We start from the raw sequence: 107,233 nt of genomic DNA on the forward strand, positions 1-107,233 counted from the left end.
ATATTGTTTGCTATGATATCATCGAGGGACAAAAAAACCAAAGACAATGATATCAAAATTCTGAATGCTTGTAGGGAGTTTACTCTGATGATTCCAGCGATGATGAACGATATAATTCCTCACAAATATCGTACACCTACATTCAGTCAGTTCAGTTTCAGGAGGAGGAGTGCCTCCAAGATCCCTCAAAACGTACCGGTTGGTGACTGTGGCGTGTACTCTCTAAAGTTTGTAGAATGTCTAGCGCTTGGTTTGTCTTTCGATGGCATATGTGATCAAAATATCCAAGCTATACGCCTTAAAATGGCAACAGAAATCTTCGATGAGGCACCTGATTTTATGGGTCAGTTTAAATAATGCATTATGTCCTTCGTTTTGTTTCTTTTGGTAGGAATTGTACTATGATATGTAAAACATTTGGATTTCTTTTTGTATGAATTGTACTTGGATATGTAAAACATTGATTTGTCTATTTTCAAAGTTATGGCTGATTTTACGGTTAAGTTACAGCTGAGTTATTTACTTCACACGGCTGAGTTATGAATTACGGTTGAATTATGTACTTCGTACGGCTGAGTTATGAGATATTCAAATGTATTCTTCTTTCTGGTTTGGGTCTTTAGTTCTCTCAGATTCCTAATAAATTATCAGAAAAAGTGTTGTTGGGGAATCGCGAACAATCCCTAATTCTGTGCATGCTCAGATCCATACATAATAAATACATAAAGTCAGCTTTTCTCATAATAAATTATTCCCAACAATTGAGTAAGTTATGGCTGAGTTATCGACATAAACGTCTGACTTATGAAATTTTTGTAAATTAAAATTATTATAACTCAAAATTAAAATTTAGAATGGAAAAATGAATATTACAATCATTATAAGCAATAAAAGGTAATAACTATAGACAAAGAGTGATTTTTACACATTCTAATCAAAATGTGTAGAACATTCGAAACATGACATTTAGCGGTTAGGGTTAGGGTTTGAGGTGTAGGGTTCAGATGAGCAACAGTATGGGTTTTAATTTAACAGTTTGATTTTGGTTATATTGTGTTTGGTTTAAGGTGGTAATTTGGATATACTAATATGATAACCCTTTGAATTTAAAATTTTTTTAAAATTACTTTTCTGTTATTTACGTTTATGGATCGGTTAGATTAATATATAACCATAAATAACCCAAAATATATTGTAATTAGGTAGATTAACCTAATATAACCGATAGCAAGCAAAATATAACCGATAGCAAGCAAAATATAACCGAAATTAACCGAAAATAATGGAAAAAATAGTTTCCGGTTTGGTTCGGTTTGGTTGGTTATTTAATCATTCTAATTTGAGGGTTCGCTGAGTTATCAACTGCTACGAAACCAAATCAAGGGTCATATTAATGGTGTTACGGCTGAGTTATGCAACGGCCATATTAAATAATTATATACCTTCTCGAGAATACAAAAAGTAATGTTGGGGAGACGCAAACAATAATTATGTTTCTTGTTAAGAACCACACGCGTAATAAATGAGGGAGATTTTAGCGATTTATTATTTAAAAGGAATTCAAAATTTGAATTTGAATTTTCAAAACTTATATTTTTTAACAAAAGTATTTCTTCAACAATTGAGTAAGTTATGGCTGAGTTATCGACATAAACGGCTGACTTATGAAATATTTATAAATTGAAATTATTATAACTCAAAATTAAAATTTAGAATAGAAAAATAAATATTACAATCATTATAACCAATAAAAAGTAATAATTATAGAAAAGGAGTGATTTTTACACATTCTAATCAAAATGTGTAAAACATTCAAAACATGACATTTAGGGGTTAGGGTTAGGGTTAGGGTTAGGTTTTGAGGTGTAGGGTTCATATTTCCAACATTATAGGTTTTAATTTATCAGTTTGGTTATGGTTATATTGTGTTTGGTTTAAGGAGGTAATTTGGATATACTAATATTATAACCATTTAGAATTTTTGAAATTACTTTTCGGTTATGGATCGGTTAGATAAATATATAACCATAAATAACCCGAATGTTATCCAAATTAAGTAGATTAACCTAACATAACCGATAGCAAGCCGAATATAACCGAAATTAACCAAAAATACCAATACAAAAATACCAAAAGGGGAAAAATTAGTTTTTCGGTTCGGTCCGGTTTGGTCGGTTATTTAGACTTATAAGTGGAGTTATGGCTGAGTTATCGTTTATGACGGCTGAGTTATCGTTTAAGGTCTTCTCAATAATATGAAAACGTATTCTTCTTTCTTTCCTGGGTCTTTCATTCTGTCAGATTCCTAATAAATATTAAAACGTCTTGCAATGTCACAAAAAGTGTTGTTAGGGAAATGCGAAAAATCACTAATTATGTGCCTGCTCAATCCACACGTATAATAAATTCATAAAGTGAGCTTTTTCAGAATATATTATTCAAAATAATTAAATAATTATTTTTCGAATTTTGAATTTATTTTTTTAATAAAAGTATTTCTTCAACAATTGAGTAAGTTATGGTTGAGTTATCGACATAAACGGCTGACTTATGAAATATTTGTAAATTGAAATTATTATAACTCAAAATTAAAATTTAGAATGGAAAAATAAATATACAATCATTATAACCAATAAAAAGTAATAATTATAGACAAAGAGTGATTTTTACACATTCTGATTAAAATGTGTAAAACATTCAAAACATGACATTTAGGGGTTAGGATTAGGGTTAGGGTTTGAGGTGTAGGGTTCAGATGAGCAACAGTATGAGTTTTAATTTAACAGTTTGGTTTTGGTTATATTGTGTTTGGTTTAAGGTGGTAATTTGGATTTACTAATATGATAACCATTTGAAATTTATAAAAATTTTGAAATTACTTTCTGGTTATTTCCGATTATGGATCGGTTAGATTAATATATAACCATAAATAACCCAAAATATTTTGTAATTTGGTAGATTAACCTAATATAACCGATAGCAAGCCGAATATAACCGAAATTAATGGTAAAAATTAGTTTCTAGTCGGTTCGGTTTGGTCGGTTATTTAGTCATTATAATTCGAGGGTTGGCTGAGTTATCATAAATTACGGCTGAGTTATAATAAAGTTATAGCTGAGTTATAATAAATTTATGGCTGAGTTATTAAAAGAGACTGATAAAACACCAAAACATAGAAAGTTCATAACAATTCTAGGAAAAAAAAAAAAAAAAAAAAAAAAAACGGAGTTTGACTAAGTTCACAGATACTTGTTCAAGCTCTCAAACTTCTTCTCTAGCGCGTTATATTTCTTTTCCATACTGAAGATCATTTCTTCTTGAGTCTCAATGCGCTTCTTGGCTGCATCCAAGTCCTGCTTCATCTCATTCTTCTCCTCCTAAATATTGGCAAACTCTTCGCGCAATGCATCGGTCCACCACCTCCTGAAACCGCAGCCTTGACCGGGACCCTTACAAATAGTACATAACTCATATTATATCCCAATTTCTATAAAAAAATCAAGAAGCAGAGCATAAAAATAAGAGTACAAAAATCTTTACATCTGTGATTTCATACGGACAACTGAAATAAGGTTCTCCTCTCCTGCTAGGATCATTAGAAGTGGCTGATGTTCATATATTTTACCTTGTTTTCCCTTAGTTTATTCACATCTTTTGCATCTTTTGCTATCCATTTAGGCCATTATTGTGTAGCTTTAGCACTAATTATGCATTAGGGTTTAGTTGCATTGCATTTGCATCTTTTCATGCATAAACAGGTTATTTTGGAGCTTAAGGAGCATGGAAGCAATGGAGAAGAGATGTGAAGCAATCTTGAGGAGGAAACAAGGGAGTTAAGGCTGAAACAACAAGGTCCGGAGTCCAACTCGACCGCACACTCGACCAGACACTCGACCGTGTGCTGAGGAGGACTCGACCGAGTGGAGATTGCACGTGAGAAGCCAGCTCGACCCCTAGCTCGACCGAGCACAGGTCGAGTTGACCGAGCCGTTGACTGCTTTGACTTTTTCTATTTTTAGGGCTTCCACCTTCCCACCTATATAAGACCTTGTACCTGCAGCCACCAAAGTGTCCAGCTTTTTAGATATTCTCTAAACCTGTTTTTACCTTTTTTAGTTTTATTCCTTTTGCATTTTATATTTTTAGATCTTGTACTTTCTTAAGAAAGAAGACTAGATTATATATTTTGTTGGTTCAATAACTTTCAAGATATTGAGAATCTGAGTTTGATCCTTTCATCAATATTATAGATCTCAGTTTTATCTTTCTAATAATGCAAGTTTCAATATTTTCTGGGTTTTTGACTTTGTTCATCATGTATTGTTGTGAGTAGTTTGCTTAGGATCTTGAGGATGGTTAGGATGGATTGATCTTGTGGTTTATTTGATTTGGTTAAGCTTGATTGTTGTAGATCTCTTCTAGGCTAGATGTTCTTAATGCTGATCCTATATCTAAGAGGGTAGGATCTGATCTCAAGCTTCTTAGCATCACACCAATGTTTAAGAAGCATAGATAAGGCTAGATCTAGAGCTTACCATTAGGCTTGCTAAGAGATTAGAAGTCTTGTTTGGTTTGAGATGTATTGCTTAATGCCTGCTTGTGTAGATTCTTTACTGTGTGAGAACAAGTCTAGAATTGCATAGGTTTGATTGTTTCTTGACCATGAGAGTGGGAGAAACATGTCTTAGATTTATATGTCTAGAGGTTAGCTCAAAGTTTGCTTGAGATTTGTTGACCAAGTTAGTTAGCCACAATGATCAGTTCATCCCATGAATCCATCCTCAGGAACCTTCTTTGTTTATTGATTTTGAAGTCTTAATCTTGTAGCTTGCTTGTTGTTTGATTGGTTTTAGCATTGCTCTGTTTTTATTGTGTTGCTCTGTTTTCCGGATTTAGCCAACTCGACCTCCCACTCGACCTACACTCGGTCGAGTGCTTGCTCGAGTTCATCCCCAGAACTCTTGTTCATGATTTGTGATTGTCTTGTTTCATTCCTGTTTCATTCCAGTTGCATACATTTAGCTTTCATCTATTAATTGTCTTGCATTAGTTCATTAGTGGTAGTTTCTATTTCTGTTCTTGCTTCATTACAGTTTCAATCATTCAGTTTCATTTGCATTTAGTTCTTGGTTCTTGTAGTTTACTTTCTGCATCTTTACATTTTCATCTTAGGATTGTTAGTGACAAACAATCATTACATTTGTCTTAACTTAGATTCATATGCATATCTTAATTGTTCACAAACACTCATTTAGGATTGATACCTCTTATACTGCAACAGCATAAGGGGAATTGAAACACCCATCCATCATTCCATTCATATCTCACCATTGCATACATTCACCATATTTCACCACCAATAAATACTTGTTTCAGTGGCAACGAAAACCACCGCACCACAATTACACCCGATTGGAACACTCTTGTCGCGCCTCTGTATTTCGCCATACCGCATTTTCATCTTTCTTTATTTACGATTCAGCTCCTACATTACCACAAGCACAATATTAAGATAATGCTTTGAGATTTCAGATGGTCTAGAGATCTACCTCAGTTAATGCTTCAGAAGCAGTTTTCTCATCAGCCCTGGAGTTTCCGTCGCAGAGATCTCTATGTGCCATCATCTTCACTTGATTACTAAAGCACTAAATCACTACAATCCCATCATTTATACTAAAACAACAAATCGTACGACGTCGTTTAACAATAATATACGTGACGACTGAGTTATGTACTTAACACGGCTGAGTTATGGTGTTACGGCTGAGTTATACAACGGTCATATTAATGGTGTAACGGCTGAGTTATGCAACGGCCATATTAATTTATTATATACCTTCTCGAGAATATAAAAAGTGTTGTTGGGGAGACACAAACAATAATTATGTTTCTTGTTAAGAACCACACGCATAATAAATGAGGGAGGTTTTAGCGGTTTATTTTTTAAAAGGAACTCAAAATTTGAATTTGAATTTTTGAAATTTTTTTTTTTAATAAAAATATTTTCCCAACACAATTGAGTAAGTTATGGCTGACTTATGAAATATTTGTAAATTAAAATTATTATAACTCAAAATTTAAATTTAGAATGGAAAAATGAATATTACAATCATTATACTAATATTGTGGTTGTATTGTGTTTGGTTTAAGGTGGTAATTTGGATATACTAATATGATAACCATTTGAAAATTTTAAAATTTTTGAAATTACTTTTCGGTTATTTCTGGTTATGGGTCGGTTAGATGAATATATAACCATAAATAACTCAAATGTTATCCAAATTAGGTAGATTAACTTAATATAACCGATAGCAAGCCGAATACAACCGAAATTAACCGAAAATACCAATACAAAAATACCAAAAGGGGAAAAATTAGTTTTTCGGTTTGGTTCGGTTCGGTTTGGCCGGTTATTTAGTCTTATAATTGGAGTTATGGCTGAGTTATAGTTTATGACGGCTGAGTTATAGTTTATGACGGCTGAGTTATTGTTTAGAGTCTTCTCAATAATATGAAAACGTATTCTTCTTTTTTCGTTCTGTCAGATTCCTAATAAATATTAAAACGTCTCTGAATGTCAGAAAAAGTGTTGTTAGGGAAACGCGAAAAATCACTAATTTTGTGCCTGCTCAAATCCACACGCATCATAATTCATAAAGTGAGTTTTTCACAATATATTATTCAAAATAATTATATAATTATTATTCGAATTTCGAATTTTATTTTTGTAAAAGTATTTCAAATTTTATTTTTTTATTTCAAATTTTGTAAATTAAAATTATAACTCAAAATTTAAATTTAGAATGGAAATATGAATATTACTATCATTAAAACCAATAAAAAGTAATAATTATAGACTTAGAGTGATTTTTACACATTCTAATTTGAGGGTTGGCTGAGTTATCGTTATTCACGACTGAGTTATGTAAATAATCAAGTTAAAGTGATGGCTGAGTTATCAAATATTGTGGTTGACTTATCAAACTTTATGGTTGAGTTATCAGTATGTAATGGCTGAGATATCGAAATAACGACTGATTTATATTAATATGAAGGTACAACATAAACGAAATCAAAAAAAAAACAAAATCATAGTTCATAGTTCATAGTTCACTTTTTAAAAGCGATTAAGTGGAGGAGGAACCACGAACTTTTAGTTTACACCAATCAAGAGGAGGAGGAACCACACACTGTTCGACATCAGCCGCCGCAATCTCTCTCATATCCTCTAACCTCTTGTGCTCTATCTCTAAGTCGACAAGTTCTCCACCCAAGATTTGATTCAGTTGGGATAGTTGAGCATCGATTAGTTCCACTTGATGCACGAGAGCGGTATTGTCTTCCTTCTTCATCATATGATCATCCATCATATGCAGAATTGTTGTGTAGCGATCAGTTATCTCCGCCTCGGCCACGACTCTCGTCTGAGTAAAAGCTTCGGACACGGCCAATAGTGCTTCCTCTTCCCACTCAAAATCTGCATTTCTTTTTGGACGTTTACTGGAACTTGCTTCGACCATGTTCATGGGCGCTATTGCTTTGTCTGCCTTGCGTTTTTAACGTTTACTGGAACCCTCTTTGTCCATAGCTCGGCTATCAAAATAAAAACAACCGTCAACAACTGATAGGTGCAATGATCGGAAAATATGCAATAGATAGAGAAGGGATGGAGAGGAGACTTACATGTGCAATGATCGAAGGAAATTCAATATATTGATATTGGATGTAGAGGAGATTTGAAGGTGAACTTATCGACGAAGATGCAATATATGTGAGGGGATTCAGAGGATATTAATAGGTGCAATGAGCGGAAAAGAAGGAAATGATACAATGAACATAGACATGAAGATGAAGAAACCGAAACGATACAATGAATTAAGAGAATATAAAGGAAAAACAATAGGAAAACGAAAGGTCGCATCTAATATTAGTTTAACTTATGGTTTCCCGTCAAATTATTGCTTGGCAGCTGAGTTATAGTTTTACGGGAAAACGAAAGGTCTCGTCGATTCATGTTACGGCTGAGTTATAATGAGTTATGGCTGAGTTATCATAAGAAACAATCTGAAAGCAAATGACTGATTTATACGACTTGATGGCTGAGTTATAGTTTTATGGGAAAACGAAAGGTCTCGTCGATTCATGTTATGGCTGAGTTATAAAGAGTTATGGCTGAGTTATCACAAGAAACAATCTGAAAGCAAACGACTGATTTATACGACTTGATGGCTGAGTTATAGTTTTACGGAAAAACGAAAGGTCTCGTCTTCATGTTATGGCTTAGTTATCGTACATTGTGGTTGACTTATCGAGCATTATGGTTGAGTTATCACTCCGTAATAGCTGAGATATCGTAATAACGGCGAATTTATACTGATATGAAGGTACAACATAAACGAAATTAAAAATAAATAAAAAAATAAAAAAAAATAAAAAAAATAAAAAAAAATCATAGTTCATAGTTCATAATTCATATAGAAGACGACACGAAAGTACAATGGAAATCACTTTTTGAAACCGACGTCATCTGGGCCAAATTCTTCAAACATATCGACCACATCATTCCAAACTTTGCTAGTCAGCATCTCGGGTTTATTGCCACCACTCGCCCATATCCTCTTGAGTGCACGCATCTGGGATCTGAATAACGTTCTAGCCACCAAATTAAACTGCGTCTAGACCGTTAAAGTATGCTTTGGATCCCACGTGTATTTACGCTAAAATTAAAGGAAAGAAATAATAAGAGTATAAAATAATATTAATATGGTTGTTTGTTTTAGTGATCTATCTGCACAAGCTTGTCGTGTGTTGTGCCTCCTTCTATCTGCACAACTATACACCCTCTATCGTCGGTGTTAAATACATATCTCTGTGCCTTTACCCAATTACTGGAAACAACTAGTACCGGAACTGGATCCATGAAAGAAAATGAAGAACAAGATGAAGAAGAAGTAGAAGAACAAGGTGAAGAACAAGGTGAAGAAGAAGTGGAAGAACAAGGTGAAGAAGAAGTAGAAGAACAAGGTGAAGAAGAAAGTGAAGAAGAAGTAGAAGAACAAGTAGAATAAGAAGGTAAAAACCATGCAAATAGTTCACTTATTAACCAGTTGAAGAACAAAAGTCAAAGGAACGATGTTTCGTATTTCCGGAGAAAAAGATGATGACATGGAATGCTGACATGGAATGCTGACATGGAATGCTGACATGGAATGCTGACATGGATGATGCGTCCGACGTGGCAAGTCAGCCATCAAACAAATTATAAATCAGCCTAAATAAAACTCAGCCATCAAACAAATTATAACTCAGTCACAACATGAATAACATTACAGTAATTAAAAAGCAAAAAAATTGCTGCCAAATTCAGCCGCTTCATCAACTGAAAATACAGCCGTATCGTTTAATAAGTCAGCCGTAACTGAATAACATTCTAGTAATTAATCTTTTGCTACTAAGTCAGCCGTAAAATGGCCGAGTTGTACGATAAGTCAGCCTATGACGGCTGAGTTATAGTTTTTAACCATAACTCAGCCATAACAACATCTCATAAGTCAGCCGTTTTTCATAATTCAGCCAGCCGGAAAAAGGTAATTCAGCTGTATCGTAGTGATAACTCAGCCAAAATTTTGACAACTCAACCATCGGGTGAAAACTCAGCCGTAAAGACGGCTGAGTTAGAGCATAACTCAGCCAGATTTTAATAAGTCAGTCGTAACGCTTGGCTGAGTTATTATGCTCTAAGTCAGCCGTCCGCTCTTACTCAAATGTTTTTTTCATAAATCAGCCAAAACATACCTATAACTCAGCCGTCATTACAACTGTAATTACGGCTGAGTGATGGTTGAGTGATGGTTTACACGTCAGCGATTTCTGACGTGGCGTCTGACGTGGCGTCTGACGTGGCAATGACATTTTTGTAATTACGTTTTTTCCGGTAATAAAATTTTTTTTGTAGATTCTGGTAATATTACCTAAAATGTATAACATCTGAGTAAATCTCCCTTGTTTTGGCCATGATTAAGTGAACAAATTGGAAGGGAATGAAGAAAGATTGCGAGATTTGAAGCAGAGAGAAAGTTGTGTTGTGTTTATGATGAATGATTTGTGAAGAAAGAACGTAGCCTAGCATTGTTGTAATCCTTTTTCTAGAGTAATAGAAGATGTAATCCTTTTTGACTTTTGATTCACCTCTTCTAGTTCTATTGAAAAAAAAAAAAAAAGAACGGTCTAAAGTTGATTTAATTTCTTTATTAATTTTACTAATTTATTGGAAATCTTATCTATTTACTTAACCCTATGGTTTTAGTTTTAGATAAGCCCAAAGAATAAATCATATACTATGCAGGTCCAACAATAAAGCTCGGATGTTTGTTTCGTGATAAGTGTTTGATCCATAGATAGATCATAGCTAGAAGTGACGACAATTTCATGCTATTGGCTTGGATTTGTTTGATATATTGACAAAATGACATGTCCAGTCTTAGCCTTAAGACAATAAAAAAGTATGCAAGCTAAAAGATGTGTCCTTCTTCAGGTTGCTGTGGAAGGGAAATTGGTTCATTCAAGAAAAAAACTGCAAGATCCTTGCCTGGATAATAAGGTATACAATACTACTTATCTTTCATACTTCTGCATGTATGTAACATACAGCTTCATTTGCATATATTGCTAGGCCAAAAACTGGTAATGGTGTTATTACTAATGGAGAAGCTTCGGCTTCAAAGAAACAAATTACTACAATTGATGATGTTGTCAAGGGATAGGTGGAATGGCTTTGTGGGACCTCCAAGATTAGTAGTAGGCCGCATTCTTTGATCTCCCAATTGGTATTACAAGCTCGTTGGAAGTCACCTCCTCTGCTTTAACTTCAAATGTTAGATATGCTCTCCTAAAAGTCGATATAATTTATGTTATTTCGTGTTTTTTTTTGGTCAACAATCTCAAGTAGTGTGTTGTTAAGTTTCTCAACTATATATTAAGAATCCATAAAGAAACCGGGACTTATTAGATACAGTTTGTAGCAGTGACATGACCTGGTTTCTTAGTACTCAGCATATATATAGTGTAGTGGTTCCAGCACAGGATTTCAGTAGTCTGTTCAGGTAACTATATATCGTGTTATGAACCAGCAATACTCGCCAGATTGGTCCTTCTCTAGTCTTGAATACATGCCAGATTGGTCCCTAAAATACATGTAAACTTTTTTCCCCAACAGAAAAAAGTGGTAATGCCAACATTTTGTAGTTTTCTTGTAAGAGATTCCTCGGTATAGTCTCTCATGCCGTTTGTCATATATATATATATGCGTTTGCATGTTCCAAAGAGTCCCGTGTACACACACCCTCGTCCACCAGCTTCTTCCAACGGTAGGACTGTGAAATCTGGACAGAAAACCACAAACAAAACTACGATTAGGGAAAGAACAAAAATCTGAGTCTGTCTTTTGCAACGCACAACAACTTTTGGATTCTGATCTAAAAAAATATGCTTGTTAAAGTAAAACATTTTACAATGTCTCTCATTGAAAGCTATGTTGTCTGAACATCAAAATTTTACTCAGCAGCCAAGTAAGGCTAGTTGAATCTGCAGAGTAAAGGATAAAATAAAACAGGGCAAGCAAACAAAAAAAAACAAAACTTTTTGCAGATACGTCTATTTTAAGAATCCATAAAGAAAGAGATACAAAAGAGCATAAAGCTTGGATCAATGAGAACAAATTGCAAATCTTAACACCTAAAAACTGCAACTACTACTATACACCACTGGAAAACAAAATAAAATAATGATTAATATGCAGTTTTTTACAATTAAGTTTTAAACTTTATGGTATCTCAAGTCCTTCTCAATCTTTCATATGCCATGTAATTCCAATAATCACAATCATTCAATCGTGCATATTAGATAATTAATGATAAAACAAGGTTTTTCAAGGGTAAACACCAACGAAGATTCAAGCTTAATATCATATAATCTCTCACTATTGACATCACTAATGATGTCTAAAATGTGATAATAGAATTTTCAGTTTTATGTGCAACGCCAACAAAGTGAGACTTGTAACTTACATATATACTATCCAGAAAAGACTCACATGCATCTTTAAGCAAGTCCAAGTAAGAGATCAATAATCAAGTTTCCATTTCCATGTGAGCTTTGTCCTAACAAAACAGATCAACCAGGAATATAAGCATTTACAAAACTAAAAAATTAATGTGATACATGAAGCTGCTTTTCAATAGAACTACTGACCGAACAGTCTGACTAGTGACTACAAGAGCTAATTAAGCTGATGCGCCTTTCCCATAGACAGCTTGAATGGACAGACTCATTAAGAGAAGTGCGACCTAAGCAACGCATCTACCGACCGAGCTAACTGCCCCAGATGATTCCCGTTTCCTGATATACTTTGTTTTGCCTAAACGACCTTCTTCTATATATGGAGGGTTCAGCTACCTATGGTGACTTATTGACTTACAATTATCTAAATGAGCTCTAAAATGATGCTTATTGAGTTAACCAGAGGAGCAACTGTCTAGAACCATTCAATAAGAGGTATAATAATTCTTTAATAGTAATTACCTTGTCAAAAATCATGAACTCCACCCTAATCGTGTTTGGGTGTATATTAGTTTAACCTGAAGAAACTGCAATGAAAGCATTTGTAAAATCTCTAGAAAGAAACTCCAAAGTTTAGCAAACAACAACAACAACAAGAAACATTAACGGTACCTTGGTGTAACGGATATTAACTTAACTCTTCAAAGACTAAGCACATCTGAATTTGGAAAATCCTTGTCCGAGATACTAATCTAATTAACCACATAATTTTTGCTCATCCAATGCAAGAATAATGACTCTTTTTTTTTTGTTGCTCATCCAATGCAAGAATAAGATCAAATTCTCAGAAAATCAGATGCCTGACTCGGTCTGGATAATGATGTTATCTCAATCCCGCAAGGTTTCGCAGCACATTTCATTCGGTCTGGATCCGCCATATTTCACAAATAAAAAGTGAATAAGAAACACAAATTTCAAAGTCTCAATAGCTCTTGACGATTCTTGCTTCTCCTCCATCGATGCCCATCTCTGAACCCTCCTCCAAGATTTGATATATCCCGCATTCTCCGATCTTCCACTTGCTATTATTGGCTATTGTAAACTCAAAGAGAAGCTCGGTGGAACTCACCTCCTCTGCATTAACTTCAAATGTGTAGATATGATCTGTTAGAATTCTTCGACCTATTGCATGGAAGCTTGATGATGTACACCGAACCTTGAGATTATTTTGTTTGTCCACGAAGCTAATCCGTACCAACGCCGAGGTCTCAAAAGTTTCTTCCGTACCTTCAACCAGCATGATACAAACCTTGAATCTCAAGGACATAGGAAGAGGCGACTCAATCAACTTGATTTTCAAGGTACCCTCAGCAGTAGCTCGGTGATTGAAGCAGGCAGGGACTTGTGTACCGGGTAACATCGCATAAGAACGAGTCGATGTGTGCATGACGAGATCTCTGGCTTCTTGGTTCAGTTTGAAGCAGTTGCTGAACTTCAGACGAATATACGGATTGTTAAAGGAACAATCCAGCCTCTCAAGGGATTCACAGTTGTCTGCATCTGTGTAAGATAGGGAATCTGAAAGTTGGGGGAGTGATACCAGATTCTTACAGTTGTGGAGTCTAAGTTCACGTAAACGAGACATTCCCTGGACCCATGGAGGAACTTGTTGTATATCTTCTTCGTTAAGAAAAAGCAGCTCTGTGATGATGTCAAGAGCATGCGGGAATTCCTTGAGGCTTTCGGAGTATGACATACGAAACTCAGAAAGACGAGACCACGACATGATCGACATAGGAACTTCTTTTATTGCAGTTCCTGTGAGGTTGAGATACCTAATGTTTGTGGAGATCTCAGGAAAACTTTTCAACTGCGAGCAATCTCTCAGATCAAGTGAAGAGAGAGATTCCAAGTTAATGTTGGTTGGAAGAGCCTCTAGCTTTGAGCATCCACGCATCATCAACGTAGACAAATTTTGAAGGTTTCCCATGGAGTAGGGAAGCCCCACCAAACTTGAGCAGTTGGATAGACTAAAGTTTTTGAGATTAGTGATATCTCCAATAGAGGAGGGGAGTTTCACGAGACTTGAACATCCACTGATATCCAATGTTTGAAGATTTGTGGCAGATCCAATAGAAGGAGGGAGCTCTAGTAGACTCGAGCAATTATCGAGCTTCATTATCCGGAGATTAGTCGCATTCTCAACAGCCGGGAGCTCCACAACACGTGAACAGTTTTGTAGAAGCAATTGCTTGAGATTAGTGGCATTGATAGAAGACGGGAGCTTCACAAGACTTGAGCAATCTGTAAGATTCAGTTCCTCAATTTTAGTTGCATTTCCAATAGAGGGAAGCTCCACAAGATTTGGGCAATGAAAGAGATCCAAACTCTGGAGATTGGTCAAATTCTCAATAGAAGAAGGGATTTTCACCAAGGTTGAGCAACGAGAGAGATCTAATCTCAGGAGATTGGTTGCATTCCCAATAGAAGAAGGAAGCTCCACTAAACTTTTGCAACGATAAAGATCTAACGCTTCGAGATTGGTTGCATTCCCAATAGAAGAAGGAAGCTCCACTAAACTTTTGCAACGACTAAGATTTAGTTTAGCTGCATTTCCAATAGAGGGTAGCTCCACAAGATTTGAGCAATAAGAGAGATCTAAACTCTGGAGATGGGTCAAATTCTCAATAGAAGAAGGAACTTTTACCAGCTTTGAGCAACGAGAGAGATCTAATCTCAGGAGATTGGTTGCATTCCCGATAGAAGAAGGAAGCTCCACTAAACTTGAGCATCCTTTAAGATGTAATTCTTCGAGATTAGTGGCAGTTGAAAGATCGGGAAGCTCTTCCAAATCTTTAGAATAACTCATATCGATCCACCTGAGATTTTTTAGTTGCTGCATGCGTTGACAAATAACATAATTTATTGACACGACTTCATTAGAGTTTGTTAACTAGGCTTATGGAAACAAATTACTTACCTTAGTTCCTTCCCATAGCTTCTGAAGCTTGCTGGAACTCATACATAGTTCGACGAGAAACTCCGGATTAAAAGTAGATGGCAGACATATGTTCTGGAAATCACTCCAATCCAATAATCTAATCTTTTGAGAATGATACAGAAGTGAGTGCAGTCTCTCAGTCTGAGCAAGATCCTTCCTACCATTGATTCTTACGATTTCGAGATCAGACATTCTTTCAAGTGCTTTCTCACTTATATTCAATTCTTCCTCAGTCTTAGATAACTTAAACTTAATCCCTATAAAACGTCTATTATCCTGAAAAAATAACCATACAAAATTATAAGTAGATAACAGAGTAAGGTGTCAAATAAACTCAATTTGTAAGGCCAAAAAAACTTACTGTTGTATCATTACCAAGTACGTCACAAATATCTCTTCCATCAACCAAAAGCTGACATTTAAGAAGCCGATTATGAACGAATTGCTTACGAGAAGTTTCTTTTCCAAATTGCTTAATCAGAGTATGCATAGATATAAATCCCAATTGGTCAATAGATATGAGAGATTTTTCGACTAAGACATGAATACCAGCTTGCGTCACATGCGATAACTTCTTCGAAAGAAACTCTTCCACTCTATGAGTATATCTGCGATTGAAAAAGCAGGCTATATAAAGAAATAAATCTTTATATTCATCACACAAGGCATCATAGCTGAACTTTATAATGCTCTCTATTTCTCCATTAAGGCTGATCTGTAACATTGGTAGTATCCTTTTCCACTCCTGCTTGGACATTCCTTTCAAAGCGGAGCCTAGCACCTTCAATCCCAAAGGGAGGTTACCGGCAAGGTATGCAACTTCCTTAGCAAGCTCAAAGAAACCTTTATATGGGTGTTTCTGTCCAAAGGCATGCATACAAAATATTTCAAAAGCCTCATCACTTGATGGAAATTTCACTTTGTAAATATGATTGATCCTATGGGCTTTCAAAATTCTTAGATCTTCTGTTGTGATAATAATCCGACTTCCAAGACCAAACCATAGAATTTCTTTCGCCAAGGCATATAGTTGCTCTAAGTGATCCACATCATCAAGAACGAGTAACACTTTCTTGTCTTTCAATCGTTCTTGTGCCACTCCTAAATGAGAAATCATAATATCTTTCTGATTGATAATCTGAGACAACATTTGGCTTTGTAGTTGCAGTTGTGCACTATACTCATCCAAACAAGGTCGTGGGTAGCATCCTTTGATATTAACCATGATTGCGGCAAGTTGGAATCTGTTGGAGACTTGGTTAAACACAACTCTGGAGATGGTTGTCTTACCAATACCAGGCGGCCCCCAAATCCCTATCATCCTTACTTCATCCAAATCTAGGCTTAACAATTGTTCCAACTCTTCCATATGAGCTCTCATCCCTACTAAACCATCGAAATCTCTTGATGGTGTGGAGCTATTCAACATGTTTGAAACATCACTGGCTATTTTTTCGATCATGTCTGCTTCATTGCTCCTAACATTGGAGGATAGTAACGGAAATCCATCAATTAGTCTAGTCATGAAAAATTATCATACATACAGATCCTGAATATATGTAGTCTTGATGATACTTTTAAAACTACAAATAAACATAGCTTGAACTCGAAAGTAATTAGCAATTGAAGAGAGTAAAAATAAAGAGGACATACCATATGTGAGAATGATATCCGGCAATGGTAGCCACATCCTCCAACGCTTTTCTCCATCTCTCAGTGCGCTCTTTTGTTTTACCTTTACAACTTTTTCTGAAGGCTTTCCCAAAATCACCGGTTTGTTTCTTTATGTCAGTTGGATCTACTTCGTAGAAAATGGTCATGACTATCTGACCCAACACTTCCCTGCAGCTCATGATCTCTGCCAACTCATCAAGACACCACGATGAAGAAGCATAGTTCTTAGAGAGCAAGACGATCGCGATCTTCGATCCTTTAATAGCTTCTTTGAGTTTTGGACCGATCGACTTGCTCCTCGGTATATTATTATCAATGAATGGGTCGATTCCCTTTCCCTTGAACACTACAAGGATATGACTAAGAAGGGTTTTTCGTACATCTGGCCCGTGGAAGCTCGGGAAGACATGGTGTTTCCAGTTTTGAGACAAAGTAGTTGGAGGAGATAGAAGAGTTAAAGAAGTTGGAGGAGATGGAAGAGACAAAGAAGTTGGAGGAGATAAAGAAGAAGAAGATTTAGTATCTTTGTTATCTTGTTGGAATCTGCATTTTCTATAAAACGTAAAGAAGCCTACAGCAGCTGCCACAGAGCCAAGGAAAAAAGAAGAATTCATTAGTATGGTAGAAAGAGGATCACGGATTCCTACATGTATTGACGGAGGAAGGATTTTAAAAAAGAGGAAGAGGCTCTGTGTGACTGTTGACGACTCTATTAGTACAGAAACTCCATGGATGTTTTCCTGCAAAACATAGTGAGATTTCGAGGAAAATGTTGCTAAAGACAAAATCGATGTCCCTATCTATGCTCCACCACCACCATTCACATAATTTCTCTGAAGCCAAATAATGATAAATGGAAAATCAAACTATTATCATCTCAAACAACAACACTTCATGTCCACACATTCTTTCTCTCCTAATAATAATGGTAGAAGGAAATTGTTCAATTGTGTAAAGACTAAAGAGTGCCACCCTCTATGATACTTTAATATCAACAATAACATCTTCTTAAGAATTTGTTACAGTTAAATAACAAGGTTTAGAAGAAGAAAAAATATCAAAGATTCAAGCTACACATCATTTCTCATGCTTTTACATTATTAAGATGTCTATAAATGTAGTAATAGAATAATAGAATTCTCAGTTTTATGTGTAAAGCTACCAATCTCAATAATAGTAACAACATAAGTGGGAATCTGAACTTGCAGTATCATCAACTTTCCACGGTGATACTGTCCAGCAAAGACTCACAAGCATCTTCAAGTAAGTCCAGTACCTGTCAAAGAAACAGTAGACCAAGTAACAGATCAAGTGAGTTTTGTCCCAATCTGGAATGGAAGGCAACTTGGAAGTGACAATGGCATGCCATTTTAAAGTCTTATAAACCAAATAAACCATTTTGATAGACGACCTCTAGTGGTTGAATTTTTGTAAGTAGCATCTGTCTAAACAAAAATGTAATCTCTAATGATAATTACCTTCTCAAAACCTTGAGCTCCGCCGTAGTATGGATCAGGAACAAACTTGTCATTGTGTTTCTTGCAATACGAACACATTAGCTTAACCTGAAAAATAAATGACATATGTTCTGACTATCGCCTAGGAAGTGTTCCAAAGTCCAGCAAACAACAGAAAACACTACAGGTACCTTTTTATCAGCATCGGGCGGGAAATTGCCTCTGGCTTTCCATCCATTATAAGCCTGCAATATGTCCTCTGCAAACATCAAACATTCAAACTCATATTTTATTTCATTTCTCCATAACTAATCAGTTCTTAACTTGCAAATTCCTAGTCCTAGGCTGAATCCCATTTGCATAGACATTGATCCTAACCATACAATTCTCGTAGAATGTTGAATAGAGTTACTCTTTTCTTCTACCTTTGTTCTGTTCATCCATAGCAAGAATGAGATCAAATTCCCTGAAATCAGATGCCTTAATCGGTCTGGATAAGGATGTTATCTCAATCCCTCGACGTTTCGCAGCACTTCTCATTCTCGGATCCGCCATATTACCCTTTTAAACAGACAGTTTTACACATCAAAAAAATGAATCAGAAACATCAATTTCAAAGTCCTTACTCCCACCAAAAAAAAAAAACCTTAATCCAAAATCAAACCTTTCTACGTCTGTGAAAAGCATCACTCACTAATTGTTCAAATCAAGCATCAATCTTTATATACAATCCGAAAGTTAGATTACTGTTTTTGTTCATCTCTTATAAAAAGAGCAGTTTGACAAATTGATTCAGAAACCTGAATTTCAAAAGTCTCCACTGCTCCTTCCTCCAACCAAATTACATCCACCAAAAAAAAAACCCTTAAATCCAAAACCAAACCTTTCTACGTCTGTGAAAAGCATCATTCACCAATCAAGCATCAATCTTATTACAAAACCCTAAAGTTAAGTAACATGTTCTGTGTTATTCTCTTCGAATTCAAAAAAAAAAAAAAAAAAAAAAAAAAAAAAAAAAAATCGGAACAGAAAGGATTAGTATACCTCGTGATAATCAATGGTTCCAGCAGAATCAATGTTGAATTTGGAATCGAGACCTCTCTTCTTCACGATATCTCTAAAGACACCTTCAGCTGCTGGGCTCCGACAAATGTTTCCAAGACAGACGAAAAGAACAGAGAAAGGTTTGGTTTCGCTGCTCTGCGAAGTCGGAGTCGTCTCCATTGAAGATGATGCAAAGCACGCAAGGGAATGAGATATTCTGGGTTTTGCTCGAAAGATGGAAACAAGATTCGGGTTTTTGTCAGATGGTCGGAAATGAGAAGGAATAGAGCGAGTAGAGTGGCAAAATGGTAAATAGGAAGGGGTTGTTGGAGAAGTGGTGAGGAGGTTGGGACAGTACATCATCATTTCCCCTGAATAGTTGGAGATGATATTACGAGTTTCTTTCTTCTTCTGCTCTTTTTTTAAGTCTTATTTTTTTCGTAATAAACAGAGGAAGTGAGGGGTTTAATTTTCAATTCATATTTATGTTATAAACCGCATTTAAAAATCGTTTTGGTCGTTGCTTACTTGCTTTGGTACTTACTTCATCAGGTCACAAGTATTTCCAATAATCAACAAACTACACTATTGAATTCTATATCAAATAAAATAAAGCACTCACAGAAACTTTATTTTATCTTTAGGAAGAATGAAATTTTATAGAAGATTGTTATAAATGTATTGTTGATGTGTCAGTTATAAATTTTATGGGAAAATTGTCATAGGAGATTGTGCTAGTTTTGTCGATATGTCATCATCAGTTATAAATTTTATGGGAAAATTGTCATAGGAGATTGTGCTAGTTTTGTCGATGTGTCATCATCAGTTATAAATTTTATGAGAAAATTGACATAGGAGATTGTGCTAGTTTTGTCGGTGTGTCACTACACGCACGATTGAATTTTATGAGAGGTTGGTTCATTGGTTGTTCATCGGAAAACAACAAGTTACTGTTGGTAGATAGTTCGATCACTGGATGGATATAGCACACAACTTCCTATCTTTTCAAAAGACGAAAGGATCGCATCAAGACAATCACAACAGATTTCATACATAAGTTTCTCTAACAATCAAATATGAACCGACATCGACGAGAAATTCTCATTGTACTAATCATTCTACACTAGTTAGAGAAGACATACTTTTCTCTTTCAACAATGTGAACACCAAACATAATTTAATCAAAATAGAAATGTCAAGCATAACCAGCTATACGATCTTTACACTTAAATAAAACAAACAAAAATAAAACACACTAGTAACACTCAATGTAAATTAATGATTTTCTAATCAAGATTAATTGTCACAAATAAATATGGGTAGTTGTGATCTTTGTCTACAGGAAACAAGACCCTACCATGGAAATTTGACTGACTAAACGAAAAGGCATTAGTATAGCAAGTAAAAAAAAAGCTTTAAATTAGCAATAAACTCTAACTTTAGCACACAATATCATAAAAATAAACATAACTAGGATAAGAAAAATGAACAAGACACCCAAATTGTAGACATCATCACTTCGAAATTGCAAACAAACAAGGGCATACACAACAATAACAAGAAGACAACCAATACAGCTAACAATGCAAAAGAGATTTCAAACATAAGCTTCTTTAAGAATCAACTAAGACAATTAAGATGTTTGATTCAGTGGTTCAAACGTGTGTTTGATTCACTAGTTCAAACGGGTATACCACTTTTTAGATTTTATTTTGTCTGAACATCTATATATTGAATAGTTCACATTTTGCAAGGTTGCAAAATCTTTCAAACATAAGAGATGTGTGAGAATTTTATCTATTCAACAAACAATAACGAACTAAGAAAAACAAAAATAATTATTAACTATATAACCAATAAATACAAAAATCGGAAGCAAAAAGCACGACAACATTAATATGATAACATTTTATAATTTCTTCTCCTATTATATAGGTTGTAATTTTCTAAAGTTTATAAATGATCCTTCATCAAACTCGATATGTCTATAAGATCTAAAGGATAACACAATATCAACAAAACAAACATAACTAGGATAAGAAAAATGAACAAAAACAGCCAAACTGTAGACATTTTCATCACTGAAAGATCCCAAACAAAGAAGAGCATACAACAATAACAAGATGACAACCAATGCAGCTGATAATGCAAAAGAGAAGGACCACACAATACACTTCCATAGAGATAAAAACCGAGAAAATAACTAACAGCAAGATGGTTTCATCAATAACATGATGCAAAGTGTAACCCTAAAATGTTTGTCAGCTATTTGAAGTATACTCCAACACATAGCCACACATATAAACAATATAAATGTCTTGTTAACTACGTCAACTATTGTCATCACATAAGGACATCCATAAACAAACACAAGTTATGTGTACAACACCATAAACATTCAACTCCGGTGGTTGGTTGGCCGGAATCCGGCGTTGACCAGTGTTGACCAACATTGACCACTGTTAACTGGCATTGTCCAGTGTTGACCCGCGTTGACCAAAAAAAATATTAAAAATATATATATATATATATATATTTTCCTGAAAATAATAATTGTTTTTCATGTATTTTTGATAAATAAATAAAAAAGATAAATGATTTGTATAATTTACAAAAACAAAATATAACAACAAAAAGTTATACAACAAAATTTTATGTGTAGTAGATTTTTTCATAGGACTATAACAAATATTGTATATACCTTTTTCTTTTAACAATCATTTTTGTTTTGTATTTTCAAAGATGGGGATTTTAAATATATTTTTTCTTCTTTTTACTTATTTATAAGATTATGTCATTTGAAATATATCCAAGGCATTGCCAACTATTTCTTTGATTTTACAAGACCAACCTTTGATTTTACAAAATCAAATTTTGTTTTTCAATAATCTTCTAGATATATGTCTTTCATGTAAATAAATAGAATTTTCATTATTTTCTTCCTTTATTTTTCTTATTACAAATAAAGAAATAGTTGGCAATTTCTTGGGTATATTTTAAATGACATAATCTTATAAATAAGTAAAAATATATATATATATTTAAAATCCCCACCTTTGAAAATACAAAATAAAAACTAATTTTTGAAAGGAAAAGGTATATATTTATTATAGTTTTATGAAAAAATCTACTACACATAAAATTTTGGTGGTATAGTTTTATTACATTATTTTTTGTATATTATCTGTATTAACAAAATTAGTTACTAGATATACCACAAATTTTGTTTGTCATATAATTTTTTTTTTTTTGGTATATATTTGTCTTGTATTTTTTTGTTGTATAATTTTTTGCTCTTATATTTTGTTTTTGTAAATTATACAAATCATTTATATTTTTATTTATTTATCAAAAATACATGAAAACAAAAAAAAAATATTATTTTGAGGAAAAAAAAATCTTAATATTTTTTTCTAGTCAACGCCGGTTAACACTGGTCAATGTCGGATTCCGGCCAACCAACCACCGGAGTTGGATGTTTATGGTGTTGTACACATAACCTATGTTTGTTTATGGATGTCCTTATGTGATGACAATAGTTGACGTAGTTAACAAGATATTTATATTGTTTGTATGTGTGGTTATATGTTGGCGTATATTTCAAGTAGCTGACAAACATTTTTCCTATTTTAAACTGGAATAAGGGAATCACACTGAGACAATGCATGCACTCCAAATCCATCTGACAAACGCATGCATAGCTTTTACCGCTGCACACAACTTCCTATCTTTCCATAAGACAAATGGATTACATCAAGACAAGCCTGACAGATTTCAGACATAAGCTTCTCTAAGAATGAAATATGAACGAACACAGACAACACTTATTGTACTAATCATTCTACACTAGTCAAAGAAGACATAGTTTGGTTTTTCAACAATGTGAACACCATATATAGTTTAATCAAAATAAAAAATGTCAAGCACAACCAGCTATATGATCTTCCAGAGTAAAACTGAACTATCACAGTCACCTACACGGTAACACGGCTACACTTAAAGAAAACACACAAAAATGGAAACTATAGTAACACTCACATGGCACGTAAATAAATGATTTTCTAATCAAGCTTGGTTGTCACAATTAAATATGTAAGTTGTATACAGGAAACAAGATCCTACCAAACCAGCCAAATTGTAGACATGTCATCACTGGGAAATCCTAAACAAACAAGGGTATACAACAATAACAAGAAGACAATCAACCAACACAGCTGAAAATGCAAAAGAGATTTTAGATATAAGTTTTCCTAAGAATCAAATATGAACCAACACAGGCAAAACACTCATTGTAATAATCATTCTACACTAGTTAGAGAAAACATAGTTTGCTCTTTCAACAATGTAAACATCATGTATAAATTAATAAAAATAAAAATGACAAGCCCAACCTGCTATACGATCTTCAAAAATAAAATTCAACTGTCACATAGTCATCTACATGGTAACACGGCTACACTTAAAGAAAACACACAAAAAACCCGAGAATTGCATGCAAAGGGAGCTAAAAAATAACCTGAAACACTTATGACGATCTTCAGAAACCAACTGCATGCAAAGAAAGATAAAAAGGCGATGTTAGAAGACCTATGTAAGTTTGTTTGCTACTTGTCGAGACTGTATACACACAGTAATTAATTTGATAAACAACAAAAAATATTAACCTTAGAGATAACAAAACTGAATCAAGTAATAAGCATATATTAAAGAAATAGAAATTCACATACCTGATTTCAGACGTAAAATATCAAGAAATTCACATACCTCAATTTAAATGTAAGTGTGATCATGCATACTCCAAGGATGTCAAACTTCTGGACTGAGGCATTTGTTTTTAATTCAACCAAAGCAGCTTATAGATTTGGGACTGCTTCATTTGCTAATCAGAGATCACGGTCAGGGACAATCAGAGAGGTAAATTACCTCAACAATCGAGGCATTTGCTTTTAACATCAGGTGACTAGGAACCCGAATGATTTATGCATTTAAGGACACGAACAATCAGCGAGGTAATTTAGATTACCTTAACCTTACCGAGGCATTTGTTTCTTTGCTCAGGTGACTAGGAACCTGAATGCATTATAAAGACAAGGACAATCAAACTGATAGGGACAAGGAGAGCCAAACCGAGGCATTTGTTTCTTTGCTCGGATGACTAGGAACCCGTTTGCATTCAAGGGAAAGGGACAATCAAACCGATAGGGACAGGGAAAAGCTGAGAGGTAATTTAAATTACCTCAGCCAAACCGAGGCATTTGTTTCTTTGCTCAGGTAACTAGGACCTGAATACATTCAAGGGACAGGGACAAGCAGAGAGGTAATTTAAATTACCTCAGCCAAACCGAGGCATTTGTTTCTTTGCTCAGGTGACTAGGAACCTGAATGCATTATAAAGACAGGGACAATCAAACCAATAGGGACAGGGACAAGGAGAGCCAAACCGAGGCATTTGTTTATTTGCTCAGTTGACTAGGAACCCATATGCATTCAAGGGACAGAGACAATTAAACCGATAGGGACAGGGACAAGCTGAGAGGTAATTTAAATTACCTCAGCCAAACCGAGACATTTGTTTTTTTTTGCTTAGGTGACTAGGAACCTGTTTGCATTCAAAGGACAGGGACAATCAAACCGATAGGGACAAGGATAAGCTGAGAGGTAATTTAAATTACCTCAGCCAAACCGAGGCATTTGTTTCTTTACTCAGGTTATTGTATGCATTCAAGGGACACGGACAATTAAACCGATAGGGACAGGGACAAGCTGAGTGGTAATTTAAATTACCTCAGCCAAACCGAAGCATTTGTTTCTTTGCTTAGGTGACTAGGAACCCGTTTGCATTCAACGGACAGGGACAAGCTGAGAGGCAATTTAAACTACCTGAGCCAAACGAGGCATTTGTTTCTTTGCTCAGGTGACTAGGAACCCATATGCATTCAAGGGGCAGAGACAATTAAACAGATAAGGACAGGACAAGCTGAGAAGTAATTTAAATTACCTCAACCAAACCGAGGCATTTGTTTCTTTGCTTAACCGAGGCATTTGTTTCTTTGCTTAGGTGACTAGGAACCCGTATGAATTCAAGGGATAGGGACAAGCAGAAAGGTAATTTAAATTACCTCAGTCAAACCCAAGGCATTTGTATTTTTTTCTCAGGTGACTAGGAACTTCTATGCATTCTAGGAACAGGGACAACCAGAGAGGTAATTTAGATTACCTCGATAGAAACAAGACAAAGAGTATTGCATAGCAATACATAACAATTGTAGTTATTACTAGTACATAAGACTAGTGAACGTGAGACTAGTTAATTGGCAAGCAATCAAAAACGTATAATACATAAGGAAAACCAAACCGTGGGAAACCAAAGACACAAAACTGAAAGAGAATTATCCTAACGGTACAAAAACAATCGTCTTACTAAGTTACAAAACCCTATAAAGAACACACACACACACAAAACTATAGGCAAAGTAAACGATTTTGAAACCCAATAGACAGAAAATTGAAATCAAATAACCAAAAATACAAAAATCAAAGAAAGTAAGATTTTTGTGTTAAAACCATAAATTTAACCTAACGCTAACTGTAACGCCCGCGAACCAATTTGTGTATTTTTGGTGTGGGTGTCGATCGACACCCTTGGTGGCATCGATCGACACCATGTTTTTCCGGTTTGGTCGGGTTTGATTTAATTGCCGAATTGGTTCGGTTTGGTTTGATTTAAAACCCTAATCGTGTGTTAAGTGTCTGGGACGAAAGAAGGGTTTCAGAAAGTCTCATTTGTCGCTGTTGAGTGAAAAGAAAGAGAGAAAAGAGAGGAAAACGTTTCTGGGATTTTCTGGGCTTGTTCTTGGAGTTTTTGGAGAGATCTGAAGCTGTAGGAGGGTTATCTGTTGCTGGAAACGAAGGGGGAGCTTCTGGAGGTGTTGTTTTCCACGTTTCTCAATCCAATCTTCCTGTTCTTGAGGTGAGTGCTTGACCATGGTTGATCTAAGCATGAGATCTCTCTTGTTTTGTGTGTTTCTTTGCTGTTTGTGTTGTTTTGTTGCTTGGGTTCGTTGCTTTTGTGATTCCCAGTGATTTCCGAGTCGTTTGGTTGAGTTTGAGATGGATTCGAGATGATTGGGAGGAGAGTTCGACTTTCGGATTCGCGCAGATCGTGATTGCAGAGGAGGCATCGATCGACACTCAAGAGCATCGGTCGACACCATTTTGAAGGGCATCGGTCGACACTGTTTGGCATCGGTCGACACCTTTGTTGTAGCATCGATCGACATCGTTTGGCATCGGTCGACACTAGTCTTATCCGAGACTTGTTTTCCTGGTTCGATGTATTGTTGTGTGTTGTTTGTTTTGCTTAAACTTGAGGGTCTCATTTGCTTGTGTGTATAACCTAGTAGATGGGAGGATGGCCTCACTAAGTATTTATGATAATACTTACGCATCTCAATTGTTGTTTGTGGTGTGCAGGTAAAGGAAAAGTGTGATCGTGGAATCAAAGGCGATGAGGGGGAGGATGTTCTAGAGGCTTGATTGATTGTGTTCTAGCTGTTGTTAGGTTGCTAGATTAAGTCAGTGGAACATTGTAGGATGTTAGCTTTTGATTATTTCTTTATTTGGATTATGTTGCTATTGAGTATTGGGTTATTAAAGTTGGAATTCTATTGGATTGAATGGAAACTGTTTTATTTGGTTATCCGTGGTTATTGGTTGATGTTAGGATGTTAGTGGGTATGGGACCACTAGTAAATTAAGGTATTAAAAAAAAAAAAACGGAAAGGGTTGTTTCACTAACACAAAATATGTAGGAGTATTGAGTAGCATCAAAGTCATCCCATACCTTCATAACCTTTCGATAACCATTAGGCTTCCCAATAGCTTTTGTCCTGATTTCCAGTATTGAGATATCTGATTCCCAATAGCTTTGAAGTAGCTGTTCTCAATCGAAGACTAAGAAGTGGTCTTTATCAGTGCATCAAACATAAAATATCGCCACAACTTACTGTATCTTTTTCCCAACAAAACCAAAGCATCTCTGGAAACGCCTGATCCTGAAAACCAAAACCAGTAAAATATTTCCAAATTAGGACTCAATCATGAGGTAAAAGTAATCATCATAGTGGAGCTATACTCACCATCATCAACAACCTTTATAGAGCACGAAACAACACCCATGAAGAAAGAAACCTGAAAATAGAGAGATCAATCAGAAGAAATCGAAGCAGAAGTGGGAGAATTTAATTTTTGCAGACCTTAGGTCGCACCAGCATCTAACTGTTGAACACGAGTTCCTCCAATGACCCTCTTCATCTCTAACATGATAATTCCAGAACGCTTGGAGTGATAAACACCCTCAGGCAAAGGCTCGATCGACTTCATCCCTCGATTTATCCCGACTGAAACACAGAGAAACAAAAACCCTAAAACCCATAATTTTTAAGATGCAATTCCGGCGGATATCAATTATTGAAGATTGCGAAGCTACTTATCGCCATTAGACCCCAAAAAAAAACAAAAACCCTAACGACAATCAAATCAATATACAGAGAAAATTTACCTAGAGATGGCGATTTCTTGGGAACTGGGGAAGTGATTGATCGTCACTGAAGGATGAAAAAAAAACAAAAACAGAGTCAATACAATCGAAATTGAAAACCCTAAAACGGGAAAATCAAAAAGGCAAAGAAAGATCTAGATGACCGGTATGAGATTATTCTCAAGAGGTATCGGGCCTAGAGAGGCGGATAGGTGGACATATGCAGTTTGAGCAGATATTTCTCTGCTTGGTGGTTAATCCAGTTGGATATAAGTTGAGTGGGTAGGTGTAACATTGCAATGTTATACTCGGACCACAGGAGGTAGTTGTGTCGAGAGATGTTTATAGTCGTTAAGGATTGTTGCTCCTGAGGGGATGGTGATTCCCCTGAATACCGATAGCTCGAGGGGCTGAGGGCTCCGAGAGTGGCAGAGGGGATGTTGTTCTCCTGAGGGGATGAGTAGTTCCCCTGATACCGAGATCTTGAGGATTGTGGGCCAAGAGTGAGACGGTATAACTCGAAGACGCTGGTCTGAGAGTGAGATCGGTATGACTCGAAGGTTGCGACCTAAGAGTGGAAGAGTTGGGAGCAAGCAATTCCTAGGACGTGAGTATAAACATAACGATTGAATGTAGACCTTGAGAGATTGACGGTGGTTTAATCTCGGGTTTTGAATGTGTTGACTTTTGGGACAAGGTTTTATGACCATAGCGTTTATGAATGTTTGGCTGTGTGCCAGGATTGTGAGGCCAGTGGTGCCGGAGTCCCGGGAAGGGGAGTTACAGCAGGATTGAGCTGGGAGAGGCATATTTGCCAGATACATAAGTTCACGAAAAGCCTTCATGGCAGGATAAACTAATCGTTGTAACGATGCTGGATGAAGTTCATTGGAGTTGGACAGGGTTGCTAGATCCAAGGTTTTGGTAAACTTGTTGGAGGGAATAAGTCAAGTGGTTTGAGTTAGCTGCCTGCAAAGCATTTGACGCGGTGAATCAGAATATGTGAACGTATGGTACTTGTTTGTTTTATTAAGCTCGTATTGATGATTTACTGTGGAGAATTGCCAAGTGGAAAAGCTATTTCTGGAATAATTTATCTTGGGAAAGTTTCCCTAAGTGGCAAGTTACTAGAGGTTCTTGGACGAACGAGAGGGTTGATATTTAAGTGGCGGCGAGTTGATGTCGGCATACTTGAGTATTTGTTTAGTTGAGCTGAGGAAGCAACTAGAGGATTTATGGAGCAAGGGATTTATACGTTCTAGTGTATCACCGTGGAGAGCCCTGGTGTTATTTATTAAGAAGAAGGATGGGAGTTTCCGCTTGTGCATTGACTAATGGGGTTTGAACCGGGTCACTGTCAAGAACAAGTACCCTCTTCCCAGGATTGATGAGTTGTTGAATCAGCTGGGAGGTGCTACTCGGTTCTCTAAGGTAGATCTGGCGTTGGGTTATCATCAGATACCGATAGATGAGGCAGATGTGACGAAGACTGCTTTCAGGACGAGCTATGGGCACTATGAGTTTGTGGTGATGCCTTTCGGATTGACTAACGCGCCAGCAGCGTTTATGAGATTGATGAACAGTGTGTTTCAGGAGTTTTTGGATGTATCTACCATCATTTTCATCGACAATATCCTGGTTTATTCTAAGAGTCCTGAGGAGCATGCAGTGCATTTGAGGGCAGTTATGGAGAAGCTGCGGGAGCAGAAGTTGTTTGCTAAGTGGAGCAAGTACAGTTTTTAGCAGCGTGAGATGGGCTTTCTGGGTCACATTGTTTCTGCATAGTGAGTTCCTGTAGATCCGGAGAAGATTCAGGCTATCAGGGATTGGCCTAGACAACAAAATGTCACTAAGATCAAGAGTTTCCTTGGTTTGACAGGTTACTACAGGACCATGAGATGTAGTCTCTGGTAGAAGAGGATAGTGCGTTGAGCTTGTGCGTGGTTTCTTGAGAACCATTGGGTTAGGAGGCGGCTTATGGAGCGGATCTTCTGAGCAGGGTGTGGTTGGCTCAGGAGAAGGATTTGGGGCTGGTGAATGTCTCTAAGGATGTTGATTCAGAGTATCAGGTCTCAACTAATGGTACTATCTTGGTGCACGGTCGGATTTGTGTGCCCAAGGATGAGGATTTGAGATAGGAGATCTTGAGGGAGGCTCATGCGAGCATGTTTTTCTATTCATCCAGGAGCGACTAAGATGTACCGTGACCTCAAGAGGTATTATCATTAGGTCGGAATGAAGAAGGTTGTAGCTAGTTGGGTCGCGAGGTGCGACGTGTGTCAGCTGGTGAAGGCTGAGCATCAGGTTCCAAGCAGATTACTAAAGAGTCTACCCATTTCAGAGTGGAAGTGGGATATGATCACGATGGATTTTGTGGTAGGATTGCCAGTGTCACGAACTTTTGATGTTATTTGGGTCATTGTGGACCGGTTGACTAAGTCATCATATTTTCTATCCATTAAGAAGATTGATGGAGCAGCGGTCTTGGCTAAGAAGTATGTGAGAGAGATAGTCAGATTGCATGGGATGCCAGCGAGCATTGTGTTTGACAGGGATTCTAAGTTCACTTCGGTGTTCTGGAAGGTATTTCAGGCAGAGATGGGCACTAAGGTGCATATGAGTACAACTTATCATCCCCAGACAGATGGACAGTCTGAGAGGACGATCCAGACGCTGGAGGATTTGTGTGTTGGATTGGGGTGGCCATTGGGCAGATCACCTGAACCTGGTAGAGTTTGCTTACAACAACAGTTATCAGGCAAGTATTAAGATGGCTCCTTATAAGGCTTTGTATGGGAGACCATGTCGTACACCGTTATGTTGGACTCAGGTGGGGGAGAGGAGCATATATGGTGCGGATTTTGTTCAGGAGACCTCAGAGAAGATTCGGGTTCTGAGGCTGAACATGAGGGAGGCTCAGGATCGGCAGAAGAGCTATGCTGATAAGAGGAGAAAGGATCTTGAGTTTCAGGTTGACGATAGAGTGTACCTCAAGATGGCTATGTTGCGGGGTCCGAACAGGTCACTGTCAGAGACTAAGTTGAGTCCGAGGTACATGGGTCCGTGCAGAGAGGTTGAGCGGGTGGGACCAGTGGCATATCGGCTGGAGTTGCCTGAGGTTATGCGTGCGTTCCACAAGGTATTTCATGTGTCGATTCTGAGGAAGTGTCTTCACGAGGGTGACCGGTTGTTGCCTAAGATTCTTGAGGATCTTCAGCCCAACATGACGTTGGAGGCGAGACCGTTGAGGGTACTCGGGAGGAGAGTCAAGGAACTTCGGAAGAAGAAGATTCTTTTGATGAGAGTCCTGTAGGACTGTGATGGAGTAGAGGAGCAGACTTGGGAGCCTGAGGCGAGGATGAAGGCAAGGTTTAAGAAGTGGTTTGAGAAGCAGGCCGCAACTTGAGCTTGTCTAGCCGGGTCTGAGTTGTAGTCCGTGGCTGGAGCGGGTACGGAGTATTCCAGTCCATCTCTCTTGATACTTGGTCGCTTAGGGGTGGTTGGTTGTGCGACTCAGTACTAAGATGAGGTGGTGCTCGGAATGCGGGTTGATGGATTGGATCGTTGTATCTTATTGTTTCTGTTGTATTTTCGTTGAGGTTGTAACGATTATGACATTTTAAGATTAATAAGATGAGTATTTTTCTTTATGTTTGACTGTTGTAGTCATGGGAAAAAGAGAAATAGCTCGGGTTTCTATTTTTGGAAGTTTCTATAAATAGAAAGTTTCCACAAAAGGAAAGTTTCCAGAATTAGAAGTTTCTAAAAGGGGAATTTTTGTGGGAAGTGTTGAGGTAGATCTAGCCGGGAGATACTCGATGGCATCAGGTTTGTTTTTGCTCAAGGCCGTGCGGGCCCAACTCACGTGATACCGATAGCTCGATGGACTTTGTGGCCAGAGAGTGGGAGTGGTATATGTTGCTTCGGATGACGATCCGAGAGCGCGCTTGAGGGTGACGACCCAAGAGCGGGATATGTGAGGCTCCCTGGATACCGTAGCTGTGAGCCGTGGCTCGGCAGTGAGCCGGTATGTCTCGAGGGTTGCGACCCGAGAGCGGGGGGAGTGGGCGCGTGAGACTCCCTGGATACCGTAGCTGTAGGCTGTGGCCTGGCAGTGAGCCGGTATGACTCGAAGGTTGCGACCTGAGAGCGGGGGGAGTGTGTGTGTGTGTGTGAGTGACTTCCTGGATGCCGTAGCTTAAGGCGGTTGGCCTGAAAGCGAGCCGGCATGATTCGATGGTTGCGACCACGGACGGGGGAAGCACTGAGTTGTGAGCAAATAGTGTTTATGATGCGAGTATATTGGCTAGAGGGAGACCTCGAGGGTCAGTCGGAGGTGTGCGGGCTGTTGCGACAGTGGCACGGGAAACCTTGGCTGACGGTGTTTAGTCCGGTCTGGGGACGTGCGGGCCGTGCAGACGGTGGCACGGAGGTCCTTGGCAGATGGACGGTATTGCGGGATTCGGGGACGAATCCATATTGGTGGGGGAGAATTGTAACGCCCGCGAACCAATTTGTGTATTTTTGGTGTGGGTGTCGATCGACACCCTTGGTGGCATCGATCGACACCATGTTTTTCCGGTTTGGTCGGGTTTGATTTAATTGCCGAATTGGTTCGGTTTGGTTTGATTTAAAACCCTAATCGTGTGTTAAGTGTCTGGGACGAAAGAAGGGTTTCAGAAAGTCTCATTTGTCGCCGTTGAGTGAAAAGAAAGAAAGAAAAGAGAGGAAAACGTTTCTGGGATTTTCTGGGCTTGTTCTTGGAGTTTTTGGAGAGATCTGAAGCTGTAGGAGGGTTATCTGTTGCTGGAAACGAAGGGGGAGCTTCTGGAGGTGTTGTTTTCCACGTTTCTCAATCCAATCTTCCTGTTCTTGAGGTGAGTGCTTGACCATGGTTGATCTAAGCATGAGATCTCTCTTGTTTTGTGTGTTTCTTTGCTGTTTGTGTTGTTTTGTTGCTTGGGTTCGTTGTTTTTGTGATTCCCAGTGATTTCCGAGTCGTTTGGTTGAGTTTGAGATGGATTCGAGATGATTGGGAGGAGAGTTCGACTTTCGGATTCGCGCAGATCGTGATTGCAGAGGAGGCATCGATCGACACTCAAGAGCATCGGTCGACACCATTTTGAGGGGCATCGGTCGACAGTGTTTGGCATCGGTCGACACCTTTGTTGTAGCATCGATCGACATCGTTTGGCATCGGTCGACACTAGTCTTATCCGAGACTTGTTTTCCTGGTTCGATGTATTGTTGTGTGTTGTTTGTTTTGCTTAAACTTGAGGGTCTCATTTGCTTGTGTGTATAACCTAGTAGATGGGAGGATGGCCTCACTAAGTATTTATGATAATACTTACGCATCTCAATTGTTGTTTGTGGTGTGCAGGTAAAGGAAAAGTGTGATCGTGGAATCAAAGGCGATGAGGGGGAGGATGTTCTAGAGGCTTGATTGATTGTGTTCTAGCTGTTGTTAGGTTGCTAGATTAAGTCAGTGGAACATTGTAGGATGTTAGCTTTTGGTTATTTCTTTATTTGGATTATGTTGCTATTGAGTATTGGGTTATTAAAGTTGGAATTCTATTGGATTGAATGGAAACTGTTTTATTTGGTTATCCGTGGTTATTGGTTGATGTTAGGATGTTAGTGGGTATGGGACCACTAGTAAATTAAGGTATTAAAAAAAAAAACGGAAAGGGTTGTTTCACTAACACAAAATATGTAGGAGTATTGAGTAGCATCAAAGTCATCCCATACCTTCATAACCTTTCGATAACCATTAGGCTTCCCAATAGCTTTTGTCCTGATTTCCAGTATTGAGATATCTGATTCCCAATAGCTTTGAAGTAGCTGTTCTCAATCGAAGACTAAGAAGTGGTCTTTATCAGTGCATCAAACATAAAATATCGCCACAACTTACTGTATCTTTTTCCCAACAAAACCAAAGCATCTCTGGAAACGCCTGATCCTGAAAACCAAAACCAGTAAAATATTTCCAAATTAGGACTCAATCATGAGGTAAAAGTAATCATCATAGTGGAGCTATACTCACCATCATCAACAACCTTTATAGAGCACGAAACAACACCCATGAAGAAAGAAACCTGAAAATAGAGAGATCAATCAGAAGAAATCGAAGCAGAAGTGGGAGAATTTAATTTTTGCAGACCTTAGGTCGCACCAGCATCTAACTGTTGAACACGAGTTCCTCCAATGACCCTCTTCATCTCTAACATGATAATTCCAGAACGCTTGGAGTGATAAACACCCTCAGGCAAAGGCTCGATCGACTTCATCCCTCGATTTATCCCGACTGAAACACAGAGAAACAAAAACCCTAAAACCCATAATTTTTAAGATGCAATTCCGGCGGATATCAATTATTGAAGATTGCGAAGCTACTTATCGCCATTAGACCCCAAAAAAAACAAAAACCCTAACGACAATCAAATCAATATACAGAGAAAATTTACCTAGAGATGGCGATTTCTTGGGAACTGGGGAAGTGATTGATCGTCACTGAAGGATGAAAAAAAAAAAAAAAACAGAGTCAATACAATCGAAATTGAAAACCCTAAAACGGGAAAATCAAAAAGGCAAAGAAAGATCTAGAAACTCATATATAATAAGCGAAGAGAACTTATCTAAAGACTGTGGGTCTCTCCTCACAAGTGATTAATTGATTCTTCTCTTGACCTTGATTTCGTCGGAAGTGATTAAACAAACGCCTCTTAAGGAAGAAGACGATGAGAGCAGAGAGAATTTTAATTTTGATTTTAATTAATTGAATTTTAACTCTTACATAAGACTTCTCTCCCTTTAATCCTTTAAACGGTGACGTTTGTTGTATCTCATACCATATACAATATAGCCATTGGAAAGTATTGCGTTTCAGAATTGGAAAATAACCGTTGCAAAAGTACTTTTACATGTGTGAATTTCTAGATTTTATATTATAATTTCATAGATCCTAAAATTTGATTATAATTTTATTTGTTAATAGAACTAGAAAAGTTATATTCTTATAAATAGTATATGAAAATATATTTTTTGCATTTTATTAAGTTAATTGATAAATAGAAAAATATGTTTCAAGATTAAACCCTAAATGGTTTAAGGGTATAGAGTTCAATTTTAAAGCATATTTTTAGTATTTATCAATTAACAAAACAAAATGAAGAAAAAACTTTATTATATTTGATTATTTAGTGATGTATATAATTAACAAATGAATGTTTTAAACATTTGGGAATATTATTTGATTGTGTATAATTAACAAATGAGTATATGAGAATAATTATGAACAAAATAAAAGTGTTATTTGTAGTCTTATAATTATGTATTAAGTTGACAAAAAAAAAATTATGTATTGACTACATAGCTCCTGCAACGGATCAACCATTTACATTAATTAGAGACTGTACGTACATACTAAAAAGATCACTCGGCGTGTTCACAAGAGACCCGAGAAAAATCTTTATTTCATGTCAAATTACCAAACCCAACACACAAAATTGTACTTTTACTCTTTATTGGCTGTATATTCAAAGAAACTAAGCAAAAAAAACTGATGTAGAAACTTACTTGAAATCAGTTTAGATCAAGCTGGCTACACATTGTCCCATGGGGAGTCAGGAAATGAGCACTGTATCTTAAATAAATCTATGGAAACCAACCTGTATTCATCACAGAAAACGGCAAGTCTCTCAAATCACAGACAAAATATCAGGAAATAGACCAGCAGAATCCATCTACAGGATGCTTACAAAGATCTGAACAAATCCAAAAACAAATCAAATTCAATATCAAAGAACAACACCAAACAGATTTGTTAAAGATTCGTGTGGTTTTGTGTATACCTTTGACCTGTTTCTGAAGTAGAAAAGCTTGTGAGGTCATGGCGGATGATTTAGAAATCGAGATGGAGCTGCCAGAGAGAGAAAGAGGAAGATGGTAATTGAATTGAGAGTTTTATATGTAAAAGGCAATTGAGATTTAAAACAACACAACTTCATCAAATTCAAAATTTCAAGGTTTGCTTAATTACCAGCCTGTCATGAACTTTTTCGACGCCCAACCCCAAGTGTTCTAATTCTTTTACCTGTGACCCAAAAAAAGAAAGAAAAACGATTTGCTTCCCATTTAGATCACGAATAAAACGAGCCAACATAAGACATTGTAGTTTTTGTCAAGTACGTACTTACAGTGTAAATGCTCAAAGAGTGATCCATTTGGAGCATATTTAAATATCAAGATCCTGGTGAAAGGTTCCTTTTCCTCACAGTACTCGAGCAGGTTTTACAAAATTCTTGTAACTGAGCTTCGACAACATTTCCATCTGAAATCATGAAACAGTACGCGCTAAGTCCACTTTATATATAGTTGTCGTAAAAATAAAACTAAAAGTGGGAGAAACTATAACTTCTGATCCGAAAGTGAATTTATGTATTGTTCTTCCGGTCTTTAGCGGATGTAGTAGCCAATGAAACAACAGCTATCTCCACACTACTTGATAGTGTGTGTTCCTTTGAACAATCTCCCAACTGAGCAAGATCCAATGACATTACTAAAATCTTCACATCACATGCAACTTCAATCTCAGGCTGATTATGGATGCCTGAGGATCAAAATCACAGACTGATTAAACCAAAAAGGATACAAAGTTAGCTAATACTCATAAGTAAGTAATATTCTATGCCATGTAGCAATGAAGAAAGAAACTTACCAAGTTACAAATACTTTCTGAAGTTGTCCGCTAAGACCCGTACGCCAAGGATTCACAGTTTCCTCAGCCTTACGTCTGTAAAAGTAGAAGCCGGTAGCTACTAAGGGAAGAAAAACAAATGGAGAAGGTGAAACATCTTGTAGATGAACTCTTTTGTGGATGATGACGGTGTGGCAGCCCCGCCTAGTTAAACCCTACATGTTTAACCGTAACTGATGTGACCCGGGGACACGGTCACGATAAGATCGCGGTACGGACGCGGCTTGAGCTCTCGGTCAACTTTCAGTCGGTGAAGCTTTTCTCGGCCGAGGTTCTGGGCTTCGGATCTAGGAGAGAATCAAACGAGGGAAACGGAGTTTGAAGGAATTCAAACGAGCCGTTCGGGAGATACTTCGGGAAGCCACGAACGGTTCAATCGGACAGTACGGATGCGGAACGAGCGGGTGGACGTCTTCGAAGGAAACGATAGCGGGAATGATTTGAGGTGGTTCGAGGGGGCTCGAGAAAGATGAAAGAGGACTCGAGCTTAAGAAGAGGATAGATGGAAACGAGGTGAGGGGAAATACGGATGGATCGATTGACGACACAAGAGGTTTGGCTCTCCTCTTGATACGGTCGCTAACAAGGGCGAACCCGGTAAGCGGCTTGTTAGGGTTTTCTCAAGGTTCAATCCCGGATTGAAGAAAGAGAAGAGTGAGACAAGTTTCAAGAATCTCTCTTGAGAAAAAGTTTTATTTTCATACAAGTCTAAGGAGGAACAAGGGCTTAAAGAAAGTTTAAATAGCTAGGTCTAGATAGGAGCTTAAGGACACGCGGATTCATCTTGATCCGCACATCATCCTTTTGACGTGTCCCCTTTACAAAGAGAACACATCGCCTCCTTTTGACTAACACGCTTAGCCACAAACACTCTCCAACGTTCACAAACATAGGATCAAAAGAGAATATTCTCAAGTTCGAAATTAAACCAAAAATAAGAAGGAAAGAGAGATAACCGCCTTGGCCTTGCGCGTGAAGCAACTTAGCCTTTAGGCGTTTTGCGTTTAGCTCCATGCCTCGTTAAAACCTCCTCCGGTAAACCCATTGGGACAAACCCGGAGTGAGGAAAAAGAGTACACTTCCTCGCTTAACGACTTGACCGTCTTCACTCTTGGGTAAGAGTGAAGACTAAGCGGACTGAGCCTTCGGAGTCTTCGTGGGGTGGCTGGTGTTGGACGTAGGTTCGGACAAATAGGTTGAGCCGCTGTTTGACCGCCTTTGCTGAGCTCTTGGAACGTGTGGTGGCTCCGGGAAGGATCGTTGGAGCCTTGGCCGCGTCTGAAGAGGTTGCCCTGGTCGCGTCCGATGCGTCTTGGTCATGCGTCTCGGTCGCGTCCGGCGTATCTTGGTCTTCTTGGCTGAGGTCGCGTCCTGCGATCACATCAGTAACCATATCAAAAATTGATCCTAACTATATACAATTCCTGTATTAGGTTGATTAGAGTTACTCTTTTGCTCTACCTTTGTTCTGTTCATCCACTGCAAGAATGAGATCAAACTCCCTGAAATCAGATGCCTTAATCGGTCTGGATAAGGATGTTATCTCAATCCCTCAACGTTTCGCAGCGCGTCTCATTCTCGGATCCGCCATATTCCCCCTTAAAAAAGAACAGTCTCACATTATCAGAAACATGAATTTCAAAGTCTCCACTGCACCAAATTACATAAAATCCAAAATGAAACATTTCTACGTGTGTGAAAAGCATCATTCACTAATTGTACCAATATTTCTATACAATCCTAAAGTTAGATTATTGGTTTTGTTCATCCCTTGTAAAGAGAACACTTTCACAAATCAAAAAACTGGATCAGAAACATAAACTTCAAATTCTCCACTGCTAATTAGTAATTTACTCCAACCAAATAACATCCACCAAAAAAAAACCCTTAATCCCAAATCAAACCTTTCTACGTCTGTGAATAGCATCATTCACTAATTGTACCAATCAATCATCAATCTTATTACAAAACCCTAAAGTTAAGTAACTCGTTCTGTTTCAAAAAGCAAAAGAAAAAAGAATCGGAACAGGATGATTAGTATACCTCGTGATAATCAATGGTTGTTGAATTTGGAATGGAGACCTCTCTTCTCCACGATACCTCTAAAGACACCTTCAGCTGCTGGACTCCGACAGATGTTTCCGAGACATACGAAAAGAACAGAGAAAGGTTTGGTTTCGCTGCTCTGCGTCGTCGGAGTCGTCTCCACTGAAGAGGATGCAAAGCACCCAAGGGAATGAGAGATTCTGGGTTTTGCTCGGAAGATGGAAACGAGATTCGAGTTTTTGTCAGATGATCGGAAATGAGAAGGAGGAGAAAGATAAGTGGAGTGGCAAAATGGTAAATAGGAAGGGGTTGTTGAAGAAGTGGTGAGGTTGGAACAGTACATCCTCATTCCCCTGAATAGTTGGAGACTCTTTGTGATATTACGAGTTTCTTCTTCTTCTGCTCTTTGTTTTTTTTTTTTTTAAAGTCTTAGACCTTATTTATCGGTAAGCTCTTAGAGGAGTTTTAAGGATTTTGAATCAAAAAAATAAATCAGAAGTAAAAAAAAAAACTTAAGGGAGTCCCTTATATAGTATACCGCTTCATGTTCTAAGAGACGCTACGTGTCTTAATCTTGTTGGTCGAACTAAATAATACCAAAGAAAAAAAAAATTCTCTACACTCGATTTGTTTTCCTCTCTCTCTTTCTCTCGCGATTGAATACAACGAAGAAATTTGGAATCAGAAGAAGGGTTTGGAATCGAAGGATACTTGAATCAGAGGAGACTGGGTCGGAGGAGATGCATAGCGGAGGAGATTGACTGCGGAGGCCAATCGCGATAGATTGAATCATCGTTTCTTCCCCTCTCCCTCTCTCTCGAATCTCTCCGATTTTACAATCGGAAAAGAGCCGTCTCACAATCGATTAGAAACGGGTGGAGATTGAATCAATTGGAATCGGAGGTGACTGAGTTGGAGGAGATTGAATCATATGATAAGAGTTCCATGGCCATACCAGTGGGGAGCACCATCGTTTGATGCCGGTGAAGCCTTTGCCATGATGATGGTTTCTTTTGTTGCTGTTGTTGAAGTTTGTTTCACCGTGTAAATTAGATTACATAAATATTAGATTTTATGTTTTGCCTCAGGGCGAGCAATTGCTCAATTTATCTAAAGGTTGTGCCTCAACTATGTTGATTTCTCGTTTAGGGAGTTGCAATTTGTCTAAGGCTGTGCCTCAATTTATCTAAGGTTGTGCCTCAACCATCTTCACGCACAATCCATTTATTTCATCTTTGTGTTTATTGTCTTGTTTGGTATACCGTATACATACAGCCACAATGCTTTGCACGTAATGTGTTTCTCACCTTCTAAAGATTATAGAAACTGTGAATTAAGTGCCTTGATTTCGATACTGGTGATTTTCATTTTAATTTGTTTACGTTCCCTTTGATTACCAACTTGTTCAAAAAACTTCTCTAACACTCTGGTTTAATTTTCTTGCAGGCTGTGTAGTGACTATAATATAAAAGGTACATGTGGTGTCTTCAACTTGTTCTGTGATTTCAGGTTTTCAACAGCTGATTCAAACAAATGAACGAAGGAGTTAATGAGTGACGAATCAGAATTAAGGTTGGTTTACTTGTTACTTACTACTAAACTTGTTTCGTTGAGCTCTGTATAAGGCTTAACAAATTGGTAGAGAGACTTTCACACCTCTTGCTCCTTTTTTGTTTGCTTAGCTTCTGGTTCATATCTGTTCCTCTTGTTCAGTTTTTTAAGTTGGATTTCACATAGAGCGACTTAGAGAATGAAGAAGATGGAAGAAATTCTGATAACAACAAAGAAGGAGCCATACACTTTAAGGTACTCTTGTTTTCTTCTTTTGCATATATGTTCCTCTTCAAGTATGATGTTATTGGTTTATTTTGCTGCTGGCTTGGATTGGTCATTGTTTAATTTTGTTGCAGGCTTGTCTTGGTCACCGTTTGTTTTTGCTGCAGGCTTGGCTTGGTCACATTTTAATCTTGGGTCTGATTGGTTGCTGTTTGATTTTTCGACATGCTTGGCTTTTCCTAGCTAAAAAATAATCGATGGCAACATGATTGTATAATTTAAGAGTACATTGTTCTTGTTCTATTTATCTTGTAGTAATATCCTTTGGTATGCTTGACAAATTTGATTTTATTTGGCCATGAATGATTAATTGTACTTCTAAATTGCAATTAATCATTTTGCCCATTTATGAATTGCACTAATGTGTATTAATGTTTTTATTATGTTTTCTATGTTTGAAAATTAATTAAAATACAATATTTTCTAATTTCATAAAATCTTAAATGTTTACACATTTATACCTTCTATTCTATTTAAAATTTTAAAATTTTAAAAAACAATATTTTCAAAAATAAGAGACCCAAAATAAGAACCTACCAATAAAAGAGAAAATTTTATCTAAGAGATCATGGGTTTTTATATTCCAAACAGTACACGATTAATTCATAAAAAATTTAAGAACTCCCCTTATATGAACCCCCGATAAACTTGCCCTTATTTCGTAATGAACAGAGGAAGTAAGGGGTAGAACTGGGAGAATATAGATAAACAAATGTTGAATTTTGCCCGGAACAAAGTTTTGAGTTTAATGAATTGCAATTTGGGTGATTTAGTGGATTATGAGATGGACAGATGGTTGCTTCAGGGACTCCTCCATGGTACAGAACAACATATAGTTGCCGAGACGTGTGTGTTATGCAGATCTGGGAAATAAGACGTTCCTCCTTGCTTATCATCAAGGTCTGGTGAAGATGTTAGAGAAGCAAATAGTGCAGGGGTCAAGCACATTTTGGAGTCAATGACACATCTTGAACAACTGGTTTTATACTCTTGAGTCATCTTTTGATGGAGATTAGATATGAAAGTGTCAACGTAACTTCAGATGCTTACAAGGCTAGCTTCACCAAGGTGCAAGCAAGGTCCATCTTATCTCTCGTAATTTCAGCGTATCATCTACTTTGCCCACTTCGGTGTCGAGGTTCTCTTCTTTAACTGTTTTCTTTGGTCTCTTATATATGAACCACTCTTGACTTTTTTTTTGTTATATCAAGACCGTATATGGATGTGAATACAAGATCTGTGTAGTTTGCTAATCGATCTTTACTTTAATCAAATCATCAAATTACTTGGGTTCTTTCTTCTTTTTGATTAGCATTCATATATAGTTTTCGAAAGGTAGGTTTATTCATATGTTTTGGCCGACGATGTAAAGTTGTAAACTTTCATGTTTTGTTTGTTTCAATTCTTATATGTATATTTTGTTGTGTTGTAGTTTCTATGACAAGTTAGGTCTCATGTTTCAGTACATTGTTGATTTGTAATGACAAGTTACTCTTGAGCTTATGATAGGATGATTATACAGTTGTATACAGTATACACATGTTAAAACAGAATGGTCTTTAAAGTTTCTGAAGAAGATAGAATAAGAAGGCCCATGGTTTGCAACATATCATAGCCCATTTTAAGAAAGATTACATAACTTCATTAGCCGAAAAGAAAAAAAGTTAATAACCAAAATTAGGCGGCCGGTCAGAACCATGGGTATGATTATAAACATGGACGGCATGGAGTGATTAGACGGCACGAGGATACGGTGGTCGGGTCAGCGTATCTCATGACATTTAATTTTCAATTCATATTTATGTTATTTACCGCTTAAAAAAATCGTGTTGGTCGTTGTTTTGAATGTCTGTAGTTACGAACGAATTAGAATTTCCTTATTTTACTTGCATGTTTTTCGGTATATGACTAGAAAACTTCCAGTTTTAGACAAATGTTACAAATTGATATTGGTATCACTGTATGAGAACCATACTCGATGAAACTAGTTTTTTTTTTTTTTTTTTTTTTTTTTTTTTTTTTTTTTTTTTTTAAATTTGGCTAAGCATGTAAATAAAAAATTAAAAATGAAAACACAATTTCGGCTTACTATCAATAATTATCAGCCTAGACAAATGGTTTCATGGCACCATAGAAGTATTAAATATTAACCACAGTTTTTTGGTCCATCCACTCGACCATCAAAGGATATTAGAGCATGTGCATTGGTATATCTTTGGTGTGTCCCTGAGTATTAATTTGTTAATTTTAAATAGAAAACAAATAATTATCGAAGAAACGTTTTTACAAACGGGACGTAATTTCCATCGTCCTTCTTAACACGTGGCAACGTGTGGGTGGTTGTTCTTGTTTGGGTAGGGTGAAACGAAAAAATCGAAGTTTCGAGTTCATTGTTTTCTCTCCGACTCTCTCTCTCTTTACTCTCTCTCTTGACGGCGAATCGTTTGCAAAGCCGATTTCATCCGTAAATTTCATTACGCAAAGGTCGATCTGCTGTATGATGCTGAAAATTATCAGCCGGTTCCAATTCGATTGTGTATTCTTTCGAATTTTGGTTTTGACTCTCAGAGGGTTTTGTTTTTTTTCAGAGATGGGTCTGTGATTAAGATGAAAACGAGTGCTTCTTCTTTTGGTTTTGATCCAACTTGTGTTACTCAACTCTCTTGGACTCCTAGGTTTGTTTTAGCTTTTGATCTTTAATTTGTTTCTGTTTATTTTCTGATTTGTGTTTAAAAGTTTGTGATTTTTTTTTTTTTGCAGAGCTTTTTTGTATAAAGGGTTTCTTACTGATGAGGAGTGTGATCATTTTATCAAATTGGTATAGAAATCTTTAAACGTATTCTTAAGGTTTTTTTTTGTGTTTGGTTTTGATTTTGAAGAACTAGTGATGATGGATTTGATTTATGGGTTTAGGCGAAAGGAAAGCTTGAGAAGTCAATGGTGGCTGATAATGATTCTGGTGAGAGTGTAGAGAGTGAAGTACGGACTAGTTCTGGAATGTTTCTTTCTAAAAGACAGGTGAGTTATATATATAAGCTTTACAAGAGATGTTTGAATCCATAGACAGGTGACTGGCTTGTTTGAAGCTGTGGTTATTTCTTGATTCGTGTACAATGACCAATCCATTCATTTGAATTGATGATGTATTTTTTCTCAGAATGATTGATGATATGAGGTATAATCTGGCTTCTGTAAGAACTCTATTAGGCTAGTTTACTCTACTAGTTAGACAGACTCGTTCATTGTCACTTATATATTTCCTGCAACACCTTAGAATTCTACTTCTTTGCTTAGACAATGTAGTAGCCTGAATGCAAATCTGTCTTGGCTATTCTAGAGGTTGTGTAAGCTTGAATGGTAAGGTTTTTTGTGTTGTGAAGGATGATATAGTTTCTAATGTCGAGGCAAAACTTGCTGCGTGGACCTTTCTTCCCAAAGGTATTTCTGACCAAATGTTGCCTAATTCTGTTTTTTGCTTTAGCCTTTAGTAGATTACAACTTCTCAACTCTTTTTTGTTTTTATGTGTTGCGAATCAGAAAATGAGGAATCCATGCAAATTTTGCATTATGAGAATGGCCAAAAATATGAACTGTTGACTACTTTCACGATCAGGCCAATCTAGAGCTCGGTGGTCATCGGATCGCCATTGTATTGATGTACTTGTCCAATGTTCAAAAGGGCGGAGAGACAGTGTTTCCCATGTGGAAGGTAAAGACATATATTACTTCTGGTTACATAATTTTCACCTTATTTGGATTTCATGTCTTGAGTAGCCTCATTTCAATTTGATTACACATTTTTATAGGGCAAGACAACTCAACTGAAAGACGATAGCTGGACGGAATGTGCAAAACAAGGCTATGCTGGTAAAAAGTCAGATTTTCTTATGTAATTTTCTTATGTTTTTATGTAATTTTCTTATGTAATTTCATGTTTTTTTTTCAAGTTTTTGTAACTTTGTAATTTTCTTATGTTTTTAATATCAATGTTATATGTTTTATTTAAATTAAAACTTTAATATGTTTTTACTTATTAATTTGAATAATTAATTTTTTAAATTTAAAAAACTATTATTTTTTCCAAGGGACAAACTGTGAGGGACACCAATGCTCATACCAAACTTAAAAAACTCTGAAAATAATATTAATATATTTGAGGGACCAAAATTTGTCCTACACCAATGCCCATGCTCTTATGTAATTAATTTAGATATGAGTGATGACGATTTTGTTGTTCTTTTTAACTAAGATGCAAAAGAAGAAAGGTAAAAGCAAATTGTGACTACAGAGTTTCAAAAGACACGTAGCTCCAAGCCTTTCACAAGAGACCCAAGAATGAACTGTCAATAGTTTAGAGTTCCAAACCCTAGCTCACATTTTCTCCCTACCAAAAGTGAGAGCGATTCTTCGTCCATGAGTTGGAACCTCACAAGCCAAACTACCAACAGTGCGTGCTCCCTCTACCAAATTCACAAACAAAGTCGGGTAACGCAGAGCAAGGTTAGAAACAAAACACCACCACACCGAAACCCATTAGCCTTACAATCTCCTCCAACGGCACCATCTTAACGTAAGTACGAGGCGGATACGCAAAGCAAAACTTACTTCTACCCTCATGTAACAAAACCGGGCTTGAACCAAACGCAACAATAATGAACCCGGTTCTGACATGAATTTTCTTTTCCAATAATACGACTTTCAAAGGAGCGACCACAAACCCGAGGTTCGTATAATAGGGATTGGAGTTCACAATACACATTGTACACGGACTCCTTGTGCCTTGGTGACAATGTTCAAAAGACAGTGCTTATATATTTTATTTATATAATATTGTACCATACGACAAAATAATAATAATCACAATTAAAAAATAAAACAAACACAAAATATGTATATGTCATTATCTTTATCTCGTAGGGGCCTAGTTTATAATGTCTCTTTGTTTCTCTCTTTTGAAACAATTGCAACAACAAAGATCTTAAAATCCTCTCAAATAATTCCCTAATTATTGTCTATTTACACATAAAATAATAACATATCAATACATTATAAAAAAAATTTGCTTTAAAACTAAGCAAATATTGTAAAATTACAAAACGAGTCATACCTTACAAATTAAATTACATTTCATGCCATCGTCTTTTGTAATCTTCTTTTGATTCTATTTTTTCTCATCCCCAAAAAGGCAAAATCTCACAGTTACTTCTCTCTCTCTCTCTTTCTCTCTTCTTCTTCTTCTTCTTCTTCTTCTCTCTCTCCATTTCGTCATCACTCTGAGTAGATCGGAAAATGGAACCATGGATTGACGATTTAGCCGACGATTTACAGAGTGTGAGTTTCACATCAGCGGGAACCACCGTGAATCGAAGCACAAGCTCCGGTTCTCGCTCCTCCTCCTCGGCCGCAGCTCTAACACCAGCACCATCAGCTCACGGTTCATTCTCATCCTCGAAACTCCCCCCTTCACTCCGATCGTCTCTGTCACTCTCCGATCTCAGATTCCGTCTCCGTCTCGGTTCCGGAGACATCGGTTCGGTTTTCTTAGCCGAATTCAAATCCCTAACCGCCGTAAACGTAACGGAAACCTCCGCTGTTAAATTACCTCTCTTAGCAGCGAAGGTTATGGATAAAAAGGAGCTCGCGAGCCGGAGCAAAGAAGGTAGAGCGAAGACGGAGAGAGAGATACTCGAGTCTCTTGATCATCCGTTTCTTCCGACGCTTTACGCCGCCATTGATTCGCCGAAATGGCTCTGTTTGTTAACGGAGTTTTGCCCCGGCGGTGACCTTCATGTTCTCCGTCAAAAACAGACTTATAAACGTTTCCATGAATCCGCCGTCAGGTAACAGCTTCCGTTAAGTAATTAATTTTAAAATATCCAGTTTCTAAAAATATATTTTGAAAAATATGGGAAGTAATTATTACTATGAAGAAGTGAATAATAGTATAAAAAAGCTGATGAAATCAGGGGGAAGTGGGACTCTCGTCCAGCTGGCGAATTGTCTCGTAGTTAACACTTAAACACTCTCATAACTGAATTTATGGTTCCGTTAATTCATCACTAATTTATTGCCTTTTTAACGGTAATTATATCTTAATTATCATAAATCTTTAGATATATAAAGTAAATTATACAGTACTTAATTGATTTACGTAATTTCGTCAATATTTTTTGGCAGTTTTCAATAATTAGCTTATATATAAATTTTGTAGATTTGTTGTTGGAATATGTTATTTATTGATTGATGTGCTTATATTTTTTTTAAGACTAGACTAGAAAAATCTATTTAGACCACACAAAAAAGGGACTAAAAAGTGTAAAACCATAGAGAGGCCATTTATTTATACTATATATGTAGTTTTTTTTAAGGGCAATTATAGACTAATTATGACATAGGCCCGTTAAGGTTGTTACTTGTTATAATTATCTTAGTGAAAATCACACACAATCGAGGTTTTTATTTCCGTAATTTTGGCAGTTTTCACAAACGTGTTAGCTTATAAATTTGAAATGATTTTTTTCCAGGATTTTTGTTATTGGAATATGTTTATTTATTGATTGATGTGCTCGATAATGCTTTTTTATATATTACAGTATAAACTTGGAAAAGTCTATTACGCCACACAAAAAAGGGACTAGAAAGTGTATTTTTAATTTTAAACCAATAGAGTGGCTATTCTATTTATTTTATGTACGCAGATGTACGCACGATTAACAAAAGTGGGCATACTTACATGTGTGCGTATAGCGTAGGGCAGCATAATTAAGTAGTTGCAATCAGGTGCGATGCATAAAAATAAAAGTCAAAACGAGTGGGGTTTGACTTCGCTCTCGAAACAAATCATTTAAGGACACGTGTAATTTTTGTAGTGGAACCCAGGTGATTGAATAAAATCACGTAGCATGCCGTGGATGGGAACAAAAAATGAATAGTATTTTTTTTTTGTAGTTGGGCATGTGCTTACAGTACAAGCACATCCCAGCTATTAAAATCGGTGGTTATTATGAATTATATTTTGTCAAATGATCTTAATGAGTTGGTCCTACAAATTAAGAGGAAATTTTTGGAAAAAAATTATGAAACTTTGTTTTGAAAAGTAGTTGTGGCTTAGAGTCGATGGTATAGTGCGGTTTGGTAGTAGATGAAGTTATATCATTGTTTGTTAGTTGAGGTTAGCCACTTATTTACCCCTTTATAGACCAATTTTTGTATCACGTGATAATTACTAGAAAACCGGATCTTGTTCTTCTTCTTGGTAGATGTTTAGATCTGATTTGTTTTGTGTTCTTAAGTTATATTGTCAGATTGACTAGTGTAGTAGTTTACACGTTAACGATTCTAAAACTGAAGTCAAGGTTAAGTTACATCTAAATTCTTGTGTAAATGAGTTTTTACAAGGTTTCCTCTTTGGTGTTAATGTAAAATGATTGAGAATTGTGTCCAAAACATGTAGTCGAATCTTTTATCATGATTTGTAGGGATTCCTAGTATATATCTATATTTTTAAGGTTGTCCTACAAAAAAAACTCAAGGTCCCATTTCTCTCCACTCAGCTGCATTTTACATTAGACTGGGTTATTTCCTTTCAATGAACTCAATTAGATTCTGGTTTTTTTCTTTAAAAGATATAGAGAACAATGGCTCTACGGAAATGGATATATGAACCGAATAAGTTTCGGGTTTTATCATTTGTGTGAACTTGTTCTTAGAATTTTGCCTGTTGTACAGTTTTTACTCTGTTTTTGTGTGGAGTATGTTTGTTGATAGTGGACCCGTGAAGGACAAAAAGGGTCGGCTAGAGGAATCTTGGGGTAATGTCTTAGCACCAGAAACTCTCTATTAGACAAAAGAGTTCGTTAAGCCAACCAACCTTGTAGGTCCATTTTTGTTCCTTGTGTATAGTGACATCAAACCCAAAAACATCATCTTCTTGTCCCCAAATCCAACAAATGCTGTTTTGTCACATTACCTAAAATCGTAACCAAAAAATTCCAAACAAAACTCTTGTTTAAAATTATTGTAAAATCTCAATTATTCGTTTTGTCCTCACTACCATGTTTTCTTCTCTTTGTCTCTCTTCTTTCACATTATACTAATCTCAACATCTCTTAACTATTTTTCAGATTCTATGTATCGGAAGTGATCGTGGCTATTGAATATCTTCACATGTTGGGGATTGTTTACCGTGATTTGAAGCCCGAGAACGTGCTGGTTCGATCAGATGGCCACATCATGTTAACCGATTTTGATCTCTCCTTAAAATGTGATGAATCGACTTCTACACCACAGATAGTGCTGAACCGGAACAACCTTCCTAATGGCTCGTCTGACCAGAATGAGAACCAAGGCATGGACCACCATCAAACCACATCGTCCTCTTGCATGATCCCTAACTGTATTGTCCCTGCTGTCTCTTGTTTCCACCCGAGAATCCGAAGGCGCAAGAAGAAAACCGATCACCGTAACAACGGTCCTGAGCTTGTCGCTGAACCTGTTGACGTCCGGTCCATGTCCTTTGTTGGAACGCATGAGTACTTGGCTCCTGAGATTGTTTCAGGTAATTCTTCAAATCTACCTCATTCTCGTCTCCCCTGTTTAATTTCTATTTTCAGATTAGAACATACCAAATCATCCAGTAAACATCTTCAAAAAACTTGCATAACAAGAAAACCTGAAATTTGAAAGAAAGAAAGAAAAAAAATCTTCAAATCCTTCAAAATAAGAGTGTCCAAGCTATCTTAACATGAATGAAATGTAAAATGTGGATGGCAGGAGAAGGGCATGGGAGTGCGGTGGACTGGTGGACATTGGGGATATTCATGTTCGAGCTATTCTACGGAACGACGCCATTCAAAGGGATGGACCACGAGTTAACTCTTGCGAACATCGTGGCTCGAGCCCTCGAATTCCCAAAAGAGCCAACGATTCCAAGCGCGGCCAAGGATCTGATCTCTCAGCTACTGGCCAAGGACCCAAGCCGACGGTTAGGATCATCTCTGGGGGCAACGGCCGTGAAACGCCACCCATTTTTCCAAGGAGTTAATTGGGCATTGCTCATGTGTACCCGTCCTCCTTTTCTCCCTCCGCCTTTTCGCAAAGATCTTTTGTCAGACGACATTTGTCCGGAAACCCATGTAGACTATTATTAATATCTTAATTAGCACTACGTAATTAATTATTTTCTTCAGTTACTACTAGTTTACGTTGCATTTCATGAAATCTCAAATAAGAATTAGCAGAAATGCATTTATTAAATGTTTAATATAGTTGTTTTTCATGAAACAAAAACTTAGTACAAATGCATTTAAGTTAAATGATTTAACTGAAGTTTAGATTTTTTTTGGTCAAAAAGTTTAGATATTTTTCATGATAATTTTGACACGCAAATTGAAACCAAGACATGTAGCATGTTATTGTGTCAACCATTCTCAATTCAAACCACTAAAGTGTATATTGTTGGAGAAAAAAGCTAGATAAAACATCAATGTCAGCTGCAAAAACCCCAAAACAAACACAAATTCAAAACTAATGCAAATTAATAAACCTTAGGGCAATTGCACTTGGCGACAAGAAAAAAAGATACGTAAAAAGAACATACACCTAGGCCCCGATTGGTAACGACTGTTATTTGTGGCTGTAGAGACTTTGACTGTAAAAATTTGGCTGTATAAAATTTGGCTGTAGAGAATTTAGCTGTAGACTAGATACTTTAACTGTTAAAATCTGATTGTTAAAAAAAAACTTTTAAAACTGTGACTTTAATTTTATTAAAAACACAATTATAAGAAAATACAAAGGTGATGATAAAAATAATAAATTTGTGAAGAGAAGTGAATATCAAAAGAAAGAGAAAAAATACTGATAATTAATCTATAAAAAAAGGTTTGTATAAAAATATATAAAAAATTATATAGAGTTTTTAATTATGATGGAGAAAGAAAAAAAAAGTTTTTAAACTTGTTAACTTTAAAAGTTTTACAGCGTCATTTTGAAGCTTTAAAAAAAAGGAAAATAAAGAAGAAAAAAATTAAAATGGCTGTAGAAACTTTAAAAAATAAAAAAATCATTAAAGTTTGATTGGCAAATAAAATGCTTTTAAGACTTTTAAATGATTTTAAAGTCTTAAAAGTCTTCACCAATCAGGGTTCTAATATTGCATTTGAGTTATTTATTATTTTTCTGAGATTTTGGTACAAGTAAATGACTAAATGAGTACCACATTTATGCATCATCATAAAAATTATTAATGTCTTTCTGAATTCTGATACTACTACTGCCATTTGAATTTAGGACAAGCAATTTTTTAAAATACTAGGTTAATACCCGCGCTACGCCGCGGGATTGTTTTTAGATTTTACTTATTGACCAATTTGTCAAGTGAATCATTAGCTTGAAGGTTATTTTAGCATTGAGTTTGTTTGATACTTTTATTGAATCAATGAATCATTGTTAGTTTTATGTTTTTCTAATAACTTATTTAGTCTGAGGCGAGTAATGGGAAATAATAACAACTTTGATACATTAGTATTTGCATGTCTTGTGACACTTCTATAATCCAATATCTTCTCTCTAAATATAAAGAACAAAAAATCAATAGCCGTTGCATCAAAGACTCTAAAAATATCGAATTTAGGGGAGCAACAAGTTCATGTTTTTCAAGATTTCACAATTTGAACAAGAACTGTAACAATTTATCCAATAACCGTAATCTCTAAAACAAACTCTAATAAGAAAAGGAAAAAAAAGTAGGAGTTTATGAGAATCGGATGAAGATAGGTCCACTTGGTACTGTAACTGGCCGAAGCTTAACGTTGGTGAACAAATACAGCTGTTGTATTTTCTGTTTGCTGTTGTTGTTGCTGCGGTAGTGATTGCAAGAAGAAGGAATTGGTCTGTTGCTGCTGAAACATCTATTGCTAAGTTTGAAACAGCAGCTGAGGCGTTTGCTGTTGTTGCTGTGGGTTTGAGAATAAACTTAACGACATTGTCCTAACAGAAAACAATGCACAGTTATAATCAGAAAAAAAAAAAAAAAAAAAAAAAAAAGCAAACCCCAACCAGTGTGAAGTTGCTATGAAGAATACAAACATACAGACTACATGAGTTTCTAGCATTTTGACTCAACTCTATTATGTGAGCTTAAGGAGACCACAATTCCCAGAGACACCACTATGAGATGTCTTAACCGCGGTGTAAGTTTTGTGACAGAAGCATGTCCAACAATCCACCTTTTAGTTTTTTTTGAAAAGGATAATAATCCAACAATTCACCTTGCTAAAATAGATATATTAATATTCAGTTTTTGGTCACCTTCTTCTAAGCAAACTACGGATTGACTTATATCTATATACTAAGTTAATGATTCAAAGTTGCGGTAAATTTATTGTACCAACATTAATGACTTCTACTATTTATACACACACTTAGATCAGCGCATGCAAATCTTTGGTTTTCTAAAGCAAATAACAAACACGACAAATTGAAAGAAAGATAGAAAAAAGCTGAACTTACCAAAAGAGAGAGACATGTAGAAAAGACAATGTTAAAAGAAACTTACACAAAGAGGAAATCGTACACTTATCTTGTGACCAGCCACTGCTTCTAAACTGCAAAGAAGATGATAGGAGAACAGTTTAACAATGTTGTGGAAGAATTAATACTACTTGTAACAATATGAGCACTATCATGATGAAGCAAGGTCATGAAATAAAAGTACAATCGAAACAAAATTAGTCATTCAAGTTATATACCAAACCTAAGTCCTTTCTACTTTAAGGAAACAAAAACATACATACCGGTATTTATACACATTGGTCATTCATATGAAAGATAAATTATCATACTTGTGAGTAATCAAAACAAGAGTTTACAAATCCTCTTTGGAGAAAAGCATTATAAAAATCTCTTTACTTCTTGATTGAAGTTGATATAACTGTAAAACAAAACAAAAATCTCCCATTGTAAAACAAAATTCGCTATCATCTCCACTGAATTAAACAAATCCATAACCGATAAAAAATCTAAAGAATTAAATTTGCAGAAATTAGATCACCACCAAAATGAACAAATACCTCAAACTCCGATCATCTTCTTCTTTATCGTCGTCTTCTTCGCTGCTACTCTCGCTATCGATACATCATGATCATCTTCTTCGTCTTCCTCATATGAGCTATAGTCATCAATGATCTCCTTCTCATTCGTCATTGAACTTTCAAAAAAGCAAACGGGCATTCAAAAATTGTCTACATGTTTAACAATTTGAGTTTCGCAGAGAGAGAGGCGAGGATCTCTTGTTTAATTAGCCGAGTTAGACTTGGGAGTGAAATCAGAACTTTGTGAACAACAAACCAACAATCCAACAAAGCTCACAATCTGGCGGGAGCGTCAAGCGGGACTTCGTGGTGTCAGATTTGGGAGTGAGAATCGAGAAATTTGATTCCAGTTCTTTTCTTTTTTTATTCTCTAGATTTTTAAAATAATTGGAATGATGACAGATAAGCAAAATTAGAGCTGATTTGTATTAATGTTTTAATTTTATTGGTTACTCTTTTTAACTGATGTGTCAACACCAGCTTCAATGTTGAGGTTGATGTGTCACACCAACCAAGAATGTAACGCATCCAACTTTTATTGTATTGATATATATATTTCCAGTGGATTTGGACAGATAAATGACGTAATTGAATGAAGAAGACCCACGTGCCTCATTCATGACATATAGAGGAAGTAACTTCACGTGCATGGCTTTATAGTAATCGTACTTTTGGCTTATCCTAAAACTTTACAAACCAATCATTGATTCTACACCAATTCGACCGTCATGGGTAGGCCTTCAGTCATGGGTTCTCTATGAGTTCATCATATCATAGTAGCTGCCTGTTTCGGACAAGTGTAGAAGAAAATAATATTTCAAATAAAGGTTTTTTGCAAAGATAAACATAATGTTACTTACGAAATTTTCAATCTAAAAACTCAAAGATTTTAGCTTTAAATATTATTCTCTTATGAAAAATTCAACAAAAGTGTAAAAATTTCTATTTGTCAACATATAGTGTTAACTGATGCAAAGCAATACCACGAGATATCTACTTGTTCCGCTCTTTGTTGAAGATCACCACGAACTTGAAGCCAATCAATAATGATCCAATAGTCTCTAATTAAGGCTATACCTAACCCTGCTTTTGTTTACCTCCAATATAAGTTCCATATGTAGCAAACACCAGAGCCGGCCACAGATACAAGCAAAGCAAGCACTTGCTTGCGGCCGTTAATTTATTAAAAAAATTTCGGCCTTAAATTTATGTAGGTATAGGTAGTCTAGTGGTATTGTTTAGTAACTCTCTCCTTCACTTCCTAGGTTCAATCCCCCAAACTCTAAGCTTTCCAATTTTTTTTTTCCGTTTTGTATGCAAAAATTTATAGTTTATAGCTTTAAATTATTTCAATATATATATATATATCTCTCTTATAAATTATTAGTGTTTAGAAAACGAAAATAGGAAAAAAAAATCAATTAACCCTAGCAAATAGCGATCATAGGTTCTTCTTCCTTCTTCCTTCTTCCTCTATCCTCTCTACTGAACATTCTTTCTCTCCTTGTTCAATATTATCTATTTCTTTCTCTGGTTTTGAATTCACCATCCTTTTTGTTCTCAAATAATCAATTTTGCCTCTAGATCCTATACCTATTTAAGAATTTATCTTATATATTTGGATTTTATTAGGTAAGCTTTTTCTTTTTATTGTGATTATCTATGACATAGTTTTAACGTTTTGTGACTAGTGCGGCAGTTCCCCATATTCAATTATATAAATACTGTTGTGTCTGTCGTGTGCATCTTAGTTAGATTCTTCTTCATATATCTTTGTTTATGCTAATTTTTAATATATTTTTTTTCAGTAAGATATCTTCTAGAGGAATAAGAAGTGAGAAAGGCGGTGCTAAAAAAATAAGAGAAAAGAAGAGACAAGAAGCACTAAGACCATCATTAGTGGAGTAACCCACCATAGTTACTTTCATATTAATTAATTATATAAATAATTATAAATTAAATAAAGTAATCCTATAAGAACTTAAGCAAAATCATCCTATTACTAGAGAACCCCAAAGAAGGTTACTCAAATATTTAAATAATAATTTTTTAATTTGTGTTTATTAATTATAAAATGACAAAGCAATTATTTAATTTGTTATTATTACATAAAACTTTGGAATATTAACAAAATTCTGGAAACAATTATTTCAATTACTTATATTACATAAAAAAATAAAACAAAAATATTTTACATAATTTAGAAATATAAAACATATTTTACAAAATCAAAAAACAAATACAACATAAGTGATCATTACTTGTTGAGTCGAAATTTGGACAACAATCTTGAAACCAAGCCTATCAATTACTTGATGAGTCGAAATTTGAGAAAAACATCTCATAAGATGAAATTTGAGAAAAACTTCTGCACCTAGAATTAAGAAAACACAGGTTATCAAGATGAGTATACCAAAACACAGGTTTAGATGTAGTTATTGCCACAAAAGACAAAACTAAAGGCATAGACTGATTTTGACAATTACACATGTTACAAACAACGCCTTAGTGTCTAAGGAAGAAACGCTTACAGGATGGGTAGCTCCCACAGAATGCTTCATTGCTTCACCAGTAGCCTTGTTTACAAGAGCAAAACAAGGATGACCGTCTGCATCCTTCACCCGAGTGCTGTACTTCTCATCTTTGTACCAGTGCTGCGCATTTGTAAAGGAAGCAACAATCAAATATATAAATTGAAACTCTTCCAACAAACAACCACTAAGAAATACAAATAAACTATGATATCATCATCAAGCTTGAAAATGCTCAATCAATGGAAACATCCAGATCAATAATAGCCTATACAAGCCGTGAAAACATGAACATCACAATAGGATCTGACAACCTAAACAACAAAACTAAATAATAGAGTAACAGAGAACATAACAACTTGTAATCCTCTTTCTTCATCTTATATGGTAGACAACAAGATTCAATCTTTTAACTCATTCCAAACACATGGAGCCAAGTGGTTAAGTAAATTGGATCGTGGTGATTATATTTACGAGCCAACCAATGAAAAAACGCCACGTACCGTTCTTAAGAGGTTGCTTCAGAACCTTCCCACAGCAGCGATTCTCTCTTATTTGGACCATTAATGGATTTTTTATTCAGTAATTGGGGCCCAATTACAAGAGTAATCCACAGAGAATCTCCCACTAATGATGCTCTAACAAAGTCTCTAGAAAATTCGATGTTAAGGTATGTTAAACGAACTGAAACTTCTAAAATTGATGAGACTTCAGAGGAGATCAACAAAAACAACAATGATGAGGATGTTGTGCCTGAAAATATCGAAGATAGAAATATTGGTGAAGATGGAGTCAGAGATGAGCATCACTGTGAAGAGAATATGAATGATAATGAGAATAGGAAAGAGAATGAGAATGAAGATGAGAAAGCTGATGAGTTTAAGGAATATCAAATCTCTGGGAATGTTAGTGATCCTGGAAATTGGGAAAAAGTTGATAATAAGCTGAGAGATTTTTTGGTTGAAAAAGGACCAGTGACAAGACTTCCAACTGATTATCATTTTCCAAGAGATCGTATTGGAAGATGTTTCTCTCATTCATATTATACAAGAAAAATAATGAATGGAGAGAAGCAAGATAGGCGATGGTTGATTTATTCAAAAATAAAAGATAAGATCTTTTGTTTTTGTTGCAAGTTGTTTACAGATGACAAAAATGCTAATCAGTTAGCAAATGTTGGATATAGTGATTGGAGAAATATTTCACAAATGCTCAGGGAACATGAAAAAAGTCATAAACATATCATATGTATGTCTAGTTGGATGGAGTTAGAAGTACGACTAAAGAGGGATAAGACTATTGATAAGTATATGCAGGATGCGATCAACAAAGAGAAAGCACATTGGAGAGATGTGTTGTTGAGGATAATTGCAATGATAAAAGGTCTTGCTAAAAACAATTTAGCGTTTCGTGGAAAAAATGACAAGGTTCGGGTGGATGGTAATGGAAATTTTTTGGGCATGATTGAGTCGGTTGCAGATTTTGATCTTGTGATGAAAGAGCATATTAGACGAGTTGAAGACCATGAAATTCATAATCATTATATGAGTCACCAAATTCAGAATGAATTGATAGAGATGCTTGGGGATGAAATCAGGCAAATGATCATAAAGAAGATTCATTGTGCAAAGTATTTTTCTGTTATTCTTGATACTACTCCAGATATAAGTAACAGAGACAAGATGTCGCTAGTTATCCGATGTGTGGATATTTCTGAGCCTTCTCCAAAGATTGAAGAATTTTTTTTGAATTTTATAGAAGTTAAAGACAAAACCGGAGAAGGACTTTTTGAGACTCTACAAATGGTATTACTTGATCTTGGGTTGAATATTGATGATGTTAGAGGACAAGGTTACGATAATGGGTCAAACATGAAAGGGAAACATAAAGGAGTACAAAAGAGATTGCTTGAAATCAATCCAAGAGCTGTTTACACGCCATGTGGTTGCCATAGTTTAAATCTTGCACTTTCAGATATAGATTCTTCGTCTAAAATGGCGGAATCATTTTTTGGAATTGTTCAGCGAATTTATTGTTTGTTTGCCTCTTCAACAAATAATTGTGAAGTTTTCAGAGAAATTGTGAATGGTATTACGGTTAAACCATTATCACAAACTCGCTGGGAGAGTCGTGTTAAAAGCGTTAAAGCAATAAGATTTCAAGCTCCATAGATTCGAGATGCTTTGTTTCACTTGGCCGAAAATAGTGATAATCCGAAAACAAGAAGCGAGGCAGAGTCTCTTGCAATGAGCGAAACCCATGGAATTGGGAGTTTTGAGTTTTTGTTTGGTATGATTATTTGGTATGAACTCTTGTTTGTTGTTAACAAGGTAAGCAAGCTCCTCCAGTCAGAAGATATGGATATTGATATTGCTATTGCTCAGCTGAAAGGTCTTATTTGTTTTTTTAGAAACTATAGAGATACAGGGTTTCAAGCAGCAAAAATAGAAGCTGAACGAATTGCTGTATATATGAATATTGATCCTGTATTTTTAGTGAAGGCAAAGCGTTTTGGCAAAAGGAAAAGGTATCATGATGAAGAGCCTGAAAAAGTTGGGGAAAATGTGATATTGACACCAGAAGAAGATTTCAGAATCAATTACTTCATCAAAATCGTTGATCAAGGTTTGGTTTCTTTTGAAACAAGGTTTGATCAGCTTCAAAGTTATGAAAAGACTTTTGGATTTTTATTTGACTTAAAAAAGCTGAAGTTAGCGGATGATGATAAGTTGAAGGCTTCTTGTGGTAACCTTGATGGTAATGATCTATTTTTGGAGCTGACGCTTTTAAAAGGATCTTTACCTAAAGATATTAAAAAGGTTGTTGAGGTCTTGGATTTTCTAAAACAGATGGAAAGTTGTTATCCCAATACATGGACTGCATATCGCATAATGATGACGATTTCCGTTTCTGTTGCTTCTGCGGAAAGAAGTTTTTCAAAGTTAAAGCTCATTAAATCTTATTTAAGGTCAACTATATCATAAGATAGGCTGAATGGATTAGTTATGATGTCCATTGAAAGGAGTTTGGCGGCAAAACTTGACTATGAAACCTTGATGGATGAGTTTGCAAGTAAAAATGCAAGGAGAATCATTTTCACACGAAAAAAATATTGATCTATGATGCTTTAGAATTTTTTGTGCTTTTGTTAAAACTATCCAGATTTATTATTTAGTTTTAAAAAAAAAAATTAGTTTAAATATGTACAAATCAGCCTTTTTTCAGTTTGCTTGTAGCTACACAAAACATAGCGCCGGCTCTGGCAAACACACTGTCGTTAATAAAGTTATAGGGTCGAGTCTTTGCTTCATAATTATTTTTTTGTTGAAAATAATAATTTACATTTTAGCATGTTTTATATATCTTCGTTCTCCATTAAAGTAGATGAGGCCAAATGATGTCAAAAGAAAATTAGAAAATCAGTATAGTTATTTTTTCAATGATAATTTTGTTAAAGTCAATGCTTACAGCATGATCGGTCGGTTCCATAAACACATAGCAAACATGAAAACAGAAACAAACAAAAGTGGAACAATATATAAGCTGGATTTATCATATAACACTTTTTCCTTGTACATACATTACATTTATAGATTCCTTTTTTTTTTTTTGAGCTAAACATATAGAGATTCTAATTTAACGTTGCGCCGATGAAATTGATTGAGTTGGATTTCGATTTCAATTTTCTATGAATAGTTCATAAAAAAGAAAAAAAAAAACACAAAGAAAATGCTTTATAAACGTTTTAAAGAAAAATGCTATCTAAGTTTAATTATCAACGTGAGACACTAGAGCATTCTCATCGCATATACTCTGGTGTCTTTAGTATTAATTTAAATACTAGGTAGTAACCCGTGCTACAGCACGGGACAAATATTTCAAATAAATTTTAAATTCGTAAAATGACTAATAATTATATTTACTTTAGAATGGGAATGCACGTCCCGTCCCGTCCCATCTCCACATGTTCCAACCCATCTTCTCTCGTCTCGTCTCGTCTCATCCCATCTCGTCTTGTCTCATCTCATATCGTCTCGTCTCGTACCATATCCATCCAATTTTTTTTTGTCTTACGTTCGTTCTCTTTTAAATAATTATCCATTAGACAATGTTTATTAAAAGAGATTGGGTAAAAATTAGATGGGATACCAAATTTCTCGTTGAATATTTTTTTTGTTAGTTAGTTGAAACTATCCAAATAATTATAGTTTTAAAAAAGTATATAATTGTTTTCAAAAATACCAAATTTTCAAAGTGCTCGTTCCAAAGTGGTTAATTAACTGTCGCATAATAAATTCTTATCCAAATTAGTGAAAGCTTGACACTTGAATTTTTCTACCATAATTTTTTTGATTTTGTACTTTTATCTAAAATTTCTTTCCCTTTTTTTAAAAAAATTGTTCAATATATTGATTTTCACTATTTGAATTACCTGTTTCAGTTTACATATACTATTTCTTGTCTTAATACCATAAATATACAGAAAATTTTCTCAAAATTTAATTATTATTACTTTAAGTATATGTAGTAAATTAAATTAAATTAATTTAATTATTAATTTTTGGCTAGGTAGTAACCCGTGCTACAGCACGGGACACAATATTCAAGTGTTGACTAAGAATTATATTAATCCAGGTTTTGTAGCAAAGTTGTATTGTTTTCATGTGATTATTTTTAAAATAAACCTAAACGTATTTATTTTAGAATAGGAAATACGTCCTTTCATGTCCCATCTCCTCACATCCCAACTCATCTCCTCTCATCTCATCTCATCCCGTCTCGTCTAGTCCCGTTTCGTCCCGTATCAATCATAATTTTTCGTCTTATGTTCGTTCTTTTTTAAATTATTACTCGCTACACAATGTTTACTAAAAGAGATTGGGTAAAAAATAAAAATGGGATACCAGAGTTTTTCTTTGAATATTTTTTTATTTAGTTAGTTGAAATTATCAAAAAAATTATAATTTTCAAAAACTATATATCTGTTTTCAAAAATACCAAAATTTTAAAATTGCCTGTTCCAAAATAATTAGTTACATGTCGCATCCATATCAAAATTAGTGAAAACTTAACATTTGAATTTATATACTTATATTTTTTAATTTCCTATTTTTATCTAAAATTTATGACACTTTTTAAAAAAAAAATTGTTCAATATATTGGTTCTCATTATGTGAATTACCCGTTTCAGTTTACATATTATTTCTCGTCTTAATACCATAAATAGAATGGACCTTTTCTGAAAATTTAGTTATTATTTTTTAAAGTATATGCACTTAATTAATAAATTAAATTACTTAAAAACACACTTGTAAAACATATATTCAGACATAAACCCTTTTAGGTTGTAAAATTTTAATTGTATAATATTAGAATTTTCCAAAAAAAATATTTGGCCACTCTTTTACGGTGTTTTGTCAATATTTTAGTGTATACGTAGAATATCGCTACTCATACCAAAAATAAACATGATCATCATCTTCATCACGTGGAAAATATTAATTTTTTACAATCCATCCATAATAATCAAGCAAAGCCCATTTTTGTTGAAAATGTTAAAGTAATTTTTTAATGGGGTGTTAAGTCTTGTCCAGTCTAGTCTCATCTCATCCCGTCTCGATCCATCCCGTTAGAAATTTTATGTCCAATAAATTTTTTCTTTTAAATAATTACATAGTAGGTAACATAAATTGTAAAGTTTAATGTTTGTTTTTAAATGGTTGAACAGTATAATTTTAATCTTAATAAAAATTCTTTAATAAATTTGGTTTTATACTTTAATTGACATATCTTATTATCATTTTAACATTGATATATTAAAATAAAAGATTTATATAGTTATTTGTTTAAATAATTGTAAGTTCAGTTTTAACGTATAAAAGTGATAAAATAATTAACCCGCTACAACAGTTTTCTATTAATGTTTTTAAAAATAATAATATCATAGAGATAAAACTTATTGTTGTCATATCTACAACTGAATTTTTCTTATTTTTTATTTCATATAATTACGTGATATTTAATGATATACATGTATAATTTTTAAACTAATCAAAATATTTCTCATAGTTTACTTAGGAGCGTTAAATCCAAATATCATATTTCAATTTAATTTTAGTTGGATTATTGCATGTATATAACCTAGACTTATCTATTTTAAAATTGGAAACATGTCTTGTCTTGTCCAGTATCTTCTCGTCTTGTCCCATCCCGTCCCATCCCTTGTTATCTTAATTTTTTGTATCCGGTAATATAATATGGTAATATACGGGTAAGAATTTTTGGTTGTAAATATATTTTAGAAAAATTTTGTTTTAATAAATTTATTAATTTTAAGTTGTAAAACTTATTGATCATGGATTTGCTGGATTATATTTATAGATATATTTATTTGGTATAATATTTATAATACAAAATTTTTGGTGTCACTCTTTTTGACATCTGAAAAATTGATGATCTGAAAATGAATTGTTAGAGAATCATACTTTTGTTTATTGACTCACTTGGTTGTTAATTTGTTATGCGAATATATATATTTATTTGCTTACGATAGATACATGAACTAAAATTTAATAAGTTAATTTGTTACTACAGAAAAATATTATTAATACCCAAGAGATAATAGGGGACAAATATTATTAGTGTTTATAGAACAAATGCACAGACACACTAAGCAGGAAGAAGATAAATTTATTGATAAATTTGCTTAATACATAGTTGACTAAATTTGATATATGATTGGAATGACCAAATTTTTGGCAGAAGTAACATCAAAGGCATCCGTCGCAATTACTATCGGGTGAACATTTGGTGTAACAAAGGTTGAAATAGTTATTTTCGCTCACGACTCACCTTAAATTTTTGGCTCCTCGATTCACACATCCCTGCTTCCACAGTGACATCATACCTTAAAAATCATATAAACCATAATAATTTAATTTTTTATATATTATTATAATTAGCAAAAACCTTGTCGACGTTGTTGACGTTTTTTGTTGTTGTGGTCTTCATCTTTATCACCTCTCGGTATATTAGGCTTTTTCATGAATTTTGTCTGCTTATGTTCAAGAGAAATACAAAGAAAAAATAAGAAAGATATAACCTAAACAAAAAAAATTACCAACATAGTTTTAAATAGGAAATGAAACTTAACTACGTTTATGCTTTTTGTTGTCACCTCGTTTGCAATATTTGTTAAAATGTTGGGTTGCTTAGTTAGTTTGTACTTGCCAAATAAAATACTAAAACCACATGCATTCATATAAGATCATTAGAGATATGTTTTTGTCTAACTATGAAAACATTTGTATATATATGTTTCGATAATTGAAACCGAACCTTTCTAACTCATGGTGTTGGATATTATAATATGGTTGGACCTCGACAGCAACCATTTACCATTTACCAAGTTACCTGCAGACACACAATAACATATTATTAAAGATAATCCGGACAATGTAAAATCATGATTATGTGCTAATGGTTGAATATCATAACATACAATAAAAAAAAAAAAACTGATCTTACTCACCATTTTTTCACATTCGCATATAAGATCAACATCTGTAAATTGCTAATATGATATATGTGGAGTAGGAAGTAAATTGCGAATGTGAGCCGGTGATGGAAGAGTCAGGAATAGGAGAGTATATATAAATTTTTAAATAAGGAGTAGGTTTTCTAATTTTTTTCAATAATTTGCACACGCATTTAATCCAGTTTATCAAATTTGGAACTACTACCAAGTTAAGCGGGATTATGAAAATATATTTTGATAGGTAATTAATGAATTGATTGGATGCAAAGCTATACTACAACAGATTTCCCGAAATTTTAGAGGCATATGGAATCGAATATATATACCATTATAATTTGAGTAAATAGTCAACGTATATATATTGTTAGTTAAAGAATATCTTACGTATATGGAATGAAATCACTCATACGAATCAATCATGAAAATAGGATACAAATTTAATTTGAATAACAAATAAAAGAAAAATCTTATTTACTTTAAAACGTTAAAATATAGAAATTAAAAATGGGAAAGTAGGGAAATATTAGTAACAGCTTACTCAAAAATGCTTGAATCTGTTATGCCTGAAATTTCAGGAAGATAGCTAAATATGAATGATAAAACAAATAATCACGGAATCAGTTATATTCGGGATTTTGAAATTATATACATTCCTATATTTTTGTAAGAAACTCAGATATCAAGATCAAATTTAAAGGTAATATTATGGGAATATGGTAATTTAAATTATATTTGGAAGCATACATGGAAACTATAATATTCATGTTTTGGAAGCATATATGGCAAGTGCTATATTTGATCTATGTAATCCGCTTATTTGTGGAAATAAGATTTTCTCACTAATTCTTAAAAAAATCGTAGTGGGATTACTATTGGAAACAGCAAAAATTGCAGCTAAGGTGCATCGAACTTGGCACCTTCCAAAATATTAGAGCTTCATTGGACCAATATGCTATTAGAATTTTCTTAGCAAAATACACAATGTATTGCTTTTATTTATTATTTAGACGTAAAAAAACCATTTTAAAAGATCCGACCCGGGATCCGCGTGTTTATCCGTTTAGGATATGAACAAAATTTCGTTTTTACCCTTAATGAAGATATATTATTTGGTTATAACTCCAATGGCATACTCTTGTAATTTTTTACAAAACAAAGGTTTAGTCCATAAACTGTGTTTCAAAATAATAGTAGGGATAAATGTAAGACATCCGTGAGGAGAGAGAAGAAGAGAATGTCTTCTGCAAGATACTAAAGACATCGTTTTAGACCCTTCTAACTTATGTGTCATTTTTTACTGATTTTCAATTATATTATAATTTTGTATTTACTTTTAGTCTGAATTAGATACTTCCATCAGTATCACCGATAGATATATCCTAAGTGAGACCTTTTTCTCAGAAACAAGTAATAGATATGAGATATCATATATATAAGAATACTAAACTCAAAGATTCAAATACTTTTTGCTGATTTAAAAACAGACTCGGTTTAATGGAAACAATGTAGGTACCTTTAATTGTTTCATATATATTTGTGTAGAATCTAGTGGTCTCTTGTCTTTATATACGAGAAAAATTTTAAAATTAGAGTTTCTCATCGCTCTCTAATTAATGGTGGAGTATATTTACATGGTATTGCTTGGTAACAGTTTTTTAAACGGTACAAATCTTTACAATATATATATTTTTAAAATTTATCAATCACATAAGGGTAATTAAAAATTATATTTTTTGTACAGTTTTTATATATTTTTATTTTTTACAATTTTGCACTATTCATAACAGTTTATTCATTCTAGTTTATAGCTTTTATGTACAGTTTTATGTATTTCACCGATTAGACCGTATATATCTTATATAATAAGAGAAGGTTTTTCTCAACTTCTGCTTAGAACATGACATATGGCTTATTATATAACTGACACATGTCCTTTCTTATTCTTAAAGACCATTGTTTTTACATTTTCAAATTGGGCCTAGCAAAATAAAACCAGTTACAAGTCCAGCAAATATAATTGACAGCCTTTACACCCATCAGGAGGATATGAACCAAACGATGTCAAATTCATCTATACTCACTTTCTCACAATCATCGTTCCCAGCAGCTACCACCTCCGATGTACCTTCACAAAAATCTCCTAATCCTTAGGTTTCTTTGGTTTAATTTTCCTATTCCACCACAAAATTCTAAATCATTTCTGGTTTAATGTCTGTGTCAAGATCCCGAACACCTATTTGAAGTTCTGAATTGTATGTAACATTAATCCTGTCCAAAATCGTTTTTAAATTGCTTGGTATCAAATTTAGAAATATTAAGAAAGGGGTTTAGATCTTCACTACCAATTAGAATCATATAAACCATTATTATGACGTTATTTGTATTACTTATTACAATCTTTAAGGTAATTAAAAAATTCCATTGAAGTATATCCTTCATTTTCATTTTTACGTTTACCACCCAATTATAACGTAATGAAAATAATACCAAACACCTATGATTTCATGGTCATTAACATTCCATTCCAATCCCTGATTACTCTCCCTCATCCATTGCATTAAGTTTTTTTTTTTTAAATAACAACCTTTGACGACACTCATCTTCTCTCTCACACACCATGGGTAAAACTAAAACAATAGCACCCTACTCTACCCTTGATTCAACCTCCAACGAAATACACAACACTGGTATCAATAGGATTGTTGTTTGGGTCATCCATATTTGGGAAGTTCGAGACTTTTGAAGAAACAATATGTTACTTATTGTTCCTAATGAAAATGTATCCTTACTGATAAAAATGTATATTATCTCTATGATTGTTCCTCTTGACCCCTGATTTACCTCCATTTTAACACATTCATTTAGCCTTTGTTTCAGGATTGTACTATACAAGCTTCAGTTGTTCCTAATTGTGTGTCTAAGTTTCAAGATCAATTGGTTAAAGGCCAGTTGTACAGCATCAATGATTTCGATGTTGTTGCATCCTCCAACCGTTATCGTCGCACCAAGCACAAGTGGAGAATTGTTTTCACGGAGAAAACGTCTTTGGAGACTGTTAAAAAATGACAATGCTCTATTGGTTTTGATTATTTTAGGTTCTCTACTTTTTCAGACTTGCTTGATATGGTAAACAAGGGTGAGGAGCTTCCAGGTAACAACCTTTTTTGCATTGTTCGTATTTCTGGTCTCTTAGCTTCCACTCTGTTCTTCAGTATATGATTTATATCTACATTTACCCACTCACCAGATGTTGTTGGCCAAATATCCTCGTCTCGAACATTTGAAAACAAAGATCAGAACCACCCTTCAAAGACAACTTTCAGTTTAATACTGACTTGCATTTTAGAAAGGTATTGGGTTTTTTTTTTTTTTTTCAGATTCGTTCTACATTTTGTAAGTCTGTAACTGTGTAACATTTATGGTGTTTGTTGTAGTGGTGACAACGTATACATATCTCTTTGGAGAGAACTTGCGGTCGATGCCCATGCCAAACTTTTAACCCTAAAAGATGAAACAGTTGTTGTCATTGCAACCCATGTAAACCCACAAAAAGTTAGGTGTAAGTGTTGTGTTTTTAACGTTCTACTTTCTATTAAATACTAATTGGTTCAACGTTAGTGTTCTAAAACTTAAGACCAATGTATATGAGCCTATGAATGAATATAATGCTAACAATGGGCCATATGTATTCTTGACAATTTCAAAATTAGAGCATGGGTTAACAATTTCAAAATTAGAGCATGGTTAATTCTGTTTAAGATTTGATGTTCTTCATCTTCAATTCAATAAACCGTGGAAAGCTAAATATTGTTTTAGTAACGTCCCATTATCACCTTTAAATCCCAATGAATTAGCTTACATTTATATTTAAAAAATCAATTTCAATGTTTAGTCGTAAATTTATATTCCAATCTATTATTTCTCTTTATCTAAAATTCTATATTGTCCCATTAATTTTAAACGGCCAAATTCTGCTACTATAATGTCTGACTCGCTGGTTCCTTAATATGTATATTTCATATGATTGTATTCTATTTTGTACTCAGATTATTGTTATGATTCGAGGAAAGTTCTAATGACTTTGAAACATTTTTCCTTTAGATCACGTAAATGATTTGCTCATTGCACATACAATTTTTAAATCCCATTATCACCTTTAAAATCTCAATAAATTAGCCTACATTTATATCCAAAAATCAAATTCAATGTTTAGTCATAAATTTATACATTTCAATCTCTTATTTCTCTTTGACTAAAATTATATATTGTCCTAATTTTAAACGGCCAAATTCTGCTACTATAATGGTTGACTGGCTGGTTTCTTAATATGTATATTTCATGTGATGTATTCTACTTCATACTCAAATTATTGTTATGATCCGAGGAAAATTCTAATGTCTCTGAAGCATTTTTCCTTTAGATCATGTAAATGATTTGCTCATTGCACAATTCATTTTTAAAGGAAAATGGAGGATTTAAGATCTCAAACAAGGAACTAAACTTTATACATGTAAGGTAGTAGTCTGGACTGGTGGTTAGGTGGAGGAGAAAACCTTTACGGAATGACCAAACAATCAAATAAAAAATTTAGTTACTCTTATTTTCTCCTTTAAGCTTTTTTTCTATTGCCATATGGAGTAAAGTTTTCTATTAAGTTATGGAGACACACTATGAGCCTACGTGCATGTACACTACGACATATTCATAAAGTTAAAACAATGCAGCTTAGCCTAAGATATATATCACACAACGGTATAATTGTGTTAGAAAATGATTTTTTGAGTTTAAAATTTCATTATACATTCTTTTATTTATATATTATTCTAACTTGGATATTTGTTAAGATTACTACGGATAGGGAGACCTAAAGCTTAATATTGATGTTAGGGGTTACTAACAGTTAAAAGAAAAATAAATTACACATTATCTGAATCTGAGGATGAAAAATGTGCAATATTAAGGAATATAATATTTACTTTATATCTCTAAACTTCACCATATTTAATAAAAGATTACTCATGGGATAAATTCAAAACTCAACAATGATGGTAGATCTCGGCTATTTCTGTAAAGCCACAGTGGAAACAACATCCAAACAAGTTATTGTCGTAGTTTGAAAGTGACATGTATTAATATGACTATATGAGTCTATAATTTTCAATAATCACAAAATTTACCTTAAGTGTATTGCAAAATGGTTACATCGCAAAACAACATGTCCTAAAAGAGAATCAGTCTAAGCTTTTAAACATTTTGTTATTCAAAAAAGTAAACATGATTAATAAAATCCATTATACATGAGGGTGTAGTTTAATTACTTAAGATACATAATCTTCTCCCTAAAATTTATATAATTTTTATCAATTAAAAAAATCCAATTAAGAAAGCAAAATACAGAAATATAAAAATCTAACAGTTAAAAAAATTACCAATCGAACAAATACTAAGATAAGCCCGTGCGTAGCACGGGGCAACTTCTAGTATATCTATAAAGAAATGTCTATTAAAGCTTCTCAAAGAGACTTACGGGTTTGTCCGAGTCCTCATCGAAATGTCCCACTCCCACGTGAAATGGTTTGGCAGGGAGGCTACTGAATAGAGTATTAAACAAAATAAACAGAAAACCCAAAACTACATCGATTTGTAGTAATTCTTTTAGTTTGCTGCATACGTGAAATCCACAACATCAAGATTTTACGGTAGATTGACACTGTTAATCTTTCTGCACGTTTTTATATATTTTAGCACTCATAAAACTTAAATGCATGAATTCAAAATAGTGTCATTGTGAAGATATGAAAGAGCCAATTTTCTAGATAAAGATGATAATTTTGAACTTTTTATTCAGTAATAGTCACATATATAGTGAATAAAGATCATGTTGAATGCTTAGTTCTACTATGCGAATTTCTAACCTAATAGTGTTTACAATAATGGAGCTCAGAGGCGAATTGTTTTGAAAGATACACTACTTAAAAATCTACCAGAAAAAAAATGTGAATTACAAATTTTTTTAACTTGAAACCTAATCCAAACTAAGCCCTCCTAAAGTTGATATATAGTTTACAAATTACAATATGGTTGTGTCACCACTCTAATGCAAATCCAACATAAATGCATTGATAAAAGAATATGATTGAAAAGTTGAAACTACGAAATCTTAAATTTTCAACAACTACAAACTCTTATTAGATGACACCTATATAAAACTACAGATTTTTTAAAAAGAGATACAAAAATTGATTAACAAAAGTTTAGAGAGATGAGACTCAATTCTTCTACAGAAAAAAAAAAGTTTATTAAAACCACTGAGTTCGAATAGCTCAAAATTCTTCATATATATAATATCCATTAAGTTAATAAGGTTCTTAGATTCTAATTCGGGCAATTAAGACTCAATTAGTAGATATATTTAGTTCATGAATCTACTCTTTTCTCTTCTCTCTCAATCTCACTCTCCTCCTAAGTTTTTTGAGTTTTTCACAAAGGGTTTTGAGTTGAGCTGTTGAGGAAGAGAGTAGAAATATTCAATGGAGGAAGAATCGACTACTTATGTGTTTAATGGAGTAGAAATATTCTTAGGTCGGACGTGGACATAAGAATTGATTCGACTTGGCTTATGTGTTTCGGATTTCTTAGAATCCAAGGATATATATAACACACATCACTACGTTTGTAACACACACACATCTAATATTTTCGTTATTTAAAAGCAACCACGATAAGTATCTCATTGAAAGATTTAATATATGTTATCTGAAGTCACATCTCACATAGTTTTAATAATAGTAAATAGGACCTTGTTTTTCTTAAAGAGTAAATACATAAGGCATCTCCACTCCAGTACCCCTCCTAAGTTACTCAGAAATTAATTAATTATAAAATTAATACTAAACTAATTAAAGTAACCCACTTAGAACTTAATCAAAAGTATTCCTCCACTAAAGAAGTTGCTCAATCTGGCAAAAAAAAAAAAAAAAAAAAAGAAGTTGCTCAATTATTTAAATAATAATTTTTTAAATTTTGTTTATTAATTATCAAATTTTAAATATATAAAATGATAAAAGAATTATTTAAATACTTTATATAAATAGAAAACAAAAAAAAATTACATAATTCAGATCATTAAACATATTTTACAAAATTCAGAAAATTAAACATACATTACAAAATTCGGAAGATGTAAACAAGAAGACGATTGCGAAGTGAGGAATGAAGGAGACCAAATTATATATATGAGAAAGATGTAAACAAGAAGGAAGAGGATGAAAAGAGAGAAAGTGGGAGTACCAAATCTAATTGTATCCGAAGAGGTCTTTTCAAGGGAGTCGTTGTCTTTTGCTTCCTCTTTATACAATCTGCAACAAAGCCATGATAAGTCACAGTTCTGTCAAGGCTCATCATGTACTACCGTGTGATAAATGTTGAAACTCTTTACCTTGACAATGAAGATGTTACAAGCACGAAGCTCTTCGATTTTCTACCTGTAAGCTTTGAGACCTTCAAATAGTCCCTACAAAGAGCCAAACCAATAATCAAAACGTATATATAGACGCTAAAGTTATAAACTTTTGCTGGCTATCACACTCAGTTCAAACAACTATACACAAGATATGACTATACAGATCATTTTCTCACTCATTTAGAGATTAAAGGCTTCAAGTTTCTTAATCCTGTTTTCTAATAAAACCCAAAGCTCCTACAATCAGTGAGATTTAGCCACAAGTGGTAAGAGAAGAAAACGTATCTGGCCATAATTGAGAATCGGTGGACAAGGGCTGATTGAAATATCCCCATAAGAAATGATCTTTCCTTGTGAAAAGCTCTCACCTTGTCTACATTTGACTACATACATGTGATCTGGTCAGAGAAAATCCAAGCTCTTCCCATTTCACATTCGCATACTTCTCATCTGCTTCACTGTTTTCATCTCAATGCATTATGCATGACACCAAAAAGAATGAGTAAATTGTAAATATTAAAAAAAATAAACAAACATCATATATGATACCAAGATCAGGAGAATTCTAATAACCAAAATAATTTTTTTGTTTTCATTTTCTTTCGTTTATCATAATTAACGATTGAGGCTCGTATTATTACCTTGTAGTACGAAGAGGTGATGAAGAAGGAGCCATAGCAGATTTGAATTGGCATCAAGGAATGAGTCTCATCAAACATCCATGGAAATATCATCTACGTATATAAATCCAAAAGTTGTAATTTTAGTTAACAAACGTGAACCAACCAATCATCCAAGCTACAAGAGTAATTTTTAGTCATATAAGGGAATGAAGACCGTAACATAGGTACCTTCAAAGAAGAAGGGCTCATCGTCTTTGCTTTGATCCTATCCTCCATCGCTCTCGGATTGTTCTGATTGTGCTTCTCCGCCCAAGACAATTAAGACCGAACAAGTGTAATACTCAGTCAGAATCCATTAATCAGAGATAAAGGAAAAGGCAAAGAGGGAGAGAGAGAGAGAGAGAGAGAGAGAGAGAGAGAGAGAGAGAGAGAGAGAGAGAGAGAAACTTACTTAATTAGTTGGAATCGAACAATGGGATCTCCATCCATCGGCTTCTTCATCGCAGTCCCGAGACACCACCGGCGGCGAACCTTCTCTGTCCCGAATCGTCACATCTTACGGTGAAGCCGATCGGAGTGGCCATCGTCTTCCTCAACCCATAACCCTCCAGTTTTAGCCGGAAAAATCAAAGGATTCAAGGTCTTGAATCCTCTGATTTTCCGATTTCGATCTTAATCGCCATCGAATCGCAGTTGTGGGTCGAGAGAAAAGAGAGATAGAGAGTCGGGGAAGAAAGAAATGAAAAAATGAGCAAAAAAAAAAATACCTTTTATATTTATCTATTTTCCAATAGCAAATAGCCACGTCGCAGTTCTCATGGGTTTATTCAAAATGCGTTCCAAAGGATCGATACTGTTTATTGGACCTGAAAATGGATTTTTTATTCAATTTTGGGCCCAATTAGAAGAGAACTCAAGAGAGTCACTCCCAGTGGAAATGGTCTAACATGCTTAATAGCACCTTGTTGCAAACCAATCTTGAATGCTGTTGCCTCCACCGATCGTACTGAGTGACATTCTTATCAATCAGTTTAGTAAATTTTTCTGCTGTAGAAGGTGTTTCTCCATGTCGTGGTTACTTTTAAATATTTTTGTTATTTAAAAGCAACCATGATAAGTATCTTATTGAAAGATTTATTGAAAGATTTAATAGTATATGTTATCTGAAGTCACATCTTACATAGTTTTAATATCAATGAAAACAATAATAATAAATAGATGTGCACTAAACTTGGATTAGGTACAATAATTTTGTCGTTAGCAATATTTTCCATGGAATATCATTATTTATTCTGGTATGATTATGATACGAAACATATATCCATGGAGTTTCTGTGCCAAAAGAAAAGAGTCAACGTTCAGTATCCATTATACAGAAAGCCTCTTTGTTAGTCCTTCCTCCATGTAAAATCTCGACCCGATCCACGCTTTACCATACTAATGAATTCTTCTTTTTTCCTTGGCTCAGTCGCAGCTGCGATTGGCTTCTTAACGATTTTTAGAAAATTTAGGGTCAAACAAGATGACAAAGAAGATACTAATTCTGTTTCTCTACCTCCTTCATCATCGGTTCCTCTATCGTCTTCGTCTCAAAGCTGGACACACCAAGTCTTTCCGAGTTTCCGCGGGGAAGATGTAAGGGTAGACTTTCTCAGTCATATTCAGAAGGAATTCCAAAGAAAAGGAATCATTCCGTTCATTGATAACGAGATCAGAAGAGGAAAATCCATCGGCCCTGAACTCATTACGGCGATTAGAGCATCTAAGATCGCGGTTGTCTTGTTCTCAAGGAACTATGCTTCTTCTAAGTGGTGTCTTGATGAGTTGGTCGAGATCATCAAGTGTAGCGAAGAGTTGGGTCAAACAGTGATACCCATTTTCTATAAAGTGGATCCATCTGATGTAAAGAAACTCACTGGAGATTTTGGGAGTGTCTTCAGAAATACTTGTGCGGGCAAAACGAAGGAGGTTATTAGAAGATGGGGACAAGCTCTGGCGAAAGTGGCAACAGTCGCCGGTTATGATTCTCGCCATTGGTTCGTCTTTTTTTCTTTTTTCTATTGCTTTTAATATTTCATAGTATATAAGTTGTGAGAATCGTAACCATAACCTATATATATTGAATTAATGGATTGATTGATCGTCTCCATCTCCTTTAGGTATAATGAAGCGGCCATGATTGAAAAAATTGTCATTGATATATTGAACTTGTTGAATAATTCCACGCCATCAAGTGATTTCGATGGTTTTGTTGGGATGGGAGCTCATATGGAAAATCTGGAATCGAAGTTATGTTTAGATTCAAACGAAGTGAGAATGATAGGAATCTGGGGTCCTTCTGGGATTGGTAAGACCAGCATTGCCAGATTCTTATATAAACAGCTCTCCGGTAGTTTTGAACTGAATGTTTTTATGGAGGATATCAAAGGATACATGTATGCAAGGCCAGTGTGTTCTGATGACTACATTGCAAAGTTGCAGTTACACAAATAGTTTATCTCCCAGATAACTAACAACAATGACATTGAGGTTCCTCATTTAGGAGTTGCAAAATACATGTTGCACGACAAGAAAGTAATTGTTGTTCTTGATAACATCGACCACTCAATATACCTAGATGCTATCGCAAAAGAGACTTGGTGGTTTGGTCCTGGAAGTCGTATAATCATCACAACACAAGATAAAAAGCTTTTGAAAGCACATGGCATCAACCATATTTACAAGGTGGGTTATCCTTCAACAGATGAAGCATGTCAAATCTTTTGTACGTATGCTTTTGGTCAAAATCTCCCTGAAGATGGTTACGAGGATCTCGTAGTGGAAGTTACATGTCTTTTAGGTAAACTCCCTTTAGGACTAAGGGTCATGGGATCCTATTTCAGGAATATGTCTAAGCAGGAGTGGGAAAAGGCAATTCCGAGGTTGAGGATTAGCCTTAATGGAGAGATTGAAAGCATTTTAAAGTTCAGTTACGATGCCTTAGAAAAGGCGGAGAAAGATTTATTTCTTCATATAGCCTGCTTTTTTAACGGTGAATCCATTGGGATAGTAGAAGCCATTCTTGCAAAGGATTTCTTAAATTTAAGGCACAACCTTCACATCTTAGCTGAAAAATCCTTCATATCTTTTAATCGCATAGATATGCATAATCTGCTAGTATTATTGGGTAGAGAAATCGTTCGTTCTGAGCCTGGTCAGCAGTCCATTCGTGAGCCTGGGCGACGACAATTTTTGGTTGATACTAAAGACATCTGTGAAGTATTGACTGATGAGGCAACCGTATGCTTTTTTACCTTTATCTCTTCATTCCATTGCTCCCTGCAGATTTAATAATTCATCCGATAACTAACAATTTCTATTTTCTTTTGTACCTTTCTTTCAGGGTAGTAGATTTGTTGTAGGCATAGATCTCAACTTATCTGAGATTGAGGACAAGTTAATTGTTAGTGAGAGAGCCTTCAAGAGAATGTCTAATCTTAAATTCTTAAGATTCCATTGCGCATACGGTGACCAGAGCTATAAATTGTACTTACCGCATGGTTTGAAGTATCTTTCGCAAAAATTGAGGTTACTAGAATGGGAACGTTTCCCCATGACATGTTTGCCTTCAAATTTTTGTACGCAGTACCTTGTCAAATTGAAGATGCGGTACAGCAAACTTCATAAGCTATGGGAAAGTAATCAGGTATGTAGTTGTTATATACTATATTTTTGTCTTCAACTTTTTAATTTAGTTTTCTTTCTTGTGGATAATTTATTTTTCTCTCTACACCTTTTAGACTATCCTCATCGGTGGATTTATGTTGTTTCTTAGTTCATTTCTTAGGTGTAGATAATATTAATTATTCAGACATAAGTTAAGAAATGCAAGATTCGTTTCTAATTTTAGGATTGCAAGAAACGTCTCTTGCTGGACAGGTGTCACAAAATCAGTGGGTCGAGTCTTAATTGGGACAAAGGGGTTTTTTTTTTTTTTTTCATCTCTCTTTCATTTTCCTTTTCTCTCTTTTATCTCTCTCTCTCTCGAGACTTTTCGCGATTTGCTTTGATTCTCTTCTTCGATTCCGAAAAACTGATTGCTTCTCTTCCAGTTGATTCCCACGGCTGATTGTCCATGGATTCGGCCGCGATTTGGTTCCGGTGAAGCAGGAGGCATGTGATTCCGGTGGAGATCGATCCGTCGAAACCCTAATATTTGGGGAAGATTCAAGCAGTTCGATTTCAGGTAATTGTTCTTGCATGTCTAGTAATTGTTGTTTGTTTATTTGAAAAATGTCTCAATTTTAATTTAATTATGTCTTTTGTTTGTATGCCGGTTTCATTTGCGTTTCATCAATTGGTTGTTTTGTATGTTTATAAATCATGGATATAGGATTCGTTTTTGTTGAAATTTCATGGTTTTTGAGTCCATATAAGAGTCCCAGTTGATCTATGTAACAACTTCTGTCGCTAATTAAACGAAAGAAGAAGAAAGATTTATTCTTCATATATTCTCTTCGTATCAGTGCGATTAATCCTCCCGATGTTGCTATTGTATTTCCCATGGATGGGTTTCATTTGTATCGTTCGCAACTTGATGCTATGGAGGTTGAGCTTTATTTGATTTTGAATAGTTCTCTCTCTCTCTCTCTTGCTCTTTGTTTTTAACCAGACTTTTTGAATGTCTCTCTAGGATCCCAAAGAAGCCCATGCGAGAAGAGGAGGTGAGATCTGTTAAGAGTTATCTTCTACGTAAGGTTTCAAAGTGTTCAAAATTGGTTTGACCCCTTTATCCATTAACCAGCTCCATGGACTTTTGATCCTGCACTATTGCTTAACTGTTTAAAGAAGCTGAGAAACGAGGTAAAGAGATTGTTACAAGATTTTTTGTTGACCTTAGGGTCTTGGAGTTACAACACTTGCATTAGACTCTGATTAGTTTTCAAGCTGTTCAGGGATCAGTTTATGTACCATCATTTGATCATGGAGTTGGAGATCCAGTTGAAGATGATATCTTTGTTAGCCTCCAGTAAGTAGCTTCCCGAACCGGTTGAATCCTAATTCAATAGTATCATACAGTGTTCAAGAAAGCGGTCTAGGCGGCCGCCTAGACGCCGTCTAGACGCTAGGCGCTCAGCAGACGCCTAGATGACCGCCTAAACCGCTTAAAATTACATTAATTTAATTTTAATATTTATTTTTGATTTTTAACTCTATATATATTTAAATTATCAAGTTTTATATATGCATACGTAATTATAAATGTTTATATGTTGTTCATATAACTTAAATAAATGTATTTTCTTAATTTTGTTTACAATTTATAATTTTTTTATTTTTCTAACATATAGTTATACATAATTTTATATATATAATGTTTTATGTTGTAAACGCCTAAACCGCTTAAAAACCGTTTAGGCCCTGATTAGGCGTTCTAGGCGCTAAATGCTGGATCACCGCCCAGATACCGCCTAACGCTTTCTTGAACACTGGTATCATATAATGGTTTTATGTACCTCTTCCCGAGACAATCAGTCTTCTCTATCTCCTCTTTTTACAGGCATAAAGTGGTAATTGTAGAAGGAAACTACATCTTGTTAGAAGAAGGATCTTGGAAAGACATCTCGGATATGTTTGATGATAAGTGGTAAAATTAATCAAAAGTGTTTTTACTTAATTTTTTTATCTCAATATTACCAATTACAATATCTTCCATCTTCATTTGAAAGGTTCATCGATGTCAATCTAGATACAGCAATGCAACGAGTTGAAAACCGGCATGTCTCAACTGGTATGTAGTACTAAGTCCTTTTCAATGACCTTAGAGAATCAGTTTTCAATTAATGAAAGAACAACCAGAAACACTAGCAATGTGTAATCAATCAACTGGGTAATCAGAAACCAGAAACACTAGTAGTCCGTGTTTATTTTTTGAGTTTTGTTGTTCATAATCAATCAACAATTGTTGTTTCATAGTCGGATTGAGTTGGTTGTTGGTTGTTGTGTCTTTAATGGATATCTTTACACAGTTGGTATTAGTTAAGACTCATGTACTTGTAGTTATGCTTTAATGGATGTCATGTCTTTACATAGTTACTAAAACCATTTCTTGTTTCTTGTTTTGTGAGTTTCTTTTAGTTGAGCTCAAACAAGTCACACTTAAGGCGACAAGGAAACAACATTTCAACCAACCGAAAGAGGTAAATATACACCTAATTGGTTTATATTTAAATTGATTGCTTTGTTGAGTCGGTAGTATCTATTTTGGGATAGTGAGTTATAGCATGACTGTTTATTTTTGCTCCTATGTGTACTTCTTTGTGACTAGGTAGTAATTATTCTTAATTGGTGGTTGTTCTTTCATTAATGGAAGTGACTAGGTTGTGTATTCATTGTGTGTTTGGTCTTACTGCAGAAGATCCTTATTTCTGACAAAGAAGAGACGCCACAGGAAGGCTTGGTCTTTCTCCGATCCAAAAATGTACTGCAGCAATTAGGCTACTAGCATATGGTGGCGGGTGTGATACGGTGGACGAATATGTCCGACTTGGTGAAACAACTGCTCGAAAATGTTTGCAACATTTTGTCAGTGGAGTTGTCAATTTCTTTGGCGATGAATATCTAAGAAGACCCACACCAGAGGATCTTCAGAGATTACTATATGTTGCAGAAGAACGTGGATTTCCCGGGATGGTTGGAAGCATCGACTGTATGCATTGGGTTTGGAAGAATTGCTCAACAGCTTGGAAAGGCATGTATACACGAGGATCCGGCAAACCAACAATTGTTTTAGAGGCGGTCACGTCGTATGATCTCTGGATATGGCACGCGTTTTTTGGGTCTCCAGGTACTTTTAACGATATTAATGTTCTTGATCGATCTCCCGTCTTTGATGATATATTTTATGGTCAAGCTCCACAAGTTACCTACTACGTTAACGGCAGAGAGTACAATTTGACTTACTATCTGACAGACGGTATTTATCCGAAATGGCCAACGTTTATTCAATCCATACCACTACCACAGACTCCAAAAGCATCTTTATTTGCTGACCGCCAAGAAAGCTACCGAAAAGATGTTGAGCGTGCGTTCGGTGTCCTACAAGGTAGATTCGCGGTCATTAAAAATCCATGTCTTTTATGGGATAAAGACCAAGTGGGATTGATTATGAGGGCGTGTATCATACTCCACAATATGATTGTCGAAAATGAACGAGATGGATACAGTCAAGCTGAGGTTTCTGATTTCCCACAAGCAGAGGGTGTGGATCTTTCATATTCTATCAATATGAATTCAAATATTAGCAACGTGCTGAATGGTCAAATAATAATCCGTGATAGAGAAGTGCATGACCAATTGAAACTTGATTTAGTTGAACATTTGTGGACTAAATTTGGATATTAAATGTTTCATGTTTTAATTAAATATGTTTCTATGTTTTATTTCATGGTGTATTTTATGTTTTTGTTTTTTAATGTTTTGTGTTTTAATTTTAAATGTTGTATGTTATTTTATATTTTTATTAATAAAATATGTTTCTATGATATATAAAATAATTTCGAATCTTTTAAGATATTAATTATTATTTTACTATATTTATTATTAAGAAACCTTTAAATTTGGTTCTACCAATAATCAACAAAATTTTCCTTAACTCTTAGCAAAGTTTCTTCTCTTTTTTTTATTATTAAAAATGCCTTAAGAAACAACTAAGAAACTAAACCAATGAGGATAGTCTTAGGCCTAGGAAGTAGTTATCTTGACAATCCATTTTTATTTGTTTTAAATCTTAATGGTTTAGAAGTCTCTTAATTTTTTTTTTTTTTTTTTTTTTTTTTTTCATGTTGCCTTTATTTTGTTTGTACAGCGGCTTGAAAATATCAAGTGGATTGATTATAGTTATTCCACAAGACCTGAAAGAGCTTCCTGATCTCTCAACTGCTACTAATCTTCGAGAAGTGGATCTTACTGAATGCTCAAGTTTGGAAGAGCTTATATTCTCTATTGAGAATGTCACTAATCTCCGACGATTATGTCTCTCTGGATGCTCAAGTTTAGTAAAGATTCCTTCGTCTATCGAGAATGCTACTAATCTCGTACATTTGAGTCTCAGGGGCTGCTCACGTTTGGTGGAGCTTCCCTATTATATTGGAAATGCCACTAATCTCCGGAACTTGTATCTTGGTATGTGCACTAGTCTGATGGAGCTTCCCTCCTCTATTGGAAATGCTACTAATCTGCAGAACTTGTATCTTGATATGTGCACTGGTCTGGTGGAGCTACCTTCCACTATAGGCAACCTTCAGAAATTGCAATGCTTGAGTTTGGAAGGATGCTCAAAGCTAGAAGGTCTTCCGAATAACATCAACTTGAAGTCTCTTGATACACTTGTTCTCATTGATTGCTCTCTTTTGAAAAGTTTTCCTGAGATCTCTACAAACACCATGTCTCTCCAGCTCAACGGAAGTGCAATAAAAGAAGTTCCTTTGTCGATCAAGTCATGGCCCCGTCTTAATCGCTTGGAAATGTCATACAGTGAAAACCTCCAAAAGTACCCGCATGCCCTTGATATCATCACATCACTATGTTTGGACGATACAGAAATACAAGAGATTCTTCCATGGGTCAAGACAACCAATCGTCTTTGGGGACTTATGCTCAACAACTGCAAGAAGCTGGTATCACTGTCACAGATTCCAGGCTGTTTATCATACCTAGACGCTAGTAATTGTGAGTCTCTGGAGATACTAGATTGCTCTTTTCATAATCCAAAGATCTATCTTGACTTTACCAACTGCTTAAAACTGAATAAAGAAGCGAGGGAACTCATCATCCATACCAACAGTAGACGTGCGTTGTTACCTGGTGGAGAAGTGCCTGCACGTTTTACTACCCGAGCTACTAACGGCAGTTCCATGACAGTGAAATCTAATCAATGGCCTCTTTCTACAACCTGGAGGTTTAAGGCTTGCATCTTGCTAATTGATAAGGGTGTCACTGGGGCTGGTGATGATGGTGACAGGAGCGAGGTATATCATCGCATCATTTACAAACGAAATGGTCTCACTCTTAATGAAGAAGCAGCGAATAAGTTTCTACCTGTCCTTTTAACAGAGCATCTGTACATGATAGAAGTTGAAATAGATAGGAAGCTTTCACCGAAATTGTCTTTAAGTTCGGCGTTGAATCTGACAAATGGGGTATAGGAGAAGGAGGTGTACTCCAACTCCCTGATAAAGACAAACACTGAAACTAAAGTTCACCGGGGAATGAGAGTCCAAAGACAAAGGAGGAACAGCCAGTGATTTTATCTCGATATATCTTATATAATAAGAGAAGGTTTTTCTCAACTTCTGCTTAGAACATGACATCTGGCTTATTATATAACTGACACATGTCCTCTCTTATTCTTAAAGGCCATTGTTTTTATATTTTCAAATTGGGCCTAACAAAATAAAACCAGTTAAAAGTCCAGCAAATATAATTGACAGTCTTTACACCCATCAGGAGATATGAACCAAACGATGTCAAATTCACCTATACTCACTTTCTCACAATCATCGTTCCCAGCAGCTACCACCTCCGATGTACCTTCACAAAAATCTCCTAATCCTTGGGTTTCTTTGGTTTAATTTTCCTACTCCACCACCAAATTCTAAATCATTTCTGGTTTAATGTCTGTGTCAAGATCCCGAACACCTATTTGAAGTTCTGAATTGTATGTAACATTAATCCTGTCCAAAATCCTTTTTAAATTGCTTGGTATCAAATTTAGAAATATTAAGAAAGGGGTTTAGATCTTCACTACCAATTAGAATCATATAAACCATTATTATGACGTTATTTGTATTACTTATTACAATCTTTAAGGTAATTAAAAAAATTCCATTGAAGTATATCCTTCATTGTCATCTTTACGTTTACCACCCAATTATAACGTAATGAAAATAATACCAAACACCTATGATTTCATGGTCATTAACATTTCATTCCAATCCCTGATTACTCTCCCTCATCCATTGCATTAAGTTTTTTTTTAAATAACAACCTTTGACGACACTCATCTTCTCTCTCACACACCATGGGTAAAACTAAAACAATAGCACCCTACTCTACCCTTGATTCAACCTCCAACGAAATACACAACACTAGTATCAATAGGATTGTTGTTTGGGTCATCCATATTTGGGAAGTTCGAGACTTTTGAAGAAACAATATGTTACTTATTGTTCCTAATGAAAATGTCTCCTTACTGATGAAAATGTATATTATCTCTATGATTGTTCCTCTTGACCCCTGATTTACCTCCATTTTAACACATTCATTTAGCCTTTGTTTCAGAATTGTGCTATACAAGCTTCAGTTGTTCCTAATTGTGTGTCTAAGTTTCAAGATCAATTGGTTAAAGGCCAGTTGTACAGCATCAATGATTTCGATGTTGTTGCATCCTCCAACCGTTATCGTTGCACCAAACACAAGTGGAGAATTGTTTTCATGGAGAAAACGTCTTTGGAGACTGTTAAAAATGACAATGCTCTATTGGTTTTGATTATTTTAGGTTCTCTACTTTTTCAGACTTGCTTGATATGGTAAACAAGGGTGAGGAGCTTCCAGGTAACAACCTTTTTTGCATTGTTCGTATTTCTGGTCTCTTAGCTTCCACTCTGTTCTTCAGTATATGATTTATATCTACATTTACCCACTCACCAGATGTTGTTGGCCAAATATCCTCGTCTCGAACATTTGAAAACAAAGATCAGAACCACCCTTCAAAGACAACTTTCAGTTTAATACTGACTTGCATTTTAGAAAGGTATTGGGTTTTTTTTTTTTTTTTTTCAGATTCGTTCTACATTTTGTAAGTCTGTAACTGTGTAACATTTATAGTGTTTGTTGTAGTGGTGACAACGTATACATATCTCTTTGGAGAGAACTTGCGGTCGATGTCCATGCCAAACTTTTAACCCTAAAAGATGAAACAGTTGTTGTCATTGCAACCCATGTAAACCCACAAAAATTTAGGCGTAAGTGTTTTGTTTTTAACGTTCTACTTTCTATTAAATATTAATTGGTTCAACGTTAGTGTTCTAAAACCTAAGACCAATGTATATGAGCCTATGAATGAATATAATGCTAACAATGGGCCATATGTATTCTTGACAATTTCAAAATTAGAGCATGGGTTGACAATTTCAAAATTAGAGCATGGTTAATTCTGTTTAAGATTTGATGTTCTTCATCTTCAATTCAATAAATCGTGGAAAGCTAAATATTGTTTTAGTAACGTCCCATTATCACCTTTAAATCCCAATGAATTGGCTTACATTTATATAAAAAATCAGTTTCAATGTTTAGTCATAAATTTATATTGCAATCTCTTATTTCTCTTCATCTAGAGTTCTATATTGTCCCATTAATTTTAAACGGCCAAATTCTGCTACTATAATGGCTGCTGGCTGGTCCCTTAAAATGTATATTTCATGTGATTGTATTCTATTTCGTACTTAAATTATTGTTATGATTCGAGGAAAGTTTTAATGTCTCTGAAGTGTTTTTCCTTAAGATCACGTAAATGACTTGCTCATTGCATAGTTCATTTTTAAATCCCATTATCACCTTTAAAATCCCAATAAATTAGCTTACATTTATATTTAAAAAATCAATTTCAATGTTTAGTCATAAATTTATATTCCAATCTATTATTTCTCTTTATCTAAAATTCTATATTGTCCCATTAATTTTAAACGGCCAAATTCTGCTACTATAATGTCTGACTGGCTGGTTCCTTAATATGTATATTTCATGTGATTGTATTCTATTTTGTACTCAGATTATTGTTATGATTCGAGGAAAGTTCTAATGACTTTGAAACATTTTTACTTTAGATCACGTAAATGATTTGCTCATTGCACATATAATTTTTAAATCCCATTATCACCTTTAAAATCTCAATAAATTAGCTTACATTTATATCCAAAAATCAAATTCAATGTTTAGTCATAAATTTATACATTCCAATCTCTTATTTCTCTTTGACTAAAATTCTATATTGTCCTAATTTTAAACGGCCAAATTCTGCTACTATAATGGTTGACTGGCTGGTTTCTTAATATGTATATTTCATGTGATGTATTCTACTTCATACTCAAATTATTGTTATGATTCGAGGAAAATTCTAATGTCTCTGAAGCATTTTTCCTTTAGATCATGTAAATGATTTGCTCATTGCACAATTCATTTTTAAAGGAAAATGGAGGATTTAAGATCTCAGACAAGGAACTTAACTTTATGCAAGCATGTAAGGTAGTAGTCTGGACTGGTGGTTAGGTGGAGGAGAAAACCTTTACGGAATGACCAAACAATCAAATAAAAAATTTAGTTACTCTTATTTTCTCCTTTAAGCTTTTTTTCTATTGCCATATTGAGTAAAGTTTTCTATTAAGTTATGGAGACACAATGAGCCTACGTGCATGTACACTACGACATATTCATAAAGTTAAAACAATGCAGCTTAGCCTAAGATATATATCACACAACGGTATAATTGTGTTAGAAAATGATTTTTTGAGTTTAAAATTTCATTATACATTCTTTTATTTATATATTTTTCTAACTTGGATATTTGTTAAGATTACTACGGATAGGGAGACCTAAAGCTTAAGATAGATGATAAGATCTCTATTATATATATATCGAAGGAAGACATTAGAAGAAACAACGTTAGACGAAGTGATTTGTAATTGATTTCAGTTAACTTATGATATGGGACTTCAATTTCAACTTTCGCTTATGTCTTCACGTAACAACAAAATAAAGATGATGAGGATTTGCCTTAATCAATGACGAAGTGAATAAAATCACCAAAAGGTGATCTTTATTTTATTTTATTTTTGGTTTAAAGCCACTGAATAGGCTTTGAAGTTTGAAGGATTCCTATCATTTTACATCTTGTGTTGACAGGACAAAAAAGGTGCTTTTGATGTTAGGGGTTACTAACAGTTAAAAGAGAAATAAATTACACATTATCTGAATCTGAGGATGAAAAATGTACAATATTAAGGAATATAATATTTATTTTATATCTCTAAACTTCACCATATTTAATAAAATATTACTCATGGGATAAATTCAAAACTCAACAATGATGGTAGATCTCGGCTATTTCTGTAAAGCCACAGCGGAAACAACGTCCAAACAAGTTATTGTCGTAGTTTGAAAGTGACATGTATTAATATGACTATATGAGTCTATAATTTTCAATAATCACAAAATTTGCCTTAAGTGTATTGCAAAATGGTTACATCGCAAAACAACATGTCCTAAAAGAGAATCAGTCTAAGCTTTTAAACATTTTGTTATTCAAAAAAGTAAACATGATTAATAAAATCCATTATACATGAGGGTGTAGTTTAATTACTTTAGATACATACTCTTCTCCCTAAAATTTATATAATTTTTATCAATTAAAAAAATCCAATTAAGAAAGCAAAATACAGAAATATAAAAATCTAACAGTTAAAAAAATTGCCAATCGAACAAATATTAAGATAAGCCCGTGCATAGCACGGGGCAACTCCTAGTATATATATATATATATATATGTATTGTTTACTCGTGCAATTTGTTGTGATTATCACCACTCTGGTGGAATTGGTTTTCCCTATTTTTTTTGGGTTACTTAAATTCTTCTCATGTCACAATTTTGATAATATATACTAAAAATTATCACATCTATAAAGAAGCTTCATGAATCCATAAGAGCTATAATAACACATTCTGAAGTTTGTTTATGTAGTTGGCAGTACTTCTTGAGTTTACATTTTGCAACAACAGCAACAAAATCTCAAACCAAGTTTCGAAATATGTTTCTCTGTTCTTCGATGATATTATTATTTAACTAACAGAGTTGTATTAAGAAAAATTCTGCAAATATCTTAATTGGGTAAGGCTCACAAATTTATATGGGCTTCAGGCCCAATAGATATGTTTAGTTCATGAATCTAAACTTCTCTGCTCTCTTCTTCTTTTTACCGTCTCTTTCTGAAAATTCGAAGTTGCTTTCAATCGACGGAGCTTTGAGTTGAGGAAGAGAGTAGAGATCAATGGAGGAAGAATCGAAGAATGGTGGAACCGCGAGTCCAACTAAAGAATTGGCGGTGGTTGCGGTGCCCCCGCCTGAAGTGGAGGAGGAGGAGGATGCGATAGTCGGACCTGGACCTGCTCCACGAGGAAAACGCAAACGTCCGCTTCAGTTCGAGCAAGCTTATCTTGATTCGCTTCCTTCTGCTAATATGTAAGTACTTTAGAACTTTCTCTGTTCCTCATTAATCTAGTTGATTGAATTTTTGGGGTTTAGGGTTTTAGTTTCGAGGAGTTGGTGCTTACTTCTCCGTAACCTAATGGAATTAACCTTGGTAACGAGCTAACATTTGCAATGGAAATCTCAAATTAGTGACAATTTAGCCTTAGTTGAGTCCTAGTTAATAATACATTGGTGGTTCTTATTACTGCTTCAACTTGAGCTTTTTGGAATTCATGAGATTTGTATGCTTGTAATCTGTGAATTCATGAGATTTGTATCCTTTTTTGCTTTCTTTCTCCAGGTATGAGAAAAGTTATATGCATCGAGATGTTGTTACGCATGTTGCTGTTTCAGCAGCTGATTTCTTCATAAGTGGAAGCATGGATGGTAATGTTCTCTGATCGTTCTGGTATTTATGTGATTTGTGATTTCATTCTGGGTTTTGTAATGTCAAAGCATAGAATAATATATGTTATAGTCTCTTTTCTTCCAGATACTAATGGATTACAGTGAAACTTTTCTGTATATATCATTTTGGTTGTTATAAGTATGTTTTGTTTCATAATCTAGGTCACTTGAAATTCTGGAAGAAAAAGGGAGTTGGTATCGAGTTTGCTAAGCATTTCCGTTCCCATCTCGGTCCTATTGAAGGTCTAGCGGTAAGTATCGCCAGTGATTTACAATGTGAACTCTTTTTTATTTAGATCTAACATACTGTCACCTCAAATCCAGGCATATGCTCCATGTTTGATTGAAAGATTAGCTTTTTATTTATATATTTTATGAATGAAGATAGTTGACCTGGTGGGAACTTATAGTTAGACATGTTATGGTTTCCACAGTTTTTGTGTTTGTTTCTAGTTCTGTTATCAACCATGACTCGTTTCAACAATGCAGGTTAGCATTGATGGTTTGCTTTGCTGTACAATCTCAAATGATCATGCTGTTAAAATATATGATGTTGTCAACTACGACATGATGGCTATGATCGCTTTGCCATATATCCCTGGTGCTGTTGAGTGGGTCTACAAACAAGGGGATGTCAAAGCCAAACTTGCTGTTAGTGACCGAAACTCATCGTTTGTGCACATTTATGATCCCCGTTCTGGTTCCAACGAACCCATTGCTTCAAGAGAGGTTTGTTTCAATCTGTTTTTCTTTTGTTGCTATTTCTTGACTCATCGTTTTATACAAAGCTAAAAAGGTTTTTCTTTCCTAATCTTTGTATGCCCAGATACATATGAATCCAATTAAAGTCATGAAGTACAATCCTGTTTCGGACACAATGATTTCTGGTGACACAAACGGAATCATTGAGTACTGGAGTCCGGCGACATTGCAGTTTCCGGAGGATGAGTATGTCCTTGTCTCACTTCTTATCATAAAGGCTTTTATTAGTGGCTAATGTAGTTAAATATCGTATTGCTGAGAATGACTCAAAGAGCGCAGCATGTAGTAGAAATACTTTAGTTGCCAACTTCTTAGTTGACCATCTTTAGAATTTGAGTATGGTTGATGGGCTGCTATCACCTATGGTTCACAATTTGACCTTTTACTTGTTGTTGTAGGGTGAACTTTAAACTGAAGAGTGATACAAATCTCTTTGAGATTGCAAAGTGCAAAACAACAATCTCTGCCATTGAGGTACTTATGTGGCATTTAGTATCTTTAGTTTCTCTTTATGTGCTTAAAATGCAGATATAAGCAATTGATATGTCCGGTGAAAATCATAGTGCAAGTTTTCGTCTCTAAATTTTGTGAAATTCATTTCAGGTGAGTCCAGATGGTAGACAGTTTTCCGTTACATCTCCTGATCGTAGGATTCGCGTGTTCTGGTTTATAACTGGCAAATTGAGGCGGGTATATGATGAGTCACTTGAGGTAAGGTTACATATTCGATACTTTTCTCTTTACATGTTGTTTTCACATTAATCTTAATGATCTATTCCACTATTAGGTGGCCCAAGATCTGCAGAGGAGTGATGCTCCATTATACAGGCTTGAAGCAATTGACTTTGGTAGAAGAATGGCAGTTGAGAAGGACCTTGAAAAAACCGAGAGCGCTCCGCAGCCCAATGCTGTTTTTGATGAAAGCTCTAATTTCCTTATATACGCCACTCTTCTTGGAATAAAAGTAAGAAATCCACCTATTTTTTTTCGTTTTAAAGTACCATAGACATATCAGTCTAGACATGATACGTATCCTGTCTCACATGCACATTATACAATTAACCAGCTTATAGATCTGGGCCTTTCACCAGTGGCTAGCTTTTACTTAGGTGATTAAAGTAACCAAGATTTAATGAGGTTACGTTTATTGTTGCCATATATTTAAGTGGTTATGCTCTCTGCCAATATAGTGAATGTAGAGGAAAGGAGCTTGAGATCTTATCGTAAATTTGGGTGTCTAAGGGGGAGTGAAAGGGGCTCTATTATCACAAATCCTCGATATCTTTGTATTTCCAGCAGAACATTATGTAAAAGCAGACTAGTTTCTCTTGATTGATTGTATTAGAACTCTTCCATGCTTAGTAAATGGAATCATAACCTGCTAATTTTCGCTGTCTACCCTTTTGTTCTCTAGATAATAAATTTACACACCAACACAGTGGCAAGGATCCTTGGAAAGGTGGAGAGTAATGAAAGGTATCTGAGAGTTGCATTATATCAAGGTGATCAAGGAGGCAAGAAAGTTAGGAAGATTCCAGCAGCTGCGGCAAATGTAAATGAAAGCAAGGAGCCTTTATCTGATCCGACTATCTTATGCTGTGCCTTCAAGAAACACAGGATCTATATGTTCAGGTATGTGACTCCCTATCGTGCTAAATTGACTCATGTCTATGTTTTCTTAGATATCCCTAGAGATACCTTGTAACCTTGATATTGCTGAGAACTACTATGAATTTATTATCAACTAATTTTTTTCTGCAGTCGGAGAGAGCCAGAAGAACCTGAAGATGCAAGCCAAGGGAGAGATGTGTTCAACGAGAAGCCTGCTGCTGATGAACTTATGTCTGCCTCAGATATTGGAAACTCATCTACAACATCTCTTCCAGAGAACGTGGTATGTTTTCATAACCCACGATGTTTGCTTCTACTACTCATTACATATCTGTAATTTGGATATTTAGCACTAATCATTTGAACTCCTAATTATCCAGATCATGCATACTTCGCTGGGTGACATTCACATGAAGCTTTACCCAGAGGAATGTCCCAAAACTGTGGAGAATTTCACAACACACTGTCGAAATGGCTATTACGATAACCACCTTTTCCACCGGGTTATCAGAGGATTTATGGTTCAGACTGGAGATCCTCTTGGTGATGGTACTGGAGGACAGTCAATTTGGGGCAGAGAATTTGAGGATGAGTTTCACAAAAGGTAAATGTTTCTTGCTTCCATGCCTGCTTTGAATTTAGCCATCCTTTAGAAACAAATGAAATGTAACTTAGTTTTTGATATGTTATTATTGTTCTTGGCCTGCAGTCTACGGCATGACAGGCCGTTCACATTGTCTATGGCAAATGCTGGGCCAAACACAAATGGGTCTCAATTCTTTATCACAACGGTGGCTACACCGTGGCTAGACAATAAGCACACTGTTTTTGGAAGAGTTGTGAAGGGAATGGATGTGGTTCAGGTATGATTTGATAACCAAAAAGAATGTTTTTCACTTGTTGGCTTAATGTGGCTTTGTGTCTAACCATAAAGCCAAATGAACAGGCTTTAGAGAAAGTGAAGACTGACAAGAACGATAGGCCTTACCAAGATGTTAAGATAGTTAATGTCACTGTTCCGAAATAGTGAACAATCGTTGTTGATCCGTACCCGTGATTGATTCCCTGCTGGGAAGTTGGTCTTGCGGCTAATCTGAACTTTGTGGTTCATCTGAGATGGATCGAACTGTGGGATATGTTTGTTGTGCCCGAGCAGATTAAGTTGTTGGCATATCATCTTCCTGATTATACTGAACATTATTTTTTTAGTTTTGTTAAACAACTTTCTGCAAATGCTTTAGTGGACAAACAAAATTCTAATGTGACTTCAGTTCCGCTTATTTTTTTGTAATAGAGTGGATCGGCTTTCTCATACCTTCTCAAGTTCCGGGGGTTTATGTCTCAAAAGACAACCAATATGCAGACTGCAGAGGGTAACTAGATAACTTGCGACTCTTTAGTTCCTTCTTTTTGTTATGGACTACCTAGTATGATGATAGTCTACTCTTGGCTAGGCACATAAGTTATGATAAGGCAATATCTCTTAAGAGTTACCCTTTTCCAAGAGTATACTTGATTGGCTTTGTTGACCATTCATTTGGAAATTGGTAATCTTTGTGAAAGATGACTTACAATTTTCACAGAGACTTGTTAAGTCAAGCTTTAAAATTTTTTTTCCATAAACGGAAGTGACCATCTATGCATTAGAAGAGTCAAGAATTTATCAACATAACTTGTTTTACTTCAACATAAAACAACAACAGAGAAAAGAGAAGTGATGATGTATTCTTGTAGTGAGTAGAAGATGACAATATGGAGATTTTGTTTGATAATCATGTCACTTTCTAACTCAGTACTTGTGTTTAGTTCTCGAGCTAAGCACTTGTGTCGTTCAGACCAGAGGGATGTTCTTTGGGAGTTCAAGAACGAGTTCTATGCCGAGGAGTCGTTGCAGTACAGGTTGTGGAGTAACAACACTGACTGTTGTTATTGGGACGGTATCTCTTGTGATCCTAAGACGGGTAAGGAGTGGTTCTGTTAGACCTCAAGGGCAGTACTCTCAATGGCCCTCTAAGATCTAATAGTAGTTTGTTTAGACTACGACTTCTTCACAACCTGTATCTTTCCTACAATTATTTTACCAGATTCCATCGGCAACCTCAAGTATTTGAGGGTTTTGAGCCTTAGTGAATGCAATCTCTTTGGAAAGATTCATTCTTCACTTGGAAATCTTTCATACCTCACTGATCTTGATCTTTCTTTTAATGGTTTCTCCGGGGAACTACCAGATTCAGTGAGCAACCTAAAACGGCTGAGATATTTGAAAATTGTATCGACCAAGCTCAGTGGCAACTTTCCTCGTGTGCTACTTAACTGGACCGAGCTCACCTCGATCGACATTCGTTCTAACCAGTTCGAAGGTATGCTCCCAGTCATCTAACATGAGTACACTCACAAAACTGGAGGATTTTGAGATCAACGAAAATCTGTTTTCGGGATCAATTCCTTCATCTCTCTTCATGATACCTTCGTTGATCGAACTTGACCTAGGAAGAAACGACTTCAGTGGTACTCTTGAGTGAGATTGGGAATATCTCTTTGCCATCTAAACTTGAACTTTTGTTCCTTGGAGAAAACAATTGCAATGGACCAATCCCGGGATCTATATCGAAACTAGACAATCTTTCTTATCTTGATCTCTCCTTATGGAAGACAGGGAGGGACATTGTCGATTTCAGCATCTTCTTGCGTCTCAAGTCACTTACGTTCCTTGACCTCTCGTTTCTTAACACAAGAAGCATGGTTGACACGAGTATTTTCTCACATCTTCTCATGTCACTTGATTATTTGGATCTTTCAGGGATTAATCTGAACATCAATTAAACTCTGCATATTTCCTCATCCATATCCACCTTGAGTTTATCTTCTTGCAATATTGTTGAGTTTCCCAAGTTTCTACAAACCGAAACTAGCTGTTTGTCTTATTTAGACATCTCTGCCAATCAAATTGAAGGCCAAGTACCAGAGTGGTTATGGACACTGCCAGAGTTGTGGTTTTTAAACATTTCTCAGAATTCCTTCAGTGGTTTTGGAGGACCAGCGAGTGTTATTCAAAGAAGTGAACTAGAAATGCTTAATATAAGTTCAAACACATTCCATGATCTTCCTTCGTTTTCGGCTCTGACAATTGGTTCTCGGGAGAGATTCCTAAGGCAGTGTGCAAATTGGTTTCTCTTGACACACACTTGTTTTATCCAACAACAACTTCAGCGGTTCGATTCCACGGTGTTTTAAATACTTCACTCGTGTATTTCAGTCCTGCATCTTCAGAATAACACCCTTTCTGGTAATCTTCCAGAGGGATGATCTATCAGTGATTACTTCATTACTTGAGATCACTTAATGTTGGTCACAACCAGTTATCAGGAGAACTTCCCAAGTCTCTTGTCAATTGTACTGAACTCGAGTTTCTGAACGTGGAAAACAACAGAATAAGTGTCACATTTCCATTCTGGTTGGGATCGTTGCCCAATTTACAGATTCTTGTCCTTGGTTCTAACGAATTCTATGGGCCAATATCTTCTCCTGGAGATTCTTTGAGTTTCCTTAAGCTGCGACTCTTTGACATTTCAGATAAATCGCTTCACTGGAGTCTTGCCATCAGATTACTTTGCGCTTTGGAGTGCAATGTCATTGGTCGTGGACATTGTAGAATATTATACGCAGATCAAGTATTTAAAACACTTGGTCATTATCGATGATATGCCGAGTAGGTATGCAGGACGTGTGGGACGTAACGCTGGAAACTATCATAACTCAGTGACTATGACGGCCAAAGGATTGAAGATGGAGTTAGTTGGGAGTGGTTTCACAATCTACAAAACCATCGATGTCTCTGGAAACAGATTTCAAGGAGAGGTCCCTGAATCAATCGGTTTACTCAAGGAACTGATTGTGTTCAACATGTCAAACAATGCTTTCGTAGGCCGTATCCCACCATCTCTGTCGAACTTGACCAATCTTGAATCATTAGATCTATCTCAAAACAAATTATCCGGCAAAATCCCACCAGAGCTGGGGGAACTCACGTTTCTAGAGCGGATGAACTTCTCTTACAACAGGTTAATTTGAAGGTCCAATACCACAAGGCACTCAGTTTCAAAGCCAAAATAGTTCTTCATTCGCAAAGAATCCTAGACTTTGCGGTCTTCCCTCTCCAAAAAACCTGCGGCGGAGAAGAAGAAGCAACAAAGCAAGATCAAGATGATGAAAAGGAAGAAGGCGATCAAGTGTGTGGTGTCACCATAGGCCACATTCTAATTTCATGTAAACGTTACTGGTTCATGAGAATCTTTCACTCTTTTACTTAAACGCACGCCCTCCTAATACTAGGTACGTAAGCATCACTTGTCAGGAGTCAGGAGGATGGTGTCTCTACTAGCGATAATAAACTTCACACTTGTTTGAAATATATAGTGATATATCTACACGTATTATTAATGATCTCCATGACATTTAAATTAAACGTCGTAACAAATTTGTTTTTTTCTTTTCTTGATATACTATGAGCTATGTACCAGGTTAATTACTAATCAATACATTACAGAGGGCATAGAATCATCATGTAAATCCAAAAGAAAAAAAAAAATCTTCTTGCTTCATTATCTAAGTAGTAAAATTCGTAATCCAAGAATCTTTGATAACAAAGAACTACAAGAGAGGAGCAAAAATTGGTGCCACTAAGAGCACCAAAAACAAAATCTCGACTCATGACCGTGTGCGATAATCTTACTCGAAGAGACTGAATCCCATGTCCTGCATTTGAAGATCAAAGACCAATATCAAGAACCCGAATCAAGATCATAACAAAAGAGTAAGTAATCGAATGCTTACATCATCAGACTCCTCTTTCTCTTCCTTCTTAGCTTCTTTCTTCTCAGCAGCTGCAGGAGCAGCACCACCACCACCACTTGATGGAGCAGCTGCAACAGCAACACAAGCACCACCAGATGGCACAGAAGCCAACTTCTCCCTACCGGAAGCAATCAGCTCAGCAATGTCCTTACCACTCACTTCTTTCAAAAGAAGGTCAATGCTCTCTCCATCAACATCAGCACCAACTACAAAACAAAACACACAATAATAAACATATACTTCACTACACAAACCCATATAATCATCTATAACAAAAACAAAGGCCTTTTAATCAACAAAATCACAAAACTCTCATCACTAGCTTCAAGAATCAAAACTTAACCTCTAAAAACTTAAACAAAGCAAATGCAGAATCTTCCCAAACCAACATTGCTACTACTAATTCTTTCACAGTAACACAATCTAATCAATCAAAACACATTCAGACACACAAATTTTACCAGCTCCGATGATATCTTTGATATTCTCAGCAGAAGGATTAGCGTTTCCGCCCAAAACAGCGAGGAGAAAAGCAGCAGCAACCTTCATTTTTTTTCTGCAGGAACCAAAAAAGATAAACCCAAATTAGTCAATAAATTGGAATTAAGTTCACAAAGAGAGCGATTCAGAGACAACTGAAACAAGAGTTACCAAGAAGATTTGAGAAGTAGGAAGCTACTAGAAGCTTGTATTGCTTTTGAGTTTTAGGAGAAGCGAGGAAACGAAAATGGAGGAAGACGATGAGTGAGTTGTATATATAGTTAGGGTTTCTCTGTTTCCGGTTGTTTACGGTTCCTTGGTTTTACTCTCATTTTTTTTGGTTTTTTGATTCGGTCACCGGTTTGATTTGGTTCATTATGAACCGGTAATTAATAGGACTGTTCTCGAAATCTCTCTCACTTTTAATAGAATAATTCAATAATTCTTAATTTTTTGCTGGTTTAGAAATGGAAAAATATTTGTCAGCTACTTGAAGTATACGCCAACACATAGTCAAACATACAAATAATATAAATGTCTTGTTAACTACGTCAATTATTATCATCACATAAGGACATCCATAAACAAATATAGGTTATGTGTACAACACCAAAGACATTCAATTCCGATGGTTGGTTGGCCGGAATTCGGTATTGACCAGTGTTGACCGATATTGACCAGTGTTAACCGGTGTTGACTGGCGTTGACCAGAAAAAATATTCAAAACTTATTTTTTATTTTTTCCTAAAAATAATGATTCTTTTTATGTATTTTTGATAAATAAATAAAAAAGATAAATAATTTGTATAATTTACCAAAACAAAATATAACAACAAAAAGTTATACAACAAAATTTTATGTGTAGTAGATTTTTTCATAAAACTATAACAAATATATACTTTTTCTTTTTAACAATCATTTTCTGTTTTGTATTTTCAAATGTGGGGATTTTAGATATATTTTTTCTTTTTACTTATTTATAAGATTATGTCATTTGAAATATGTCCAAAGCATTGCCAACTATTTCTTTGATTTTACAAGACCAACCTTTGATTTTACAAAATCAACTTTTGTTTTTTAATTATCTTCTAGATATATGTCAAATCAAATAAATAGTTGGGAATGCCTTGGATATATTTCAAATGACATAATCTTATAAATAAGTAAAAAGAAAAAAATATATTTAAAATCTCCACCTTCGAAAATACAAAACAAAAAATGATTGTTAAATTAGTACACATAAAATTTTGTTGTATAACTTTTAGTTGTTATATTTTGTTTTTGTAAATTATACAAATCATTTATCTTTTTTTATTTATTTATCAAAAATTTATAAAAAAGAATCATTATTTTTAGGAAAAAAAAGTTTTAAATATTTTTACTGGTCAACGCCGGTTAACACTGGTCAATGTCGGTCAACAATGGTCAATACCGGATTTCAGCCAACCGACCACCGGAATTGAATGTCTATGGTGTTGTAAACATAACCTATGTTTGTTTATGGATGTCCTTATGTGATAATAATAGTTGATGTAGTTAACAATACATTTATATTATTTGTATGTGTAGCTATGTATTGACATATACTTTAAGTAATTGACAAACATTTTTCCGAAATTGACTTAACACACATGACACATCTAAACTACAAGTTATTATTTTATTTGTAGTTAGTAGAGTTCGTGTCAATGACTTCAGAAGTTGTACTTCAAGGCGAGTTTTACAAAAAAAATGAAGTCCTTTTTTAATCAGTTTTTTTTTAAAAAGAAATATTAAATAAAAGAATGTAATCTAAAATTTTGGTAAGAAAAATTGATACGGTTGAAGAGTAAAAAGTCTTTGTCAACAAAATATGACAACCTGTTAAGAAATCTTGAGGATATTTTCGGAATTCAATTTTTTAAATAATAAATTTTACATTTAAAATATCCTAAAGACCAAACCAATATAGTACTTTATTTAATGCTACATTATATTGTAATCCTAATAAAACATTAAAAAATAGGGAATATAAGTTTCTATAGCTATCCATATGTAGGGTTTTAAACAATTAATCAAGACTAGGATAATACCTGTGCAATGTCACAAGATTGTTTTTTGTTTAGTTTTTATTTTAGTTATTTTGAAGATAATTTTTGTATGGTGTTTGTAATTTAAAAGTATTACTAATATAATTTTTTTGACAATGTTATTTGGTAATATTTCCGTTTTTAGGTTTCTGTTATTATCTGTTGCTGGTTGGTTTTTATTATTATTGTAATGAAATTGTAGACTAAGATCAATTTTTTTGTTTCCTACTATATTAATTGAGAAGTAAAAATATGAAACTAACCTTAAAATATGTAAAAAATTACATTCAATTGCCATTAAAAAAATTTAATTAAGATTAATCAATTAATTAAATAAATATAATTAATTAAAAATAAAAGTGCTGACAGATCAATATAAAAAAATCTAGAAAAGTAAAAGAAATCTATTCAAATCAAAACTAATTTGTACTTGAAAAATAAATAAATTAACTGCTAATATAATAGAGTTTATTTTCTTCTTTAATTTTACATTGTCATGCCATTAATTTTAAATAATTATTAGTTAAAAAAAATTTTCTCTCTCTAATAAATTATAGAAGAAAATTACAAAATATTTTTTTAAAAAATATAAACAAAGCAGAATTTCAAAAACTAATATTTTATATCCAAGTAGTCAATATAATTATTTTTAACAACAAGATTTCAAATATTTTGTAAAAATTTCAAATTATCATTCTCCTATCATCTTTATTATATTTTATTTACAAATTGTCTGGAATTTTCATAAAATATTTATGATTAATAAAATGTAGATTTTTTTGTACATATGTTGTGATTTGAACTTTTAAAAACAAAGATATATTACTCGATCTATAAAATAAAATATGTGTTTTAATTTTCTTATTGGCAGGTTGGTAAAACTAAGTTTATATAACTGATAAATTAATAAATTTTATTTGTTCATAATTATAATATTAAAATTACTACTTCATATTTCATAAAATAATGATTCAAATACAACAAATAAATAATATAAAACTGTAATATACCTCAAAAATAGAATATTATAATATATAAAATAATTAGTATTCAAAAAATATATATAGATTTATAAAACATTTAAAAATAAATATTATCTCAAACAATATATATATATATTTTTAAATATAACATTAACTTTTATTATTCTATTATATTTTTTTTTTAATATTGATCCGTGCTTTAAGCACGGGATATTGCCTAGTTCTTGTATTAAGATGCATTGGAGTACCATTATGTATGTTAGTTGTTTTGTTTTAATCAATTTTGGCTGATGATATTAAATTTAATATTTACAAATTTTATGGTTTTGTTATAACAAGAGGTTTAGGGAAATAGTTCTCTCTGTTATTTATCTGTTCCATATGATACAACATATATATAGGGATACATCTTAGGGGTTATGGATTACACTAATGGGCCGATAATGGGCATTCACATAATAATATAATTATTTATAAGACTCCCCCTTGGATGACCAGTATAAAAATGTAGTTCCAAATGCGCATATTAGATGTTGTCTCGTTAAAAACCTTACCAGGAAAACCCAGTGGGAAAAACCATGGTTAAAGAAAAAAGAGTGCAACTTGCTTTTACTCCCCCTCTTGAGTATATCACTTGAAATCTTCGAGATGACCGAACCAATATGATGAAGTAGCTTCTTGAAAGTAGTGGTTGGAAACGCCTTGGTAAATGGTTCGCCAAATCTTCACTTGAATAAATTTGTAGGACATGTATATCACCGTACATCACAATTCTTCTGCAGGCTGTTGGTCTCTGACTCATCTTGATCATTATCTTCGTCTCTCACGATCTCATCAATGTATGTCAAAGACTTTGAAGATGATAGTCTTTCACCATTGGAATCATAATATTCATTTTTGGGTATTTATCTTTTGCGTGTTCTTTGTTATCTCGTTAAAAACCTTTCATGGGAAACCCCATTGGGATAAAAACCATGTTAAGGGAAAAAGAGTACAAGTACGCACATGATCATATTTCTCCTCCTGAAAGCATCATCTTCAGGTTATGCATTATGAACATATATATCATCTTTTCTGAACTGTTATAAACAGTGCTTTAGTGTATAAACTCATATGATCATCATATATTCTCTTGGGTCATTACCATCTCTCAAGATTGAAAGAGGTTCAAATGATTTGAATTTCAATGACCCAAGAGAATATATGATGATCATATGAGATTGAACACTGACTATAATTGTGTTCAAGAAATATTTTCAAAAAAAGTTTGAGGATGTAGGCATTTGTTGAACCTCGTTAAAAGAAAAATTGTATGTGTCTCTTCTGCACTTACAAGTGGTTCTTATTAAAAGAAAGCTATAAGAACAAGTGCAAAATATGTTGATGATGAAATATTATCTGATCTCCGGTAGAGATTTCCTATACCAAGGAATTAATATATGGAGAAATAATCAATGATGAAATATTACTCCTGAAAGATGGAGAAATCAGATTGTATAAGATTAGATATTTCATGAAATTTCTTGAGGTTATAGAATTGACCTCCGATGAAAGAGATGTTATCTCAAGACGCTTACATACATCTCTCAAGATTGAAAGAGGTTCAATGATTTGAAGTTCAATGACCCAAGAGAATATATGATGATCATATGAGTTTATACACGAAAGCACTGTTTATAAAAGTTCAGAAAAGATGATATATATGATCATAATGCATAACCTGAAGATGATGCTTTCAGGGGGAGAAATATGATCATGTGCGTACTTGTACTCTTTTTCCCTTATCATGGGTTTTATCCCAATGGATTTTCCCATGAAAGGTTTTTAACGAGATAACAAAGAACACGCAAAAGATAAATACCCAAAAATGAATATTATGATTCCAATGGTGAAAGACTATCATCTTCAAAGTCTTTGACATACATTGATGAGATCGTGAGAGACGAAGATAATGATCAAGATGAGTCAGAGACCAACAGCCTGCAGAAGAATTGTGATGTACGGTGATATACATGTCCTACAAATTTATTCAAGTGAAGATTTGGCGAACCATTTACCAAGGCGTTTCCAACCACTACTTTCAAGAAGCTACTTCATCATATTGGTTCGGTCATCTCGAAGATTTCAAGTGATATACTCAAGAGGGGGAGTAAAAGCGCGCTGCACTCTTTTTTCTTTAACCATGGTTTTTCCCACTAGGTTTTCCTGGTAAGGTTTTTAACGAGACAACATCTAATATGCGCATTTGGAACTACATTTTTATACTGGTCATCCAAGGGGGAGTGTTACATTTTCAATCTTGAGAGATGTATGTAAGCATCTTGAGATAACATCTCTTTCATCGGATGTCAATTCTGTAACCTCAAAAAATTTCATGAAATATCTAATCTTATACAATCCGATTTCTCCATCTTTCAGGAATAATATTTCATCATTGATTATTTCTCCATATATTAATTGGTATAGGAAATCTCTACCGGAGATCAGATAATATTTCATCTTCAACATATTTTGCACTTGTTCTTATAGCTTTCTTTTAATAAGAACCACTTATAAGTGCAGAAGAGACACATACAATTTTTCTTTTAACGAGGTTCAGCAAATGCCTACATCCTCAAACTTTTTTGAAAATATTTCTTGAACACAATTATAGTCAGTGTTCAATCTCGGATTTACACAACTCTAAGATCTTCTCTTAGCTTGTTCCCGATCTATTTTCAACCCACTATGAGATCACTTTGATCAATAACAATGATTCTCTCATAGAGATAAACTTTCACCATTTTCTCCTCAAAGGTGTCAAAAGTCTACAAAATTTTTTCTCGAGAACTATAAAATATTGCTTCTAGCAATATGACCACTTTAAAGGAAACTTCTGACAGTTTGAAAACCTTCTCACTAGACTGAATCGAGTCTTACTTTTATTGTCAAACTCATAAGGGATCTAAAATAGTTGCTTCGTGCTGATAAAGAGTCATAACAAAAGTTTTAGGGAAATAGGTTTTACCCTGTGGTACACCACAATAATATTATTTTGTTGATAGAAAATGTAGTTAATTTTTTGGCACAAAATGTAGTTGATTGTGCATAGTTTCAGAACTTAATTAATAGTATGTGAGATGAGCACATATAATATTTCCATGTAGGTGATCCGTTCGCGGGTGCGGGATGGTGTTGCTCGTCATTTCAGGATACACGGTCATATCGAGGAGCCATGAATTTCCGGCGAAGTCTCTCCCCCTTACATGCAAAAGTAGAAGCTTTCCTTTGGGCGATGCGGTGCATGATCGAACATGATTTCAAAGACGTGGCGTTCTTTACAGACTGTTCAGACTTGGTGAAGATGGTGTCTTCTCCTGCAGACTGGCCAGCTTTCTCGGCGTACCTTGACGACATCAAGATTGACAAGGAAGAATTTCAACTTTCTCCTTATCTTTTATCCCTAGAAGTGCAAATATAAGTGCGGACTCTCTGGCACGGAAAGCGCGTGTTTCTCCGAATCATGTTATGTTTGTAAACAACTTTCCTTCCAATTAGCTCGTTTGAGCTAATCTTTTGTTGACAAAAAAAAAAAAATTAAAATATGGCACTAATAGTAACTTAATTAATATAATGTGAGATGAATACATCTTGTAATGTTTTATTATGTTCGTAATTTTATTGTATCATATAACCATTTCTCACAACTAATGTAAAACGGTTTGGTCTTGTAACACCCGCAAACCAATTTTTGGTATTTTGGTAAGGGTGTCGATCGACACCTTCTAGTGAGGCATCGATCGACACCAGTTATGGCCAGTTTGGTCGGTTCAATTTTAACTGTCCGGTTTGCGTGGTTGGTTTAGGGAATCCCTAAATCGAGTGTAAAAGAGGGGAAACGACCTAGGGTCGTGTTTTGGGGTTATTTGGCCGCTTTTAGAGAAAAAGAAAGAGAGAAAAGTGTTCTTGAGCTTTTGGGAAGAGATTGAGAGATTCCTTGCTGTTCTTGGGAGATCTAAGGCTGGGAAGGTGTTAGAAGCTTGCTAGGAGTGAGAGAATTCGTCCTTGTTGGTCAGAATCTTCTTGAAAGAGGTGAGTGCATGACCATGGCTTATCTAAGCTAAGATCTCTAGATTCTATGTGATTTGGTGCTTATGTGGTTGTTTCTTTGAGTTCCCTATGGTATTTTCATCGCTGTTGTGGCTGGGTTTGGCTTCTGGGAGTGCAAGGAGCGGATTGGAGAAGATTGGAGGCGAGATTCGGAGTTTCTGATTGAGGGAAATCGCTGCTCGGCATCGGTGTCGGTCGACACCAGTTGGGGTGTCGGTCGACACCAACGCGAGGACGGCTCGGGACTTTGGCGAGTGTCGATCGATGCCATGTGGAGGTGTTGGTCGACACAAACTAGGGTTTTCGGGAGTGTCGGGCAGGGTGTCGGTCGACACCAGTTTGGTGTCGGTCGACACCAGTTTGGTGTCGGTCGACACCAGATAGTCAGTGTCGATCGACACCATCTGGTGTCGGTCGACACCCCTTGTTCAGTTACGATGGATGTTGCATGCTATGTATATTGCCTGGTTTGTTTTATTGATTGTTGTTTGTGGCATGTAGAGATCTTATTGCTTGTGTGTATAGCCCAGTAGATGGGAGGATTGCCTCACTGAGTGTTTATCAAATACTCATGCATCTCAATTTGTGTTTGTGGTGCAGGTAAAGGCAAATTGTGTAGCGTGGAATCATGGCGATGAGGAGGAGGATGATCTAGGGTCTCGTTTGTGTGGTGTTGGTTATATTATTTATGTTAGAACCTTGGTTAGAGTTGTGATAGGTTGCTGGATAGATTGGATAGGAATGTTATTGTATTGATGATGTATCGTTTCTGTATTATTGGTATGTTTCCGCTGTGCATATTGGTTGTTATTGGTTTAATGAGGAAATGGTGGTTTGGGTGGTTCAATTAAGTAGTATGGGATGCTTAATTATATGTTGTACTTATTATTAAAAAGAAAAAAAGGGGGCGGTCGTTTCATTTTGGTATCAGAGCCTTTACGGTTCTAGGATGGTTAAGTGGATGGTTAGAGTGGTTAGAAATTTAATTGGGTGAATTATTTTCTTTTTGCTTGATGCATGATGTTGTGTGATGGAATTGATTATGGGTAGTTAGTCAATTTGCATGTGGTATGGAGTCCTAGTATCATCCTCTTCGAGCCTTCAATGAGATTCCACGGTAAGATGTGTGTTTGTGTGCGGTTTTGATTTGTGTACTTAGCTTTCTGTTCTGGGTAGTGCAGATGGTTAAGGGTGGAGCTGTTGCTGGTCGTGGACGCGGACGTGGTGGGGGTCGCGGTCGTGGTCGTGGTCGTGGTCGTGGTAGGGGCAGAGTCCCAGCAGTGAGTGAGTCTGTTGAGCAGAGTGTGACAGCTGAGGGTGTCGGCGAGTCGCAGGATTCCCAGGAGGGGTCCATGAGTGTGGCCGGTGGTGGTACTGATAGGACCGTAGGCGCTGAGGGGGTCGGTGCGGGCGGTGTCAGTGCTCGAGTGGCCGGTGGTGCTAGGGTTCCGGGTGTGGGAATCCCAGCAGGTGGGGCTCCTGTGGGAGGTGTGGACCTGGCGGGCTTGTTGACACAGCTGTTGGAGCGGATACCAGGTTTGGGCCCGGCTCAGGCTCAGGTAGTGCCACCAGTGGTGGTGGAGGAGCAGCAGCCAGTGGCTGCGGATGTGAGAGCTCATGCTCGTTATTTGTCTATGCTGAAGGAGATGCATAAACTTTATACTGAGAGGTTTTCGGGTGGTACAGACCCTACTGTGGCGGATGCGTGGAGGACGAGTGTGGAACGTAACTTCCATACTCTGAGATGTCCTGAGGAGTTTTGGGTGGACATAGGGGTCCATCATTTGAGTGGTGATGCTGAGGTGTGGTGGAGATCGGTGGCTGCTAGGAGAGTGCAGCGGGAGATGACTTGGGCTGACTTCGTTTTGGAGTTCAACCGCAAGTATTTTCCTAGAGAGGCATTGGATCGTTTGGAGGTGCAGTTCCTTCAGTTGTCTCAGGGGACACGGTCAGTGCGGGAGCTGGTCTTGGAGTTCAGTCGACTTCTTTGTTATGGGGGTCGGGCTATGGAGCCTGAGGAGGCTCAGATCAGGAGGTTCTTGAGGGCCCTACGTGATGACTTGAGAGTTCACTGTAGAGGGAGGAGTTATGCTACGCGTGCAGAGCTGGTTGAGACTGCAGCAGAGATTGAGGAGGATATCCGGGCACAGTCAGTGGTGGCCAGTCCAGCGGTTCAGACAGAGGAGACTTCGGAGCAGAACAATCCAAACAAGGGTAACAAGTCGGAGCAAAGGCATAAGAGGAAGCGGGAAGACACGTCAGGTATGCAGCAAGGTGGGCGAGGGTGCTTCGAATGTGGGAGCAAGAACCACAGGTTGGCAGACTGTCCCAAGAAAGGTGATTCACAAGAATATCGTCGATCGTGTTACCATTGTGGAGAGGAGGGGCACATCAGGCCTTTCTGTCCTAAGTTGAGACAGATGATGGGGGGTGCGGCACAACCGAAGGGAGGACCGGGTGCTCAACTCGGAGATTAGTTTGGCTTCTGATTCTTTTTATTTCAGCTACGTATTTTCGTTTGGAGTTGTAAACGTTTATTGCACTTGAGGTTTTTAATAAAATGCAGTTTTTCTTTTTTTGGTTTTTGGAATTTGTGGATCTTGTGGAAAAGAAAATCGCTCGGGAATTCTATAAATGGAAAGTTTCCATGCGTAGGAAGTTTCTAAAAACATAAAGTTCTAGGAGTAGTTAGAACTTGTGTTAGTGGGAAGGGTGTTTGTAAACACCGAGGAGTTGGGATGTTAGTAGTGAGACCTGGGGGTGGCCATGGCTGTGGTGATATTCTCAGAGAGGATATGGGGTCGGTAGGACATTGAGATTTTCTACGCGGATCACGGGGGTGGTCTAGGTTGGAAAATGCTTATAGACGTTATGACCGTTTGCTTGAGGGACGGGGGGTCCTGAACAACTCATAAGGAGATGGGGGTTCTCCTGAGGGGACGGGGGGTTTCCTGGATACCGATAGCTCGAGGGACTGCGGTCCTGAGGGCGGCAGAGGAGATGGGGGTTCTCCTGAGGAGATGGGGGTTCTCCTGGTACCGTGATCTTAAGGGTGACGACCCGAGGGTGAGACGGTATGGCTTGAAGGTTGCGACCTAAGAGCAGATGAGTTGGTGGCAAAAGTGTCAAGGGCGTGGAAATAAGAATGGTAACCGGATGTGGAATTATGAGACTGATGGGGGTTCAATCTCAGGGTTACGGTTGAGATCGGAAGCGGATCTCGGGATTGATGGGGGTTCAGTCTCGGGGTTTTCTATGTGTTGACCGGGAGGGTCAGGTGTATGCTGGTCGGGGGGACCAGAGTGGTGATGACCAGTGGGTTCAGGGTGGTTTGGACCAGTGGTGTCCTTGTGGTGGCAGACCAAATGGGTGGATGGTAGGAACCGTTGCGACGGTGTTTTGGTGAGTTTGCGGATGAGTGGCGGTGTGTTCAGATTCGAGGACGAATCTTCTGTTAGTGGGGGAGAATTGTAACACCCGCAAACCAATTTTTGGTATTTTGGTAAGGGTGTCGATCGACACCTTCTAGTGAGGCATCGATCGACACCTTCTAGTGAGGCATCGATCGACACCAGTTATGGCCGGTTTGGTCGGTTCAATTTTAACTGTCCGGTTTGCGTGGTTGGTTTAGGGAATCCCTAAATCGAGTGTAAAAGAGGGGAAACAACCTAGGGTCGTGTTTTGGGGTTATTTGGCCGCTTTTAGAGAAAAAGAAAGAGAGAAAAGTGTTCTTGAGCTTTTGGGAAGAGATTGAGAGATTCCTTGCTGTTCTTGGGAGATCTAAGGCTGGGAAGGTGTTAGAAGCTTGCTAGGAGTGAGGGAATTCGTCCTTGTTGGTCAGAATCTTCTTGAAAGAGGTGAGTGCATGACCATGGCTTATCTAAGCTAAGATCTCTAGATTCTATGTGATTTGGTGCTTATGTGGTTGTTTCTTTGAGTTCCCTATGGTATTTTCGTCGCTGTTGTGGCTGGGTTTGGCTTCTGGGAGTGCAAGGAGCGGATTGGAGAAGATTGGAGGCGAGATTCGGAGTTTCTGATCGAGGGAAATCGCTGCTCGGCATCGGTGTCGGTCGACACCAGTTGGGGTGTCGGTCGACACCAACGCGAGGACGGCTCGGGACTTTGGCGAGTGTCGATCGATGCCATGTGGAGGTGTCGGTCGACACAAACTAGGGTTTTCGGGAGTGTCGGGCAGGGTGTCGGTCGACACCAGTTTGGTGTCGGTCGACACCAGATAGTCAGTGTCGATCGACACCATCTGGTGTCGGTCGACACCCCTTGTTCAGTTACGATGGATGTTGCATGCTATGTATATTGCCTGGTTTGTTTTATTGATTGTTGTTTGTGGCATGTAGAGATCTTATTGCTTGTGTGTATAGCCCAGTAGATGGAAGGATTGCCTCACTGAGTGTTTATCAAATACTCATGCATCTCAATTTGTGTTTGTGGTGCAGGTAAAGGCAAATTGTGTAGCGTGGAATCATGGCGATGAGGAGGAGGATGATCTAGGGTCTCGTTTGTGTGGTGTTGGTTATATTATTTATGTTGGAACCTTGGTTAGAGTTGTGATAGGTTGCTGGATAGATTGGATAGGAATGTTATTGTATTGATGATGTATCGTTTCTGTATTATTGGTATGTTTCCGCTGTGCATATTGGTTGTTATTGGTTTAATGAGGAAATGGTGGTTTGGGTGGTTCAATTAAGTAGTATGGGATGCTTAATTATATGTTGTACTTATTATTAAAAAGAAAAAAAGGGGGCGGTCGTTTCAGGTCTTCTAATGGATTGGGCTGTAATTTTTCTTTTTTGACTCATTCTTGTGTTGGCTATTACTTTTTCCGATCATTATTTTCATCTTCTAAGACAAAAAAAAATTTTCTACGAAACAAACATTAGCCGATTCATCTCCTTCCAGACCAGTAATTGTAATGCATAATCAAACTTCAAGAATCCATAATTGTTGACCCGAGCTATTAATTTGATGATGAATCGGAAGACTTCTAACTCTGTGAAGCTGGATTGCCGAGTTCATAAAATCTAGGAGGCAATGATTTAGTTTAGATGATTTTTAGGAGGACAACAATAGCTTTTTCAACGTTCAAATTAGAAGAATGTATTGTGACTAATCTGGGATCGCATTTACAATAGGAGAGGGTAAGTACATGTATAGACTTGATTAAGAAGTGATTTGAGACTCAATCTATTATTTGGCTGAGTTTAGAATGGTTTCAAATTAAAGAAGATAAAGACTATGCCGAGGAGGGGGATTTGAACCATTCTAGCCTTCTAGGAGGCAAGTGCGGTTGGGAGGATTGTTCCTAGAAAAAAAAATTTGGTGTAAGAGATGAACGAAAGAGAAACACTTTCTACTTAAGGTCGAATGTTTCTTTCCACCATGAGTTGTGTGTAGTGTTTGAGGGTTGGATCTTATATAAAGCATAATCTCATGCTCAATGTTGGATCCCCTCCCTATTAGAAACAATGATATATAAAAGATCTCATATTTTATACTATAATCATAACTTATGAATATGATCCAAAGTTAGTATATCACTGTGCCACAATTCCAAAATTATGTTGTAGTCTAAATGCTAAAATGCATGATTCTAATGCCGATTTATAGATATCCTAAAAGATAAAAGCTGGATTGTCAAGTCCACTGGCACCATTTATGGAGAACTTTGATTTGAATCCTCCAAGCAGTTTTGTAAGGATGGACGTCTCTTAAATATGCAAATGAAGCAACCATCTTAGAGTATTCGTAGGTGTGTGATTTAACAATGTTTTGTAGTTTATGTAAGGGTGTAGTGGTAATTGTAGTTGATGGTGAATTGTATTGATATATACTGTTAAAGGTTGTAGGTAGGATTTTGTAGAAACTCTTGATTCGCAAGTTGGGAATATACATTTTACTATTTTGTTAGTTATGATTTAGGAATGAATGATATGACATATTCTTATTTTGATTCTCGATTATAGTTAGGATTATTTATATTTTCAATTGATATATTGGATTAGTGTACATTTAAAGCTAATAAAATCTTACCAAATATGTTATCGTTTGTAAAATGCAATTTAGATATTTTCTAAGATGAAATCGTCTTTAATTGGTTGTTATATTATAGGGATGCAAATAAGTTGAGTATAATTAAAATAGAAGATTGATGTGACCGAAAATTATGTAACTAATGAAAAAATTTGTCAAACATGGCCCCAAAAATCGGCATTCTTCTAATATCTTATCAAATATGCAGCCGTTTATTAAATGCTAATTTTATCTTTCCTAAGATACAAACGGCTTTAATTTGTTGCAATATTATAAGGATTTAAATAAATACAGTATAATAAAAAGAGAAGATTCGTGTGATTACACAATTTGTAAAATCAAATTTATAGTGAAACCTGGCCCAAAAGATTTGGCAAATTGAGATAGGATCTGATTAGACGAATCGTTTATAATTTTAATAAAAACCTGACTCAAAGTAAACAAAAAGTGATGGCACAAATTTGTACTTCAAAAATGTTAAGATAGATCCAGCGGGACCAGAATAATAAGGCATTCTACGCCTCTGCAAGACTTCGAGAAGTTCGAAACAGCATTAAAGAGATCCAGAGAGTGTTGCCAGTACGCAGGATCAAATCAAGGTAGAAGCAGAAAAATATTTCAGGGAATTCCTCTCTTTCTCACCCACCGACTATGAACGATGGTCTTGCAAGGAGCTTGCAGATATCCTGCAGTTTAAATGTGACGAGCATGATAAGTCCTCTCTCACGATAGAGGTGACAAAAGAAGAGATTAAGAAAGTGTTGTTTGCTATGCCGGTAAATAAATCACCCGGTCCCGATGGTTCTAACGTGGTTACATGGTCAGTGGTGGGGGAGGATTGTGTGACTGCTATCCAATCCTTCTTCCAGACAGGGTTCCTACCGAAAGGAGTTAATTCCACCATTTTTACTCTCATCCCCAAGAAGAAGAAAGCACAAGTAATGCGAGATAATCTACCAATCTCGTGTTGTAATGTGCTCTACAAGATCATTTC

General features: G+C 35.6%; 9 protein-coding genes, 5 long non-coding RNA genes and 3 pseudogenes across 49 annotated transcripts; 10 read left to right on the plus strand and 7 right to left on the minus strand.

Annotated features, from left to right (window-relative positions):
* Positions 1-12,730: 12,730 nt before the first annotated feature.
* Positions 12,731-17,781, minus strand: LOC104780307 (putative disease resistance protein RPP1). Its single transcript, XM_087464008.1, is given in 5 exon segments — positions 12,731-13,105; positions 13,107-14,953; positions 15,038-15,334; positions 15,420-16,536; positions 16,712-17,781. Coding segments are annotated over 5 exon segments (4,056 nt in total). The 5' UTR covers positions 17,347-17,781; the 3' UTR covers positions 12,731-12,945.
* LOC104780309 (uncharacterized) lies at positions 17,771-20,343 on the minus strand. Its single transcript, XM_087464009.1, has 5 exons — positions 19,234-20,343; positions 18,615-18,750; positions 18,381-18,448; positions 18,211-18,297; positions 17,771-18,008 (listed from the first exon to the last, which is right to left on the minus strand). The coding sequence occupies exons 1-5, from the start codon at positions 19,597-19,599 to the stop codon at positions 17,946-17,948; spliced, it is 720 nt and encodes a 239-aa protein (XP_087320135.1). The 5' UTR covers positions 19,600-20,343; the 3' UTR covers positions 17,771-17,945.
* Positions 20,344-22,772: 2,429 nt separating this feature from the next.
* Positions 22,773-34,565, minus strand: LOC104710925 (uncharacterized). 22 transcript variants are annotated; one of them, XR_015565301.1, is made up of 10 exons: positions 34,237-34,565; positions 33,945-34,076; positions 33,816-33,867; positions 33,521-33,731; positions 27,794-27,839; positions 27,489-27,632; positions 27,372-27,423; positions 27,077-27,287; positions 23,750-23,781; positions 22,773-22,957 (listed from the first exon to the last, which is right to left on the minus strand). It is a non-coding gene; the product is annotated as an uncharacterized LOC104710925 (long non-coding RNA). The 22 variants fall into 22 exon arrangements; XR_015565296.1 differs by having other exon boundaries at positions 23,998-27,287; positions 33,933-34,076; positions 34,237-34,563; XR_015565302.1 differs by lacking the exon at positions 22,773-22,957 and having other exon boundaries at positions 23,510-23,781; positions 23,998-27,287; positions 27,501-27,632.
* Positions 34,566-35,150: 585 nt separating this feature from the next.
* Positions 35,151-39,148, minus strand: LOC104710923 (uncharacterized). Its single transcript, XR_755145.3, has 7 exons — positions 38,571-39,148; positions 37,989-38,125; positions 36,489-37,898; positions 35,968-36,380; positions 35,811-35,864; positions 35,623-35,690; positions 35,151-35,439 (listed from the first exon to the last, which is right to left on the minus strand). It is a non-coding gene; the product is annotated as an uncharacterized LOC104710923 (long non-coding RNA).
* LOC104710924 (uncharacterized) lies at positions 39,135-40,754 on the plus strand. 8 transcript variants are annotated; one of them, XR_015565313.1, is made up of 5 exons: positions 39,135-39,556; positions 39,662-39,764; positions 40,020-40,145; positions 40,287-40,379; positions 40,517-40,754. It is a non-coding gene; the product is annotated as an uncharacterized LOC104710924 (long non-coding RNA). The 8 variants fall into 8 exon arrangements; XR_015565316.1 differs by having other exon boundaries at positions 39,417-39,556; positions 40,256-40,379; positions 40,484-40,754; XR_015565310.1 differs by having other exon boundaries at positions 39,417-39,556; positions 40,484-40,754.
* Positions 40,755-41,201: 447 nt separating this feature from the next.
* On the plus strand, positions 41,202-44,416 carry LOC104715236 (putative prolyl 4-hydroxylase 7; annotated as a pseudogene). Its single transcript, XR_015566203.1, has 9 exons — positions 41,202-41,309; positions 41,421-41,504; positions 42,685-42,893; positions 42,998-43,084; positions 43,170-43,227; positions 43,323-43,427; positions 43,790-43,847; positions 43,947-44,118; positions 44,216-44,416. The product of XR_015566203.1 is annotated as a putative prolyl 4-hydroxylase 7 (transcript).
* Positions 44,417-45,344: 928 nt separating this feature from the next.
* On the plus strand, positions 45,345-49,600 carry LOC104710922 (protein kinase G11A). 2 transcript variants are annotated; one of them, XM_087464010.1, is made up of 3 exons: positions 45,345-46,249; positions 48,533-48,966; positions 49,182-49,600. In XM_087464010.1, exons 1-3 carry the CDS (start codon positions 45,699-45,701, stop codon positions 49,556-49,558), a joined length of 1,362 nt encoding a protein of 453 aa, XP_087320136.1. In that variant the 5' UTR covers positions 45,345-45,698; the 3' UTR covers positions 49,559-49,600. The 2 variants fall into 2 exon arrangements, with proteins under 2 accessions (XP_087320136.1, XP_087320137.1); XM_087464011.1 differs by having other exon boundaries at positions 45,556-48,220.
* Positions 49,601-54,623: 5,023 nt separating this feature from the next.
* Positions 54,624-55,163, minus strand: LOC147938119 (uncharacterized). The gene is made up of 2 exons (XR_015565535.1): positions 55,033-55,163; positions 54,624-54,875 (listed from the first exon to the last, which is right to left on the minus strand). It is a non-coding gene; the product is annotated as an uncharacterized LOC147938119 (long non-coding RNA).
* Positions 55,164-55,598: 435 nt separating this feature from the next.
* On the plus strand, positions 55,599-58,016 carry LOC147938120 (uncharacterized). Its single transcript, XM_087465480.1, has 4 exons — positions 55,599-56,016; positions 56,179-56,883; positions 57,268-57,432; positions 57,472-58,016. Exons 1-4 carry the CDS (start codon positions 55,599-55,601, stop codon positions 58,014-58,016), a joined length of 1,833 nt encoding a protein of 610 aa, XP_087321606.1.
* Positions 58,017-69,274: 11,258 nt separating this feature from the next.
* Positions 69,275-71,434, minus strand: LOC104710920 (uncharacterized). 2 transcript variants are annotated; one of them, XR_015565357.1, is made up of 6 exons: positions 70,883-71,409; positions 70,673-70,765; positions 70,400-70,489; positions 70,008-70,082; positions 69,860-69,927; positions 69,275-69,528 (listed from the first exon to the last, which is right to left on the minus strand). It is a non-coding gene; the product is annotated as an uncharacterized LOC104710920 (long non-coding RNA). The 2 variants fall into 2 exon arrangements; XR_015565356.1 differs by lacking the exon at positions 69,275-69,528 and having other exon boundaries at positions 69,639-69,927; positions 70,883-71,434.
* Positions 71,435-71,974: 540 nt separating this feature from the next.
* LOC147938121 (disease resistance protein TAO1-like) lies at positions 71,975-74,879 on the plus strand (annotated as a pseudogene). The gene is made up of 5 exons (XR_015565317.1): positions 71,975-72,690; positions 72,814-73,933; positions 74,037-74,179; positions 74,280-74,339; positions 74,746-74,879. The product of XR_015565317.1 is annotated as a disease resistance protein TAO1-like (transcript).
* On the plus strand, positions 74,721-78,075 carry LOC104710919 (putative uridine kinase C227.14). Of its 4 annotated transcripts, none has more exons than XR_015565321.1 (10): positions 74,721-74,879; positions 75,160-75,241; positions 75,327-75,357; positions 75,438-75,496; positions 75,589-75,662; positions 76,194-76,280; positions 76,363-76,424; positions 76,762-76,833; positions 77,049-77,480; positions 77,607-78,075. XR_015565321.1 is itself a non-coding variant. In XM_087464013.1 (9 exons), exons 2-9 carry the CDS (start codon positions 75,197-75,199, stop codon positions 77,136-77,138), a joined length of 510 nt encoding a protein of 169 aa, XP_087320139.1. In that variant the 5' UTR covers positions 74,721-74,879; positions 75,160-75,196; the 3' UTR covers positions 77,139-78,075. The 4 variants fall into 4 exon arrangements, 1 of the variants encoding a protein (XP_087320139.1); XR_015565319.1 differs by having other exon boundaries at positions 76,772-76,833; positions 77,607-77,788; XR_015565320.1 differs by having other exon boundaries at positions 77,049-78,075.
* LOC147938122 (uncharacterized) lies at positions 77,295-78,037 on the plus strand. Its single transcript, XM_087465481.1, has 2 exons — positions 77,295-77,388; positions 77,481-78,037. The coding sequence occupies exons 1-2, from the start codon at positions 77,295-77,297 to the stop codon at positions 78,035-78,037; spliced, it is 651 nt and encodes a 216-aa protein (XP_087321607.1).
* Positions 78,076-78,451: 376 nt separating the features above from the next.
* On the plus strand, positions 78,452-81,831 carry LOC147938123 (putative disease resistance protein RPP1). The gene is made up of 3 exons (XM_087464012.1): positions 78,452-81,247; positions 81,344-81,446; positions 81,533-81,831. The coding sequence occupies exon 1, from the start codon at positions 78,475-78,477 to the stop codon at positions 79,837-79,839; it is 1,365 nt and encodes a 454-aa protein (XP_087320138.1). The 5' UTR covers positions 78,452-78,474; the 3' UTR covers positions 79,840-81,247; positions 81,344-81,446; positions 81,533-81,831.
* Positions 81,832-84,622: 2,791 nt separating this feature from the next.
* Positions 84,623-89,030, plus strand: LOC104710918 (peptidyl-prolyl cis-trans isomerase CYP71). Its single transcript, XM_010427573.3, has 13 exons — positions 84,623-84,926; positions 85,237-85,322; positions 85,506-85,594; positions 85,833-86,072; positions 86,170-86,291; positions 86,504-86,579; positions 86,709-86,816; positions 86,893-87,069; positions 87,520-87,737; positions 87,867-87,999; positions 88,097-88,320; positions 88,426-88,579; positions 88,663-89,030. Exons 1-13 carry the CDS (start codon positions 84,736-84,738, stop codon positions 88,741-88,743), a joined length of 1,899 nt encoding a protein of 632 aa, XP_010425875.2. The 5' UTR covers positions 84,623-84,735; the 3' UTR covers positions 88,744-89,030.
* Positions 89,031-89,433: 403 nt separating this feature from the next.
* Positions 89,434-92,026, plus strand: LOC147938124 (receptor-like protein 50 pseudogene; annotated as a pseudogene).
* Positions 92,027-92,293: 267 nt separating this feature from the next.
* Positions 92,294-93,344, minus strand: LOC104710917 (large ribosomal subunit protein P2w). The gene is made up of 4 exons (XM_010427572.3): positions 93,222-93,344; positions 93,032-93,126; positions 92,550-92,776; positions 92,294-92,471 (listed from the first exon to the last, which is right to left on the minus strand). The coding sequence occupies exons 2-4, from the start codon at positions 93,117-93,119 to the stop codon at positions 92,445-92,447; spliced, it is 342 nt and encodes a 113-aa protein (XP_010425874.1). The 5' UTR covers positions 93,120-93,126; positions 93,222-93,344; the 3' UTR covers positions 92,294-92,444.
* Positions 93,345-107,233: the final 13,889 nt, after the last annotated feature.

Source organism: Camelina sativa, chromosome 9 (assembly GCF_030686135.1).
Source record: "Camelina sativa cultivar CO46 ecotype springtype chromosome 9, ASM3068613v1".
NCBI classification, from domain to species: Eukaryota; Viridiplantae; Streptophyta; class Magnoliopsida; order Brassicales; family Brassicaceae; genus Camelina; species Camelina sativa.

Bases quoted from the DNA above. Each gene is read 5' to 3' on its own strand.
- LOC104780309 (XM_087464009.1), bottom strand. From the start codon at position 19,599: ATGATGATGTACTGTCCCAACCTCCTCACCACTTCTCCAACAACCCCT. The intron at 18,751-19,233 runs GTATACTAATCC...TCTGTTTAAAAG, and splicing joins GAACCATTGATTATCACGAG to GGTAATATGGCGGATCCGAG. The intron at 18,298-18,380 runs GTACCTGTAGTG...TTTATTTTTCAG, and splicing joins CGCCCGATGCTGATAAAAAG to GTTAAGCTAATGTGTTCGTA.
- LOC104710922 (XM_087464010.1), top strand. From the start codon at position 45,699: ATGGAACCATGGATTGACGATTTAGCCGACGATTTACAGAGTGTGAGT. The intron at 46,250-48,532 runs GTAACAGCTTCC...ACTATTTTTCAG, and splicing joins TTCCATGAATCCGCCGTCAG to ATTCTATGTATCGGAAGTGA. The intron at 48,967-49,181 runs GTAATTCTTCAA...TGTGGATGGCAG, and splicing joins GGCTCCTGAGATTGTTTCAG to GAGAAGGGCATGGGAGTGCG.
- LOC147938120 (XM_087465480.1), top strand. From the start codon at position 55,599: ATGGATTTTTTATTCAGTAATTGGGGCCCAATTACAAGAGTAATCCAC. The intron at 56,017-56,178 runs TTCCAACTGATT...AGTTGTTTACAG, and splicing joins AAAAGGACCAGTGACAAGAC to ATGACAAAAATGCTAATCAG. The intron at 56,884-57,267 runs GTTACGATAATG...GAAGCGAGGCAG, and splicing joins TGATGATGTTAGAGGACAAG to AGTCTCTTGCAATGAGCGAA.
- LOC104710919 (XM_087464013.1), top strand. From the start codon at position 75,197: ATGGATGGGTTTCATTTGTATCGTTCGCAACTTGATGCTATGGAG. The intron at 75,358-75,437 runs GTGAGATCTGTT...TCCATTAACCAG, and splicing joins AGCCCATGCGAGAAGAGGAG to CTCCATGGACTTTTGATCCT. The intron at 76,281-76,362 runs GTAAAATTAATC...TTCATTTGAAAG, and splicing joins GATATGTTTGATGATAAGTG to GTTCATCGATGTCAATCTAG.
- LOC147938122 (XM_087465481.1), top strand. From the start codon at position 77,295: ATGTTGCAGAAGAACGTGGATTTCCCGGGATGGTTGGAAGCATCGACT. The intron at 77,389-77,480 runs GTATACACGAGG...TTGGGTCTCCAG, and splicing joins TCAACAGCTTGGAAAGGCAT to GTACTTTTAACGATATTAAT.
- LOC147938123 (XM_087464012.1), top strand. From the start codon at position 78,475: ATGTTGCCTTTATTTTGTTTGTACAGCGGCTTGAAAATATCAAGTGGA.
- LOC104710918 (XM_010427573.3), top strand. From the start codon at position 84,736: ATGGAGGAAGAATCGAAGAATGGTGGAACCGCGAGTCCAACTAAAGAA. The intron at 84,927-85,236 runs GTAAGTACTTTA...TTCTTTCTCCAG, and splicing joins TCGCTTCCTTCTGCTAATAT to GTATGAGAAAAGTTATATGC. The intron at 85,323-85,505 runs GTAATGTTCTCT...TTCATAATCTAG, and splicing joins CATAAGTGGAAGCATGGATG to GTCACTTGAAATTCTGGAAG.
- LOC104710917 (XM_010427572.3), bottom strand. From the start codon at position 93,119: ATGAAGGTTGCTGCTGCTTTTCTCCTCGCTGTTTTGGGCGGAAACGCT. The intron at 92,777-93,031 runs GTAAAATTTGTG...TTTGTTTTGTAG, and splicing joins CAAAGATATCATCGGAGCTG to TTGGTGCTGATGTTGATGGA. The intron at 92,472-92,549 runs GTAAGCATTCGA...CTTCAAATGCAG, and splicing joins AGAAAGAGGAGTCTGATGAT to GACATGGGATTCAGTCTCTT.